The sequence below is a fragment of the Lissotriton vulgaris genome, chromosome 2_1 (assembly GCF_964263255.1).
Source record: "Lissotriton vulgaris chromosome 2_1, aLisVul1.2, whole genome shotgun sequence".
In the NCBI taxonomy this organism is placed as follows: Eukaryota; Metazoa; Chordata; class Amphibia; order Caudata; family Salamandridae; genus Lissotriton; species Lissotriton vulgaris.
The window spans coordinates 231,882,882-232,027,060 of NC_141687.1; the positions used below are offsets into that span (position 1 = coordinate 231,882,882).

A 144,179-nucleotide genomic window follows, 5' to 3' on the forward strand; every position below is an offset into this window, starting at 1 on the left:
ACTGTCCTCGACCGAGCTACGCAGTTGGACTGCGGCAGACTTGGACGAACTGGGCGGCCTGTATAGCGACGGAGAGCTGTTGCCCTTCGAGACCTTGGCCGCGGATACTGGCCTACCAGTGGGCCAATTTCTGACACACGCCAGACTTCTCCGTGAGCTCACGAAGACATGGGGTGACATGGGCCACGAACCGTCCACTCATCTGCTTATCCAGTATCTACATGTGATGGGCGATGGTTCCCATATAGTGCATTGGTTAGCACAAGCACTGCACAGCCATACTCAATTCTCCTCCCAAAGACTGAGGGAGAAGTGGACGACCGACCGGGGTAGCGACTGGACAGACAAACAGTGGGCCGCGGTATTAGCGGGCGCCAGAAATATTCCTCGCAACGCGCGATTTAAGACCATCCAATATTACATCATACACCGCGCGTATTTGTCCCCAGACAAACTGAATCGCTACTTCGGACTCACATCGTCGGCGTGTCCCAGATGTGGCCTCCTGAATTCAGACCTCCTGCACGCACTCTGGAGTTGCGCCCACCTCACCTTGTACTGGTCGGCGGTCACTGACACATTGACGGCGGCCACAGGCGATACCCTCCCCAAGACGTGGGAAACATGCCTGCTGGGACTCTACAAGAGGACCAAACAGACCAAGCTACGGGCGCGTTTTTGGGACTTAGGACTCATTACGGCCAAGCGTCTCATCACGAAACGATGGAAGAGTGCCACCCCACCGCGCCCTGCAGACTGGCGTCGCTCTCTTGGCAACTGGGCTTGCGCGCAGAGTGTGTCTCTACACAGGGAGGAGACTGCGGGCCTACGGAAGTACCCGATCGCCCAAGACTGGGACGCTACCCTAACCGCGTACCACCGGGCGTGCACCCAGGCCGGTATAGCGTGACCACCCCGACACGGAATAGTGGGGGCCCGGTAGACTACTGTCCAGGCGTGGCGCGTGCTCCCCCTCTCCTCCGCCCCCCCCCCCTCCCCCCCCCCTTCCCTTCCCCCGACAGCCGGGGTCTTGCCCAACGGGAGGTGTCCCCTGTCGCTCCCCCCGCCCTCCCCCCCCCCCCCCCCCGCCCTGCAGTCGCAGCGACACTACATCCTCAGCCGTCCCCACTCCCACACGGCCTACATAGGGTGCACCATACACAGCTAGGACCCCAGATACACTACTGTACTCGCAAACACTAGTCCAACAGTTGTTGAAATGTTTCTCCCCCCCCCCCTTCTTTTAATTCCCAGTTATGTCTCTTGGTTGGCAAAGAGATTGTTTCTGCTGTACTCATGATAATGCTCGATTTCCCCTCCCCGTTTACTTTTCACACAATGCCTGTTGGTCACTGCCGGGAGCAGGAGACTGAAGCCCAGCGACCCGTATAGCTATGTGGGATATGATCCTGCCTTTGACTGCTAATGTGCCAACCAGGGAACGCGACCCAAGACAATTGGTTGCTGGATTTCATGACCACCCTGGTCCTTTTGCAGTGCTGCGGGCCACGAGCACTGCAGCCCGAGACATTTCCTGGCACTGCCGCTTACGTACTAATGCATCTCCCCTGGCTACTATTTATTTTCACTCATGTATAACTGACATGTCAAAATGTGCTACTTGCTGGGTACCGTTTGTAGTAGTTTTTCCTTTTTATGACATTGTGTGAATACTTGCCTTCTTATCTGTGAAACTAAATAAAGTTTGGGACCGTTGGTCTTAAAAAAAAAAAAAAAATCAGTATTCAATACCCATCTCAAGGATTACAAAAGAATAAGAACAGAAAAAAGGATCTGAAGATGGCCACCAAGCTCGTTGACCACACAGGGGACGTACCTGGTACCAAATGGTGGTCAACAGCGACCAAAACAAGAGAGGAAAAAAAAGACAATTCCCGATACAACAACTAGATGGTGGAATAATGCACAGCATGTGAATCCAGAAAATTCTTGACGCTGCAAAACTACTCCTACTGGTTAGTAATCTTTTCGATACTTGAGCTAACTACTGTAGCTTATGCCCCGCAGTGCTCTGCTTATGACCTCCCATATCACTTGACTCATGACATGGTAGGTGGTTTAAGTGTTTCGTAAACGTTTCTGAGACTTAAAGAAATATACTAAGCTACAGGGTGAGTTAAATTACTATTCTTTCTGTACTACTAATGAGCGATACTATTTCTAACATGTCATCTGATATAATCCCTTTTTTAATGCAGGTGTACTATTTATCAGTGTACTAACCTCTACACTGACACATGTCCGCTGCTGATGTATGCTTATGGTAGTGCTTTGCGACAGTGTAAGCTGTTCATTGAGACTTGACTCCACAGTGATAACGGAGTATAGTTCTGTTTTATGACTACTTACCAGTTTCCTTGGACCTATCTCCTTTGTGATGAATAACTGTAATAGGAGATTGCAATAACTTCATCTGTTCACTAAGACCTTTCTCTAGGGAAATGGCAGTCATTTACAGCAGACTGACCTCTCTGCTCTCACCTTTTTCTAGGCTAACAAATAATGTTATTAGTGGTTTGTGAGACAGTGGCTTGTCTGCTAAGACCTCTTTAATGGTTGTATGTTGTAGTGGTTTGTGTAAGTCTGACATTTGCACAAAAACTTTTACTGGTTTCTTGAATGGCGGTGTTGTGGTTTACAATAGACTAATCTATAAAATTAAACTTTTACTTTGGTTGTTAGTATTTAGTGTAGTAGTTCAGAAGAGACAGGTCTATCTGCTGAGAACTGTCTCTTAGGTGATGAGTGAGTGTAGTAGTTGATAAAGTTACAGTGAGCTCTGTGCTGTACATCTCTCACCTGTGTCAGTCTTATTTAAAAATATATATATATTGTATTTTATTAAATATATTGAAGTTTACTTTGGTGGATAATGTCATGAGTGATGTCACTGACAATGTCATGAGTGATGTAATACATGAGGTCATAAGTAGTGCGTTGCAGGGCGTAAACTGCTGCATTTTTATGGTTTTGTGTATGTAAAATCTGAGCCTAACTAGAAAGTTGTTTTAAATTTAGCTATAATGTCTCTGTAACCTTTGTTTTTTTCAGTGAATTTCAACGGTCTTTTAATTCTATTTTCTAACAATAACGTCTGTGTAACCTTTGGTTTTTTTGTGAATTTCACTGTTATTTTGTAATATTAATTGTTCTAATTTAGTACTATACCTTTTTACAAGTTCATAAATAAAATGTATTCACACATTTATTCTTATTATACATTTTATACGTAACAATTAACAAATCAAGTTAAGGTAATTTATGTAATCTTTCTATAAACGCAATACACAAAGTTTCTCTCTCTCTTTTATAAGATAATCTTAACATTCATTTTATGGATCCTTGGAGCCACTTCAAATTTGAGAAGGGAGCCCATATGAGTACTCTATGGTTAATAGTTCCTGTGACAAAATCCCGGTGTATCCCGGGGTTCTATCAAACAAACAAAAAAAATATATATATATATATGTTATACACAGGCCCCACAAATGTTTACATTAACATTAGAGGAGTGATATCCCTACATTAATCTCTTCTATGCTCAAGCATAGAAGAGATTAATGTATGCATGAGGCACAGTGCAGCTGCACTCATGACGAGCTGAGCTCGTCACGGCCGTTGGAACGTTGCACGCAGGGATAATTACCTCGCTGTGCTGAACGTTCGAAAAACGGGTGTGGTTGTGACGAGCTCCGCTCGTCATGAGTGCAGCTGCACTGTGCCTCATGACGAGTCAAGCTCGTCACAAGCACAGCGGCGCCGCGCGCGGCCCCCCTCACCCTGCACAGCGGGGGGGGGAAACACCCCGCAGCGAAGGGGTTAATATTTGGAAGCCTATCTGTGTTTCACAACATATTTATTTTATGAGTTTGGCAAATCCACTACGGATCCGCTCCGATTCCAGGAACACACATTTACTCACCAGCTGAACTCCCCTCTCGCTGCCTTGGATGCAAATATCCCTTTCACAACACCACATCGCCAGCCGCGTCGCAGGAATATTGTATGTATGTACTAAATTGCCGGTCTTTACCGAGGCACAGCACACAAATTGCCCTGCTGCTAGAGGAGCGCAAGCCAGACGTCATCTTTTTGACAGAGACATGGCTTACATCTCAATCTGAGCCAGACATAGTCTCAGCCTTACCCTCTGGTTTTCAAATCTACAGATTAGACCGGTCAGAGGGGAGAGGAGGAGGCCTGGCTATCATACTAAAAGACCAGTATTGCTGTCGCACCACAGCTGAAACTATTCCCGAGTGCGAGAGCTTAGCATTCAGCATAGACTTTAATGCGAACAGCTCCTTCTCCGGCACTCTGATATACCGCCCCCCAGAGCCGGCTAAGTTGTTCCATAGGTCTCTTCCAGATATCATAGCCAAACGAATTATGACCTCTGCTAACTACACGGTCCTAGGAGATCTTAATTTCCATTTCAATTCCCCTACAGATCATACTGCCATGGAACTAACAGATGACCTAGCAGCCTTACAATTAACTCAGCTTGTCACAGCCCCTACCCATGAAAAGGGTAACCTACTTGATCTGATTTTTAGCAACTGCACCGAGTTGGTGGTGGGCCAACCCACTCGCCTTCCCTGGTCGGATCATTTCTTAGTCCCGCTTACCTGGCTCACCTGCAAAACCCCCCGGCCTACCCCCCAAGTCATAACGAAGAGGAATTGGGCTAAACTACCTATGGAGTCCTGGATAAGCAACCTAGATTCCATCCGCCCATCTCCCCGCACAGACCCCAACTTGGCAAACAAGAATTATGCGGGCTGGATCACGAACTCACTGGATACGATTCTCCCTTTTCGGAGATCTATATCAAAGAGGCTGCATAAATCAGCACCCTGGTTCTCAGACATCTTAAGAGAAAAAAAACGCCTCTGTAGGAAACGAGAGAGAGCGTGGCGTCTAGATTTCCTACCTGAAAAAAAGTCCCAATATAGAGAGGCAATCAAGGCCTACAGAGAAGGGGTCAGGGCGGCCCAGGCCACCTACTTTGCAGACAAAATCATGGAAGCCAAATCCAAACCCAAGGAAATCTTTCACTTGGTAAAAAAATGCACTAAAGTGAACACAGCTCCTCCCTTGGCAAAAACTCAAGAACAATGCAATGAGCTAGCGGAATATTTCCATAATAAAGTTACCCAGATCTACACTTCCTTCCCGATAGCAGCCACAAATCCAGGAGCAACCGACCAAACATCTTCGAGACACCCCACTCCCCCAGACCAGCCAAATCTTGAACATTTCCCCCCATTAGACCTTGACACCCTTAATCAATTGGCACGCCAAGTCAAATCTGGCTCTCCTTGTGACCCAGCTCCACCGGAGATCCTGCTAATAATAAATAATAAAGAGCTTATAGAGCGCCCAGTAACGCCATCTCGGCGTGTCCCCGCGCTAAGAGATACTAACGATCACCATATAGAGCCTCTATCCCTACACAGTGTAGAGTAATGTTTTAAGCTTAGCCCTGAACAACGCTTCACTGCTCTCCAGTCTCGGGGCAGGAGGAAGTTTGTTCCAGTTTTGAGCTGCTTGGAACGCAAAAGATCGTCCACCCATTCTGGCCTTCCTTATCCTTGGAACTGTCAGCAGCCCAGTACCCTCCGACCGGAGGGTCCTTGTAGGTTCGTAGCGGCTGACTAAGTCCCTAAGGTAGGCGGGCGACCTGCCCCAGACGATTCGGTGACAGAAGAGGAGGCATTTGAACAGCACGCGTTTCTTCACTGGCAACCAGTGAAGCGCATCCAAAGCCTTCTGAGAATTTGCTCTCCTGGGTCTTCTTAGCACCAGTCTAGCGGCGGAATTCTGGATAACTTGCAGGCGGCCAAGGCTGCCCTCGTTGGACCCTAGGAACAGGATGTTTCCATAGTCCAACCGGGAGGTTACCAATGCCTGCGTCAGTGTCCTTCTGGCCGCTAGGGGTAGTAGGTCTAAAGTTTTATTTAGGGTCTTCAGTACTCCAAAACATTTGCCCACAAGACGCCTTATATGGCCATCACAGGAGAGGGTGGGGTTGATCCAGACTCCTAGATTCTTAGCCTCCTCACATGGTATGGGAGTAGGGCCAAGGCACGAAGGCCACCACTCGGCTGACCAGCTTTTGCTTTTTCCCCCCACTACCAGAACCTCTGTCTTGGAGCCGTTGAGTTTTAGGCAGTGGGAGTCCATCCACTCAGCTAGCGCCTGCATACAGGACCTAAAGTTGGTGGCGGTATTGGTGGTGTTCTGCGATAGAGAGATCAGCAGCTGGGTGTCGTCGGCGTATGATACCAATTCCACCCCGAATGATTGTACCACCTTCGCCAGGGAGGCCATGTACAGATTAAAAAGAGTAGGGCTCAAAGCTGAGCCCTGAGGCACTCCCTGGTCTAGTGGCATCTCTACCGAACGACATGCCCCTTGTTGTACCTGGAAGCATCTTCCTGTGAGAAACGACTGCAGCCAGTACAGCGCGGGACCAACGACCCCAGCTTCACTAAGACACCGTAGCAGGATGGAATGCGCTACAGTGTCAAAAGCTGCGCTGAGGTCGAGCATGATCAGGGCCATTGTATGTCCTGCATCCGCCCCAGCTCTTAAAGTCTCAGTGGCACGTAGGAGAGCTGTCTCAGTCGAGTAGCCCGCCCTAAATCCTGATTGTGAGGGATGAAGTAGGTTCCCTCTCTCCAGGTGCTCAGTGAGCTGAGCATTGACCACCTTCTCAGCCACTTTCGCCACATACGGCAGTAAGGAAATGGGTCTGAGGTTTTCTAGCACCTCGATACTTACAGTCGTTTTTTTTCTTATTGGCAATACTATGGCCTTCTTCCACTCCTCCGGAACTCGTTGAGTGGAAAAAGAGGTCTGTAAGACATGTCTTATATATGGTTCCAGGGCAACAAGGGCCTCTGAGATGACCCAGGCAGGGGCCGGGTCGTTGGGGGAACCGGACTTCACGCTGCGACAGATCTTTATTAGCCTATCCGCGGAAGGGACCTCGAAATTTTGCAACGAAGAGTCTGGAGCCATAGGCGAACCGCCTGCTCTAAAGTCTATGCCCTTTCCTGGTTGTTGGGTGAAGGAGGCATAAATGGCTTTGACTTTATTGGAAAAAAAGTTAGCGACTCTATTGCATCCCTCCACGGTGGCCCTTAGGGGCATGTTTGAGCTGGAGACTAATGATATTTCCTTATAAATTTTGAACAATTCGCGTGAGGAGCTCTCGGCTACCTCAATGCGTGTCTGGAAATATTTAGCTTTAGCTCTGCGTACCGCGTACTGATAGCTTCTATGTGCTAAGCTATAGCTGTTTTTTCCCTGTTCGCTAGGGTTCCTTCTCCAGCTCCTTTCAAGTTTTTTACAATTAGACTTGATTTGCTGGAGTTCCGGAGTGAACCACGGGGCAGTGCGTGGTCTACCTTCTCTGGCTTTACCCTTACTCATGGGAACTAGCTCATCCAGGGTGGCAGTCACAAGCTGATTAAATTCATTGTTTGCTTGATCACTGTCCGTGGCAAGCGGTGGTTGCGCTTTCTGAATGGCTCTTATGAAGTTCTCTTGAGAATATTGTCTCCATTTACGTCTCATAACATTCTTAAGCCCATTCTCAGTGGCCCTGTGTGGCTGGTAAGAGCACTGGAAAGGGACCAAGAAGTGGTCAGTCCAAGGGAGCTGACAGGGGGTAAGTGCCTTTATCATATCCCAACTGGCGAAGATAGGGTCCAAACAGTGACCCCTCTCATGTGTGGCAGCAACACTTAGCAAGTCCAGTTGTAATTCTTTTAGGACTAGACGGACATCCTCTGCCTCCTTCTGTAGAGGATCCTCTAGATGTAAATTCAGATCCCCCAACACCAATACTTTGTTGTGTTTGATCGCAGTCTGAGTGACCCCTTCCAGTAAACTACTTCGGAAGTTACCCAGAGAACCAGGAGGTCTGTATATTAGGATGCCCGAAATTGCCTCGTGTTGGGTCAATTTGATGTTAAATTCACTAGCTTCACTGTTATCTATTTTTACTGGTTTCAGGACACACTCAAAAGGGTGTTTGACAACGATGGCAATACCACCTCCCCTTCCCTTTTCTCTATCAAGTCTATGGAGGGTGTAACCTGGCGGAATGGTATTCACTATGTCTGGATCAGAATGTTCTCCTAACCAAGTTTCAGTTAAAAATAGTATATTCAGAGCCTCATCTTGTAAGAGATCCCACAGTTGGAGGGAATGTTTGCTGAAGGATCTGCAATTTAAGAGCCCCCCATTTACAATAGTCGCTTCAGGGTCAGGGACATCCGGTGATAAACACCTCCCTTTGAATGTACAATGAGGACATGGACCCAGGTCAAGTGGCTCCATCAGGTGGCGACAGGCCGTGAGTGGAGGGGGGCAGAGGTCTCTCAGCCTCTTACTAGTGTAGGACTGCAAGTGTCGCGCCCGAGATGTAGGGGTCCGGGCCCCTGGCCCCGGTCGGCCGCGGACGGGCGCAGACGGGCTTGGCTTAGGCGCGGCTTCGGCGCGCGTCCGGCGCGCCCGCTGCGCCAGCCCAGTGCGCCGTCTAGTCCCTACGCACATGTTATAGGTGGAGAGGAGGGTGTGAGGCCGGCGCGACTAGAGCGCAGCCCCAGCCCACACCCAAGATGGCGCCCGCCGCCGCCTCAACCGGGAAGTAAAACGGCTGGGCAAGGCTGTCACCGAAGAGTATAGCGTGTGTAGGGGTGTTAGAGTGCCTAAGATCAATTCCCACTTAACTCTGAGAATAAAAGCCCCCCTCAGAATAAAAATGCATCAATGATAAAATCGCGATCTAAAAGCACATTTCAACAGCACAGGTACAGCAGAAACTCAATGCTGCTCGTGAGGTAGCTCGCAGCCCTAGTCCTCCCTCTAAGGAGAGCTCTATCAGGCAAGCCAAGCCATCCTGCCCGTAATTCTGGATCTATTAAACTCTTCCATTTCCTCCTGTACAGTGCCCACTGTATGGAAGAGAGCCATGGTACGGGCACTGTTAAAAAAAACCAATCTTGATCCAGAAGATCACTCCAGTTACCGCCCTATCTCACTTCTCCCCTGGGCAAGTAAGGTCCTGGAGAAGTATATAAACACCCAGTTAGTTCAATTCCTTGAGAACAACTTGCTATTGGACACGACCCAGACAGGCTTCAGACCTAAGCACGGTACTGAAACCGCCTTGTTAGCGGTTACCGAAGAATCACGCAGGATACTAGATCAAGGAGGATCAGTGGCAGTGATCCTCCTTGACCTAAGTGCAGCCTTTGATACGGTCAGCTACGCCACCTTGCTGAACCGTCTACGTAACATCGGAGTAACAGGCGATGCACTGAGGTGGCTTGACTCCTTCCTGACCAACAGATCGTTTCAGATCTTTGACGGGGAAATAGTGTCAGCCAGCAAATCACTGAGTTGTGGGGTTCCGCAGGGCTCCTCTTTAAGCCCTGCGTTGTTTAACATATATATGAAACCACTGGCTGGGGTCGTCGAACCGCACGGTATTAAGATCATATCGTATGCCGACGATACCCAGCTAGTGGTTTCTCTGGCACAAGAGAGCAATAGGCAAACCCCGGAAGGCCTGATGAAATGTCTAGAGGATGTCAAGGAGTGGATGACAATCTCCTCTCTAAAACTCAATGGAGATAAAACTGAGCTCATGCTCCTGGGCCCAGTATCACCAGTGCCACTCATCTCCCTATGGCCTCCCTGTCTGGGTACCCCTCCTACCCCTAAGGAAAGTGTAAAAAGCCTAGGACTATGGCTGGACAAAAGTCTCTCTTTCACCACTCAGGCCACTAAGCTATCTGCCACATGTTTCGGCCTACTCAGAACACTGAGGAAAGTTCTACCCCTTTTGCCAATGGAAGCCAAACAAGTGGCAGTACAAGGCCTGATTCAGTCCCGGCTAGACTCGAATAACGCCCTATACGTGGGAGCCACTGAGATGACCTTACGAAAGTTGCAGGTGGTACAGAACTGTGCAGCCCGTACCTTGCTACAGATCCCACGCACTCAGTCAGCCAGATCCGGATTAAAAAGTCTGCATTGGCTGCCAGTGAGGCAGAGAGTGGCATTTAAGGCACTATGCATTGCCCACCGGGCCTTCTGGAAGACAGGCCCAGCAATCAATGACAACTTAGTCACCCGCTACCACCCAAGTAGAAATCTTCGCTCTACGGAGGCTTTCTTGGCTGTGGTACCCAGAGTTAGGAGAGCTAGGACCGGAGGCAGGATGTTCTCCCTGAACGCCTCGAAGTTGTGGAACTCACTTCCTCTACAACTCCGGTCCAACTCGAACCTGCTCTCATTCCGCAAACAACTGAAGACCCTTCTGTTTGCAAGGTCCACCGAGTTCTAACCTCTTCTACACTGCCCACCTCTGTCTACATACTCAGCGCTTGGACGCCCATTGGGCAGCAATCGCGCTATACAAATCAACATACAATACAATACAATACATCTAAACCTCAACTTCTCATTGGATACAGTAAGTCTCGACCCATGCACATTGCAAGACACACTCAAAATCAGTTATTTGTGTTTCATATCTCTCTGGAGACAGACTGAACCACAGCTCCATCCTTGTTTTACCTTTCCTTCCAAAGTACTGAGTGTTATAGTCAAGATGTCTTCTGCTAGAAGAGAAGGGGAAAAGCAAGAAGGACACTTACCACTTCCTAAGAATTCCTCCAATGTCTGAAAATATTTCTCCATCCCTTCAGGAGAAAATAAAGTTGTTGCAAAAATTGTCCAATGCAATATATGCACCAAAACACTATCGAGAGGTACGGGGAAGAAGTATTCACATGGTACATCCTCCATGATGGAACCTTCTGTAAACCATACCTACAAGGACATATCAGAGGATGATGAGAGAGAGGGAAAGTGGTGCATCATCATCAGCAGTTGGACCATCTGTGGGACGCTTACCTCGCAAATAGATGGTTACCATCCTCACTGTCTCACCAAAAACTGGTGAATCATTGTGGCAAAAGCCATATGCCATTTGCACTAAAAATGTCATCTGTTGCTGAGTTTATGGATTCTTTTCACCTCATCGTTCCACCTTCCATTCCTCTTAAAACACAAGTAGATATCTGAAAAGCAAATATGGAATGCATTTAACTTTATGTAGCCTACTATTAGTTTACATACAATAAGCAAATTAATAGTTACATAAGTGGTTATGTCAGTGTGTAAGAGACTGTGTAAGTGTCTGAGTATGGGTGTATAAATGGTTATATGACTGGCTGTACGGGAGGGTGACTGGTCGAGTGGATATGTGGGTGAGTGTATTAGTGCCTCTGTGGGTGTGTCATTGTATGTGTAAGTAGCTGTGTGGGTAGGGGACGGAGTGTGTAAGTTACTGTATGGGTGTCTAAATGGGTATGTAAGTGGCTGCATGGATTGGTAACTGGCTGTGTAGTGGGTGTTTGGGTGTGTAACTGTGCAAGTGGCTCTGTTAGTAGTGGATACATAAGGGCTGTGTGAACGGATGTGTTGCTGTCTGACTGGGTGTGTGAGTGACTGTATGGTTTTGTAAATTGGTATGAGAGTGGCTGTATTGGTGGGTGACTCAGTATATTACTGGGTGTGTAAGCGTGTGTGTAAATGCCTGTCTGAGTGCTGGGTACATGAATGTCTGTATAGGGGTGTAAGTGGGTGTGACAGTGCCCATATGGGTGTGTGAATGACTGTGTAAGTGGACTTATTTGTAAGTAAATGGGTATGTGAATGGTTTTATTGGTGTGTGACTGTGTGAGTTAGCCACTGTCTGGCTATATGAGTGGTGAGTACACAAGTGCTTTTGTGGGAGTGTAACAGGGTGTGTAAGTACCTGCCTAACTGTGTGAGTGGGTGCAAATTTTGTACTATTAAATTACATACTAAAAGCAAGCACCCTTTTCTAAATTCACACACAATCATTCATACTGGCTAAATAACAGAACTATTTTCAGTATAGCATCATCTTCCTCCTTTGCTGATCACTAGGCTTTTAGGTTTCGCCTGGCGTCCGCTGCGCAGCAGCGTTCGCGCAGGCGAAATCTTTTGAGAAGCAGTATGTGGCTTTGTCCCGCCTCTCTGTTCCATTTGCTAGCTCCATAAATGGAGGCTAGCCATTGGAAGAGAGATATGTCCGTCATTGTCCGAGGCGATTCGTGGGCCTTCCGTACATTTTTCCCCTCCCTTTTAAAACCTCATGCGGCGGTGGGCGGATGTTTTCTTTTTTCCCCCCATGATGTTTTGGTCTTTTTCGAAGTGTCTTTTGGCTGCGAGATTTAAGTTGCCAGGAAGTTGTTTCTATTTGCGATCAGGTAAGCAGCATTTTGTTTATAATTTTCTTTTCCCTTTGTACGTTTACGCCGTCTCATGTCGTCTCCCTGTTTGTACGTGTACCCCGTCTCATGTCGTCTCCCTGTTTGTTTTACGTCTTTGTGTGACTCGTTGCTGTGGTCTTTACATGCCCCGTGTTCTATATGTTTAGCTTTCCACGGTATCTTTTCCCTTTGTACGTGTCCCCCGTCTCATGTCGTCTCCCTGTTTGTACGTGTACCTCGTCTCATGTCGTCTCCCTGTTTGTTTTATGTCTTTGCGTGCATAGGATGGAAGTTGCATAAGTGATGGAGGCAAGGGTGGTTGTGCCTTGTGAAAGCGATATTTTACGTTTCATTCCTATAGAAATGTTAAGCCTTACGTGTGCTAATGTTCCGTTTTGGGGCTAAAGATGGAGGCATCGTCAGGAGGCTTCTAATGTGTGGAGATGCACTCTGTTCCCCAGCATTTAGTAGAAAATCAATGACTACGGCGTAAAGCCCAATTGCACAGAAATTGTCTATCGAGGGCATGTCTTAATGTGGCAATTCCGTATTTGTTATGTATTGGCTGGGTTTTTCCTTCGACTACGGCCATATGGTGGTCTTCTTAGGCCATAGTACGCAATTTATGCCGGTAACGCCACCCACAGACAGTCCTTTTGTGCATTTAGCTCACTGTTTCTCTGGGAATCGGAAGTTGAGTTGGCTTTTTATTGTACTGGAGAGGGTAGGTTACCGGAGGTACTCGGTTCCATCTCTGTTTTCAGTTCAGATCGGTTCTGGCCCACAATGCGTGGGCGCTGTAAGGACCCGGAGAACAAAGAAATCTGTGTGTTTTTTACGACAGAGTGCTTTCCTTTGTATGTCAAAGGCAGTGAAGCACTCGCTTAATTTGGGATCTCTGGGCATCAGCGTGTCACTGCTCCTGGGTTTACAGGCGGGGGTGGGCTCGGTCAGTGGGCATTTCAACCTGGGACATACAGGAACTCATCGGGTGGGTCACTAGGCGTGGGCACGGCATAATGAGATCATCGGGTCGTGCCGGGTTGTGAAGTCAGCGAGCGTTGAAAGCTGCATTTCTCAAAAGGCTTTGTGATAGAAATTGTGGATTCACGGTATTATGGGTTGGGATCTACCCGGGAGCATACCCAAACGTTGCTGGTTACTAGACAGTCGTATACAATCTGGTTGCCAATTGTTCCCCGCCACCGCTAATTTCATATCTTAACTGGTCACGCTCCAATGTATAATCCGTCTTGCACAGGGCAGCTCTTATCGATTAGTGACATTTTCGTTAAAACCATATTCCCCCGTCAAAACAAACTATTCATTGTTGCATATAATGGGCAACGGGGTTATCTCTAGATGTCGGGAAGGTTTCTGGCTTGTCTAGTGTGCAAAGCATTGTGTATGTGAGTGGGGGTGTCTCATTGGGCTTTAAGATTGTTATAGCTAGTCTTGACTATGGTCTCAGTGGACTGCGTTTAACTATAGCTAGTTGTGGCCATATCCCTCTTATGCAGGTAAAGGCTCATTGGGGCTTTATGTAGGCGTTGTAGCCAGCCAAAACGTTTATTTTGGATCTCCGATTCAGTGTTACATAAGTTAAGGCTGGATAGGACCAGGGCTCTTGACAGTTACACCAGAAGGTCAGCACTTAGTGTAGAGTATTTTGAGTAAAGAGAGCTGGAGATTCATCCCTTTGACCGTTGCTTTAGACTGTGGAACCAATGTTTGTGGTGGTGTCTAGTTGGAGATGGGTTTGAGTTTCATCTATGACCGTTTGGAAGTTTACTTGCTATAGCACATACCTGTGCCAAAGGACTTGCCGAGAAAGGGACGAACCTTGGAACACTACACGATAATGGTGTGTGGAGGGCTCATTGGTTTAGAATTAGATTTTCTATCCTAATTCTCTCATAATAGCAGACACTTTATCTTGCTTTAAAACAACTGTCTGTTGGACGTGTGGTCCAGCTGTGTACGAAATTGTGTTGCTTGATTGAATAAACTGCAACAAAAGACAAAATTATTAAATGTATTTTGTGTCTTTTTTTCTGCTGAAAAGCTCTTCCTTTATGGATCACCAATTGGGAATATTAATATCGCCGTGGCCAAGTTATCTTTTCTTTAACGCCTGAATATAATCGATAGACTTAAGTGTTGCTGTGTCTGGCAGCTTTTGTCTACCTTTTGATTTGCATGCACTAGAATTCTTAAAATTCGCCTTCACATTGATAGAGTGGCCCTTTCGTTCTAAATGTGATCACTCATTGTCATGGTGTGTACGGACATTACTTGTTCTAGCGTCGGCATGGCCTTATCAATAGACTAGTATTTACTTTTGGCACCAGTATAAGCTATTCTGGGTACGTTTTCCCTTTGTTCGCAACTATTCACTAGCTGTATTTTGCTGAATGCTAGCGATTGGGTGAAGGAAAGTACACTGCTGAAAAAAAGCTGTGCCCTCCTGTCTGGCAAACCTTTTTTTTTTTTTACCCCTTCCAGTAAACTGAACAGTCGATCAAGTCCACAGGAGGTATTCAGTATGTTAGAACGGTGATGTTAAGACTGGGAAACATAAGTCTCACTCCCCATAATCGAGAGTACCTTGCTTTCAGTGTGACGCAAGGGTTGGTTGATTGTGTGTAGTATAGTGATTGTAGGTTAGCAATCTTAGTACCTTGCATGGTGAGCTTGCCCGGAACACGGTGTGGGAGCATCACCAGCCCATTCCTTTATAGGTTATTCGGTCTGTGTGAAACATGCATATTCTTTTGTATTTTGCGTCCTTTGGTTCCCAATGCTTTATGAAAATTTGCTGAAGATCCAGTCATTTTGGCTGATTGGGCTGAGGTTAGGTGTAGTGAGTGCATCCCAAATTTATGATTTCAGTTTCTATCTCTGTCCCAGCCTATGTAGCTAAACGTTACTGCTTGCATAACTAATTTACCTCCAACCCTCCTTAAGAGGAATAACTTGATCACCCATTGGAGTGCAACAATATTGAGGTGAAAATCCTTTCCTAGCCAAAACCTTCCACTCTGAATCTCAGGCTGCATGGTTTCATTTAGGGTTCAGTCTGTCACTTGGTTCTGGTATAAATCAAGTTAACGATCTAGCTTTCTTGCTAAGGAACCTTGGTGATTTAACATTAGTGGTCCTCTTAAGATCCAGTTCCTGTGTAGAATATATGGTTTACATGATGGTAACCATGTAGCCAGATTATCTCGGTGATACTCTGAGCCTTTCACTTTTGCGAGCCGCTGTAACCTGCAGTTGCATGAAGAAGAAATTAGCTAGCAGGGGTGAAGGGACATTTTGAGTTTTTAGATTATCAGCGACGAATTACCAGGGAAGGGAAAATCCCAGCTTCATGTCCTACACACAGGGTGCTCTGCAGCAAGCCGTGTAAATGGCCAGTGGGGCACCAGGTTGCCTGGATACTGCATCACGCATCACTGCAGGCCAGTTGATCCAAAGTTGCAGACTTGCAGTAGGTGTCAGTTTTCTGTCCAAGCGTCATACCGACATTCTTTACGTTTTTTTAACTCTGGCTGTGGCAGCAGCACTGGTTATGCATTGATCATCATGCTTTCTGTTTTATCCTGCTTGAAAGTTTAATCTTGCTCCTTATCTGCGTTTCTGAGTAGGCAGAGGGTTCATGACCTCTCCCAGTATTCCAGTAGGGATCTCCGGCCAGCTGTTGCACAAATACTTGATCTCAAAATTGTGCAGCCCAGGATCTCTTTTGAAACCTACTAGTGACTGGTGTGCTTGCTTCCCTGCCCCCTGGCTGTGCTTGCTTCCCTGCCCCCTTGCTGTGCTTGCTTCCCTACCCGTGCTTGCTTCCCCGCCCCCCCTGGCTGTGCTTGCTCCCCCGCCCCCTGCTTGCTCCCCCGCCCCCTGCTTGCTCCCCCGCCCCTGGTTCCCCTGCCCCTTGCTGTGCTTGCTCCTCTGCAACCTGCCTGTGCTTGCTTCCCTGCCCCCTGGCTGTGCTTGCTTCCCTGTCCCCTGGTTCCCCTGCCCCTGGCTGTGCTTGCTCCCCTGCAACCTGCCTGTGCTTGCTTCCCTGCCCCCTGGCTTGCTTCCCAGCCCCCTGGCTGTGCTTGCTTCCCTCGCTGTGCTTGCTTCCCTGCCCCCTCGCTGTGCTTGCTTCCCTGCCCCCTCGCTGTGCTTGCTTCCCTGCCCCCTCGCTGTGCTTGCTCTATTGGGTGTGTGTGTGTCTCTGGGTGTGTGTGTGGCTCTCGGTGGGTGGGTGTGTGTGTGTCTCTGGGTGGGTGTGTGTGTGTGTGGCTCTGGGTGAGTGGGTGTGTGTGTGGCTCTGGGTGGGTGTGTGTGGCACTGGGTGGGTGTGTGTGGCACTGGGTGGGTGTGTGTGGCACTGGGTGGGTGTGTGTGGCTCTGGGTGTGTGTGTGTGTGTGTGGCTCTGGGTGTGTGTGTGTGTGTGGCTCTGGGTGTGTGTGTGTGGGGCTCTGGGTGTGTGGCTCTGGGGGTGGGTGTGTGTGTGTGGCTCTGGGTGTGTGTGTGTGTGTGTGTGTGGCTCTGGGTGTGTGTGCGTGTGGGGGGGGCTCTGGGTGTGTGTGTGTGGGGGGCTCTGGGTGTGTGTGTGTGGGGGGCTCTGGGTGTGTGTGTGTGGGGGGCTCTGGGTGTGTGTGTGTGCGGGGCTCTGGGTGTGTGGGGGGGCTCTGTGTGTGTGTGTGTGTGTGTGGCTCTGGGTGTGTGTGTGTGTGTGTGGCTCTGGGTGTGTGTGTGTGTGTGTTTGTGGCTCTGGGTGTGTGTGTGTGGCTTTGGGTTTGTGTGTGTGTGTGTGTGGCTCTGGGTGTGTGTGTGTGGCTCTGGGTATGTGTGGCTGGCTGTGTGTGGTAGTAATTGCTGTCTGCTGAGCCTGTCCAGTAGGGTACAATAGGTATCACATTTGCGAGAGATTAAGCTATTGGCAATGTAAATGACAATGCCATTTATTTATCTGTTTTCAAAACCAACACATAAATAAAAAATGTGTCATTTACAATGCCAATAGCTCTAACTTTTGCAAAGGCGAAACCGTTGCATTGTAAATGCTTGTTAGTTAATTTTCTCATCTAGCCTCACTTCTATTGTGCCTTTTACTGTAGTGTTTAGAAGCTAAACATTTTCTTTCAGCTTCTATACATTGATAGGTTTTTTTTTAAATATAATTTTTTATATTACAACCAAATTCACATCGCTATAAAATCTCTTTGCAATTTTTATACTTTGATTTTAATATTGTTTTCCACTGCACATCTCAAGTCAGAAATATGGCAATCCTCCTCCACTCTCAGTCCAAAAGTACCAATAATGGCAACCCTTCCCACTGTGCTTTTACTTATACTCCTGTACTTAGAAAATCACAGACTTCATTTCATCTATCATTTTTGTTATACCACTTCTAAATGGTCACTATTTTTAACCCTTTCCATGTTTCCTATAAAGAAGCCCAATTTAGTAGGTTTTTTACAGATCTGCTGGGCTTAAGCACCACCACCACCACACCCCTCCCAACCCCATGTGACCAGCGGTTGCTCCGCAGATCCATACAAAAGCCCTTAAAAGAATAAAAAAAAATCTACTGTTAATGCTTTTCTATAATATTTTTGTTTTGTAAAATATTGTAATTTACAAGACATATACTCCCTACGAGCCATTTTTGTACACCAGTCTGCTTTACAGTTTTACACTGCAGTCTTTTTTGTTCCCTTCCCACCACACTGTTTTCGCTGCGTTTCCATAGTAACCCTGTTTCCAATAGCCTCTGCCTACCAGTAGGTCACAAGACTTTATCTCAACAGCATACTAGTTTCACATTAACGGTAGCAGGTTTGCTTGACTGTTTGCAATTCCAAGCATATCCAAAACAACATAACTTTTTTATTTTTCTGAAGCCAATCACAGTTAGTTACTTTTTTTCTTAAAGTCCCTACCTAATTTTAGTTCCCAGCACATCTCCACCTTCCAATCAAATGCGTTCTTATATATTTTACTTGCTGTCCTCCTCCATTGTAACTGCCTTTCCTCTTCAAAACTGCCTAATTCTGCTGCTGCCTTTCCTGTGTGCTACTCCTGCTTTTCTCCATAATGGGTAGAGGTCTGGGCCATAGTTTGGTGTTTTGGTCCAGTGAGAGTGATAGAAAGAGTGGCATTGGCCTAGACCTAAGTTTATCTAATGTTGATATTACTTTGGTTGGTCAGAGAGTGTTAAAGAGGCGTCAGTTGCTGCCTTTGGTTTAAGGCATTGCAGATTGCCAACATCCAGACCTCATGATTGTTGACTGTGGCAGCAATGACCTAGGCGCAATTACTGGGGTAGTACTGGAAATTGTAATGAAGAATACCTTTGCTAAATTAATGTCACTTTTGCTACATACTGCCTTGGTGTTTTCCAAAATTTGCTAAAGACAGAAGTGCTCATCCCAATTTTGTACCAAGGAAGAGGAAAACATGAAACATGTCAATAAAGCCGTTTTTGCATGTCTCCAAGATCACAACAAGGGCTCTGTATACCATAACAACTTACGCTTCAACATGGACTTAATATATTGAAAAGACGGAGTCCATTTAACAGACACAGGCAACATGGTGTTCCTCAACAACTTAAAAGACTCCATCCTCTTCTATGTGTAGTTATCATCTACACACCATAAACACAAAGGCTGTGTTCAGAGCCAACCCTCTTCCCAAACATTGTTTTTTTTGTTTACAAATTATTTTTTCTAATTCCTCACCTGGATCCGCTGCGCATCCTTTGCAAAATAAGAGTTCTGCAGGCGGATCCACAATGCAAAACAACAATACAAAGCCAATAGCTCTTGTATAGGCGAGACTTATTTGCTTTGATGATGCTTGTTATGAAAGTCCACTCTTTACGGGGATTGTGAACAGACATTTTTGATAACATGGGTTTCTGACACTTTGGGCCCACATTACTTTGGCTTGCTTTTCATGTCACTATTGCGTCCTCCTCTCTCACCCTACAAAGTTCTGTTGATGAGCTTGTAAAGCAAAGTTGTATGAAATAAATCAATAGTCCGTAAATAGGGGCACAGTGTCCATTGTGGGGAAATGCGTTTGTTGAATTAGCTGCCACTGTCCGACGCAGAGAGCATCTAGACTGAGCCCTTCACCAGCCAGAGGACAAATGGATGGTCCTAACTGGAGATGTTTTTGGTACTTAGTACTTGCAAGAGGTGAAGCTCTGCTTTTCTATCTCGATGACCAACATATTACTAGTTTCTGGCAGTTTTAGGCTGTACAGTATTCCAAGGTATGCTCCAATTCATTTAATGAATCATTCTGTCGCATGGCATGAAAGAAGCTGCAAAATGTTTATAGAAGACACATTGAAACAAAAAAGTGAGGATTGATAAGTGTCAGGCACCCAATTCTGGTTTCCATTTCAGTAGTCTAACACACTCTTGAGCTGATGAACTCTCAACACTGTATTGTCCCCTATATAACTTTTTTCATACTAAATCAACAATAGATTCGGATTCCATTTTTTTTCTCTCTAGCATTTTAAAACGTCCTCATATTGAATGGTCTTTTCAGTTACAGGATAAGCGTGCCATTGACATTCAGTATTAAATTACATGTGCATTTAACTTGTACTCCTGTTTTCAGAGGTTCCTATTTTCTATCTGTGAAAGACACCTATACTGCTTATGCCTGTAATGTATCTGTTTCATGTGGGTTTGGCATGCTTGTATTGCTAAACATGCAGTACCTTTTTATGGGGTAGGGTAGATTGTGCATCTGCTCTGTCTGTTGCACTGTTGCTTTCTGTTCCTTTTGTATTTGTGAAATGCTTGTTTTGCTGGTGCTGCATGTGCGATGTACATGTTGTGTATGTGCGTGTGTATAGAAGCTTATTTCTGCTTTCCTAACTTCTATTATGTATGAGAGGTGAGCTTGCGCAACTGCTGTTGGTCATGTTGGCCCTAATCCGTATTAGCATAGCATTGGCAACCTTTCTACTGCGAATATATTTCCGTGTATAGTGCTTTTTAGGTTTCGACTTTTGGCGAGGGGCGAAGCCCTCCCAGTCGAAATCTTTTGTCTTCAGTAGTGAGGTTAGAACCGCCTCGGTTTCCAATTGGCTAGCTCCATAAATGGAGGCTAGCCATTGGAAGACAGAGGCTGTCTATCACGCTTTCTCAGAGAAAACGCGATTCGGGGGCGTTTCTCGGGCTTTTTTTAAGCCCCGCCCCTTTGTCCCGGGCCGCGCTGCGATTGGCTGCCGGCCCGGGACACCCCCGTGACGTCATTCCCGGGCCGCGCTGTGATTGGCTGCCGGCCCGGGACACCCCCGTGACGTCAGCCAATCACAGCGCGGCCCGGGACCTGACTTGTTTTGTACGTGACCACCTCAGCCAACTAATCGCTGTACGGGAGAGCGCCGTGAAATACAGTTCCTTGCGTGCTTGAACGCGACCCCAATAACCAATTTGAGCCGGTGCTTAGCACCGGCACTTTTTTCCCAGGGCCGGGTCTACGCACCTGCAGCGCACGCCCACATTAATATTTTTTAAAATGTACCTTTTTTAACTCGGTGCAGCCACGCAGTGTCTTTTACACGTATGTATCCCGCCTAGTATGAGTCACGGCGGCGTTTAGTGGTGTTCATTTAGCCTTAAGTATTTGGGCGCCTTGGGGCCGGGCTGGAGGTTCTGATGGGGGAGGGGCTGTGCACAGATTTCTTATAAGTTTGCCTGCACCTGTTGCCACGCCCCAGCTCAATCACAGCCGCCAGCACCACCAGGCCGCCACTGCCTTATCAATTGTAGCATCGTTCGTACCTACAAAGGCACTAGGCAGTTTGTAGTGTAGCCAGCAGTGTGTGTCGACTGTGTCCCCCGGCCCACCACCAGTAACGGTAAGATTAGAAGTGAAGCACTTTTGAATTAGGCAAAATCTATTGGTTTTACCCAGTGCTTGTGTTTTTTGTTTCCGCTCCCTTTGGTTTCTCGCCCTCTGGCTGCCCTTTCGCACCTCCTAACAGTGCGGCTGTGTGTTGGGTGGGGGTGTGTATCTTGCCTGCACAACAACAGACCTGGAGATGGGGTCTCCCGGGGAGGGCTTGACGCTTGAGCTACTCTTTCGGGGTGAAAACACTCGGAAAGGAGATGTGCACTGTTGCCACTGAACTTGGGCCGGGCCCTTAAAGACACACTCTGCTGGTAGCGGTCACTGCTGCCGGGCGCCAAGAAGCCCTGGCTGTCTCCCTGATAAAATGGCGAAAGAGGACTTAACAGAAAGGTTTGAAATGTTACGATGATTCATCCGCGCACCCCAGACGCACGGCCACCGGGAACAATTAAACGGTTGTGATGGTCTGTTGAATTGCGAAATTCAAGCAATTGAAATGGATGTAATTTTGATGAATGCAACTTGTCTTGGGTTTACAAGGGGCCGCATTTTAAGAGAATAGAGCAGGTTGTTTGCCAGGGTATTTGGCCTCCCGCTGGCTGCCGTTCCTTCAGTCATAAGTAAAACGAACAGTAACGCAAGTTGGCGGCGTTATCTGCAGAGGATCACAGTGGGCGCTGCCTGTTCTCTCGCATCAGCGCTGAGTGTGCACGTGGGCTACGCTGCAGGGGCTGGAGTCCGCGCATGCTGCGGTAGCAGGGTGGGCTGTCAGTTTGCTGCCAACAGACTTGAGTCCCCAGGAAATGCTGCCGCCAGCCGAGTTTGACCGGGCCCACTGACCTCAGCACACGGACACTTTCTGGGAAGATTGCTGCAGGGTTCCCTCGTCTACAAGCGCAGGGCCTCCTTTTCACTGTAGTTTTTTGGGTATTGCTTGTGTCTGCTGTTGTGGTGCAGGTGCCTGGTGGTCAGGTTTCCCACTCAGGACTGTATTTCTGTTTACTTTCCTTCAGGCAGTAGCGAGGCCTGTGTGCTCTCTGTATTGTAGGTGGTGCAGTGCTGGCCCACTTAACTTTTCTTTTCTGGCTCCATATGCGAGTCAGGAGCGCGCTACGTTCATTAAGTAATAGGTGTTTTTGGTAAAGCGCACGACTACCCGAAGGTGTCCTGGCGCTGAATAACAGATGTTTGTTACTCAAAGGTACTCATTTTATCGACCTCAAATGGATGAAAGGCCGAGCGGACCCGCCGGGATTTAAACCTGTGAGCATGAGGTCGAACACAGGCCCCTGCAGTGGCTGCTTTAGCTCACTGAGCCACCAGACCTGCCCCATGTCCTCCTTTCTCTTTGCTCTCTGCACAGAAACAGCAGATCCCAGCGCCACGGCCAGTTTCTGTCTCTTTTGGCGGATGGGACGCATGGGAATCGGCTTTTCAAACTACAATGATTTGGGGACCCCCTCACCCTGAGGGGCTGTGTACTCAGGAATAAAACCACCTTCTGCTACATTTCTTGTCAATACAGGAGTCTCCAGGAAGCAATTTAAATGTCAAGATACCTCTGGGAATAATGTTCTCGCTCAGGGCACGAGTGGGGTACCACGCGGGTGGACGGCGTCCCCGGGTGGACGGCGTCCCCCCACTTATTTTACCGTGTGGACACCGTCCCCCCTGCCAAACTCTTGCCTCTGATCAACATACAATATGGGTATACATTGGCTGCGAGCTGCTCACAAAACTCCGAGTAGGGTCCGAGCCTCCCCCGTGAAGAGCTGATATTGCCAGTGAATATACGTGCTGGTAAAATCATTTCAAATTGGATGCAGCTGCTTTGCGCCTGCTTTTATACATGCCACATATTACCGCCAGAAAATCAAACTTCCTGGGTCCCTGCCTTGGCGTAGATCACTGTCACACCACATTTTGCAATCGCTCATGAGCTACCAATGAACGATTGCAAAATATATTAATAGCCCGCCCCATCCCTCCTTGACGAATCTTCAAGTGTGTGCCCACCCCACATTCGGACCAATAAGCATTGTTTTTTTTAACGCGGCCCGCCCTGAACTGCGCAGCTGCAGGGCTTCTCATCAGCCAACGACCGAAGAAAGCAGCGTGTTGCGCAGCATGTCTCCTCTAGGATTAATGAAGGCTGTCCGTCCTGGTAAGTGTCAGTGATTATTTTCACTTTGTATCGTGATTCTAATCATTATGGTCAATATTTATCTAAAACATTCACATGGCTCAATATGCTAAATAATATTTTATAGTGTGGGGCCCACGGCTGCAGCTCTTCCTCCGTAGCGACTGGCTTTTTACTTTTGCAGCAAAATAAATCTTTTTTAAAGTTAAAAGCCAGCAGCAGCGGAGGAAGAGCTGCAGCCGTGGGCCCCACACTATAAAATATTATTTATTTAGCATATTGAGCCATGTGAATGCTTTAGATAAATATAGCTCCGAGCACTGGTAAACGGCTGATGGCAGAGAAACAAGAATACCTGAATGTGCCACTCGAGGCAAAATTCACGTTCAGGTAGTCTTGTTTATTACTGCGCTAGGTAAATGTTTTTTTTCTTAAAAATTAATTTACATTGACTGGCGTGTCAGGACAGCGTGTAATGTTTGTGAGCGCTCTTGGCGAGTGAGGTGATCTGTGCGCTCCAAAGGTGGGAGAGATGGTGATGGAAGCGCCGCCTCTTCGCTTGGTGTCAGGGTGAAGTCTGCTCTGGGTGTGGCATAGACGGACGAGGACAGTCTCGGGGGTGTTTCTGCCCTGAGCGTGGGTAGGATGTTAAGGACAGGGGGATACTCTGGAGGACCTCGGGTAATCGCAGTTTGGTTTCTTCTGTGCTGCAGTTCTGCAGAAATGTTGTATTTGCTGGGGTTGCTGCTGTGTAGGAGATGTGTGAACTCACAGAGTGGGTGAGATGCCCAAGGGAGTACTTTTGTTTTTTGTCCATATCTGAGCGAGAAACGCGAGTTCTTGGGGAGTGGAGAGTGGAGAGTGCAGAGGGAGTGGAGAGTGCAGAGGGAGTGGAGAGTGCAGAGGGAGTGGAGAGTGCAGAGGGAGTGGAGAGTGCAGAGGGAGTGGAGAGTGCAGAGGGAGTGGAGAGTGCAGAGGGAGTGGAGAGTGCAGAGGGAGTGGAGAGTGCAGAGGGAGTGGAGAGTGCAGAGGGAGTGGAGAGTGCAGAGGGAGTGGAGAGTGCAGAGGGAGTGGAGAGTGCAGAGGGAGTGGAGAGTGCAGAGGGAGTGGAGAGTGCAGAGGGAGTGGAGAGTGCTTGAGAGTGCAGAGTGCTTGAGAGTGGAGAGTGCTTGAGAGTGCAGAGTGCTTGAGAGTGCAGAGTGAGTAGGGAGCGCTTGAGAGTGCAGAGTGAGTAGGGAGCGCTTGAGAGTGCAGAGTGAGTAGGGAGCGCTTGAGAGTGCAGAGTGAGTAGGGAGCGCTTGAGAGTGCAGAGTGAGTAGGGAGCGCTTGAGAGTGCAGAGTGAGTAGGGAGCGCTTGAGAGTGCAGAGTGAGTAGGGAGCGCTTGAGAGTGCAGAGTGAGTAGGGAGCGCTTGAGAGTGCAGAGTGAGTAGGGAGCGCTTGAGAGTGCAGAGTGAGTAGGGAGCGCTTGAGAGTGCAGAGTGAGTAGGGAACGCTTGAGAGTGCAGAGTGAGTAGGGAACGCTTGAGAGTGCAGAGTGAGTAGGGAGCGCTAGGGAGTGCAGAGTGAGTAGGGAGTTCTAGGGAGTGCTAGAGAGTGCAGAGTGATTGCAGAGATTAAGCTAATGGCAATGTAAATGACAATGCCATTTATTTATCTGTTTTCAAAACCAACACAAATACAAATTTTGTCATTTACAATGCCAATAACTCTAACTTTTCCAAAGGCGAAACCATTGCATTGTAAATGCTTGTTTTAAATTGTAGCTGTACTCATGGTGCCAAATGTTGAGCAAGCAGTTTCTAATTTGGATATTTCCTTTGAGTACGTCTAGTTTCGGGTTATATAATCCTTTGGAAAGACTACTCGTAAGGAAGTTTAGAGTACTCTCATTAATGCTGCTATAACTTTAAAATCTTAAAATTTGTTTTACCTAATTTTATGTAATTTATAAATACTTTCTAGAAAGGAATGCAGGATGCTGCAGTCCCTGATGTCAACACGCAGTGACTAAGTATCAATGACAATGGACAAATAAGACATTTTAAACACCATTCCAAGCCCCCTAAAGCCCCTGATGGCTATGATCTAGAACAATAAGGGCTTATAACCATAAGAGTTAAAATCTATTATGCCTTTATCATAAGGATTATTAAAGCTGTTTATCAATGCTGCTATAACTTTCCAAAACCATATAGATTGTTTTAATCCATGTAATTTATTCACAGTTTTTATTATGGTAAACGGGAAACTGCGTTTTTTTTTTTGTCTTTACATGTAATGTAATCTAGCATAAATTTAAAAAAAATCACTCTACTCATATTTCGTCTGTTTGTTATGACTGGAATAGGTTAAAATGAAAATGGAGTACCAGCAAAAACAGATGAAGAATGAGAAAAGCCCTAGAAAATCCAGCATCACCCTCAGTTCCTTCCAAAGAAAATGCATTCAAACATTCCTGAAAGAGGAGTAAGTGAAAATCATGCATTCTTACCTGCGTACTTTTGCATAAATACATTGTTTTTAATTACTATTTGAAAAACCTCTCTAACAAATCCTTAGGTGAATTAGATGCATATTAGGAAGGTATATACTTGGGAGTCATTTTTGTTTGCAAGGCTTGGGTGACATTTGAGGTCATTTTAACCTGAATTTCTCTGTTTTCAAGCACTAGCCCCACCACCGCCCCATATAGTGAATTAGGAAGGGAGTAAAGTAGGGTGAGTTCCTGTAACAAAATGAGTATTTTCTGTAAAAATCTGTACATTTCTACTGCATATCAATTTCTTAATAGATTTTTGCTGCCGCAAAACCAAAAGGACCAGTTTTAGCTGGTTATCAAATTGAATGGGTCAGCAAGTTGGTCAGATATTTACCTGGAGAATAAAATGGTATCTTTGTGATTACTCCAAAATCCTTAAGTGTTCAGTGAGAATAGGAACATCAAGGACAAGTATTCTCAGGTTTACTATTTATATTGGTTGCAAAGAAATGAACATCACCTACTTCCTGCAGAAAAGGTCCTACTGGGGCCCAGCCACAGAATGCAGGACCTGGCCATTGTTGTTTTAACGGCCACATCTTGGGGAATGGACTCCACATACCTTCTACCCTGTTCTTACTACATCTCCTGCTTCATAGCGCGACAGCATTCATTCACCCCACTGTCCTTGCCAGCATCAACACAGATATGAACTGGCACCAGGGCCTCTCGAGGTCCCCAGGATACTACTATTTTTTTTGTTCTTCACCTTCCTCTGCGTCCCTTGGACTATTTTCTAGTGGCGTAGTGGCAACTTCTGAAATATCCCTCTTGTTTCTTGTGCATGGCCATATAGCCATTCACCACATTTTGTATTAATATATATCACAGAAAGATGGAATTGCACTTTGGAAAACTCTAAAGTAAGACACAACAGTGAAATATGATATTAAACAGAGCGTACTCGCACAAGAGCATGACTTATGGTAATTTTTGAGCAGATCAATTTATATTTCGTTTTAAATTTGATTTCCTAAGTCTGCCGCATAGTATGCCTTTTAGCTTTCCTGTCGATATCAAGATCATCTAATGGTGCACAGCTCACATATTGCTAGTCTTGCTGAGGATTCAACTTAACCACCATTGAAGGACCTAGAGACAACGGTTTCAACACTGTGAACCAAATGTGATGCCTCCAAGCTAGAGCTAGAAGGAATACTATAGTCTTATTCACTTGTCACAGAGATAAAGAGGGCATACCTAAATTAGACAGAAATGGCTAGAGCAGTTTAATTGACCCCTTATCCTTCTGACCTATCTTTGTCTCCCACCCAAGAAAGTCATGATCAATGCTCATTCTGGAATACGTTTCTTTACTATGGAGGATGTCTGTGTCTACACCTCTTTCACATAGACTCATTCGCAGTTAAGGACTGGCGGTCACAGGGCTAGAACACATTTTGGGTATAAGCTATTTTACCAAGTAAATTGTTATGCAACATTCAAAGTCAGCACCGCCATCACAAGATTAAGTTCCTCTAAAGAGCTTTAACTAATCAAAACATCATGTTATCAAATTATTTCACCGAACATTTTACTGTATGAAATGTTTAAATGAAAAGAGAATACCTCACTGAAAATTGATCTGTTTTTAGTGCACTTTACAAACCCCTGATTGAAGATTGGAAAAGTAAGTGAAAGAAGTAAATGGTAGATGCATCTACCACAATGCTTTGTGGCCTTATTGAATGGAGCCTTACTGAAGGCACCTGAGAAAAATGTGGTGCCCATTTGCTTGAACCCTGTCACAATTTGTGTATGTTCACAACCTGCAGCCCTAACTGTTCTAAGCCGTCCATGCAGCTATTCTGTACCGAGGTGAAACCCCTCTACGTGTTCATTGCGTTTCTTCCTGGGTCCCTTCTTTGTACAGAAGATGTGCATGGTGTTCCGCTGGCCCAAGATTGTAAGTTCTAAGCTTGGGGTTTTTCCAGTAATTTTTACTCTTCTCCCAAAATCTTGGGGTTTGGACGCCAACAGTTTCCAAATACAGCTCTTGTACATGCTGCAATTCACTTGCTTTAGAAGATCCAGATTCTGCAGTTTCCACTTTGATTCCCTCATCCTCTACTTTCTAGGGCACCCAGTATTGAAACAATATCTGCAGTGCTATTTCAATTCAGAAATATGTTCTGATTCTGGCTTTCTTAGGTATTCTTGGACTGAGTTTTGTGGAAGCATCAGAAAGTACGTTAAACGAATGTTTTAAATTAGGATCCCTTTATTCAAGGTCATAGATGCTTGAGGCTTCTGCTCAGAACGGAGGTTCCCCCTCAGAGATGCCTATATGGCATGACACTGTGTTCACACACGAGGTATAACATCCAAGTTAAATTTGAGGCGCTAGTTTTGTTTGATCATACTAGTTTGTTGCAAGGGGTCAGCTTGACATAGTCAGCTCACCATCAGTTGCAGCATAAGCTTAATTCACAACAAGCAGTGCTAGCTTTTCAGTGAATATATATTTTGAGTATGAGCAGAGAAAGCTCCAAGGTGGCATTTGGGATTAAGGGTAAATAGCATGTAAAGTCTGATTGTGCTACTACAGGAACTTCGGAGGTGCAGAAGATGCCCAAACATGAGTGGAGTCACTGACCATCTGACTTCTGCAGTTCTGACAGCCTGCCATCCCAGTTGTTTGGGTGTGGCTGAGTTGCTTCTTCAAATAATTATTTATTTAAATAATCTCAACGTTAGAAGTTAAAAAAACACAGTAGTTGCCATAAATTAATATAATTATTGAGCTAGGGTAGGACAGCAGCTAAGCTTAGAATTTCGGATACATTGTAATGCTGTCATGTCCAGAAGGACATACCACGAGAACAGAAATCCCGACAGTAAAATAATCCTCTCATGAATCACTATCAGGGATTATATTAAAACTGATGACTAGCATAAATTAGCTTCTGATGGATACTGCTAACCACAGATTCCTTCCCTTCGAATTCTCCCCAGGCACCATATTGGATCTGGAAATCTTTTCCCCAGCTGTACTCCTATGTGTCACTAGGAGGAGCCATGCAGCTCCACGTTGGCTACATACTGCCACGGAAGTGGTGATGCAAATAAGCACTACCCTTGCGCACAGACATCAGTTCTTTTCTTTCTGCCATTTCCATCAAGGATCTGGAGCTCTGCTCCCAATTTCGTTGATCTTCTAACTACTTCTAAAATTGAATTTCGGTGTCCTAGGAAACTATCTCACCACTCAAAAATAAAGGGTTCAAACCATGACACAACTGCAGAAAACAAATGCCCGGCCCCTTAAGGTCTGCTGTAGCGACTCTGACCTGCGACAATCCCTTCCACGTTGATGCCACTGGCACTTGAAGAGGATTCGGCACCTTTACAGATTGTGAACCACCGAAACACTCAATCTCAACTGATGTCGTACTGAGACTACTAAAGTGCAACCGGTCACCTTGCACCCCGAGTCTTTTCCAGTTCCTCTACCAGACCGTACATGCCAGTAAAGGCAATATTATGTTTTTGCCTCTGATTCAGATCAAGGGGCAACCCAGGAGTAGGTGATGATTTGGTGACTGGAAGGGCTTCCCCCTTCACTACACAGATGATGCCTCTTACATGGGTTTTCAAGAGGCCAGTGGTCTGAACCTCCGTCTGAGGCTGAATTTCATTCAGGCCACCACTAAGAATAAATCTCCTCCTTTGTTGTGGTGGTCCAGAGGGCAGCCGTGGGTCAGGATTTGCACCTGCCCCCAGTCAAGACCAAAACAAATGTCTGACCAAACTTTTGGTGCCTGATCTAGCTACATCCTTTTTGCCTTTCAGGGAGTCCCTCACTGATATCTTGATGATAACATCCCCGTTCACCCACAAATAGACAGATGGCCAAGTATCACACACTGGCTCCTGGTAATCCTGATTTTTCTTAACAAGCATCCTATTTCTGAGTGTTTTCTAGTTCAGGTCTCAAACAATAAAGTGACTTCTGGTACATTCCCCACAACTCCTCTGGAGGGGGAATTCATGAGGATTGGGGCTTTTGGCAATCATATGTTTTCCTGTGCCAGTCCGGTACTGTGGTTGGTTAATGCGGTTTGCTTGCTGGGTCGTACCCATGCCGTGTGGGACCTTGTCAGCATGATCTTGCTGGTGGAATCGCAAGACCTTAGTGCCTCTTTGCCTCAAATTTGTCACTATGGACAGGATGCAGACACATATGTTATCCAAGCTGGTCTAGATACCATTGATTGCCTGGGGAGGGCTAATTGTACTAGTGTTGTAGTTTCAGTATGCATGGATGTGTGCCACAGAATCTTTTGCAAATGTACAGACGTCCCTCATGTATATGCCTTTTGATAGGTCACACTCTTTCGATGAGAAGGCAGACTCTGTGCTGGAGTGCTTTAAAGAAAGAGCTACAGCAAGCCTGATGTTTAGGCAAAGACAACCTTTTCGATGTTTATAGCCATCACTCCAGCCCTTTCTTGAGGTATTGGGACTGGCAGGCACCGGGCGGCCAGGAGGGGCCTCAATCATTCCATTCCTCTTCCCCTGCTGCAACAACCACCAAAGCACTTTAGGCTGCCCTTAATGGTGCATGCTCTCCCAGTGGACTGGCGGGATTTATCATTTCCCCCCAGGGTGGATGGGTGGAGGATGATCCATTACATTCAACAAATGGGTCGTACAAATCGTTCAACATTGCCCTGCCAGATATTCCCCCAACATCAATTATTACTCTCCAAGAGGGCTGGAGCAGGGCTGTTTTGGAATGTGGTCTTTGAATACCTTAATACAGAAGGACTGTTTCAAAAAGCTCATGTTGGCCCAGATCCTGTATGCTGTTGACCCAGGCAACTAGATGATGTCCTTGGACTTGTGGAACATGTATTTTCATATAACTATCCTGCAGTCCCTCCGACTTTATCTGCAGTTCAGAGTAGTCCAGTATTATTTTCAGTCTGCTGTGCTACACATCGGCCCCACTAGCATCCCTCTATGTTTATGAGAGAGAAGGTGGTTGTCAGAGTGCACCTGTGAAGGTTGGGGGATACCAGTTTTCCCGGACCTCGAAAACTTGCTGTTGAAGGCAGGATCGTTGCAATCAATCGTAGACCACCTCCAGACAAAGTCTAACCTTCTGACATCATTGGGATTCACTATCTTTGAGCCAAAGTCTCTATTTACTCCTTCGCAGTGGTATTCCTTCATTGGAGCTGTCCTGCACTCAGTGCAGTTCCAGAGCCTCCCCTCTGCCACAAGACCTGGACATTCAGGCAATCCTAGGTCTCTGTGCAAGCAGATCTGAGGCTTCTTGGTCTCTTACCTTATCTATGCCAGGTGACACACATCTTTGCAATGGATTTTGAACTTCCTGTGAGCCCAGTATCAAGAAAATCTGACAATGTCATTAAGATCTCGTAAGAGGCAGCTCATGATCTGAATGCAGTTAGTCCAACTGTTGGCCCCTCTCTCTTCCCCATCCAAAGCCGATTGTAGTAATCTATGCTTCCCTGCTAGGCTGGGAAGGTTGTCTGGGGGAGGTAGACATCTGTTGATTCCGGTCTGTGACAGATACCTAGCTCCATATCAATCTATTGAAGTTGTGTGGCTTTAATGGCCTTCTCTGCCGTCCATCAAGGGGAGGCTGATACACGCTCGCATGAGCAACAAACACCACTATCATATAATATTGCAACGTGCGTCCTGTGAAAGGAGGCGCTGCACCTCTCAAGTTGGTTGGAAGCCCAAGCATTTCCCTGATAGCAAACCACCAGGCAGGACCCCTGAATGCCAGAGCTGAGATGGCAGGGTCTGGCAGATCAGGAGTAGGCTTTTATATTCTAAGATGGGCCCTCCCGGAAACTGGGAACTTTCCCTTCCTGATCTAGTAAGCCCATATATCCTGAAAGCTGCAAATTTCGCTATCCATGGAAGACCCCAAATGTACTACCGGCAACATGCGTACTGCTGCCCTTTAGGACCCTCAACTTGAGATTGTCCAATCATTGCCCCACACATGTTGCCGGCACCTGTTAGATCCCTTATTCTCTAATCTATCTTACCTAAAAAGTGCCCCTCCTTTCCCTTTAACTTTGTCTGACCATTTTGCAGTGCCTTTTACCATGGAATCTACCTCCGCCCTTTCTCTGACTCATTTGGCCTCAGAACGCACTACCAGGAACTGGTCTAAAATGAACGTTCCAATTCTTAATAAACTACTCTGCGATTCTAGTGCTGGCCTTATTCTGGTTTCCATCACTGATCAGGAACATGTCCATAACTGGCTTATGGGAGCAGTGGAAAAGTGTCCCCCGCTCTCCGCTAAACACTCGAGGCGCATGCTGCTCCTGCGCCTTGGTTTAACAATGCACTAAAACTCGAGAAAAAGCTATGCATGGTCTTAGAAAGGCAATGGACATTGGAGGAAATCCTACACTAAGATGCCAAATCTTCTTATAAAAATGCTTTAACAACTTATCGCAGTCTCTGTAGATCGGCCCCGGTCAAGTTCTACTCTCAGAAGATTTTGATGGCCCAAAACTCTAAGAAAACTCTTCAAGGTGGTAAAGCAACTCTCTGGCTCTGGACAGTTGATGCCCTCCCCAGTTCTCTCCCATAATCAATGCGAGGCACCTGCTCTCTTTTTTACCAAGTTGCTAATATACACTCCCAGCTGTTGAGTAGCCGCTCACAGGGAGCTAAACTGGACATGATTGACCTGTCCAATACCAAGCAGAACCTTGGTTCTATCTCTGTAGTCGCCCCTTTACCACATCTGAACACTTGGGCCCCTCTGGACACCGTATCTTTCCTCTGTATCCTTCAGACCATCAATTCAGGCTCTCCTTTTGTCCCCCTCCCTCCCCAACTCCTGCGTCAGCTGGACCCCTCCTTCACACCTCTGTGCAAGAATGGATAGTCCCTCAAAGATGGGAACATGTATAGTCCTTCCCCTCCTAATGAAAGCGAATCTGGATCCTTCCAACCCCTCTAATTTCTGTCCCATCTCTCTGCTTCTCATCTTTTCTAAAATGTTAGAGAAGCATGTCAACGCCCAACTTTCTTTCTTCGTGGAAACCCAGAATTTTCTTCATCCCTCCCAGTTTGGGTTCAGGGCAGGCTCTACTGAATCCACCCTTCTGGAGGTGACAGAGACACTAAGATACCACTTAGACTAGGGTGATACTGTGGCTCTCATCTTCTTAGGTCTTAGCGCTGCATTTGATAGGGTGTCCCACCAGATTCTCTTGGGGGAATTACGGAAACTGGATATTGAGGGAGCAGCCCTGAAGTGGTTCCATCCTTTCTCAAGGACTGGACCTTCCAGGTCTCTTCCTCGAGGACTGGACCTTCCAGGTCTCTTCCTTGGCCAGGTCTAACTCTCACATTACACCCTCTGGAGGGCACAGCATTGAGCCCTCTATTGTTCAACATATATATCCGTCCTCTAGCAGAGGTGGCTGAAGACGCTGGGTGTCTCCTTTTTCCACCCAGATCCTGTTCACCGGCGAAAGGGAGAAGGGTCACGGGCCCTCTGACCTTAGCGCATCTCTCGCCTATACTATGGCAATGTCTTATACTTGGGAGACAACAAATACACTATATACAGACTGCAACTCGTCCAAAATACTGCTGCTAGGACCCCCTATCAATTTCCGAAGTATACCTCTGTCTCTAACAATCTCTGTGACCTACACTGGCTGAAGGTTTCTAACCCTAATAAGTTCCTAGTCCTCTGCTACATGTTAAGAATTAAAACTGGATCTGCTCCTGAAAACCTGTGGTACTTAGTCAATCTCTATCATCCTCCCTGTCCCCTTAGATCCCCTTCACAGACTCAGTTCACGGTACCAGAAATCCAACTGGCGAGCGTGAAAGGTTGTTCCTTTTCTTACTTAAGGTCGTTTCTATGGAACCTGTTGCCTTGATTCAGCTTCTCTCCAAGCTTTTCGAAAGGATCTAAATTCCTGTTTTTTTCTTCTCAGCTACTGTTCTTTCTGTATCTTCCCCTACTCTTGCCATGCGCCAGGAAACTCTTTGGGCTTGCTGCATGCACTACAAGTTTCACAATAATGATGCGGGCATATCCCAGTAGTAGACAGAAGCCTGACCAGAACTTTTCTCCACCGTTGGGAACGCGCAGTGTTGAAGGTATTGCGCATTCGAGGTTCTGTAACAACACGCATTAGGGGATGCATTTCGGCTGAAATGGAAAGTGAGACTCCTGTATGCCTTCTCGCACTGGCCTCTTTTACCCCTAGTCCTGTGACCCGGCCCAAATCATCCTAGTGGCTCCGGATTGGGCTTTTCAATGTTTACCGGACCAGCCATCCTTGTGTAAATCACCTGTTATGATGTGATCTATTAAAGGGTTGAGACACATGTTGCCTCCGAAGAAGGTGTCCCAATCTATGCCTAACTTGATCTTGATAACTTGGGCGAGTTAACCCTAGGCACTTTCAATATATCTGCCCTATACTACTATTTTTCCAGACACATTGGTGATAAAGACTCAAGGTGCATTTTTGCCAAAAGTTGTAACTTCTGTCCACTTTGAGCAATCCATCACTATGCCTGTGTTCTTCACTCTCCCATCCCTCAAATGAGAAGAGGGTTTATTGACTGTACCCAAAATGGGCTTTGAGCTTTTTTAAGTGTATTTTATTATACCAAGAAACACTGGATGATCACGCCCCATTTGTCCTTTTCTCTGAGGTAAAGAAATTGAAGGCTGTGCAGAAGAGGTCCTTCTCAAGATGTAAAGTCTCTGCATCAAGATCTGCTGTGCATTGGCCAAGAAACAGCCTTTGGAAGTTCTGGAAGCACATTGTGTCAGTGCTTTGGCTGATACTACTGCCATGGCTTCAGGGGTATTCTTCTTGACATCTACCAAACTGTTACGTGGGTGTCATAGTAGACGTTCACAAAGCACTACTTCCTTGACAGGCAGGTTCGTTGGATGGACACTTCGCCTTCTTGGTCTTGCAAGAATTTCTGAGTTGAGTTATCTTCGCAGAACCTCCACGTGGGGAGGTCCTGCTTTGGTATCTATTCTAAAGGGAGGAATGGTTAGATGAAGCCATCAGAGGAACAAAATACTTAATCTAAATACGTAACACTCTCATGTGGATATTCCATCTAACCACATATTATTCACTGCTCTCCTTCCTCCTTGTTTTGAGTAATGGACTTTTTCTTATCTTCTGTGTCTGAGAGCGCAATCGAGGTCCAGAAAGAAACAGACATCAGAGTGCTTGGGCGGTGCCTATATGTGGATCCAGTTGTCACTTCAGAGGTGGAGCAGAGTTGACACTGAGCCACACAACACCACCTACTATGTGCGCAGGGCTATGCTTAAAAATCTTCCTAATTCAGCCCAACTTGTTCAGCTTTAAGGTGTCTCTCTGGTCAGCCATCTTTATTCAAATCTCCGGTGGTTCTGAGATTTTTGAAAGGGTCAACAAACGTGTTTTCCATGGAACTTGAATTTATTTCAACTTTTTTTGATGATGACTCCTCTCCAGTATTTAATTATGGGTTTTGACTTTCAAGATTATGTTTGGTTGCTGTAGCTCTGGTAAGATGTGTCAGCGAGTTGAGAGTATCTGCCCACTGTTCACATTCTTCTTCCCAGACAAGCTTGTGCTGTGAGCTAAACTGGCTCTCCTTCCCAGTATGTTGACTCCCTTCCATCTGGCTCAATCCATCACTACACCCACCTTTCATCTCCCATCCCATCCTAATAAAGAAGAGAAGCATATACATCATCCAGACCCCAGGCTTGCAGTTAATTAATACGTTGACCACACAAAGGAGATGAGATCTGGTGACCAGCTCTTTAGAGACACTGTCAACAAAAAGGGCAAGGCAGTTCAAAAGAGTATTCATTCATGCTGGTTATTGCTATGCATCAACATTTGCTCGGCTCTTGCACAGGGTTGTGTTACAGAATAACGAATGTCTGAAACACGTGTGCCTTAACCACGCAAGTGGAACCACGACTATGCCTAAACCAATGAAGTGTTTAGCACGCACCTCTGAACAACGCAAATAGATACTAGTGCATTACCTGTACCTAAACCATGCATTCCATTTCCATGTGGTGCTTTTGCACACAAACCGCTACAATCCACAGACTATAGTATACCCAACATGTAATATTTCAAACGAAAAGACATTTATTTACAAAGTAAAAAATGTAAAATATATTAAGCTTCATTTTTTGGGAAATACACTATATATGTAAACATTAGATTAACAATGACACATTCTATATACACACTTTTTCAACTCTCAAACGGGTTTCTAAATTTCCCGTTTCCACAGTAATCCTAACATTTTGTGCGGAGCACTGACCTGAAAACAGATTAACAAATACTGCCATCTAGATTTCAATATAAGTATTTTATTAGCCGTAACTATAATTTCCATTCACATATTTATTTTCCTTTTTCAAATTATTAGTTTAATAATTATATATTGTTAAATATGCGTTGTTCAGTCGTGCGTAGTTCAGACGTGCGTGGTACATCAATTTGCGTGCTTAAACCATGCATGGTTAAGACTTTCTAGTGGTTCATTCTGCGTGCTTAGGATCTGCGTACTTCAGACTTTGATGTTCAGACTGTTTACACTTGCAAAGATGGAGCATACCTGATGGTATCCTGGCCCATTCCAGAAGGGCAAAATCTTCTACAGCAGCATTGGCTAAGGACGTATCAGTTGGTTACATCGTTTGAGCTTGGACTTGACCTTTCCTTCACAGCATTATTGTTTGGACTCTGACGTGAAGAGGAATGGCTATTTCTCATTCAGTCCTTCTGTATTTCCACATTTAAGAGTTCCTTCAGACTCTTCTCTGGAGAGGCATTGCATTGAAATCTCTTCAAAAGGGAGGTATCTGCAGGTATTCATCAGAAGAAAACGGTAACTATCTTTCTTGTGGATACTTATCTACCTGCAGGTTTCTCATCAATCTCACCTGTATCTTCTTTTTGAAGGATGGTTATAGGCCTAATAAGAGCCTAAATGAGTTATTGCACTGCACAAAAATACTCTGCTGATGGTTCTTCTCTCCACCTTGAAAGAAGAAAACTCCCATCTTGGTGATGGCATTCTAGATCTCCAGTTACATCATCACGTTTCTGCTTGTGACATTGAGCTGGAGCCAGCGTCCCCTTCCAGGGCAGAAGAGCTATGTCTGACGTTTTTGGGTCCAGTGTAGCACCTGGAATATTAAAAGATGAGGATTCTGTAGGCCGAGTATCCACCAGGAATGGTAGTTACCAAAGGTGAAGAACTATTGTTCATTAACGTCATTCATCAGAGTTCCTCAGTTTAATCGACCTATTGCAAATAGGACAAAACCCAGGATGTGGGACACTGTCAACCTTTGGCAGCAGGGTCAAAGGAACAGCTTGTCCTACACTTGGAATTCATGCAGGGTGTCATTGTTGGACCCGGGGTCACCGGTCCGACTAGGGTAGCCTGGCACAAAGTGGGAAGGCTAAACTCCAAGGCTTTCGTGTTACACTTGCGTCACACTCAACTCAGTAACACAGCGAACCTCCACTAGAAAAATGACACCACACCGTCTTTTTAGAAAAATGGAAAGACTTTATTTTCTTTTTAAGCTTGAATTCAGTTGCATAAGCCTTAACATACCATCATTTTACATTTAATGTTCCTAACTCTGTGAATCTATGACATGGCACAAATCATGTAATACTAGCGAACCTCACTTAGCCATGAAATTAATCGTCAGGATACATTCAAACAGAATACTTTTTCAAGTAATAGCCCATTTAAATATTATAAAGACTAGAGGGAGGTCCTGAGGCAGATTAATAGCAAGCAGTATTATAGAATCAGCAGATGGTTGTTTGAATTGTTTAGCAGAATAATGCTTGAATGGAGAAGACAGATAATTCTCAGTAAAACATTTCAACTTAAATTCAATTCCAAATTTACATTCGCCTTTTAAAGTCTAAACATTAGTTTTAGAAAAGAAGCACAGTTCATGCATTTAGTCAGACAAGGTGCAACTCCAAACTCGTGAATAACCCTGCCTTTAGTTGGTTATTTCATCATTACTTGTATTGTTACAGTTGGATCAGAGTTGTTCCTTGGTTCGCTGATCTCTTAAAAAGAGAGAGAGATCTCCCTGGGTAGCTCCGCTGAACACAACTTCTCAGTCCCCCTCATTCACTCGACTTCTATGAGGCAGGAAGTCCAGGTATTCATTGATACAACAAAGAATGGTCTCAGCACACTAGCAATTGAAAAGTACTATTAGAGAAAAGTTCTTATATACAGTTATATTTCAACACGTATTTCAAGTAAGCACATAAGAAATAATCCAAATGTAGTCGATGTTCTTTTTCCAAAACTTTTTCTTCCTTTATTATTCAGATTAAGAGAACTCTTCCATTCGATAAAATCATCCCACACATAGCCAACGCGTTTCGTCTCTTTTTCTAGAGACTTCTTCAGGGCTTATAGTAAAATGTGCAATCCTCTCAGTTGTTTACCATGAGAAGAGATAAATCAATATTGTTTCTCCTCTGAAAGATCTGATCAAATTCTGGTCAAATCCAGTTTTGTGATCATAAAGGGTAATTCAGCCTTCTATTATGGCTCCATGAAGTAGTTAGGTCGTGCGTTCTGGCATCGTAACCGCGCGCTGCACCTCCCGATACGAAGCGTCTCTAGAAAAAGAGACGAAACGCGTTGGCTATGTGTGGGATGATTTTATCGAATGGATGCCAACGCGTTTCGTCTTTTACACATTTTACTATAAGCCCTGAAGAAGTCTCTAGAAAAAGAGACGAAACGCGTTGGCTATGTGTGGGATGATTTTATCGAATGGAAGAGTTTGTGCACCTAGTTACAATAAAACACTACCGGTTAGGTAGAGTGCGGGTTCTATTGGTCTCTGCCCTCTGTAGTTTGTTAGCTTAGTCCAGGTATTCACCAGGCCCAGCAGAGGGATCCGTGGGACACACTCCTCCCTCCCCGCTCCAAATCCCTGCTTACTTCTGGATTAGGCGTTCGATCGGCCGTTCCGACCAGGGCTGGCCGCCTGAGGGGCCAAGACTTTCCTCTCGGGAGTCTCGAATGCTAATTATGGCCCAGTTTGATAACGGAAGACTCACTGAGGCAGGTTCCACCCTGGAGGCAGAACACGCTTCAGTTTCTGTTGCTCCGCTGCCCTCGCATCTTTCTCCACACGCCCACTGAGAGAGGGTGAACTCAACCCCTCCCAGTCTCTTGCAATCCCGCCTTACTCTTGCAAGTCCCGGGGCGGGGCTCCACCCGGGTCTCCTCCGCTGTCAACAACCTCCCAAGGTCGGCCCCTCCGGTCAACTCTGGCGCCCCCGGGCTCTCCTCAGTCAGGAACTGGTCCACTGACTGGACCCGAGATCTGTTCCTGCCTCCCGCTTCACCACAGTGAGCTCCGTACTGAGGGCGCTGTCAGCTCCGATGAACTAGGGCAGCATCCCTCACCTCACGAGCTCCTACAGACCCGCCGCGGAGAGTCACACAAGCGCGAGGAACTCAGGACCAACTGGAGCCCACCATAAATTTAGTACGTTCCTGGGCAAGGGGTGGGGGCAGACTCAGGCAGGTCACAAAGCTGTAGTTGAAACTGATCGCGCCGGGGTACTGAATGTCGGCAGGGACAGGGGTCTAACTCCACAGGGGTTTTATTTCCAAAAAGGAGGCAGACTTAGCTGCCCTCACCTGACCTTCTTCCTCCGTCCACGTCCCGGACTACCCACCTGAGGGTAGGCACACCTTTTCAATGTTAGGGGTACCAGAAGTAGTTATTCCTGCTGGGTCAGATCAACTGGTGAGGGATAGCATCAGAAAGTAGAGAGAGCAGCCCCAAGAGGCAGTCAAACCCCCCACACTGCGCCAGCCTCCTCTCCCCACAGCCTGTACTCCCACTGGCACACTTCTCAGAACAATCCACCTCCACACAATGGTCGCTCAACATTCCACCTTATATAGCCTGTCCCTAGAGTGTCCAGAGAGGTCCAGAAGGTTCTGGAATCCCTCATATTACCCCTTGGACTAGACTATGAGGTAAACTTGTCAGTTGGCAGGCCACCATTTTGTAAATGATCACTTACTCCCACCCCCATTTTAAAAGAGCATCTGCGCCTCATTGTTATTTAGTAGCAATGGAGCGCCCAGAGACCTAAGGTCAACACCAAAAAGAAAATGTAGTGGACACTAAAAGGAAAAAATAGGAGGCAAAATGGGAGAAAAAATAAGGAGGGATCACCCAAAGGGCTGACAGGTCTAACAGTCATGGACTAGCCTGTGTCCATTCCTTCCCCAGACCATTTTTCCTGCGAAGCATCATCTACAATAATGCTGTCTGCAGTATAAGACTCTTCTGTGGAACTTGTTTCTGGTAAGATAACCCATGACACATGAAATTGGGCCTTCCATCTTCATTCTGTTCAGAAATTTTGGACTGGTTTTGACATACTCCTGTCCTTCTGAGGTGCCCTCCCAGATGTTGCTCTTTCAGCAGCAAACATACAGTGGTGCTCCACAGAGTATACTTGTGTGCTCCAAGTTCCTTTTTTCAGCCATATCTCAGTTCACCCCCCTGCTCTGATGGGTGAATCTGCTATTATCAAAATACTAGTGAGCTTTATGATGTCTGAGACGTGTATAAGGCCCCTCAACTTATTTTCTACATCAAGTATTTGTGAACTATTTAAATCACATAACAGTTGTCCGAAGCGAAACCATGTCAGTTTCTTACCAATTCCATTGTGATGAATCGCACAATTCACAAAGTAAACAGCTGCATTGGCAATTGATGTTTATATTTCCAGTTCAATAATGGTCTGTTACATGTTTGATTTGTGACTTTGTCAACAACCTCAAAAGAACAATACGTATGAAGCGAACACTTCTGAGACTAGCTGTCATTTTTTTGCAATATAGGCATGTAAAAAACTGATTTATTCAATCTGTAGGAAAGTACCCCTTTTTAGGTCTCGACCTAAAGCATTGCTTTAGCAATGATTGTTTGTCGAGATTCTAGTATGCGGTCCGAAAAGTCTGCCAAAATGGCGGATTAGACACAGTTAATGTGAACTATGCGCCTGCACAAACCAGCCACGTCACAAACCACCATTTGTCTGTGCCTTGCATCAGACTTCAAAGGCTGCAGCTCCCCCGCTCCTTCCCATCAGACTTCAAAGGAATGCACTCCCGCCCCCGCCACACAAATGCCGACAGCTAATTATTTAAGGCACCTCTAGCCTGGGAAGTCAAGGGGTTTTCTCTCCTCTTCGCCATCAACTTTTGTTTGTCCCATCAACTTTTGTTTGTCCGGCTGCAATTGACTCTTGACAGCTTCTCACATTTACTGTTTTTCTCCAAAAACAGTTTTCTTTTGAGCTGGCTTCAGTAACTGCAGACTTCTGTGTCACTCCTATGCCGTAGTGCAACCAGGTCTAGGCCTGCATCTGCTGATTTTTATTGCCATTGACAGTACATTACTTACGTTTTCCTTGCCACGTTACAGCTCTTCTCACGGTATTGCGAACTCTCATTGGTGCCTCTTACTCTTCTTAAGCCAGTCTTTAGGCCCTTCGGTCAGTTTCACAATGCAGCCCTTCTTTACAACTTGCACACCACTCTTTTATCACATTCAGCTTCGTCATCCAGCTCACCTCCTCCTTACAATTAACAATTTCATGCAGGGCTTAACATGGTCTTCCAGCCCGTGGTGCTACACCCAGTGCATTTGCTTCAAAGGTGCCATGCACGTTCAGGCCAAGTTAGAGGAGATCTCAAGTGACCTCAACTAGATTTTCCACCTTTCTGTCCTCCGCCGTGCATTGCTATCACTCTCCTTCATATCCACATACCTCCTTACTTTCCTTTGCTTCACAAGTTTCTCACCTCCACTCATCAAGAGGCCCGACTAATCCAGCCTCTCTGTAAATCTCGCTCTGGAGCACACTTGGCAACACTTAGCCTCACTGTGCAGTGCAAGCCGACACAGAGCATCCTGCACAATGGTATGAGGTTTTTGTGGCGGCACTTTCTATTCATACCACAGTCAGTCCACCTTGTGTATTCTTGCTAATCGTAATATTGGAGGTAAGTGGGGGTCCAGGTTTCGTTTGCTACCGACCTCCCTGAGTATGAACAGCTTTGTTTTCCACATCTTTTCTTCCTTAGTGTTGTTTTCAGCATTGCATTTTGAACCAGTATAAGGACACTCGAGTTGAAAGAAAGGATGTCTGTTTGGAAGTCTTTTTACTTCACGCCCCAATCTGAACCCACTTTATGGTGAATAAATGTATCTGTTGCTATTTGTCCTAATACAGTTGCTCAGAAACTGAAAGCTCCAGACCTCCCACATCCTCTTATTAGACATGTTGAGACAGTTTATTTATGTTTTAAACAAACTTTATTGAATTTGACATAAAGTTCAAGTTGGCATCAATACACCGTGCTTTACTTTGATTAAGACCATAATTCTCCAATTCGCTATATACCTTATACAGTAGGAGGGAGGGACGTACACTGCTGCACGCCTCACACTGCTGCACGCATCACACTGCTGCATTACTCACGATGACGCATGCTGCACACTACCGCAGCCCTCACGCCACTGCCGCACGCCTCACACTGCCGCACGCCTCACACTGCCGCACGCCTCACACTGCCGCACGCCTCACACTGCCGCACGCCTCACACTGCCACACGCTGCCGCACGCCTCACACTGCTGCACGCCTCACACTGCTGCATTACTCATGCTGCACACTGCTGCACGCCTCACTGCTGCACGCTGCATACTGCTGCATGCCTCACATTGCTGCATGCCTCATACTGCTGCATGCCTCACACTGCTGCACGCCTCACACTGCTGCACGCCTCACACTGCTGCACGCCTCACACTGCTGCACGCCTCACACTGCTGCACGCCTCACACTGCTGTACGCCTCACACTGCTGTACGCCTCACACTGCCGCACGCCTCACACTGCCGCACGCCTCATCACATCACTCTAGAACACCACCACATCACTCTAGAACACCACCACATCACTCTGGGACACCACCACATCACTCTGGGACACCACCACATCACTCTGGGACACCACCACATCACTCCACCACATCACTCCACCACATCACTCCACCACATCACTCTGGGACACCACCACATCACTCTGGGACACCACCACATCACTCTGGGACACCACCACATCACTCTGGGACACCACCACATCACTCCACCACATCACTCTGGGACACCACCACATCACTCCACCACATCACTCTGGGACACCACCACATCACTCCACCACATCACTCTGGGACACCACCACATCACTCTGGGGTATCACTCTGGGACACCACCACATCACTCAGGGTATCACTCTGGGACACCACCACATCACTCAGGGGTATCACTCTGGGACACCACCACATCACTCAGGGGTATCACTCTGGGACACCACCACATCACTCAGGGGTATCACTCTGGGACACCACCACATCACTCTGGGACACCACCACATCACTCCACCACATCACTCTGGGACACCACATCACTCTGGGACACCACCACATCACTCAGGGGTATCACTCTGGGACACCACCACATCACTCAGGGGTATCACTCTGGGACACCACCACATCACTCAGGGGTATCACTCTGGGACACCACCACATCACTCAGGGGTATCACTCAGGAGCACCACCACATCACTCTAGAACACCACCACATCACTCTAGAACACCACCACATCACTCTAGAACACCACCACCACATCACTCTAGAACACCACCACATCACTCTAGGACACCACCACATCACTATAGGACACCACCACATCACTCTGGGACACCACCACATCACTCAGCCCAACCACATCATCACTCAGCACCACAACAGCATCACTCAGCACCGTCCTTGCTTGCTACCCACAAGCATTGCCATAGCCAATAGGACTCGCATTAGGAAAGTGTAAGCTATTGGCTTTGTGAATAGCAATGCTGTTCATTTATATATTTTCAAAGCCAACACATATTTAAAAAAATTGTCATTTACAATATCAATAGCTCACACTTTCCTAATGCGTGACCTATTGCATTGCAAATGCTTGTTGACATGGTCACCCCCATGTTTTGCCTGGTATTTGATGCAACTTTGACTGAAGTGCGCTAGGTTCCTGCTAACCATGTCCCCAGGGCCAGTGCTTTTTTTCCAGAAACAAGGTAACTGCAATTGCTCCACAGTTGACAAGCCATCAAGCACCCCTGTAAATCCCTAGTAAATGTTACCCCTGGTACCTAGGGCATGGGTACTGAAGAGGGTCCCTAAGGCCTGCAGCATGTATTGTGTCCCCCGAAGGGACCTACCACCAAACTCATGCAGACTGCCTTTGCAGACTGCGTGTACTGGTGCAGACATCAGTGAAAACACGATATATGAAAGCCACCCCTACAACGGTCCATACAGCCCTAAGGCAGGGTGCCTTATATTTAAGCTCCCTGTTTTCCATTTTTACTGAATTCACAGTTAAATACAGACAGAAAACATTTATTTTCTTGTCTTTATTTATTTTTAAATGTGTCTAAAAACGTAAATTCTGTGGCTTTTGGAGTAATTCTAAATACTGTCAGCCATTACTGCAGGCCAATAGTTGTGTGTATTCATAGGTTTAGTAAAGAGGCTTTAACAGCAGTAGATATGCACAAGGTTGATAATGAAATTTGCATATGTTCATATAAGTGCATTGATTTATCTTCTGCCGTTGTTCACAGCATTGAAACCTGGCAGACATTCAACCATGAGTGCATATTTATTGGTTAAATAATTGTGGCACTATACTAATTTCAGCTTAATTTTTCCCAAAAAACTAAAATAAATAAGGATAAATACAGATAAAATAAACAAAAAATAAACATGGATGAATTCAGACGGAAATGTCAGAAAAATAAAAACCATAAAACCGGGAGCCCTAATTATATCACATGTGTGAGCAGCTATGTCGCTGTGCAGTCTAGTTCAATTACTAGATAGTACAATTGAACAGGGAAGCCCTCTTAAGTACATTTACTTGGCACTGGTCATTACAAGCTCCCCAGCTACATGATCGCTTCACTGAAACATATGGTATTTTGCATCAACCACCTTGTATTAATAATTCCCGGCTAATGCCAGTAGTGGACCTATTAACAAATGCACCCACAGGGCTCATTAGAGGTGCCCCCTAAAAACCTACCTAACAAACAAGTTACTTACCTTCGGTAACGATATATCTGTAAGAAACATTAGTAGTGGTAGATTCCTTACCTTAGAATTACCCCCAGGGGTCAGACTGGTTCCGGAAAGATTTAGTCAGCAGTACCCCTGCGCTTCGGAAGGTGGGGTTGTGCGGCTCCGCATCAGTCGTTGGCGTCGTGGTCGCCGAGATGACGTCACAGCAACTACTTAGACGCCGCCCTCGCGCGCTGACGTCAGTTCTGTACTCTACTTTCCGTGCCAGAAACGCAAAGCCATGCATGATACTGACCACTAGTGCCTTGAAACTAGGGCCCTGAAAGGGATCACAACCCTAGAAATCAGTTCACAGAACAGGGAGGATGGGTGGGGCGGTATGGAATCTATCACTACTAACCTTTCTTACAGATATATCTTTAACGAAAGTAAGTAACTTGTTCATCTGACAGAAGAAGCACACAGTGATATATTCCTTACTATGAATAGATACCAAGATCACACCAGGAAGTACTGGAGAACAGAACGGCCAAAGAAGCCATCTCTCCGGACTTGGCTTTCCAGGCAGTAGTGCTTAGTAAAAGTGTGCAACAGGGCCCACGTAGCTGCTTGACAGATGTCTTCTAAGGGGACACCATGTCCCAATGCCGTAGTGGCAGCCGTCGCCCTAGTGGAATGGGTGCGCATACCCACGGGAGGCTCCGTTTTAGCCAGGCTTTAATACACAAGACGACCCATAGGGAGATAGTCTGCTTGTGTACGGCCCAACCTTTCTTGGCACCAACGTAGCCAGCAAAGAGCTGGTCATCCATCCAGTATTGTTGTGTGCGCTTCAGGTAAAATGAGAGCGCACATTTTGGGTCCAGACAGTGGAGCCTCTCTTCCTCTCTGGAAGTATGCGGAGGCGGAAAGAAGGTGAGCAAATTGATGGTCTTCCTGATGTGAAAAGCAGTGACAACCTTTAGCAGAAAGGATGGACGTGTTCTGAGCACAACTGTGTCCGGATGGACAGAAAGAAAAGGAGCTTTACAAGAAAGAGCCTGGAGCTCACTCACTCTCCTGGCAGAGGTGATGGCAACCAGGAAAGCAGTCTTCAAACTCAGCAGACGAAGAGGACAGATGTGAATTGGCTCAAAGGGAGTGCACAATCAATATGTAAGAACCAGATTCATCTCCCACTGTGGCATTACGAAAAGAAAAGGAGGGAAAAGATGAGCAATGCCTTTGAGTAATCTATGTACAACAAGGGACTTGAAAAGAGAGGGTTGATCAGGGAACCTGTGAGAGGCCGAAATAGCAGAAAGATAGCGCTTGATATTGCCCAGAGCAGAGCCCTGCTGGGCCAAGGAAAAAAGGAACAGAAGAACTTCTGAAAGAGGGGCAGAAAGGAGATCCACAGCCTTTGCTGTGCACCATGCCACTCATTTGTTCCACCGGCAGGTGTATACCATCTTAGTGGAAGGACGCCTGTCTGCCAGAATGACATCAGACTCCAGGAGGCAAGTGAAAAGGAATCAACTGCCATCGCTCAATTTCCATGCAAAGAGGTGGAGACTGGACAGGTTCAGGTGGAGGACCGTCCCCAGCCGCTGCGACAGAAGATCCTCCCAAAGGGCAGTCGGATCGGGGGATTGATCGTCATACTGAGTAGATCGGGATACTAAACTCTTTGATCCCAGTCTGGCGCCACAAGAATGACTTGGGCAGGGTCGTGCCTGATCTTCTTCAGCACTGTGGGCAGAAGTGGAATAGGCGTAAACAGACCGCAACTCCACTCGCGATGAAAAGAGTCGCCTAGCTAGTGCCGCCTTTGAAATTCCAACGCGCAGAATTGCTGACATTGCGCGTTCTCTTCGGTGGCAAATAGATCTAACCAAGGCTCTCCCCACTGTCGAAAGAGACCTTTCATCATGTCCGAGTGAAGACGCCATTTGTGATCCATCATGCACATGTGGCTGAGTTCGTCCGCCCTGGCGTTCAGTGATCCTGCCAGGTGTTGAACAACCAGGGAAATGCCCTGCTGTTCCAGCAATGTCCAGAGGCGCAAAGCCTCCTGACATACCCCACCCGCCCTGTTTGTTGCAGTACTACATGGCGGTGGTGTTGTCTGTGAACACCTGCACCACTTTCCCTTTGACAGAGGGAAAGAATGCCTTCAGTGCAAGTCGGATCGCCCAAAGCTGCCGAAGGTTGATAGAGAGCCTGGACTCCCCCGGAAACCAGAGGCCTATGATCTCCCCCTCACCTATGTGCCCCCCCATCCCAGGAGGGACACGTTCGTCACCAATGTGTGCTCCGTTTGGGGAAGGGAGATATCTGCCTTGGACCCAGTGTCTGTTCATGAGCCCCCACTGCAGCTGCTGTGCAGTGCTGTCCGAGATCTGGACGTAATCGAACAGGTTCCCCTGATACTGCGCCCACTGGAACTTCAGGTCCCGCTGCAGAGCCTGCATATGCCATCTGGCATGAGTGACCAGCAGGAGGCCATGAGGCCCAGCAGCCTCAGGGTCATCCTGACCGAAACCCAGGATAGAGACCGAAAGATCGGAATCATAGCCTGAATATCCTGGACTCACCGTTCGGGAGAGTAAGCCCAAAAAAGCATCATATCGAGAACCGCTCCGATGAAGAGGAGCTTCTGAGAGGGAATCGGGTGAGACTTCGGCACATTGATGGAGAACCCCAGCAAATGCAGGAGGTCGGCCGTAGTCTGGAGGTGGGAGTCGACTAGCTGGGGCGCGCCTGCCTCCAACAGCCAGTCGTTGAGATAGGGGAAGACTGGAACCCCTGATCTGCGCAGATGAGCTGCGACCACCGCCATCGCTTTCGTGAACACCCGAGGGGCGCTGGTAAGGCCAAAGGGGAGCACAGTAAACTGAAAGTGCTCGTGGCCTACCGTAAACCGCAGGTAACGCCGGTGGGCCGGCAGGACGGGAATGTGGAAATATGCGTCCTGCAAGTCCAACACTACCATTTAGTCTCCAGGGTCGAGAACAGACAAGACCTGAGTCAGAGTTAGCATCTTTAACTTCACCTTCCGGAGGATGCGATTGACGTCCATGAGGCCCTTGTCCTTTTTGGGCACCAGAAAGTTGTGGGAATAACAACCACGTCCTACTTCTGGCACAGGAACGCGCTCAATGGCCCTCTTGGCCAAGAGGGCCGAGACTTCCTGTTGAAGAAGTGGCAAATGATCCCCCAACATGCGGTGGTACTGGGGTGGCATGGCTGGAGGGCTAGTCTTGAAGGGGAGGGAGTAGCCCCTTTGGACTATTTCTAAAACCAACCTGTCCGAAGTTCTGGGGCGCAAGTGGGGGAGGTGATGTCAAATCCCGCTGCCCACTGGCATTTGATGGGCATGAAAGACCGGACCAGGAAGGTTTTGGTGCAGTGGTGGCTGGGGTGGAAATGGACTGACCCGCTCCCTAGCACCCTGACCCACGTCTGCAGGTCCCATGTCCACGGCCACGCTGAGACTGCTGCTGCTGTGGCTTTTGGCTCTGAAGCGAACGTGACGTTGGGCTCCCCTTCCGCAGTCACGAAAGGAGCGAAAAGCAGAAAGCGACTTGGCCGTAGCCCGCAAGTCCTTAAAACGCTCCAACGCGCTATCTGCCTTGTTGCCAAAAGGTGAATGCCATCAAAGGGCATGTCCATCAGAGTGTTCTGGGCATCCCCAAGAAGCCAGTAGTCCTCAGCCAGGCGTGGCGGCGGAGCACCACTGTCCTGGATATCGCTCTGCCCTGCGAGTCGGCGGTGTCAAGGCCACATCGTATTGTGAACTTGGCTGCCTCTCTCCCCTCGGCAATAGCCTTAGAGAGCACTGTCCGCACCTCCTCCAGACACTGAGGCAGCACTTGCGCCACTGTATCCCACAGAGTGGGAATAACGGCCCAAGAGGCATGCAGTGTTCAGACTGCAGCCCTGAACTGGCGGAAGAAAAAATCTTCTTCCCAAATTGTTGCAGTCTCTCTGCGGGAGTACGGTAGGGAATGCGCTCTGGGACATTGAGGCTTGGACAACCAAGCTCTCAGGGGTGGGGTGTTGGGAGAGTAAGAAAAATGGGGTTGCCCGGGGCTGGGCTATGGCGTCGTGCCACGTTCCTATCCACAGTTGCCCCTGTGCTGGGCCTGGACCAGGTGCCCAAAAGAACGTCGGAAAGTGCTTCATTAAAGGGCAGCAGTGGCTCCGCATAGGTAGCTGCCAGCTGAAGAACTTCTGTCAGGAGGTTAGTCCTGATGGCCACCGTAGGGAGTTGGAGGTTGAGGGCCTCTGCCGCACTACGAAAACCACTGCATAATTTGCACCCCCCTCCTTTGTAGCCACGGTAGGGGGAGTGAGCATGCCAAAGTCAGGAGAGGTGTTAAGACCACTGGCATCCCCCAGTTCCACTGCCCAGTCCGGGTCATACTCTCACTGAGCTGTGAGAGGGTCCTCAGAGCCCTCCCAGTCCTCCCCTTCCTCCGAAGGCTAATGTACAGGCCGAAAATAAGGAGGCTGGACATAGGGTAGAAAGGCCCCATGGACTTCGAGCGACTCCATTCCGGCTCCGTGCCCATGTTGGGGCTGAAACCGGGGCTACGTTGTCCGGTGCCATGGGCAACGTCAGAGTTGGTGCCGGTGGGGTCAATGTCGGTGAAGGTGTAACGAGGTCAGCCTGCGTCGACCGGGATCCAGGAGTGTATCCTTGGGGGCTCTGCGATGCCGGGGCCGGAGCTGACAGTGATGCTGGAGCTGCTGACACTGTAGGTCGAGGGCCCTCAGTCGGGCTCACAGGGCCTGAAGGCCTGCCGGCAGGGCCCAAAGAGGAGGGCCATGGCATATAGAAATTCCTGCAGCTGGGCCGGAGTCACCGACAGACCTGGGAAATTCCGGTAGGCCGACGGCAACACCGTAGGCTCCTCCAGAGCCGCAGGAAAGGCTCCACCCTCAGCCGCGAGGGGGAGTTGTCGAGCAATGACGCTTCTTCAACTTCTTGTGCTTCGTCTTACCTGACCCCGAGTGCGAAGACTTCGATCCTGACGAACGATGGTGATGGCTTCGCGACCGGTCCCTCGACCTCCCATGGGACCGGGAACTTGAGCGGTGCGGAGCCGACTGCCGGACCTCAAGCAACTTTTGGGACCGCTCCAACAAAGTCTTCGGCACCATTGCCCAGCAGTCGGGGCACGACTTGGGGTTGTTGTCGCGCCCCACGTGGTAGAGACACGTGCGGTGCTGCTCCGTCACCGACATCATCCGATGGCAGTCCCGCAAGACTTGAAACCGGGCATCCCTACAACACCAGGAGTCGATCGACGCGAAAAAACTGAGACAAAAAGCCTAGAAATACTCAGTCAAAAAATGACTGGGGGTACCACTCTCTCTGGACCTGCGCTTGCTGTGCAGAAAAAGAAAGAACTGATGTCCGTGCGTGAGGGCGGTGTCTAAGTTGCTGCCTCAACGTCATCTCGACGACTACGACACGAACGACGGACGCGGAGCCGTGCGACGCCACCTTCCGACGCGCTGGGGTTTTGCTAACGAAAACTTTCCGGATCCAGTCTGACGCCTGTGGGTAATTCTAAGGTAAGGAATCTATCACTGTGTGTTTCTTTCAGATTCCTGGTGTACTGGCTGACTGGTGTGGACCAGCACTTCGCAAATTGCCAGCAATTTCCTTGGAATAGAGGAGCTACTCCCTTGCAGCCTGAAGCCACCAAACAGCAAAGTCCGGCCCACCGCTCTGCTACTCCCTGGTCTCACTGACTTGACTCCGCATTCGCTCAGGAAGAGGTCACCATGATCCAGGAGGTCAGATCAGTCTCACCACCGAGTGCGAAGACTCCAGGACCAACTGGAGCCGTCCATAACCAATACCTGGTGTACCGAAACCCTTGCAGCAACCAAAGCTTGTTTTAGTCCAATCTGGACTCCAACGCTGTTGAGGGGCGTTGGCACCACAGAGACCCACTTCAAGAGTGGCCCAGCTATCCTGTTTTTGGCCCCTCAGCCGATCTGAGCCCCCCATTTGGAGCTTCTGGACTTGTCTCGAAGTCCCCATCTGCAGCCTGTTTCTAGATGACCCTTCTCTCCTTTGGTGTAGCACTCAAGCTACCGACCCGACCAGCACCTCTGTACCCAGAGGCTCCAGGGCAAGTAAAGACTAACTGCTGGTGGTTCTTTGGACCTTCGCCCAATACCACCTGAAGTCCAGACCCCCTGAAACCACTTGCAAGTAATTGTAGCCAGTATATGCTTATTTCACCATAAAAAAAGCATTACAGTGTAAAGACACATCTAAGTGAACATTTTACTTACCTGTAAAAATCAATATTTCGATAAGTATTTACTTGATAGAAACGTGTATTAAAATACGTAAAAAAAAAAAATATTTAAGGTGTGTCATTTATTGCCTCTGCGAGTACACAAATGCTTAGCACTACCATCTGATTAAACCGCTTGCCCACATTACTTCAGAAGAGAGCCTTTGGGTTTGTTATTTCTGCCTCTGTAAACCATTATGGGTAGCCTGGACTCTCTTCTCAGTGTACCTCATTTTGGTGCACCATATAGACAGCCAGCCTTCTACATAAACTAAAAACTATTCGGAGTAAAGTTCTACTTGTATGGCAAGTTTTGTATAAATGCACTCGGCATCCCTTGTCACGTCTGAGTGCAAAAATTCCTATAAGAACTGAAATGGGAAATGCTGACTCACCCCCGAATAAAGTTAACATTCTGCTCTCACTAGCCTTGCTTTCACATAGCACATCTCCTCGCCTCAGCCAGCACTCTCAATATTTGACAAAGAAACAGAACTGGACATAAAAAAATTCCAAACAGTACCAACGTTTCTGATAGAGACTTCTAACTGAACCTTTTGAATATTCCCCAGGCGTCGGACTGGATCTGGAACCTTGTGAGCCAGTAGGTGATGGCCTGCGGCTCCATGCTGATGCTGTTCTGCTCTTGAAATGATGTGTGAAACCTGTATAGGCACCACTCCTACAAGCGGACATCTGTTCCTTTATTACTGTGCCACCAGCTGCCAATCCGTTGCTACCTCTCGTTTGAGAAAACATTTCATCCAAATTCTTACTGTGCAAGGGAAATGTCACCTCCCAAAACGACAGGTTTTAAAGTCTGTAAGGACTGTCACAGACAAATGTCTGTGGCAGAGCCTCATCAGGTTGCCTGTATGACCCTTCCAGGCAGTCATCAACCACCTCCAAGCTACGGTAAACCTCCTGTCATCGTCTGTGGGATTCACTATTAATGTGCCAAAGTCACACCTGATTCTTTCTCAGACATTCACCTTCATCTGGGCCTTTCTGGACACTATCTGGTTGTGTGCCTTTTTTCCGGAAATTCATGACATTCTTTCGATGATCCTGATCTTTCAGCTTCTGTCTTAGATTTCAGTGAGGTCAACTCTGAGGCTGCTGGGACTGATGGCTCCTCCGTCAGGCATGCCTGGTGTCACATGCAAGCTCTGTAGTAGAATCTGAAGTATCAGTGGGTCCAACATAAAGTGGACCTATCCGATCATGTCCAGATCTCAGAGGAGACAGTGAAAGATCTTCAGTGGTTTTACTGGACCGTGATTCGGTCAGCAGCAGACCCCCTCTTCCTACTCCACCCAGAGTTGACAGATGTATCTCTTATGGGCTGGGGCGGGGAGAGGTGGAGATCAAAGGCCTTTGGCCTCCGACTGATGACCGGCTCCGGAAGCTTAGGGCCATCTGCTTGATGTTGAAAGCCTTCCTTCCATCAAAGGGAGACTGGTGCAGGAGTTTACAGACAACTCCACCGCCATGTAGTATTGTAACAAGTAGGGCAGTGTAGGGTTCTGGACCTTGTGTCGGGAGGCACTGCACCTCTGGAATGGCTAGTGTACTACCTGGCAGGATCTTTGAATACCAGAATTCCAGAGCTTGAGGATATGTCCTCTGATCAGGCTGACTTTTCATGAGAAACTGCTATCACAACAGGGCAGAGCTCTGCACCTGGGCCTTTGCAATTTTTACCTTCATGCTTGGAGATTGAGCAGCCACACGTATATACCTTTGACCTTCTTTTGGAGTGATTGATGTTCTCTTGGCAGCAAGGCGACCCTCGGTAAAAAATGTATATGCCTGTCGTTGGGACAAATTTGTTGCTTGGTGTAGCAAGCAACAGATTGACCTACTCCAGGTCTACTTATCCAACATTCTGTTTGTTTTATCTCTTGCCCTGCAAGGTTTTGCTTTGGGAACAGTTAAGGGGTGCCTTTCAGCTCTTTCGACCTTTTAACAGTTGCCAGGCTAACCCTCTTCATTTAAGTCACCTATCATCATTCCTCCCTCTCTTTTTGTCATGCCTCAGAGGGACTTTAATTTGGTCCTCACATATTTAATTTGACACTTTGAGCTGCTTCACAGCTATCCCTTGCAGCACCTCACCCTCAATATAGTGTTCCTCGTTGCCATCGTTTTAGCACGATGAGTGACTGAGCCTCAGGCTGTCTGTATTAGCCCTCGTTATGCCACCTACTTCCCAGGCAAACTGTTCTACAGACGCGAACATCATAGTTACCAAAAGTTGTGATGGCATTCTATGCTTCATGATCTGCCTCACTACTCTATGGTGGAGGAGATACTCCTTCACTCAGATGCCAAAAGAACACTGAACTTCTACATTGACCATATCAAAGAACACTGGGTGGATGATTTGCTCTTTATGGGATTCACAGGAACAGTAAAGGCAAGGCCATGAAGAAGAGCACCATCTTCCATTGGATAGTAGTCTGCACCGAGATCTGCTTAGCAATGGCCAAATTGCAGCCTCCAGAAAGTCTGAGCCCGTTCCACCAGGCTAAAAGCTGCTACAACTGCATTGGCACGAGTTCTGGACATCGGCCAGGCGGTTATGTGGGCATCGCTCCATACATTCGCGATGCACTGCTACATCCAAGTTCGTTGAGACGAACATTTCGCTTGGGTGGTCCTACATGACTTCTTTTGTTTGAGCCAAAAAGGTACTGCTCTGCTATCTATTCAAAAGGTGAGGAATCTGTGGTTAGAAGTCTCTATCAGAGGACCAAGTTACTTACCTTCGGTAATGCTCAAGCTGCATTTTCCTGTATAAAATACAGCCTATCCATAACTAGAGAGACAGTCATCAACTCTGTAGTGTATAAAAATATATTGTTTTCGGTTTCAAAATTTAAAACCTGAACAAGTGCATTCCAGGTTCAGCACTATTGATAGCATGCACTCTCCTCATTTGCACCATTGTGCACCTTTAAACAGGTGTGTCTGTGCAACAGCGACTGAGCACCCTATTATGATGAATGCATTTCTGAAATATGGAGCTTCAAAGCATCTACATGTTTCTCAAGGCGGACAGGGACCCAACTTTTTGTGGCACACTAAGTGCACCTCCTAAGGGCATGTTTGCCTCTACTTGCGTCCAGATGCAGGTGCGGAGCCAAAGTGATTCCCTCATTTACATGGAGCCTCGCTACCATGCAAATGAGGGAACGCTCTCTGAAGATACCACTGGTGTTACATGTGCACCAGCGGTATCAAAATCACAGAAGGGGCTGCGTAAGTGTCTGCGGCCCATTCTGGATTACCATAGTGCTCCTGGGGTGCAAAAAAACAGGTGCACATGCCAGTTGCGCCCCTGGGGCGATATCTGTAATATAGCCGCTGGTGGTCAATGTAAGATCAATGGCAGCCATCTATGTCAGACCACCAACTAATTAAACTAGAACTAATTAATCTCAAGGCACCCCTTCTGAAACAAATCACCCAAGGTTATTTCGGGGCTTTTAAGGCTACAGGGCTAGATTTGATAGGTCTTCTATTGGTCAGTAAAGAAAGCAACAGAAACCCTCTAGGAGCTTCTTGTCTGCTGTTCCCACATATGTGTAAAAATAATTGACTTCACCAGGTGGCATAATTATTTCCTGCGGAAGTCTTTTCCATGCCTAGGTTTGGTAGACTTTGCTGCTTGATGTTTTAATTCTGTAGCATCTATCTGTGAAGAAGTAATCTTAGGAGATCCACATAGCAATAAAGAATCGGAAGCCCTAAAACTGTAATTTGGTTGTACCACCACCAGATTTCTTAGTATTATAAGTGCAATACTAGTGTCTTGTTTCTTTAACTACTTTGGTGCCCATGACGGCTCTCGGCCGTCATGAGTCACAGTAGACGAGCGCTCATGACGGCCGGGAGCCGTCCGAACGTTGCCGCTCCGCCCACCCGCAGTTAATTCTCCGCCTGTGCAGGAGAATTAATTAGTGGGCGGTGTTCTGACAGCTCCCGGCCGTCATGAGCACACACCCACCGTGATTTATGATGGCCAGGAGCCATCATAAGTACCGGAGTGCCAAGCCCAGCCCCGCCCCCACCCCTCGCACCGCAGCGAAATTTGCGCCGCGGCGAAGGGGTTAACCGTGGCAAAGATGAATTTAGCATTCCACCCATCTGAGTATGCCCAGATGAGTCCTATGTTCACTGTGCGAATATTGGACGATTTTTTCGCATGCATTTACAACGCATGCCATAACACAGTTGTTACAACGGAAGTCGGAACAACAATTTGCTTTTCAGGGGCGGAATAGTATAATTTCCTATTCCAACTCCAGTCTCTGCGGACGCTAGGGAATGTTTTGGATTTTAAATCCAACACCTTCTACCCCCTAACGCAAGTTGTTGTTCCGACTTGCGTTGTAACGGTATGCTAAATAACGCGGTCTTTGTAACAACCGCGTTTTTATAGCATGCGTTGTTTAGCATGCGAACTAAACGTTGTTTATCTCAAATGATACCTCACTGACGAGGTCTAGTTAGGTTGAAACCAGTCTGGGTTTGTTTGTATCTAGAGGGTACTTAATTTGGAAGTCAAGCTAATTGGAGCAGAGTCAAGACTAATTTGCATACGATTGATCTCTGTCTAGAGCGGCATGGTTAGTCGGAAACTATGGACTGGGAAAACAGACCGTTATTGCCAGTGGCTGAAATTAATTGTGACATTTTAACCATCACTTTTTTGTAGTTCTCTTTCACAGCAATCATCAGATGATTCATCATTTCCACTTTTTGTGATACCCTGCACTTTGAGTATCACTGTTTTTCTGTTCAGTGGAAGTTGACCTTTTAAGTTTTACGACTCTAGTTCACCTTCCAGGTGACTGCACCATCTATTATTTCTAGTAAAACATCAAAAGATAAGTGGATTGCCACTACATGAAATATGGCCCATGTAATTACCACAGACTAAGATTCATTCCAGCAATCCACCCATCTTTTTTAGTTTTTTCTATTTTTCCTTTCCTCTCAATGTATCGAGCACTGAATCCAACACAGGTGACTTTTTCTTTAAAGCATCCTCTTCGCTTCCTTGCTCCTTCCTCCCTTTGAGAGTAGAAGTCTCTTGCCTCCTCTTTGGCTTTCTGTTTGCGCCTTACAGTCTTTTTTTCAGGTAAGATGCTGCTTCTTTTACCCTTTGCCCTATTACTTTCTGTTTAGAAAAGTCAAAGCCCATAAAGTTGCTATACTTAGTTCTAAACTTTCATCTAAATAAGTGAATGGCTACTGCTTTCGTGCTTTGACTGCCCTCTGGCTGCTCTGGCACCCCTTGAAGTTGCTGCTTTACCTCTGTCTAGAGCCTGGATTCCACATACAACTCAGTTTATTATGGTCAGTGTCCTGCCCCCTTCCATCCAAGAAACAGATAGGGCTTGCATGAATAATACCACAAAGCTGCCTGCTCCAGCTCTGATGGAGGTAGATAGATGATCTCCGATTCTACACTACTTAACTCTGAGGAGACTGACACACCCGTTGATGCTGGACATGGAGCATATATAGCTCTCCTTGCTGGGTCTGTGTGTGCTTTTTGTGATGAGCAGTTTCACTCTTGCTACTTAAGCTTTTAGTTCTCAGCTCAGATGAGTAGGGCATCCTCTGTCTCATATTCATACTTAAATGTAAATGTAAATGTAGTATACTTGTAAAGCGCACAGCTGCCCCAGCAACGGGGCGTCCCGGTGCTGTATAACGCTGTGGAACCCTTCCGGGCTCTCCCTGTGAGATGCCCCTCCTGGGCACCCACAAGGTGAAGCCAGGCATCCCTGTGTTGTTGGGGCCGTTGTGGAGATTAAGCAAGCTATTGCCCAGAGTTGCAGCGTGGGACCCATGGTTAGAGTAGGCGCCGAGGCGAGAATTATCGAGTCCGCGGACATTGAGCCCAAGACCCTGCCGCGTCGGGAATTGAACCCTGTTCCCGGGCCTGATCTCTGCTTCAGGGTCTGCCGCTTCTAACCAGTGAGCCACACTTCTCCACTGAGAGTCCACAATGAGTACAGGATCACCAGGGCTATTCTTGGGCTTTAAATTCCACTCTGAACAGGGACCTGGCCCTCAGTGGGTATTACAGTTGGAGCTAGGGGAAGCAGACACACCCCAGTTTCTGCAGCTCCATCCCTGACTTCATCATCCCCAATCACCTTGGACTTGAAGCGCTACATCTTCCAAAGGGATCTTAGCTTCCACCTCGATGACTCAAGTTACACGAGTACTACCGACCTCCTGGAAAGCTAGAGCAACATCTGCCTCAAGCAACTTGTCATCGACCCTACCCACATTGCAGGCCACACGCTCTACCAAATTTTCATGTTTAGTGACAGTCAAGTACAACCACGTCTCGCAGCTCACTTGGACCAACCACTACAGCGTCCACTTTACCATCTCAGCACCTACCAACACTGGCACAATCCCCCCAGCTCCACGCAAGAAACTAGAAAAAGATATCAGACCAGTGGAACAACACTGTCAACTCCCACCTCCCAGACACAACATCCAGCCCAGAACCGGCTGCGAAGAACTTCTCCCAGTTGATCACAGAATGCACCAACACAATCACCCCCATCAAGCCAGCCAAATGCAAAGGACCTGCCAGAAAAGCTGACTGGTTCACAGAAGAGCTGAAATTTACAAAATGCAACTGCCGACAACTTGAAAGGAAGTGGCACTCTAGCAAAGAGACATGAGACCATACCACCTTCAAGAAGGCAAACAACCAGTCCCACTGCCTCCTGAAAGAAACAAAGAAGAACACCATAGCAGACACATAGAAGCCGGCACAAACCAGAGCAAGGAGCTCTTCGCCATCGTAAACAAGTTGTCCTGCCACGCAGCCGCTGAGAACGACATCACTACCTCCCAAGAACTGTGCATCACTCTGGCACACTTCTTCACACAACAAGATCTCAATCATCTATGAAAACTTCAAAACCCAACCCCCTGCCACCAACAGCATCAGCCTGCTCACACCAACGAACACAAACCCGAACACCTGCTCACCCGTTGGGGCCCTCTCACAACACAATCTCCATCTTGAACTCCGGGCACTCTGGATCACCCTTGGATCCCTGTCCCTGCCACAACTTCAACCTCAGGAGCAAGATGATTGGTGACGAACTCAAGACAGTTCTGAAAATCTCCATGATCTCGGCCTGCTTCCCGGAGGACTGGAAACACACTGAAGTGAGGCCCCTCCTGAAAAAACAATTTGCCGACACAGCAGAACCGAAGACTACCGGGGCATCTTCCTGCTCCCCTTTCCAGGGAAGGTTCTCAAAGGCAATCACCCAGCCACTCGCCGAACACCTGGAACACACCAACCTCCTAGAACCTTCTCAATCTGGATTCTGGGCCAGTCGCAGTACCGAAACGGCCCTGATCTCAGCCACCGACGACAACAGGACCTTTCTGGACCGCAGCGAAACAGCAGCCCTCATCTTCCTGGACCTTTCAGTAGCCTTCAACACCTATCACAACTTGATCAACACATCGGTATTCAAGGAGATACCCTCAAATGGATAGCCTCATACCTCACAGGAAGAACCGGAGAATCAGTCTCCCACCTTTCATCTCGGAACTCAAGAAGATCATTTGTGGTGTCACCCAAGGATTATCACGCAGATCCATCCTCTTCAACATGTACATGACCCCCCCTCGCCCCGTCTCCTCGGCCAACACAGTCGGATCGCACAGTCTCAACATCATCTCTTACAAGGAAGACCCCCATCCTCCTGTAGTCGGAAGACCCCGCAACCACCTGAGCCAACTTCCACGGGTGCATGATGAACGTCACCGACTGGATGAAGGACAACTGTCTCAAGATCAACACAGACAAGACGGAAGTCCTCATCCTTGGTAACAATACCTTGCGCTGCCCATCCCCCCCCTTAAAGACCACGCCCGCAACCTCGGCATCTTCTTAGACAGCAAGCTACCTATGAAGAAACAGGTAAACACAGTCCCATCTACCTGCTTCCACACTCCTATGCATGCGCCACAAGATTTTCAGGAAGCTCCCAGTCAACACCAGAGGACCTTCATGCTGGCCCTCATCAATAGCAGGCTGGACTACCGGAACACACTACGTAAACACACTACGTAGGAATCATTGCATTCCTCCTGAAGACTACAGACCATACAAAACTCTGCTGCAAGGTTCATCCTCGACCTCCGTAGACGGACCCACATCACACCGCACCTAAAGATGTTACACTTGCTCCTGATCCAGAAGAGATGCCAGTTGAAGATGTTGACCCGCGCACACAAAGCCCTGCAGACCAAAGTATCAGCATACACCAACAAACACATGACCTTTCACCAACCGACCTAACGAATATGTTTTATCTCCCAGGCCCCCCCGGATCTGCCAAGTCAACAGCAGCGGATGTTTTTCTCACGGCTGGCAGCCAAAACCTGGAACAACCTTCTCCTGCATCTCAGGACCACATTATCGCTCTAGGAATTCAGGAAAGGACTCATGACCTGGCTGTTCAAATGAACAGATAACCGTGTAGCAGTAAGCAACTCCAGTGCCTCAAGACCCTCATGGGTGGTTTGCCACACATTATAAAATTTAGTGATTGATTGAGAAAGCCACTTCGTGGCCTGCAGGACTTGGCCCCCCACAGGACAATTGCCCTTTTATGTTTAAATCTGTTTTTTGGTCAGCTGCCATTATTGCCATCACAATCAACAAAACACATATTGGCTCCCTAAATCAATCACAAATGTCACCAATAGATTCCTACATCAAGAACTATTCATAATACCCATAATATTTCATCATTAATATAACTGCAGAACCAAGTAGTCCTGGGAAGTGGAATGAGAATAATAGAGAGACCAACCCTAAATGAGTACTAAACTTGTAGACTTCATTACACGTTTCTCCATTTTTTCCTCCTTCAGTAATGCCCCCACCCTGAAAAACATCCCCCACTCTTCTGCCACCAGGAGCCCCACAAGCCAAAACAACTGTTAATAAATATTGATGTCATTGACCATCATTTGTCACTAGATTGTCAGTAGAGAACTTCGCAGATTCTACTTGAGGAAAGAATATTAATGTTCAAGGCATGTGTGGCTGTAGATGCACATGCTCTGCATACTACTGCAATCTGGTGTTGGGCCCAGAGCTGTGCAAGTTGTTTTTCTTGGAAAAGTCTTTAGAGTCACAAGATCAAGTGACTCCTACTCTCTGTGATACTGCGCATGGGCATCGACTCCTTTGTTGGATTTTGTCTCTGCCGTCGGGTTCGGCAGTATGCGCTTCTGCTCCGTGTTTCAACTTCATTCAGTAGGATTCTTTGGTTCTTTTACTGTCTTTGACTGTATTTTTTAGATCGTTCTTTTCACTATTTGTGCTGCTTTTGAATTTCGGCGCTTCAGGCTTCTACCGAATGCCCTTCAGGGTGCTGCCCTTCTCTGGCCTACTCCTGCATGTACTGGTTTCCATCAAGGATGCCCTTCTGATTGAACACACACCCCTCAGAACTTGCACACGTTACTGCGCGAAATATCCGCACACCAATCATCACCGGACCATCATGAGGCCGACTGCGACGCATGCAAGTCCTTTTGGACCAAGAAACCCTTCAGATCGAAGGCGCGTCGAATGTCTTGCAGAAGCGGAGATGAAACCCCTGATATTTTCGGCGAGGAGCACGCCTAGTAGGAGCCAGCTTCGGAGGACAACCAAGGCGTCTTCTCTGCTGATTAAAGCTCCGGCTCTGAAGTGGGAATTGATATGGCGAAGCATAGCGTTCCCTACAGTAACCCCTGACCCTGCTCCAATACCCCAGCAGACCTCAAAACATTCTCATACTAAGTTCCCGGACCACCACTTCCTCCAGGCCATGGTCGGATGTGAAAGACTGTTTTCGATGCCCCACTCCCTGGCCCAGCATCGAAAACTGATACCAAGTACAAGCCTTCGGCATCGACTTTTGAGATTGAGCTGGCAAACGACCATATCTGCCTTGGTGCTGAGCAAAAAACTCTGTTCCACCATCACCACCCCCTCCTTCCCCTCCCACACCTTACTGACGTGATGATTCACATCCAGGGTCACCAGGTACAGATGTTGGGGGGTGACAAGAGCCATTAGGGGATCCTGACCTATGGGATGCGTACAACACTGATCCCCTTACTCCCAACAATCCGAATCTATATCCCCCTCATCCCTCCCCTCCAGAGCACGGCACTTCTTTTCAACAAGTAATTGCTACAGCAGCTACTTTCCACAATGTTGAGCAGCACAGAGTCCCTATAACAGGACTTTTTGTTTTACACCCCATCTTCCACACATAGAGACACCCAGTATTTATCCATGATGAGGCATGCTGAGGACATTTTTAAAGAGCCAGTCTATGCCTGAGTTAACATCCCAAGAGTGGACAAAAAAATACAATGCGGCTCCTTCTGACCCACTCTTTATCAGGGGTTAAGTTACCCCTGACTCCATAATTGCCACTACGGCTCGTAACAGTGCTATCATCTAGGCCAGGGGTCTCCAAACCGGTCCTGGAGGGCCGGATCCATTCCAGATTTTTGGGATATCCCCATTGAGATACATGTAGTAATTTTAAAAATCTGGCATGGATCCGGCCCTCCAGGACTGGTTTGGAGACCCCTGATCTAGGCTACTGGGTATACTCAGCCTCCTGAAAACGAGAGTACGTGAATAGATGCAGCTGGGAAGAGAGTTGCTGCAGAGGCGGCTAATAATTGGAATATATAGCCAAATCCAAAGCCCTTCTAGATCGCTATGACAGAGTCCATTGGGATGAAATGGAAGAACTCTTGAAGATGCCACCACAAAGGGAACAACAAATTGTCACAGAAGGTCAAGCCATTACCAATAGCTCCATCCAATGTGCTAGATGCAGTGGTTACAACTGCTAGTGGTGTTAATACCATGGTGCTTCTTAGACGACACGCATGGCTTAGGTGTTCTGGGTTCAAACCAGAGATCCAGCAGGTAGTACTAAATATACCTTTTGACAAAAAAGCATCTCTTTGACTCACAAGTAGACACTGCCCTTGATGAAATGAAAAAGAACACTGACACAGCTGAGGCCATAGGAGCATTACACACAACAACTCCTAGAGGATCCGTTCATCGCACAAGCTACAGGGGTTCATATTAATCCACCACCACAGACGCCCTCAAATCTCAATAAAAACAAGGCCAGTCTGCCTACATTAAGGGCTATTTTAGAGGTTCCTTTAGAGGTGGAAAAAACAAGGAAAGGGCAGGGGTGCCTCCACCCACGGAGCAAAACACACTTCAAAGCATTGACTACCGAACCCCCGACCACTCCCCACCTGTCAGGCAAAGACTACAATCTTTCCACCCAGTCTGAGAATCCATTGTCACAGACAATGGGTACGAGCCATTATCCAACATGCTGTTGTCCGGATCTGATTACCACACCACCAAACATTCCACCTCGCACTCGCAGGTTATCACAAGATCCTCTAACTTCTCAAACAAGAAGTTAAAACCCTTCTTCTCAAAGGGGCTATAGAACCTGTCCCGCTTCAACAGCAGTGATCAGGGGTATATTTTCTATACTTTCTCGTTCTTAAATAAGACTAGTCACGGAGTCCCATCTTAGATCTCTGATTCCTCACTTAATACATCCTATCTGGACATTTCCATATGGTTACTCTAAAGGATGTTATTCCACTTCTCCAAAAGGACGACTATATGGCAACACTGGACCTAAAGGATGTCTATTTTGTAATGCAAACATTACCAATTCAAAGTTCTACCATTTTGGGTGTCCACAGCACTGCAGTTTTTCATAAAATGATTGCCTGTATCCAACTACAGTGTCAACTACCCTCATTTGACAATTGATCTACTTCACAGACATGGGTTTACAATAAATATTTCCTAGTCTCACCTTCAACCTCTCCAAATTCAACCTAACTTAGGAGCAATTCAACACACATTTAGGACTAGCTTATCCCAATCCTGCTAGAGTTCAGAACTTTCAGGTAACTCTACTACAGTTCCAACCAAACAAAACTCTCACATTTCGGACCGTCATGCGTCTGTTAGGAATGATGGCCTCTTGCATTGCCCTAGTTCCCCACACAAGATTGCACATGCATTCCCTGCAGCAATGTCTAGTTTGCCAGTGGTCTGAATCACAGAATCACCTCGAAGATCCAGTGTTGATAGACTGCCCCACTTACCATTCTCTGCAATGATGGAGCACCAAAAACCTGCTACAAGGGCAGCCTTTTCTGTACCCTGTCCCTCACCTCAGACGCACCGTAGACCGGTTGGGGTGCCCATCTGCAAGACCTTACTGTACACGGTTTGTGGGATGCCAAACATCAAACCCTCCATATCAACTACTTGGAGTTTCCGGCAGTCCTCCTAGCACTAAAGTCTTCTCTTCCTCCCCTATTGCACAAGGATGTCCTATGACAGCCATGTCTTATTTTTTTTTTAAAAAAGGGGGGTGGTCCTTCTCGAACTGTCTCAGACCATTTGGAACTGGGCTCTTCACCACCACATCGGGATTAAACATCAGACCCACGAGTGGGAAGTCCACCCACAAGTCCTCCTTCCCTACTTTCAAAAGTGCTGCTTTGTCTCAAATAGACTATTTCATCACAGCTAAAAAACAGACAAAAAAGAACTTCCTCCAGGTACCCACACCCATTTTCCAAGGGCATCACATTATGGATGAGTTGGGCAGGGATATTTGCCTACATTCTTCCATCTCTCCCTCTCATTCCATATCTGGTGTGTTAGCCCTGGTGTACAACACTACCAGATCCCTCTTTAGTTCCACACGAGAAGCTCCCAAACAGGTCAGACCTTCTCACTCAGAATCAAGGGCAAATCAGACACCCATACCCTAAACCTCTGAATTTAGCAGTTTGACTCCTGAGGTCATAGTTTGGATAGCTTAATTTACTACAAGAATGTATGGAAATTCTTAACCCTGCACACAAACCCACAACTTGAGCATGTTATGCTGGAAAATGGAAACTATATGTTTGCTACTGCAAACCTAAACAAATTGATCCCAGGACATTATCTGCTACCTACTTCATTTGCAAAAGGCTAACTTAGCCTACATGTTGTTGTGTGGTGTTTTAGGCTCCGAGTGAATTTTCCCGATTCATGCCCTTGTATAGGTACAATTCACATTGCCCTTATATAGGCGTAGAAATCAAACCCTTATTTAGGCATAGCCCATGCTACCCAAATACAGGCATGGCTACTTCCACCCGTACCAAACGTCACAAATGATTTCTTGGATAACCAGCTTAAGCAGTCAGGGACTTCCCCTTGCTTGAATATTGATTTGTCCAAGAACTCAGTTACTTTACAAAGAACAAGTATTTCGTAGGGGTTCTTTCCTGACGTTCATATGGCCGACTTTACGTCAAACTATGGCATTCCTAAACACCTTCAAGGTATAACTATGCCTTCACTTGCTATAGCAAACTACAGTGGTTCGGAGCAGTTCAACTATCTACTTGCAAGACGGAGCTCGCTACAGCAAGTGCCGAAAGAAGCGGATTCTCCAGCTGACGCACTGATCAGGAAGCTGCTCTTCTCCTGCCGAGAATCCAGCTCCCGTGTTTCCAGCTCCCCTTGCGGGGTGTTGGGAAATTGAGTACCGAGACTGAGATACCAGACCTCCTTCATTCTAATTAAGGTATGGAGCTGATTACAACCGAGAGAAACCTTTGGTAGATTCTTGGCAAAGAAAACTATAACCTATGGTACACAATACTTACTTCTTCCCGCATACTAGACTTAGGTGAGGTACATTGGGGTAGGCGTATTTTAGAAGCTCCAGTTGAGTATTTTAGCCTCTGTATTTATGTATGTATTTTTATATGGCTTAGAAACCATACAATGCTCTTACAGTATTATTTTATAATACTATTCTCGCTGTACGCATTATACTTTGTAGTCTGCATAAAGATTGTAGCAGTTCACTTCTCTTGCATGAGAAAGAAGACTGTTAAATAAAACCTTTTTATTGAAAACGCTTGTCTCTCTATTTCTCTGCAACTCTGTAGGAACGAAGCATGCACGATTGACTACGTGAAATACTTATCTATTGTTTCCACGACTCTGAGAGATATATTCTTATTCTTGGGAAACAAAGTTGTCATATTTATGCAGTTGTCCGAAACTAATCCCTTCTTGTGAATTCGAGAAAGTTTCTAGTGACCTATGAGCTAGCTGGCACTCACAATTAAGTTTAGTATATCCGATAGAGACCTAGTTGATCTCAGTCCTACGTCAAATCTATAGAATATATTATTCCAATGTACAGAGCCTATTTGGAATATAGGAACTACATTACAAAACCCACAACTTGAGCATGTTATGCTGGAAAATGAAAACTATGTTTGCTACTGCAAACTTAAACAAATTGATCCCATGAAAGCCAGGGTGCAAGACATTATCTGCTACCTACTTCATTTGTAAAAGGCTAACTTAGCCTACACGTCCATTAGGTTACACCACACTGCAATGGCAGCATCTCTCACTGTTAAAAATCCCAGTCATTAATGCATTCATGAATGGTCTGAAAAGAGTCAATCCTCCTCTTGTTCCCCTAGCACAGAGGTCTTCAAACTTTTTGATGCCGAGACCCCCTTGTAAAACCTTTTTAGGCGTAAGGACCCCCTTCCGACAAAAGTTTCTAGAAACTGGTACTCTTCATCATCAACTTTTGACAACCATAAATGCGCCTGTTAGACCTCATCGCATCCCTCCATCATTCATCCACCCACACTTTCACACATCCATCCACCCTTTCATCCTTCCATCCATATATCCATCCTTCATCTATCCACCCTTTCATCCTTCCATCCATACATCCATCCTTTACCCATCCACCCTTCCATCCACCCATCATTTATCCACCCACCTTTTCACACATCCATCCATCATTCATCCATGCAAACTTTTATCCATTCATACATCCATCCACCCTTTCATCTTCCCATCCTTCATCCACCCACCCTTTCATCCTCCCATCCATATATCCATCCTTCACCTATCCACCCATTCATCCACTTTCATCCATCCATCTACCCATCATTCATCCCCCCACCTTTTCACACATCCATCCATCCATCATTCATCCATCCACCATTTCATCCGTCCATCCCATCCATACATCCATCCTTCATCCATCCACCCTTTCATCCATCCATCCATACATCCATCATTCATCCATCCACCCTTTCATCCATCCATTCACCCATCATTCATCCACCCATCTTTTTACATATCCATCCATCATTCATCCATCCACCCTTTCATCCATCCATCCTTCATCCGTCCACCCTTTCATTCTTCCATCCATACATCTATCCTTCACCAATCTATCCTTTATCCATCCACCCTTTCATCCTTCCATCCATACATCCATACATCCATCATTCATCCATCCACCCTTTCATCCATCCATTCACCCTTCATTCATCCACCCATCTTTTTACACATCCATCCATCCACCCTTCCATCCATCCTTCCGTCCACCCTTTCATTCTTCCATCCATACATCTATCCTTCACCAATCTATCCTTCATCCATCCACCCTTTCATCCTTCCAACCATACATCCATCATTCATCCATCCACCCTTTCATTCATCCATCCACTCATCATTCATCCACCCACCTTTTCACCCATCCATCCATCCTTCAGCCTTTCATCCATCCACCCACCCATCATGCATCCACCCACCTTTTCTGTGCCTCTCTCATGGGGAGGGGGGGGGGGGGATCAGTATCTCTCTGCATCGTCTTCCTTCTTCTTTCCCACTCATGGGAGGGCATCTCTGTGCCTCCCTGCTGGGGGTGGGGGACGTGTCTCGGGACCCACAGCTCCAGGTGCACAACATCCATTGAACTCAAAGGGCTACACTACAGCCACTCCCCCACACCTCGGTGTGAATTAGGCCTCCGCCGTGAGCACCCTCAGCCCAATGCCAGGAACTGCACTCTGCAGAATCTGCGACCCCCTTCCCAGGACTCCACGACCCTCCTGGGGGTCGCGCCCCACAGATTGAAGACCGCTGCCCTAGCAACTTCTGGGATCCTTAAAATTGTTCTAACCAGGCCCACAGGTCCTCCTTTTGAGCCTCTTCGCTTATGCACCCTTTAATTTCTTTCATTGAAATTGTAATTCTTAGTTGCCATTGCCTCACCCAGGCGTGTTAGTGAGCTCCAGGCTTTAACCTTAGAGGAACCATGCTTCCAAATACATAGAGAAAAGCTAGTTCTTCGTACTAATCATACATTTCTACCTAAGGTAGTCTCTCAGTTTCACCTCAATCAATCCATTGAGCTTCCAGTTTTTTTTCCATAACCCTGAAAGAGCTCTTCATACCCTAGATGTAACAAGACCTCTCATGTTCTGCATAGGGAGAACGAAAACACTCAGGAAAACAAAGTAACTCTTTGTAGCATTTTCTCCGCCTCATGAATGCAACGCTATACCCAAATCAGGCACAGCCAGAAGGATTGTTGAATGTGTTCAAACTTGCTACGTTAAGGCTAAAAGACTTTTACCTCTTACTCCCAGAGCACATTCCACTTCTAAAAAGAGCTACTATGGCCTTTTTAGGAAACATTCCCATGTCAGACCTTTGTGAGGCAGCTACATGGTCTACCCCACACACATTTGCCACTGTGTGGATGTTTTAGCACGCCAACAAGCCAGTTCAGGTCAGTCAATGCTGCATACCCTTTTTCAAACTACTGCAACTCCCACAGACTAGCAACCGCTTTGAAGGAGGGACTGCTTTACGGTCTATGCAGAGTATGTGTATCTACATCCTCACATGCCATCGAACGGATTATGTTACTTACCCTGTAAGCATCTGTTTGTGACATGTAGTACTGTAGATTCACATGCGCCCTCCCTCCTTCCCAGACACCTGGGTTACATTACATACTAATGATATACACTTACATTTAGCATTGGACAACCTTGTTCTTACACTCCCTGTGAGAAAACAATCTAACAAAGGAGTCTGCCCATGCGCAGTGTCACCAAGAGGAGGAGTCACTTGGTTTCGTGACTCGAAAGACTTATTCCAAGAAAAACAACTTGCACAACTCCAGACCCAACACTAGATGGCAGGAGTATGCAGAGCATGTGACTCAACAGCACTCCATGCCAAAAACAGATGCTTACAGGGTAAGTAACATAATCCTTTCCTTTGAATGTTACTCTCATATGGGCTGGGAAGCCAGTCGATATTTCCGTAGCCTTCTCTGTCGGTACTTCTAGATCTTCAGTAGGGATGCCTTTTTTTGCCAAGGTCTCAGGATTCAGATAAGGGAGAAATAAGAGCTGACAGCAGCCCAACTGCATTTCTTTATTTTTGTTAGTGAGCTGAAGAATATGTCGTCTCCCAAACATGTTGTTTTGGGGTTTAGTAGGAAGGCAGTAGGCTGCCCACATGTCATGTCTCACTTTTTTTGTCTCAGCGCCCTGCATTTCTTTGAGTACTTTACATATTTTCTCCATTAGAACCTCAGATGGGATGTTTGCAAGCACACCCAGAACACTAAGAAGTGATCCTATCCTTAAGTTATTGAGCTGCTCTATTTTTTTCATCCAAACATTTCTGCTGTGCCTCTAAATGGCACCAGCCCTTCCTGGAGTTTGTTGTAACAGATTACTGCTCTCATCTCTGTTATCCAGTTCACCTTCGTCCCTCTGCACTTGAGTCCCTACTTGTGAGTCAGCCCAGTTTATCCTCTATTGCCTTTACCGCAGAGGCAATAGAGGACAGTGTTGGTGGAGCAGAGTAGTGCCATTTCTCCTGGTGTTAAGCTCGCTTTGTCCGCGGGTGCCTCTGGCCGATAGTCATACTCTTTTTATTGTGGCACTTCTATGCGGCTCAAAGAAACCTTCTCTGCATTCCCTTCACCCCATGTTAAAGGAGCTAGTTGTGGCTCAAAGGATTGTTTGGAGACCTCTCGCACTCAGTCCTGTTATATGGGCTTGCAGATGTATTTGGTTTTATGATGCCACCTAGCGCTGTATCTCCTTGGGGGTGTGTGTCCTATGTTTAGCTCTGAAGCACCCTTTGGTTACAGGCTGTTGTTTGCCTGCCGCGGGCCAAGTTATCTACGGCTACTCTTTCCACCCTTCATCTTGAATCATGGCTAGGTCTGCCCATCACAATTTCCCTTTTTAACATAATATGCCTGTAATGTATTTTTAGATTAATTGTTGGATAAACTGTTTGTAGGTCCAACACAATTCAGTTACATCGACATGAAAGTTCCTCAGTTTCACTGCCTCAATAACGTGGAACAGCTAGACCATAATGTTTTTTTGTTTTCTTTCCTTATAAAGTAAGCTATTTTGAGTCCGTATGCCCTGTAAGGCGTCCAGGAAAAAGTGTTGATCAAATCAATTTCAGAAACGCCCATATAACCCGCCCACTTAAAAGCCCACCATAACATGCAATAGAAAAACACAAGCAAGTATAACATTAAGCTTTTTTTTTACTTTTAGTACCATGCCTAATTTCTGGCAAATTCTTGTATTAGGTTGTTTTCTTACCAGTTCAGCAGCAGGGCTGTGAAGTGGTGTTTAAGCAACATGGACACAGTAACAACTACTGTTCAAATTACGTTACTGATTGGTAGGATGAGTGATTGTGAAAAAAATAGGTACCTGTATACTCTGTATGGCAATTTCAATAAAGAGAATCTCACATTGGTAATCAATAAAAGTATATGAAGAATATATTCTTGTCTTTAGGAGTTCAAATAAACCAAATCTTTCTTTTTTCTTTACTTAATAGGGGAGAGCACATACAAGCAATGGTAAAACAGATCAACGACATCCGAAACCACGTGACTTTCTAACCTGCCAATTTTGTTTATTATGTTTTGTCTTTCTTTATTTAAATATGAATGAGTACTTCATAAAAGAATATGTAAAGTATTTTTTTAAATACCACAAAGGATGCATGCAGTTAAAATTATGTAAACTGAAAAATTCTTTGTACATAAAATAAAAGTGTAAATTTCACTGTAAACAAATGTTTTGGAATGGATAGGTGTATTTTTTTTATATACAAAGCCTGTGAGAAAATGTGCTGTTAGTTGAGGGGAGTGGTAACCCTTCTCAAGCAACAGCCACCGTCCTAGTCCGGGTCAACCAAAACAGTCACTAACTTAATCTGTGCTTGACCCTCTGGTAGTTTGGGACAAAAGCAGTCAGCCTTAACCTATTTATGTAGCACTTAAACAGTAATTAAATGAAAACACAACAGAAGAAAAAAGCCACACTAATTTAGAAAAATTTAAAGATTTTATTAATTGTTTGACACCAAAACAACAATTCAAGGAAGATGAAATCCTCCTCATGGAGGAAGAAAACGAGGGACCAGTGACACAAGATAGACTTCATGCCCTGAAGCTTGAAAGAGATGAATATAAATCCACTGCAACTGAAATGGCCAAGGCATTGAGCAGAGACAAAGAGGGTAGGCTGTTTGACCTGAGGTACAAGGCTGGAAAGTTACTGGCTTGGCTGGATAAAAAGGAGCTGGCGAGCAGACTGGTTCCAGAACTACTGAAGGGTTCAGGGGAAGTAATAACAGATCCGCAAGAGATCGCTAACAAGTTTGCAGATTACGATAACTCTATCTCTCATGCGAGCTCTTCCTTTACAGAAGGTGACTTGCAAGCCCTGCTTTTGGACATAAAGCTCTCGCCCTGGCCATAGATGAAAGAGACCTGCTAGATAGTGACTTGACTAACAACAAAGTTGCCCAAGTAATTAGAAACCTCCAGTCAGGTAAAGCTCTGGTCCCCAATTGGGTGCCGATTGAGCTTTACAAGCTGAAGCTGGATATACTTGCTCCACACTTGTGGGCCATGTTTAAAAAAAGCTCTGAATCGGGGCTGCTCCACCAAGATCAAAGGGTTGCTACATTGGTCACTATACACAAAACGGGCAAGCCCAGAAATGCATGCTCGTCCTACAGCCCCATCTCCCTATTAACCCCTCCCCTGCTGGTGACGGAATCGCTCCGTCACCAGCCACGGACGCGCTGTGCTGACGACGAAGCGGTTTCGTCACGGCCCGCTCGGCGTGCCTGCGCTGGACGTTCTGTTGATCGGGCGGGGCCGTGACTGAACTGCTCCGTCATCGGCACAGCGCACCTGAGGCTCGTGACGGAGCGGTTCCGTCAGGAGCATGGGAGCGCCGCGCGGCCCCCCCACCCCCTTAGCGCTGCGGCGGAATTGCCGCCGCAGCGAAGGGGTTAAATGCTGAGCCAAAATACTCACAAAACTACTAGCCGGACATCTGGTTCAAGTGATAGGCAATCTAGTGCACCTGTATCAATCTGGCTTCATGCCTCACCGAAATACTGCTCTAAACTTGAGGAGACTGCATGGCGTATTGGGGCACCAGGGCACGATCCAAGAAGCTACAATTGTGTTTTCGCTAGATGCAACGATGGGCTTCGACACCATAGCGTGGCCGTATCTTTTTGCAGTCTTGGCTAAGATGGGATTCGGGCCCAATTTTAGCGCTTTTTGTAAGCAGAGCCCTTAGCGCAAGTGGTCGTTAACAATAAAAAATTGGGAGTATTAGAACTGAGCCTAGGGACTCGACAGGGTTGTCCACTGTCTCCCTAGCTTTTTCCTCTCACCCTGGAGCCATTGGCGGTGTGGATTCGTAGAGACCCAGTAATCCGGGGACTGAAGTGGGCTAATACGTGGGAGGACCGCATTTCTCTTTATGCAGATGACATACTGCTTTATCTTGCATCCCCAAGTCATTGCTCCACAGAGTACCGAACGTATTCACCAACTTTCGGAAATACTCTGGGTACACAATCAACTGGAGCAAATCCCTAATATTTGTCCTCAGTGGCGAGCCACCTCCCCTACCAAGAGGGTGTCCCATGCAAGAAGAGAAAGAAGGCTTTCAATATTTAGGAATTTTGATCACACTAGCTTTGAACATAACCTACTCCCCCGCTGCAGAGATTGAAGCGAGATGTGGCCAGTTAGAAGTCTCTCCCACTCTCATTTTAGGGAAGGGCTGCATTGTTCAAAATGATGTCCCCTGCCCTGCTTTCTCAATGCGCTTCAGAACTTCCCAGATCCGGTCCCCCCGAAATATTTTCGTAGAGGTAGAGAGTCTCCAGAGGGAAGTGCTTTGAGTTGGTCACCCTCGCAAAGCCTTCACAAAATTAGTCTTGAGTTGGTATGACAGGGGGGATAGGGCTGCCCGACATTAGGAAATACTACTGGACGGCCCACCGGGCAGCTATAAATCAGTCTATGTATCGTCACTGGGATGTCCCAGGTTACAAGATGGACAAATGGTTATCACCGGGGGGCAACTACAACACGGCCCTATACTCTAATCCCAAGAAATTTTCCCTAACAGGACCGACCAGGAATTCAGTACACGTGTGGCACACAGTTAACAGAAGCCTGGGGTGGGAACAGAAGCTCACAATGGCTACTCCTCTGTGGGACTCTGAGCAATTGTGCTCCCTGAAAAGATCGAAGGGGTTGGATAAGTGGGATCTGATTGGGATCACGAAAATAGGAGACCTATGGCAGAAGGGAGAAATGATCTCATTCGCTACCCTGCAACAAGAATACGACCTGGCGAATACAGAATACTTTAGATATTTGCAGGTGAGACATGCACTAACATTGTATTTGCAGAAGGGAGTGTCCCCCCAAGAGTCCTCGCCGTTGGAAGATAGGTTGCTCGATGGGTACCTACAAGTGAAAGTGGTGTCTCTGACATATAAGAAGCTGGTTAATAATGCACCATATCCTCTCAAATTGATCCGGGAGCACTGGGGGAGAAATGGGTTGGAGCTTGACGAGGAGGAGTGGCAAGAGGCAGTGGCCTCCCCAGGAGAAGTAGTAATCTCCTCCAGGCTGCGACTGGTCCAATTGAAGATCCTCCATAGAATTTACATCACGGGGACTTGGCTTGTCAGTATGGGCAGAGCAGATGAGGACATGTTTAGAAGGCAATGTGGTCAGGCTGGTACGTTTATGAATATCCTGTGAGAATGTGTGTACATCCAAAAATATTGGAAGTTGGTACATGACTATTTCGGAGAGGTCTTTCGACTAGTGATAGGAATTGAGGCTAAGAGATGTCTTTTGAATGTCTGGGAGCCTGATTTAAGTAGAATAGACCAAATATGGGGTACACTGGGGCTGATGGTAGCCAAAAGGAACCTGGCTAGACTGTGGGCGGCGGGGACGCCGCCCAAAGTGGGGGCGTGGAAAGCTGATATCGACTGGTGTATACTAAGGGAAAAAACTGTATATGTTGCTAGAGGATGCCCCAAAAAATGGTCTGACATATGGAGCAAATGGAATAACTACTGTGGTAATATATGTGTCCCTCCAATTGTCCCCTCTTTAGAAGATCCTTTATCGCCATAACAATCTCCACATGACTATATCATGTATTATATTGAATAACGGGGATATGTATGAATATAACTTTAATGTGATTAACCCCATCTAATTGTGATTGAAAATGTCGTCTTTTCGTTGTTTAATAAAAATAAATTTAAAAAAAAACAATTCAAGGACATCTAATCATTCAAGGACATCTAATCACTCAAGGCCGGGTCAAACTCAAAAGTGGATCGCGGTTGGGTACACAAAGCGGATTAGGCCCTGTCCCCGCTTACCTTTGGACTTTTTTGTAAAAAAATGTCAGAGAAGGCAAAGGGCACAAGTGGTCAAAGCAACTCTGTAGAGGAGGAGTAGGTGTCAGTGCCGTAGGCTGGGAGCTGCTGGACTGAGCCACGGTGAAGATTTCTTGGTTTGGACTTGATCTAATTTTTGGAAGTTGAAAATCTCCGGCGAGGTTGTTGGTGAAGAGGGCGGCTTATGGCTGGATATCCCCTCTGTGAAAAGCCGCTGAACAGGATGTGCTTCTGTGGAACTGCAAAGACAGTCCGACAAGCAATGTATCTTTGGCGAATCAGGGAGGAGGTAGGTTCTGGTCTCCTCTCTGACACTTTTTATATGAAACTTTTCGAACTCACAAATTTTGCATTTGAGCTATCTGGGCATAAATCAGCGCCACTTCTAAGGGCCCAGGACTACATGGTCACCAATTGGACTTAAAATCCGACGAAGAGAATTTTAAATTACAATTCCTGAGACACCAAAATGGCAGCTGTTTTGGGAGCAGGGAACATTTATCATTTAAATGTGATAAGGTAACCCTATGTTACCCTTTGGGAGAGTAGTGAAAAACTAGTTTTGAGCTTTTTAATTCCAGAACAAACTAAACCTTAAAAGTACATGTGCAACTTTTTAAATACACTACAGCCTGCCATAAAAGTTGTTTAGGGCCTGCTATAGCAGTGACATATTTATTAAAAAGGGAGGTTCAGGGGGGCGGAGGTTGCTTGCGACCGAGATGGCAGCTTGAGCCTGGAGCTCCACATTGCCGACTCATAATCCTGACATAATCCGGCAGTCTCCACAGACACAATAACTTCCTGGCCGACCGCCTGCCATCGGTACCTGCCTACTGCACACCGATCGAATCCCGACCTCCCCCTGGCTCGCCCCGAACTGGAGATATTGCCTATGGCAGAAGGCGCCCTGCTAGGCCAGAGATCCCCGGCCTAGAGTGGGGCAGAAGGCGGAGCTGCATTGGAGTGCGTGCAGCGAACACCTTGTAGCGCGTGCGGCCTCAGGCGACTGACCCATGCTGTTGTACACCCGGAGATTTAGGAGGCAGCGGAGGAGTTGGGATGACTGCCGTGCACGTACGGCTGACCCGCCACGGGACACTGCCTGCCTGGGACCCTGCATTGAGGTGAACTGACGTGACCTTTGGGAGTAGACATTGTGGCAGGGGAATCTGTGGTCGTGAGGAGGAGCTGCAAACGAAGTCCGGCTCAGAGAGTCCCTGTAGCGAAGTGCTGGGGACTCCACGACTGCAACCCCATACAGCGAGCCAGAAGAGCGCCTGCACAACCTTGGGGCCTGCCATTTTGAGGAGCGGTACCTGCACCGAGTGTACAGCGATAGAAAGACAACAAAAACGGGTTAGTGCCTTGAACCTGACGCACCACACGATGAGAACTGTGTGGTAATGAGACAATCTGCATCACTGTGAGCGGCATAAACCTTAAGACTCCGACATCCCAAGTTCTCCATCTGCTGATACCACTCGCATTGCACCTACGCAGCTCTGGGTGGGAGCCTACACCCACAAAGTGCCTTGGCAGCAGGGATGAGTGACTAGGCAAGGCATGTAGACGGGCTACACTAGTGGCGCACCAAGTCAAATCAGCGAAGTGCAGCACTGGATCGGTAAAGCTGGAGAGACAGGGGCTAGAGGTGTAACTAGGAACACTACAAAAAATAGAGGTTTCCCTTTTCTTGGTTATAAGTCGTAAAACGGACTGCAGATAAGCAGTCCTACTACCCAAGCGTAATATTAAGCTACAGCTGGAGATATAATCAAATATAGGGCGCACCACACAATAACAAATTTACATTTCGACTCTAATCAGTATGAGTAAGGTTCTTATCTCCCACCCAATTTGAAACACGTTACACAGATATGTAGATGGTCAAACGAAGAATAATGATCAGTATGAGTAAGGTTCTTATCTCCCACCCAATTTGAAACACATTACACAGATATGTAGATGGTCAAACAAAGAATAATGATCAGATCATAGAGGTTCTATTACTGTAAAATTGAGTAATTTATTTATAACAAAGGATAATAATTGACATTCTGTAAAAACACATTATCACATTCATTTTATTTAAAAAACATCATGAGACATTTTTTGTTAAAAAAAGGAAAAAGCACAATACTGTTGACGCGGCGTTTCGGTGAACAAGTTGAACACCTTCAGGACAATGCTTTCTATGGTTAAAAACAATCTATTTTGGACGAGATAAACAAAACATTTTTCTGTTATTAAACATTCTCATTTCCAAAAGAACCTCTCTTTTTTATGTAAAATGTTAATCACTCTGATCAAATGACTACATCTCTTTAATCTCTTTATCTAACTCATCAGGTAGAGATACATCATCTACGGTCTCCCTTGTTCAAATCAGAGGGAGCTGTTGTACATTGTTTTTATTAAACCTCTTATAGATACGTACATGTTTTTGATCTTCTAACATTTGTTACCCTATGGTGCTAGCCCTCTTTTTTACCCCCTTAACGAATGACCCTAGGAGTTTAATGTACTCACTTTTATCTCTAAATTCTCTGCTTTATTCGGGTTTGCAGACTTTGTACCCAAAGTTTCTTTACTTAAGGCGCTTCTTTTATGATTAGTACTAAAAATATAAAGGGAAGTATCTTTAACATGGAGCAACCAAGGTCATTTTAACTTATCAAGGGGTTGCTCAGTGTCGTCAAGTTCACTTACTTTTATGATATTTTCAGCAGGGATTTTTACATATCCTGTATTGTTTTATGTTCTAAAGTCCTTGGTCTTTTTGCCATTTGACCGATGACATTAGTCTGTAGTGAGAGTTAAAGGATTCTTTTACTAATGTTTGTTCACTCTCTCAATTTATATATGTTCGCAATTTCAGAAACATTACTAACCTTTAGTAGGATAAACTGGTATTATGGTGTTTGTTCTTTGTTGAGCAGCCTGCGCCTACTGTGTTGATTTTCAATTTTCTACACAGGTAGTGCTATTATAACTGTAACAAATATACATGAATCAAATGAGTAACTCTCCCTTCTTATTTGTAATATACAGGCGTTTTTAGGTTGTAACTCTTACCTCTTAATAATTGTTAAATTTCTCTTATTCAGGCTAGGTGTGGTTGGATCATCATTTAACTGTTGAAAAACAACCAAGTTTTAATCAATGTACTTGTTGGAAACTAGGTTCTTTATTTCTGCCACTTTATCTCTGATTTGGTTTTTGTTACCTTAAGATTGTGTGTTGCTGTGGATGCCTTCTATGTAAGGTTGGTTTGCTTTTTCTCCTGGTTAAATAATTTCAGGGGAATCTGTATATGAAAGGCAGGGACAGAAAAACCCATATGGGTCTTTAGCAAAATAATTGTACTTTAACTTGATCTGCTACTTGGGGAAGATACACTTACTTGCAGAGTTTCTGAGCCTGCTTCCACACCGTCCTGGGTTTGGGCTGCAACTAAGAAAGGGTTTGGTTTGGCTGTTGTACTTATACCACAGTTAATTGGATAATCTCCGCTTAATTGTTTTCAGCTTTAATCATTCCCTGCACGGACTGACTTATTTGTATGTAAGCATTTCGGCCATCTTGTAACGTGTTAATGGTACTTGTTGGTACCTTTCTTTGTTGCCCCGATAAGTTATCTGAATGAATTGTACATTGTTTATCGGTTCCTTGCTATTATCTTGTGCGTACATGGTACGTTATTAATTTTCGGGAAAATAACGAAAAGTAGTCATCTATATTACATTTTCGTGTCCCTAACAGGTGATCGAGTTGTAAGGCTCGGACCTGTGGTTGCCAGTCGTTTTGATTAGTCTGGCTCTTTCTTTGATTTATTTTCGTATTGCGTTAGAGTTCAGAATGAGCATGCAATGCTATCTACGCGTACCACATTGGTCGCTTCTGGTACGGCCATCTTGAAGCGAACTTAGGTCACATTCAGGATGCAGTACTGTCTACGCGTGTCGCATTGGCCTATTTCCCACCTGGTTTGGCCATCTTGGAACGGGCTAAGAACAGTTTTCCTATTGCTGTTCTTTATTTTAGTGCAAGCCAGTCTGTTATTTAATGGCTTGTGCACAATGTGAATTTTTATATTCATTCGATATTTTTCAATGTAAAAATTACATGACAGATCTAACTTCTTGGGGAAAGTTTCACTTAAGTTACTTGCAATCCCATGATATCTGCCTTAATTTTAGTTTGCAATCAATTATATACGCCTAAATATATATAGCACTCTTTATAAGGAAATATGTATTCCGTTCTAAATCTAAAAACTCCTATTTTGGATTGTCTTAATTGGAGAAGTGTGGCTCAGGGGTTAGAGGCGGCAGACCCGGAAGTTGAGATCGGCCCTGGACCAGGGTTCAATTCCCCGCCTCGGCGGGTCTTGGGCTAAAAATTCCACGGACTCGATAATTCTCGCTCTGGTGCCTTCTCGACTCACGGGTTCACACTGTGCGACTCTGGGCAATAGCTCGCTTAATCTCCACAACGGCCCCTCGCGGCGGGATGCCTGGCTTTCACCTTGTGGATACCCTGCCGGGGTTATCTCACAGGGGAATACCAGGACGGGTTCCCTAAGCAAGCGCCGGGAAACCCACTGCGGGAAGCTGTGCGCTATATAAGCTCAAATACATTTACATTTACATTTAATTATCTATCTCTCTTAGTTACTTATCACCCTATTTATTTGGGTTCGGGTATATTCTCTTAATCTTACCATTCGCATTTAAAGTTCTTTCTAATAAAGACCTTAAATGTTATTGATGATACTGTTTGGTAACCCAAGACATGATTTGTTTCTTATTATAACTTATTGTTGCGCTCAGCCGGTATGCATGGGTTTACATTGTTGGGGGCGACTTTTGTATATTTCATTAGCTATTCTATCTTTTGAAGGGTTAGCTATTAATATTATCAATTTGCAAAATTTAGGAGGTGGTTGGTTGGTTTCTTCTATTATCAGAGTCAAGTACGCCTGTATAATTATTATCTGAAAGGTCCTCTATTTGGATATTTTGCAGCTCTGGTAGGATTGGGGGCTTGCCTGTCAGATAATTCTCTCCCATTCCTCTCTGTTATTCAAGCCGCTTTTAAAGGTCTCAAATTTGGACATATAGAATTGTTCCCTCTTTTTGCGTTTGGTATTAAGATCACCACCTCTCCTATTTAGATTCACTGCTTCTAGGACACACCATCTTTTTTCGTCCTCTTTGTGATTTTCAGGGGTCCAATGATCTACGAGTGGAGCGTTCAACCGCTTTGTTTTAACTGCTGATCTATGCTCATTGAGCCTCACTCGGATCTCTCTGGAAGTATCACCAATATATGCTAGTCCGCACGGGCATTAGATCATATAAACCACATTTTTTGTTCTTCAGTTCATTTATTTTTTATGTTTATGGTTGATTCCTTTGTATGTAATTGTCGATCCTTTTATGATCATATTACAGTTTTTACAGGTACCACAGGGAAAGTTACCTACACTCTTTTTTCCATCTAGCGTACCTGACCTTTTGGTTACTGTATCCGGGTAGGTATGGACTAAGCAATTTCTTATTGTTCTATTGCGTCTAAACGCAAAAATGGGTTTTGGAAGTGAGTTTGTGTTTCCATTATTCAACAGCTTCCAATTCCTATTAATCAGATTTTTTACCTTGTTTGTAATGTTTGTAAAGTTTGTTACGCAAACAATTGTTTTGTCCTCATTAGCTGTTATTTGTTTGGGTTCAAATAGACTCTCCCTGTTGTAGTATTTAGCTCTTTTATAAGCTTTTTTGATCATTTTTTAGGGTAACCTCTTGCAGTGAATTTATTTGTTAGTGTTTCTGCATGTTTTTCAAATTCTTGTTTGTCCGTGCAGTTTCGCTGACCCTGAGAAATTGGCCAAATGGGTTGTTATTGCGTTGGCTAGCTGGATGATTGCCTTGATAATGCAACATAGTGTTGCGATCTGTGGGCTTTCGCTACAGTTCTACTTGTAGTTTCCCTTGTACATCTTTTATTTTTATGTCTAAAAAATGGCAGCTTTCATTGCTGTATGAGGACATAAACTTTAAATTACTGTCGCCCAAGTTGATCCATTCGATGAATGCTTTTAAGTTATCCTCATTCCCTTTCCATATAAAAAAAACATCATCAATGAAGCGGGACCACATGTCCACATTTTCGTAGAAAGGGGCTGCTTCATTGAAGATGTAGCTCTCTTCAAATACTGCTACGTAGAGACACGCCAGACTGGGGGCACAAGTTGCGGCCATACTGGTGCCCTTAGTTTGTTTGAAATAGTCCTTTTTGAATAGGAAAATATTGTTTTTCAGGACCATTTTTACGCAATTTATTATAAATCTCGAATGATCGGATAGCTCTTCTTCGTGGACTGTTAGGAGATTCTTAATCATGGTGATAGTGGCGTCTTGTAGAATGTTTGTGTATAGCGCCTCAATGTCTAAGGTCACTAGCCATTTACTTTCCATATTGTAGGGTGTATTCTCTATCTTCTTGATCATGTGCGTTGTGTCTTTTATGTAGGCTTTTTGGATCACTACTAGGGGTTGGATAAACTTATCCACGAATTGACTTAGAGGTTTAGTTAATGATTTTAAACTAGAAACTATGGGCCGCATGGGGGGGGGTTATACTTTTGTGTACCTTGGGAAGCCCTTAAAGAGCTGCTATTGTTGGTGTGTCATTGCGCAGGTAGTTATATTCTTCCTGAGAGAGGACACCATCCTCAAGTGCATAGTTCAAGAGGTAACTGGGGACACCACACGGGCTGCTGGGTACAGAACTCTGCGTGAACTAGCGTCCTGCGTTGGCTCCACCGGCGACAGAAGAGGTTCCTGACTGCTAATCCGGTTGCTCTATTCAGCCCCTGGGCATATCATATCTATATATGTCTGCGGTGCTGAGGACGCCCGGGGTGCGCTGAACCTGCCTAACCCACGCTGAAGCGGGTTCAGGAGGCAGCAACATGCAGCCACTACAAGGCTGTCCTCACATTGAGGAGATCATGGGCAGAACAGATAGAACGCAGCCAAAGCTCAGATTTGAGCAGAAACACTCTAAATCACACAATGCCACTACAGAGGAAGCCCCTAGGACGCCATCATCCGCGGAGGGCGAACCAGATATCAGGAGCATGCTTCTCTCGATGGAGAAAAGTCTGCAGAATGGCATCACCTCCCTAGGTACTAAAATGAACGCCCTCTTATACCGAATGGACAGAATGGGGGAACGTCTGGATGAGCATGCGGAGAGACTAGATATGTCGGAACGGAGACTCACCGAGGTGGAGGAAGCTCACACCACACTGGACTCTCACCACAAACAACTTGGGAGGGTCATGCAAGACAAGACTGAGGACTTGGTGGCTCACTCGAGACGCTGTAACCTAGGAATTATGGGCCTGCCGGAAACTACTCCCACTGGAAATATGGAACACTTTGTTGAGAAGCTACTGGTGAGCCTTCTGGGGGATGGCGTCTTCTCCAACTTATTCGTGGTAGAGAAAGCGCACCGCACTCTGGGACTTCGCCCACCACCGGGCGCTCTGCCGTTCCCAATCATAGCGAAACTGCTCAACTACCGGGACAGGGACGTGGCTTTGTGACTGGCACGGGAGAAGCAAGAATTGGCATTCGAGGGCTCCGAGATTTCGATTTTCACTGATTTTACTGCTCGGGTGCGGGAAGCACGTAAACAATTTGTACCCATGAAAAAGCAGCTACGCGATCTGGGCCTGGACTACGCCATGCTGTATCCCGCAAAACTCAGAGTGAACAAGCAGGGAGCTGAAACAACTCTTGTTGGCAGGCGGAGGTTGGGACGTGAGATTTTCAGTATTTGTAAGCTAATTGCTCACAGTGACCTCTGCCACGAGTGACACACACCAGATCTGTGAACCAAGCACAGGGGGTGGGGGGTGAGGGATTTCTGGGGGGATGCGGCGCAACCGAGTTGCGGGTGGTCTGCTGTGGGAGTGGGAAGGGGGACAAGCGGGTAAAGTCATGAAGTTTTAGTTTTCACATTGTTAGTTAGATGTTTATCGCAAATTACGAAAAGTGTTGAACTTTTTAACGCGACAATATAGATGTCGCCCTATTACAGGAGACACACCTTCCGTTGCATAGCCCGATGTTGCGCAGCAGGGGACTGTTGGGCAATGTAAACGCTTCTGGCTTCACCACATATGCTCGAGGGGTGCTGACCTGGGTTAACCCTAGATCCAATTACACAATAGACCTTCAGATTGCGGCTAGCGATGGCCGATATGTGATCTGCAGATGCCGGTTGTGGTCTGGATTTGTTGCTCGTGAATGTTTACGGCCCGAACTACGACTGCCTGGAATTCTATACTAGACTGGCACACACGATCAATGGATGCGAGTATACACATATGCTCTGGGGCAGGGACTTTAACCTGGTCAGAAACCCCGAACTAGATAAATCTGGAGGCCCGTTAAGGGAGTCCAGATTTATCTGATTAGCAAAGACCTGTGTGACGTATGGAGAGAGCTCTATCAAGAGAAGGGAGGTTTCACACATTACTCCGCCTATCATAATCTGCACACGCGCAAAGATTACTGACTGGCCTCGACCTCCCTAGTGGACCAGATCCGCACTTGTCAGATACTACCCCTCACCCTGTCTGATCACTCACCAATTTTGCTGATACTAGACACACCCAAGAAAACACTCCCACCATTCACATGGGGCTTTCCCCCTTACTCTTTGCTTGACCCCCTCTTTAAGGAGGAACTGGCAGACGCAATAGACTCATTCTTCGCCACTAACGAGGATCGGTGGACAGTTTCCAAATGATATGGGAAGCTTTTAAGGTGTACATTTGGGGGGGTGGCCATGGCCAAACATTCGGGGGTCCTCCTCTCAATCAAACGGTGGTTGGCTTCCCTGGAACAACAGCTGAAGGAGCTAGAAACACATCAGTTGGCCGATGGAAATGAAGGGGTCGCAGGGGCAATCAAGGACTTACTAGTGGAATATCCGGACGCGGCAGACGAAGTGAGGAACATAGGCAAATACTTCACAGCTCGCACCTATAGGGAGGGTGACAGGCCTGGGTCGGTCTTAGCGCACATTTTGAAATCTAAACGCAGTAAAACCCTGATTACAGAACTCCGATCAGAAGAGGGCGAGATTTTGAAAGAAGTAGACATTGCGAACAGGTTCAAATGATATTACTTGGAATTATAGGCCTCTCGCTCCTCTGACATGGATGATTAAATCCTAGATTACTTAGAACATAGTAAGCTACCCTTCCTATCGGACACGCACAGAGAGTTCCTTAAGCTCCCTATTGAGAAGGACGAGATATTGGAGGCACTGGCAGGAATGAGAGCCTTCAGTGCCCCGGGGACGGATGGCCTCACCGTGGGTTTTTATAACCTTTATTGACCTGTTGCTGCCTCATATCTCGGCACTGTTCGATGATCTATGCATCACGGGCAAGATGCCCCAAACCATGAGGGAAGCGGTAATAGTTGCTATCCCCGAACTAGGAAAACCTCCGGAGGAATGCGGCTCCTACCGGCTGTTAAATGTAGATACCAAGCTGTTCACCAAAATTCTGACCTATCCGCTTAACGCTGCTGACTGCGGTGCTGGTTGCTCCGGAACAGGCGGGGTTTATACCTAATAGGAACCTCACTTATAACCTGAGCACTGTATTTGGTACCATGCAACATGTTAAATAAGATACTAAGGCTGTTGCGGTCTTCCTAGATATGAAGAAGGCCTTCGACTCTTTAGCATGGGCCTTTATGAGGCAGGTACTGACAAGGATGGGACTCGGCTCAGTCTTCTTACAGTTAATCGGTGTGCTGTATAATGCTCCCACAGCACGCATTTGATTAGGGAATCTGGTCACAGAACCCATAGCTATCTCCAGGGGAACCAGGCAGGGGTGCCCACTGTCTCCAACACTATATGCCTTAGTTGCCGAACCATTGGCATGTGCGCTAAGAGACTATCACTGATATAGAGGTGTACGATTCCCAACCTATGATATTGTCGTTTCCACGTATGCAGATGACACACTGCTGTATGTGAGAGAGCCTGAAAATAACCTCTCCCCAGGCCTTAGGGAGGTGATCCACTTTGAAGCGCTTTCAGGCCTTAAAGTCAATTGGGCAAGATTGATTTTCTTCCCGCTTACTCCGGTCACAACACGATTTGAGATGGATTTCCCCCTACAATGGTCCGAAGATTTGATTCTATACCTTGGTATCAGACTGCACACTAACTCGGAGATTATATTCTTAGAAAATTATGGCACAGCAGTTGCGAAACTGGAAGATGACATCGAAACCTGGATCAAATTGCCGCTGTCCTTAATAGGTAGAGTCTCCCTCATGAAAATTGTGGTACTGCCTAAATTCCTGGTCCTGTTCGTGAATATCCCCATTGTGATGCTCCTTCTTTGTCAGAATAAACTCAGCACTGACATGCTTGGCATGGGCGGGTAAGCAGGCGAGAGTTCAATGGCGGGTCCTAACTTTGCCGTATCTCTTGGGAGGATTGGGTGCACCAGACCTTGAGTTATATTATAGGGCGGCGCAAGGAGCGCACGCACACAGTTGGATCCACGGAGCAGCAGAAATACTGTTTCTCCACCTTGAAAGGCTCTTTATCGATCCTCTCCCTTACCCTGTCACGATTCTCGAGCCGGTTGATCACAGAACGGGAATCTTAGACTAACTCAATTCGACATGGCATGCTTGGCACTGCTTGTTACAGTTGCAATCTGGGGCACTGCTATATTCCCTGGAGATACCAATTGATTGGAAGATCTGGTTGACTCCCTGCAGAGATAAAGGGGTTCTGAGTGCATTGCGAGCTTTAAATATCACCAAGGTGGGGGACCTGTTTGCTGGCGGGCCGCAAAGACATGGGACAAGGCCGCAGACCATGCTGAGGCAGCCACCTTACTGCCACGCTTTCAATTCCACAGAACGCGCGAGCATTACATCAGCACTTGGGGGATGACATGAACGAACCACCTGAGCTGCTAGAACTCTTGTACATGATTAAAACTAAATCACCCAGAAAGATTGGTTCTAACATTTACGAGCTGGCGATGTCTCACAGAGATGATAATAATAATAATACTGACATTTATAGAGCGCGAACAGCTACCTCCTAAGAGGTGTCCCGGCGCTATCGCAACTAGTGGTGTGCCAGGCATCCTGCGTTACAAAGAGAGTCCACAGGGCTACTCCCGGTTAAAAAGCCAGGTTTTGGCTGCCCTTCTAAAAATGGTTGCAGAGGTGATTTGTCGCAAAGCGTTTGGTAAGGCATTCCAAAGCATGGCAGCCTTAAGCGAAAAGGATCTGCCCCTTAGCTGAGCTTTCCTAACTTGTGGGGTGCTGTAACGACTGGATTTTTGGACCAGATGGGATCAGCTCCTGAGAGCCCCTCCAACCCAGCCGGAACGTAACCACCTCCCTCCTCAGGACCATCTATCCAGGCACCTGGGTACCTACCTGAGGATGGGGAACTCGCAATATACAAGCTCATATCATCAGAAACACCACTAAATCTATAGGGATACTAAGAATACTCACTGATTACTAAGGACATCCATGCCCTACACCACACTCATACCTCATAGTCTCGCGACCACATGGGTCCAGACTAATCTACCCTGGGGCAGTTCTGATTATCTACCATTACACCTCACTCGACACGCAATCTGGCGTGCCATACACACTGAGCTGCAGCCTCAGTGCTCACTCTCTTTCTATTGTGTCCACAATCCAGCGGAACTACACACCAGTCTCCTACCTGGTGCTCACTCACTTATAATCCGATCTGCAATCCGGCAGATCTAAACACTGGTCTCCTTCCCAGTGCTCTCATTTACACACGATCTACAATCCGGCAGATCTCTGCACCGTGTCCTTCCGGTGCTCTCATTCACACACGATCTACAATCCGGCAGATCTACACACTGACCACAATCAGTGCTCTCACTAACGCCACTTACCAATGACGACCACTTTCCTATGAATACCTTCAGCTCTCTGTCTCTATGTTGGGAAGTCTCTCTCACTATTCACTAAGGGTTTGCTACTACAATAATATTATGGGATGGCCGAATTAATTAGTATAAACTTTATCCCTTAGTTGCAGGTCTCCTCTCTCCCTAATTATTCAACTATCACTTACCTGATCAGGGGTAACATCTGTTCAAACAGTAATACCTGACTAGGAGACAAGGTTACCTCCACTGTATGGGGACAAAAGATATACACACTATGTGATTGAGTTATTCCCTGATTCAAGCGCTCCTACTCCCTTTTGATCCGTCAGTTGCTCAACAGCAACTGGTTAGAAGAAAGGTTAGCTCTATCTTAAGAATAACACATGCACACTAGTTCACTAAGAACTGGGGTCTCTTTATTTTAACAATGATGAAATACACATACACAGATCTGCGGGGTCTCTATAACTAACAGGAACTTTAACACACCGCTGAAAGAAAAGGATTAGACATACAGTACAAGGTTATCTGCGGGGTAACAGGAACTTTTAACACACCGCTGAAAGAAAAGGATTAGACATACAATAGCCTAGGGAATAAGGACAAGATTATGGTGTAAGTGTAAAGGGGACTAGTTTAGACTACCTCACCTATTAGAAGGAAGATTTCTCTCTGACTCTGGTGGGATCAGGGCTCTCTCTGTCTCTGGTGGGATCAGGGCTCTCTCTGTCTCTCCCTCCGTCACCACAGCTACACGCCTCCGGTTCAATTGCTCCAGCTGACAGCCTTAGCTCCTCCATCTGCTTTGATGCTCTCTGACAAACTGGCAGTCCCAGCTGATAGTCACTGCTCTCTCTTCAGCTTCAGCAATCATCTGCATTCTTTCTCCATTCCAGAACTGCACTGCATTCTGCAGCTCCAGCAGACATCATACTCTCTCCTCTGCAAGAACCAAACTGAACTGACCACTCCTCCTCTCCTGCAATTCGCTAATATGGATTCCTCTCCCCTCATGGAAATTTCCAACAGAGGGCTGCCTCCCACCGAATTCCTGTGCTAGCTCCAGAGCTCTTTTCGCAACCGCAGTGGCCAGCTGCATGTTACGTCTGGGCCCAAGAGACAAACACATTCCTCGGATAAGAAGCAGTCCTGACTGGTTTTCCCCTAGCAGTCAACAGCCTTAACTATAAACATTACCTTTCCCCCTGAAGCCTCTCAGCTCCATCAAAATGGAGTCTCTCTGGGCCTTGTAGGCCTGAGAAGGATGAAATAACCCTTAGCTCTGTCAGAGTACCTACATAAACCATACCAATGTATAATATAAAGTCAGGACCACAGGATCCAACCTCTACTATAGGCAGACAAAGCCAATAGGCAATAGATGGATTAGAGTAAGGGATCTATCATCATATAAAGCAACTATCCTCTTCTAGGTCTGGAAGAAAGGGCTTAAAAGGGCCAACACAAGCTAGGAATACATATCCTAGATGTGAGCACGATTAAAGTCTTTATCACTGCCAACTAGAGCCAAAAAGCCTGTCAATACATTCCACCCTTAGACTTTATTTTGCGAACATCTATAAACAACAACATCCAAATAAACAAACATCAACATAATCTATCAACAAAACCAAAAACCAAAAAAAAAACTCTCTAAAATGAATGACAACTTAAGGAAATTCCACCTGAAACTTAATGTAGGGAATACAAATCTAACAACCAACTGAAAACAAATCAAAGCACCCTTGACCTGAATGCTGAAACATATCTAAGGTTTGATCTGAGAACAACAGAAACTAACCAAAGCATCCTCAAACTAAATGTGCCTCAACTTCTAGTGATAACTGATGAAATCTATTGATATAGGGACTTATTTGTTGAATGAAAACAGCAAGGGGCCTACCTACTTCGGTCAACTTAAGAGCTAAATGTGCTTCAACTTCTAATGATAAAACAATAAAGGGCCTAAATGAGGCCTACCTACTTCGGACAACTTAAACTAATGATAACTCATGAAATCTATTGGTGTAGGGCCATGTTTGTGGAATAAAAATAACAATGGGCCTAAATGAGGCCTACCTACATTGGTCAACTTAAGCTAATGACAACTCATGAAATCTATTGGTGTAGGGCCATGTTTGTGGAATGAAAATAACAATGGGCCTAAATGAGGCCTACCTACTTTGGTAAACTTAAGAAAAAATTTGGTGAAATCTGAGAAATAAACATGACAAACGGTTCTCAAGGTCTGGGCAAACATTAATAATAAATGTAGGACATAACCATACTAAAAGATACACCTCCCAGGACAACTGAAAGTCTAGGGTAACCACCCTTGGATCAATCAAAGTGAAAGTGTAATAACAGGAAAATAAAGATAACCCCATTCCTACAAAATAACTGGTGTAGCACTATGCATATTAGGTAATGAATGAAAGAAATTTATCTAAATGTGGTGCATATATAAAAGCACAAAATATCACAAAACAGTTAGCACCTAGTTTCTCACTGTATCACACTGTGGAACACATGTGTGCACCACCATTTTTTTTTTTCGTTCCTCCATTGGCAAGACTGTTTTGCAGAAAACAGGAAAACTATAATAGGTGAAAGATAAACCAGTGTAAAATAGCATAGCAGACTAAAAACTAAATATAGTACTGCATAAACATCAAAACCATGAGAAAATTTTAAAAGTGGGGCCTGTTTGTGATAATGTCCATCTGAAAAAAAAAAACAATATGGGAAAAATTGACTTCTTCTGTTGGAAACATAATTATTTCAGAAATTCAGTTCATTATTCAAAAGATGGTATTTTTGGCTTTGTCAAAAATATATCCAAAGATATTGTATGGGGTTTGAACCTGACCGCTGAGGCAGCCAACTATAGAGTACAGTTAAAATAAGAGTTCTTTCAGCATAATTTTGGGGTTCAAGGCAGTCAATTGTGGGTACATCAGTGTAGGTCACCACCCTGCATCTTCATCTGTATCCGGTACCAAGGAAGCACTTCCTCCGATCCAGTCATCAGCTTCCGCCGGTCATCCACCACCAATCCGGTCTGGTTCCATCTTCCAAAAATAACAAACTAACATAAAAAAATGAAAACAAAAAATTAAAATAATAAAGGGAGTGGGAGGGGGGTGGGCCGATGCACACACCAAACACCACAACCCAACAACCTAGAACGAGAAAACCAGTATCATTAATCTAGCAAGAATAAATTTTCCATTTAAAAAGCACCCCAAGTGCTTTTCATTGTCGAAAGAAACATCCCAATTAATAAAAAACATTATTCTGAATACAAGGAATAATTAAAATCATATACTTTTAAATTTGTTTGGGCAAAATCAAATTTTTTCATACACAGCCAGAAGGGCTGGGGCCTAGCAACACCCTAATCCTCCGTGAGACAGCCCCTCCCTTCAGAAAGATGTTCGTCCTTAGAGTTTTGAATCCGCTCCAAAAAATACGCAGAAGCCAGGCTACAGTGTGATGTAATTTGAATCACTGCCAAGTGCTGATCTCATTGCAGGAGCAAGGCTGCCAAGCCCTCGGTCCAAGCATCTCTAATCAGGGAAGCTCACCCAGGCCTACTGTATCTATCTAACTCCAAGGGCCAAGCGTCCGCCAATTATTCTGCATGTACAAGGATCACTTATCTGAAGGCAATGAAGCTGTCTGCGCCGACAGCAAGGAAGAGCGACTTGACCCCTCCCTTCCATAAACAATTGTTCGCGGAAAGAAATTGGAGGTTGGCCAATGAAAACAAGACAGGCACTGCTCGGCGCTCCAAGAGGGAAAAGGCCCTCCCTTCACAAAACAGCTTTTCTCTGAGAGCCAGGCGAATTCAAGGTCAAAAAACACATTCCCTGGAACTCAAAACAACCCTGTTCCCAGGCAGACCCACTGTTCTCAAACTAACTGAAGCAGAATTAAAACGTGAGGAAAAGCATAATTAAAAGGGCATATATTTTTTTGTAACTAAGTAACATGCTAGCATTTCAAAGTAATTCAGTACTGCTACTAGCTGCAAAGGAAAAAATATTAGCTGACACATTACATTGTAGTTTTGGAAAATAACATGTGAAACACCATAATTTTGCATTGCAGGCCAGATTCATCAGTTTATTCAAATAGTCATTTTTCTAACTGAGTGGGTACACTCACACAATGGTCTGCTAGATATCAGAAACATTTGCATTTGAAAAAGGCTCAGCTTGCATTGGAAAAATAATAATGAAAATTAATAGAACACATTTGTTTTAAAAACACACGGTTGCATTTCACTAATTAAAAGCACATGTTACCGTGCACTGTTGGGCAAGAGTAATTATCCACAATCTGTGATCATACCAAAACACCGGTTTGCATATTCCTTTCTAGTTGGAAAACCCTCTACGAAATAATTAATGAAAACAGCCCGTAGCGTGCACTCTAACTGGGCCATCTTTTTAATATTTCACTCATTTTAAATCATGCATTCAAAAATAATTCTCCACACGTCTGTGGATGCATATTAAGTAGCATATTTAAAAGAACACTGCTCCCTCCATGCAAACCCTTATCTAAATCCGACTGGATGATTTATAACTTACCGACCTCTAAGAGTCAGACACATTAAATCATCAGTTCCAAGGCAAACCCACACAAATTCGTAGACGCATTTCAAAAAGAATGTTAAATGAACACAGCTCTACTCTCAGCGCAAGATGGTACCCTTCCGTCAGCAAGCTGACAAAGCACATAGGCAGACCCAGCAACCAATGAAAGGCAAATCAAACCATCATTCATCTAAACACTCACTGACTTTTAGTGTCAGCTCAAATAACCATGCATGTTAAACAGCATGTTAAAATAAATACTGCCTTCTCAATACAAGATATTAACCCTTTGGCAGCTCAAGCACAATCATTCCCCAATGACTGCAGTACATGGGAAAGTCAGGAACTCATCTCTCCACGTTTTCACATAACACGTGCACACATCTACAAAACAAATCCCCCAAGCATTTGAAAGAGATCCAGCTCTCTCCTACCTAACGCAACAATAACATGCTCTGTCCAAGCCATTACCACATGGCGCTATTCACAAGCCATATTTACAAGAAAGGCAACAAGTCCAAAAAATGACAAGCTCTTCACAAGGAATATATTCAAGGCGCAATTCACAAGGAACACAGCAAGTCAAAATGAGAACATGCTCCTCACAAGCCACAATTAACATGGCGCTATTTACAAGCCATATTTACAAGGAGCTATTTACAAGGAACTCCACAAGTCATATTACATTGAACACTGTTCGTGTATTTAGCTGTTTTTCTTTGTTTTGCCCGTAATTTGTGCTTGTTTGTTTTTGCCGTCTGTTCGTGTATTTAGCTGTTTTTCTTTGTTTTGCCCGTAATTTGTGCCTGTTAATTTCATTGTATCCTCTGTGCCGTGTCCAGTTTCCTTCCTGATTGACCGCCTACATCGCCGCCCTCCGCTCTCGCTTCCCGCCACCGCCATTGGCCCCGCCCCTTTTCTCTTCTGTTCCCTCCCCGCTCCCGCCTCCCAGCTGCTCCGCCCACCCGCGCACTTCGCCTTAAATGGCGACCGTGCGAACGCGCAGCGGTCACGCGCAGCGGGCGCGCCGATTGTGCGCCGAAGGCGCGCCAAAGGTAAGCCCGTCTGCGCCCGTCCGCGACCGGATCGCGACCAGCGCCAGGACCCCTGGCCCCCGAAGACCCCGGCCGACCCGCCTGACGTACACCGCCGCCACCCTCATCGCACTCAACACCGGCCGACTCCCAGAATGCCATCAAGCCACTCCTCGGCGCACCCACGGACCCTTCAGCTGCCACGCCTGCAAGTTCACCTGCATCCGGACCTGCCTCGCACCAGCACCCACCAAGTCGAACGCCAGCAGCACCCACCTCAAGTGCATCCTGCTCAACACCCGCTCCGTCCACAGACACGCCATCGAACTCTGGAACCTTCTAGACGCCACAGCCCCTGACGTCGCCTTCCTCACGGAGACCTGGATGAACGCCTCTTCAGCTCCCGACATCGCCATCGCTATCCCAGAGGGCTACAAGATCGTCCGGAGGGACCGCAACGCCAACCAGATGGGAGGAGGCATCGCCATCATCCACAGGAACACCATCCGTCTCACGACCAGCACCGACAACACCCTGAACACCGCCGAACACCTGCATTTCCAGATCCACACCAGCCCGAACACCACCCTCAGAGGCACCCTGATCTACCGACCCCCGGGACCACGCACACAATTCAGCGAGGACATCGCCGACTTCGTCAGCCCGCATGCCCTCCCCTCCGCTGACTACATCCTCCTAGGCGACCTCAACTTCCATCTGGAGAACAACAACGACCGCAACACCAGCACTCTGCTCGACAACCTCGCCAATCTTGGACTCAAGCAACTGGTGTCCACCCCCACCCACCTCGCCGGACACACACTGGACGCAGTCTTCTCCTCCAGCCCAGACATCGACTTCAGCCACGCCACAGAGCTTCAATGGACGGACCACAGCTGCGTCCACTTCACCTTCAAGAGAACGACGACCCACCGCCACCAGCAACAGGCCGCCCGCAGAAGCTGGAACAAGATCACAGCAGACCAGCTCGCCACCTCCCTGAGCCAGCACCCTCCTGCCAGCTCAGCGAACCCCAGCCAGGCCGCCGACAACCTCACAAAGTGGATCAGCAACTGCGCGGACGAGCTCGCCCCGCTGAGGACCCCGCCCAGCAGACCCGGCAGCAAGAAAGCCCCGTGGTTCACCGACGAACTCAAGAGCTCCAAGAAGAACTGCCGAGCCCTCGAGAAAGTCTGGAGAAGGGAACCTACACCGGACAACAGGACCTCCCTCAAGCTTGCCACCCGGAAGCACCACCAGCTGATCCGCGCCGCCAAGAAAACAGCATTCAAGGACCGGTTGGACAACAACGCACACAACTGCAAGGAGCTCTTCAACATCGTGAAAGAGCTCTCCAACCCCAGCGCAGGAAACAACGACATCACCCCATCGCAAGACCTCTGCAACTCCCTCGCTTCATACTTCCACAACAAGATCGCGGACATACACAACAGCTTCAACAACCAACCAACGCACACCATGACCGAACAACCACCCCCCACCACCACCCTCCACGCCTGGACCCCGATCAGCACCGAAGACACCATACGCACTATGAACTCCATCCACTCCGGATCACCGACCGACCCCTGCCCTCACCACGTCTTCAACAAGGCCGACGCTGTCATCGCACCCCACCTGCGGGACATCATCAACACCTCCTTCGACACCGCCACCTTCCCTGAGAGCTGGAAACACGCCGAACTCAGCGCTCTCCTCAAGAAACCAACAGCGGACCCCACTGAACTCAAGAACTACCGCCCCATCTCGCTCCTCCCGTTTCCAGCCAAAGTCATCGAGAAGACCGTCAACAAGCAGATGGCCGCCTTCCTCGAGACGAACGGATCCCTCGACCCCTCACAGTCAGGCTTCCGAGCCAATCACAGCACCGAGACCGCCCTCATCGCCGCCACCGATGACATCCGAGCCCTGATGGACAATGGAGAAACAGCGGCCCTCATCCTCCTAGACCTCTCCGCGGCATTCAACACTGTCTGCCACCGCACCCTAGTACAGCGCCTCAGCAACGTCGGAATCCAGGACAAGGCGCTGGAATGGATCATCTCCTTCCTCGACGGAAGAACACAGAGAGTCCGCCTACCACCGTACAAGTCAGAGGCCTCCGAAGTCATCTGCGGCGTCCCTCAAGGGTCATCTCTGAGCCCCACCCTCTTCAACGTCTACATGAGCCCCCTCGCGGCCATCGTACGCAAACACAACCTCAGCATAATCTCCTACGCCGACGACACCCAGCTGATCCTCTCCCTGACCAACGACCCCGCCTCCGCCAGAGCCAACCTGCACGAAGGGATGAAAGAGGTAGCCGAGTGGATGACGACCAGCCGCCTGAAACTGAACTCTGACAAGACGGAGGTCCTCATCCTGGGCTCTTCACCCTCCGCCTGGGACGACTCCTGGTGGCCTCCCGCCCTGGGCACCGCACCCAAACCGACAGACCATGCACGCAACCTGGGCTTCATCCTGGACTCCTCCCTCTCCATGACCAGGCAAGTCAACAACGTCTCCTCGGCGTGCTTCAACATCCTACGCATGCTACGAAAGATCTTCTGGTGGATCCCCTCCGAGACCAGGAAGACCGTCACCCAGGCCCTCGTCACCAGCCGACTGGACTACGGCAACGCCCTCTACGCCGGTACCACCGCCAAGCTCCAGAAGAGACTCCAGCGGATCCAGAACGCCTCAGCCAGACTCATCCTCGACATCCCACGAACCAGCCACATCACCGGACATCTGAGAGACCTCCACTGGCTCCCCGTCAACAAAAGAATCACCTTCCGCCTCCTCACCCACGCACACAAAGCCCTACACAACCAGGGTCCGAGCTACCTCAACAGCCGAATCAACTTCTACGCTCCCAATCGCCACCTCCGATCAGCCAACCACGCCCTCGCCGCCGTCCCCCGCATCCGAAGAGCGACTACGGGAGGAAGGTCCTTCTCCTACCTGGCCGCCAAGACCTGGAACTCCCTCCCGACCGACCTGCGCCTGACCCAAGACCACCTCGCCTTCAGGAAGAAGCTGAAGACCTGGCTGTTCGAGCAGTAGCGGCACCCCCCCCCCCCCACCTCTCCCCCCCCCCCCCAGCGCCTTGAGACCCTACGGGTAGTTAGCGCGCTATATAAGTATCACTGATTGATTGATTGATTGAACACATTTCACATTGCACAGCATAAGCAGACGCAGCAAGCAATTTAATGGGCAATTTAAAAGCATTTTTCACACACATTTGTACAATTGGATCATCACAAAGATGTAATTGGCTCCCTCATGTAATGTCACCATTCAACCCTGACAGGTCAAACACCAAGATGAAAAGCATTTCTTCCACCCTGCATAAGCCAAATGCCATGATGTACTGCAATCTCCTCACACTGCAACTGTTCAAGCCCATAGGTCACACAGGCGTCGTAAACTGCAAGACTACGCCAGATGTAACTGGCGCTTAGGGCACTCCCCCACAACTTATGGGAAACTATCCAAGCACATGGCCAGGTCACACAGGCTTCGTAAGCAGCCGAGTACGCCAGATGTAACGACTGGATTTTTGGACCAGATGGGATCAGCTCCTGAGAGCCCCTCCAACCCAGCCGGAACGTAACCACCTCCCTCCTCAAGACCATCTATCCAGGCACCTGGGTACCTACCTGAGGATGGGGAACTCGCAATATACAAGCTCATATCATCAGAAACACCACTAAATCTATAGGGATACTAAGAATACTCACTGATTACTAAGGACATCCATGCCCTACACCACACTCATACCTCATAGTCTCGCGACCACATGGGTCCAGACTAATCTACCCTGGGGCAGTTCTGATTATCTACCATTACACCTCACTCGACACGCAATCTGGCGTGCCATACACACTGAGCTGCAGCCTCAGTGCTCACTCTCTTTCTATTGTGTCCACAATCCAGCGGAACTACACACCAGTCTCCTACCTGGTGCTCACTCACTTATAATCCGATCTGCAATCCGGCAGATCTAAACACTGGTCTCCTTCCCAGTGCTCTCATTTACACACGATCTACAATCCGGCAGATCTCTGCACCGTGTCCTTCCGGTGCTCTCATTCACACACGATCTACAATCCGGCAGATCTACACACTGACCACAATCAGTGCTCTCACTAACGCCACTTACCAATGACGACCACTTTCCTATGAATACCTTCAGCTCTCTGTCTCTATGTTGGGAAGTCTCTCTCACTATTCACTAAGGGTTTGCTACTACAATAATATTATGGGATGGCCGAATTTAATAAATGAAGTCTGATGCGCCCAATTGGCGTTATTAGTACAGAACTTATAGACAAAGGCTAAATGGCCTCATGGGGCTCCGTCGGAGCCGCGTTGAGGGGAAGACAGCCTACCGGGCTTTGCAGTAACCGTTGGCACATTGAGCAGGAAGAAAAAGAACCCCCAATACTACGCTTTGGCTCATGGGGCCATTTAGCCTTTGTCTATAAGTTCTGTACTAATAACGCCAATTGGGCGCAACAGACTTCATTTATTAAAATACGATTAGGTACATTTCACCTCATCTGTTTTTGTAGAGCACACTTTGACATCTACATTTTCATGTGAGTAAGGTGAGGATAATCGTGCTTATCCTCGTCCTGAAGAAGTCTTGTTACTACGAAACATGTCGACGCACTTTCGAGGTTGACGTACCGTAACTAGTAACAAACCACCTCCACCTGCACTTTTTTAACGATACCAGCCGAGGGCTTAATAAAAACATTTTATTATTTTTTCTCCTACGAGCCAGGTATCTTTTAAACCATCACTTTCACCTCACCACTCACACTTATTCCCTTCACACACTTCAACACATAGTCCACCTTCAGTGCTCCTACGTAGTCGTGAGTCGTAGCACGCCGCATCCCGTAGAGGGGTGCGAAGACCCCGATGATGAAGCATGACACCAAGGGGCCTGTTGGTGTGTGAGGGGTATTTAAAACAACACTGTGTGCTCCCCACCACTGTAGGGATCACTACCACTACCAGAGTGGATTCCTTTTTGTTTAAACAAAATTATTAGGGGAGACAGAATCCACTTCCTCCTCTCCCTCCCTCCTCTTGCTATTCTCTGGTTACCGAAGAACAGCACCTCAGTTTTGTGGCATTCAGCTTGATTGCTAGTGTGTGTGTGTATGCCTTATAGAGTGGTCCTGAGGCGGAAGCCGGGACAGTGTTTGTAATAATGACAAGCTGTTTTTAAAACTGTTATTTCACGGAAACTTCAGTTTTTAAAGCGCACTTAAAATATCAAGGGACATCACTCACCCCGTTCTATATTTACACTTGGGCACGAGTAGGAGCTCAATCAGCCTCATTTCTGCCCCCTTTGCAGCCGAGTTGGCGCTGCCAGGGTACCGCCATCTTAGGTGAGGAGACAGGAGCAGGGCGAGCAGACTAGTGCTCGGTCCCTCCCGCCCTCGCCAGTACAAAAGCTGAGTCGTAGCACACCCCCGCTGATTGCTAGTGTGTGTGTGAGTGTATGCCTTATAGAGTGGTCCTGAGGCGGAAGCTCGCCAGTACCCCTAAATACCATGGGCCCTTCCTGCTGACAAAACTGCAGATGGGAGAGTAATCCCTGGTACGGTCCCACTCCAATAAACACCCCTGACCTTGCTCTCAAATGTATCTACCTCAATGCTAGATCCCTACCCAAACATGCGACGGAAATATGGGATATCCTGAGTGAATTCAAGCCCGATTTGGCCTTCATTACCGAGACCTGGCTTGGTAACCATAGTACCCCTGATATTGCAACGGCCCTTCCGGTTGAATACAAAATACTCAATTTAAACAGAGTAAACGAAAAGGGAGGAGGGGTAGCTCTTCTGTTCAAAGACTCCCTCACTTGTAGACAAGAGGTTATCACACAGGCCAACCGCCATGAAGCAATGGCATTCTCAGTGTCCATAAATACCAACATTCTACTTGGTGGAGTGAACATTTACAACCCGCCAGGTAGCACGCTAGACTTTAGTGCCCAACTCCTTGCACAAATTATACCGGTCTGTCTCAAGAACAAAAATATCCTGCTTCTAGGGGACTTCAACATACACTACGACAATAGCAACAACCCGCTAACCAAACAGCTAGTGGAGGATATGGAAATCCTACAGTTGACCCAGAGAATTGATCAGCCAACACACATGGCAGGACATACATTAGACCTGTTGTTCTCTAACATAGGAGACATCGTCATTAATGAGATAAAACCAATGACCTGGACAGATCACTTTATGATTGTGTTCTCCATCAACCTACTTGTTAAAAACATCCGACCACCAGCCTTGGCAGCAGTAAAAACCAGGAGCTGGAAAGATTTCTCAGTAGAAAAACTCCAGCAACACTTCATAAATACAAACACAATTACAACCAATATCAACGATGAATTAGATCAACTTCAGAATAACATTATGAATGCACTGGAACAATGTTCAACGCTACGCTACAAACACAAACCTAAATGCACCATATCAGAGAAGTGGTATGGGCTAGAACTAAAGTTATTAAAAAGAAAATGCACATCATACGAACATAAATGGAGACTTACAGAAACCCAAGAAGCCAGAGTCACATATAAAAAAGAACTCGCACTCTACAATAAAGCTATTAGGAAAGCAAAGAAAGAATACTTCTCACGTAGAATAACAGAAAACAAAAATTCATCGAAAGAATTATTCAAAATAGTCAAAGAATTGTGCAGCCCCACAAGTCTCTCATCAAATCTCACTCCGTCGCAAGAAGGTTGCAACAAAATAAATGACTTCTTCTGCGAGAAAATAGACAAAATATACACCTCATTCTCCAACATCGAACTAGAACATACAGAGCACCATGCGCCATCTATATCCCAGGTCAGTTGTTCTAGTTTTGGCCCCTTCTCAGAAGAGGAGGTGGGCAAAGTCATGTTAGAAGTCAAACCAGGCTCCCCATTGGACCCATGTCCACACCATATCTTCTCGCAATTAACCCCAATAATTTGCCCGGCAGTAACACAACTACTCAACCACTCTCTAAATTCTGCAGAATTCCCAACAATTTGGAAAAACGTCATTGTCACTCCACTAATAAAAAAAGCAGGTTCAGACATTAATAACCCTGCTAATTATCGACCTATATCTCAACTACCCTACTTATCAAAAGTTTTAGTAAAACTGGTCAACAGGCAGCTATCCAATTTCCTGGAAACAAACGATCTACTGGATGTCTCCCAAACAGGGTTCAGGGCCAATACCAGCACAGAGACAACACTTCTGGCCGTGATGGATAACATCAGAACACAGGTAGACTGGGGGAAAACGGTCGCCCTGTGGTTCTGAAATTCTGAGCCCTGCCGTAATACCGGTACCGAGGTCCAACACTCGTGTCTCAAAATATCATCGTACCATGACGAATTTGGTATCGGCAGACCGGTAATGGTTAGGACATTACCCCTGTGCATTTGCGTCGTGATTGAGTTATGCTAACACCCTTAAATCATGGTTTCCGTTCTGAACCCTCGGACTCCATTTTGTGAACGGCATCCATCTTATGGCTTGCCCTCATATAAATCAATCGATTAAGGCCGAGTTTGATCTGAAAGGACACGTCCACCTTAGCTGACTTCCCCATGACCTGGCCAAACTGACTCCCCTGCCTCCAGCCAAACCTGTTTGGGCAGCTCCTCGCCCAGTGGCCGAATAAGATAGCATCGATGCATAACATGCCATAAACCATTCACTACATACAGACCATGTTTTCTACACACATACACCTGTCCATGTTCCTTGTTTATGGCCAGTTTTACGACGAGAGGGGTTTCATCGATATCTGATGGGAGTTCTGGGCCTGGCTGGGTAATCCATCACGAACTGGACATCTAAAATGTGGGTTGGCCGTCATGACTTCGCTTTTTGCCTTATTGTGGAAATATGTGTATGACCGTATTGTAAACTCAAGAATTCTTGCCTGCAGCTGTTATTTCTGTATAAAAGGAGAAGGCTGGTTCTGTAAAAACGAACAGTCTCCTGAGAACTTACGACCCGTGCTGTTGTACTTCTAGGACACATGTTACTTGGTTGCAGCCAATAAAACTCGATCTCTGACTTCACCTAGAAGACTGTGTTTCTGTGGTCCGGAACAGGGAGAACTCAGAGGTCTTCGGGTGTTATCCCCTGGCACCACCCGGTTCCTAAAAACCAGGCACCTCAGTTGGCGCCCAACTCGGGGCGGTATCAAGCGGTGACGGTCCAAGCCAGATGTTCGTGAGGAGCTTCGTGTGAAAATTCCGGAGGACGGCCAGCCACTTCAGCGACCCCTGTATGTCGACGTGGTTCCGAAGGTCTTTGCTGCGAGGTTCCCCGTGTCCCGACGGCTACGAAGGACTGCTGCCCTGACTATCGCCCTGTTTTGGACCCAGTGATCCTTGGTAGAGCGAAACGATAGACGAGTCTTCTAGTGACGTCATCGATCTTCAATAACTTCAGTTAAGTATAAGTGGAGCGTCTCCCAGTCCTTAGTTTGGTTCTTAGTTTTTGGTATCCTCGAGATACGGTTTTGTATTGGAGCTTGCAAGCGCCAAAACCGAGGGATTCGTGTATTCACGAGAATATCATAAATAGATAATCCCTTGAAGTTTGAAGCTAGACTAGTGAGCAAAGATGCCTGGTCTTAGCAGACTTGGAAACTTGTTTTGTCTTGGTTGTAGTAAGGACTCCCGATTAGAGGATGCGTGTCCGGTTCCTCCGATTGGAACTCCAACATATGAGTTGTATATAAAGCACGGAGTAGGCCCTATCACATATAATGAAGTATGGATAAAGTACACCCGCAAAGATGGTGTTTTAAAATGGCCCCAATATGGTAGCTTTGACTCAGAAATTTTAGATAACCTCGAGGTAAAATTGTTCAAGAAAAAAGCCCGGCCGGCGATGTTTGACTCTTTTCGCTTATGGCGCAAAGAAGCCAAACAGAAAGAAATGAAATTAGCAAAGAAGAATAAAAGAGGTATGTCAATGGTGCAAGCCGCCGTTGCATACAGGGATAATGAGGAAGAGCAGGAAAGTGAACAAATGCTCAGAAGCAAGAAATTAGCGATAGATAAATGCTACCCGATGTTGCCCCATGAAGGACAAGTTTCAAAGGGAACATCCGAGAAAGATCCATTAATGTCCCATGTACTGAATTCACCACCCCCATACACATCGAGTATTACTGGACCCCCGAAGCGTTTTGTTATACCGCGCCCTGGCGCACGAAATGCAGCTCTTGCACAAGCACCAGCTCCTCTTCAGCTGGTTCCTACTTCTCCGGCGCAGCCTTCTCAAGGGCCACCACCTTTGCTACATACTCCATCTACTTCTTCTACAACTTTGCCTACTGCTCCAACTATTTATCCCGATACTACTTCTGCTACTGCTTCGACTTCTTCTGCTATTGCCTCGACTTCCTCTTTACATCAGCCTGTCTTTTTCGGCACATCTGCCTCTCCACAAGCTTCTCCTTCTGTTCGACAGAGAGTGGCGAGTACCGTCACTGGTCTGTTTTCACCTTTCTTTGGGTCGCCTAAAACGACCCCCAAAAAAGGACGTAGACAGTTGCGTAGTCAACTGCCTGATTACGAGGAACGAGAAGTGCTGAATGAGTTAGCACGTAAATGGGTTACTGATACTGTAAAATATGATGTTCAGTCTGTTATGGAAGTTTTCCGTCAATGGGATGCGCCCACTCAGAGATACGTATTCGAAGAGATGTGTGTATATCTTTGCGAAGATTTGGAGACGAATGATCCCAAACGCAAGATGCAGGAATTATTCCGTATGCGTTTTAAATTATATGAAGGCATGATTGTAGGTGCCGATGTTGAAAGAGCAATAGACTTATTATTGTCTTATAGGAGTAAGGGAAACGTCTCTAGATCATCGTATGAAGATGACGTGTCAGGTAGAAAAAAGGCGCGACAGTACCCAATGAGAGAGGTTCCTCCAGTATGGAGGGAAGGTGACGCGAATGTAAATCCACCAATTCTGCCACATTTTCAGCGTGTATGGGTACATGTCCCCTGGAAAAGATCTGAAGTTTTAGCACTCAAGCAGACACTACCTATCCCCGTAAAAATCCTGCAGGGTACTATAAGGAGTTATCACAGACTGCCAGCTCATGTATAATGAATTTAGCGGATGTAGACATGTTGTTTGGGAATGTTGTTCCGCATCCTTTATGGAGTAAAATTCGTCATACAGATCATGATCAAGAACTAGGTGACACATGGGCTAATATTACTGCTACAGATGCTAGACAAGTTGGTGGTTCTAAACCTGAGCCTTTAGTAGCCGAACTTCCCGGTAGAATTATCGCGTACATGAAAACTTTAATGCCCGAATTGCGCGTGAATTGGGACAAGCTATCTGCGTGCAAGCAGAAGAAAGATGAGAATGTGTCTGACTTTTTCACGAGATTTGAGGAGACTTTCGTCGATCATAGTGGCCAGGATATGGCTACCGAGGGTGGCCAAAGATTGTAGACAAATTTGTACATAATCTGCTTCCCGAACTGTGCAATAAATTGAAAGATTCAGAGAGTGCTTGGGCTGTTTCCACGTCAGCGCAGATTTTAGCCACAGCCCAGTACTACGAAAACAGGTGCAAAGACGAGCTAGATAAGGCAGATAAAAAGACTAAAGATTTAAAAACTAAAGTTCTTCTCCAGCAAGCCTTTCCGCCTCGCACACCTAGTCAGCCCAATTATCAACAACCACAGCAGTATTCGAGAAACGCGCAAGGAAACGAGTTTTCCCATCAGCGTTTTACGTATGGCCCGAATAAATGTGCCTATTGCAAAGAAGAGGGTAATTTCAAGAATAATTGTCCAGCTCTGGCGCGACGTTTAAATGGTGTTTCCGGTGCAAGAGGTAGAGGTGTTCAACAGGCTCCATGGGGTAGGGGCCGTGGAAATTTCCCCCAGAATACCACTTCTTTTCCGCCTCAGAATTCCATGAATAGCTTTGATCAACAGAATAATGCGTCTTCCAGGTCAGCTCAGTACTATGCTGATGACTATTACGCCGAAAACGAGAATGAGGGTAATAATTGCTAGGACAGCCATGGACAAAGAGAGGGAGTTGTTTCAGTTCCAGTAGATCAGAATGGACCTTATGTCGAGGTGATTACATCAGGAGTGTCAGAGCCATTTCTGCTGGATACTGGTGCTACAAAAACTTTGATTATGCACTCAAAACTTCCTGGCACACCTTTGTCTGGCGAAATGAATGTTTCAGTAGGTTTTTCTGGCGCCCCTGTTAGGAACCCGATCTCTAGTCCCATGTCCCTTTCTGGTGGCCCATGCGAATTAGAAGCACCCCTCATTCTTACAACAGGTTGCGGCGAAAACTTGTTAGGTCTGGATTTGTTAAAGAGATTATATGCAACGTTGTACTGTTGCCCTTCGGGAGTACATCTTACCCTAGGTAGGAAAGTTATTTCTCCAATGTATTTGTCAAAGGAAAATATTCCAACTGAATTGTCATCTCTTCCGGATATACTTTGGGCTACTGGTTCTAATGATGTAGGTCGTTTGGAAATAGCACCATATGTCATAACATTGAAAGCCAATGTTAGGTTGCCACGTATTCCCCAATATAGAATCTCTAGCGAATGTGAAAAGGCTTTGTTAGCGATCATTTACGATCTAATCGAGAAAGATGTCATTGAAGAGACAACAGGCAACATTTGTAACAGTCCTGTTTTACCTGTCTTAAAGCGTTCCGATCCTTCACAGCCACCTGTGTACAGGTTTGTGATTGATCTCAGAGAAGTGAATAAGAACGTTGTACCACAGTTTCCAGTTGTCCCCGACATTACTGCCTTACTGACAATGGTTCCAGCTTCAGCCACTTGGTTTTCGGTGATTGATTTGAAGAACGCTTTCTTCAGCATCCCGATCGCTGAGGAGAGCAGAGATATTTTTGGCTTCATTATAGGAGGACGAAGCTTCCGCTTCAAGCGCGCTCCTCAGGACTACTGCGAAAGTCCATCAATATTCAGTCAGGCTCTGAAAACACAACTGGACACGATTGTCCTACCTGGTGGTGCAACTCTGATACAGTATGTGGACGATCTGCTGATCGCTGCAGACACTGAATAAATTTGCAAGCGAGCCACATTGTCATTGTTGCATCATTTATGTGACATGAAGCACAAAGTCTCTCTTTCGAAACTGCAATTTTGTCGACAAGAAGTGACCTACTTAGGTCACATCTTATCGAAGGAGAGAAGGAGATTGACCCCAGAAAGGATACAGGCAATTGCAGAATTGAGTGTCCCAAGGACACAAAGAGAAGTGCGTGCTTTCTTGGGCATTACATCGTACTGTAGACAATGGATACCGAACTGCTCACTATTGGCCAAACCCTTGCTGACACTAATCCGTAAAGACACACCCATTCCTATGCCTTGGTCTGAAGATTGTCAGACAAGTTTCCACGAGTTGCGTGATGCATTATGTTCGGCTCCTGTGTTGGGCAACCCCGACTACAGTAAGCCTTTTACATTATATGTCCATGAGAAGGAAGGTTGCGCATTATCAGTCCTGACGCAACACTTTGGGAACAAACAGCGCCCATGTGCGTATTTCTCAGCGACTCTAGATCCTGTAGCTAGGGCATTACCAAGTTGCTTGAGGGCCACTGCTGCAGCAGCCGTCTGTATTCGACAGTCTGCTGGGTTAGTAATGAATAACACTCTGACTGTTATGGTCCCACATGCGGTAGACATTTTACTAAACAGAACGAAGACGCAGCACTTAACTAGTGCTCGACTGTCAAGCTATGAACTGACACTATTAGCGAGTCACATTCACATAAAAAGGTGCGATACATTCAACCCCGCCACGCTATTGCCCATTCCAACAGAGACAGATAAGGTCGAAATGCATGATTGCTGCTATAGGACAGAAGAAGAGACAAAAGGGAGAGTAGACTTGCAGGACACTCCCCTTCCTGAATGTAATGACACTTTATGGGTTGATGGTTCATGCTTCAAGTTGCCAAATGGTGATACAACTGCAGCATATGCTGTGACAACATTGCACACGATTGTAGAGACAGCTCGCATCCCCCATAATTCTGCACAAGCAGCAGAGTTAGTTGCACTTACAAGAGCATGTGTGTTGGCAAAAGGAAAGCGAGTGAATGTGTATACTGATAGCCAATACGCCTTTGGCGTAGCTCACAGTTTTGGAAGATTGTGGCGTGAACGTGGGTTCCTGACATCACACAGTGCAAAAATCCAACATGGTCAGCTAGTGAACGACCTTCTCGAGTCACTGACCTTGCCCCTACAGGTTGCGATTGTGAAATGCAGTGCACACAGAAAGATTCAAGATGATGTTGGTCGCGGGAATGCATTTGCGGACGAAGTTGCGAAAGAGACTGCAAGGAACACAATGAGTTGAATGTATGTTGTAGGTCCTGCGAGATAGATTGCCGACGTGGGTATGTGTGAGGACACTATTGAAAGTGTGAAGTCTATACAAACTGATGCCACTGAAAAAGAGGTGAATGAATGGAGAGAAAGCAAGGGTAGGTTGGACGCGAATGGTTGTTGGGTCGAATTGTCAGAACATCAGCGATGGCTGTTACCCGATGCATATGTGCTTGCAGTGGTGACAATGGCCCATGGAATGGCTCACATTAGTGCAAAGGGAATCTGCAAACTATTGGCCCCAGTATGGCAGAATAGTGGTATCCCAAAATGTGCAGAGAATTTGGTCAGGAAGGATTAGTTACTTACCTGTAATCCTAGTTCTCTTCCAGGGGTATCCTCATCAAAGTCATAAGCATTAGAATATTCCCGCCCATGTGCGGGACCCCGGAAACACTATATTATATGTGCCCCACATATATATATATAAAAAACAAGCAATAGCAGCCAAATCACATTAGAGCTGAAATATGCTGTGAAGAATTTCCACCATACATGAATAACAAGCATTAGAAACAGGAGAAACAACACCAAAGTTTGTTTAGAAATTGTTTTAATGCTCAGAAAGCAGTAGAAATTCTCAGAACTCACTGGAAGCATAGGAAGCTCCCAGGCTGCATTGCAAACACACAGTCTAACAAGACTGAAAAGCTAACCTGTAGCTGAATAGCAAAAAACTGACACTGTGCCTTTAAGGCACTCATGACCCCCTGTATCCCATCATGCCTCAGGAGTGGCAGTTAGGTCAGTTGTTCTTTTCGGAGACTGAAAAACAAACCCAATAACACATAGGTTAACAATATCTCCTTATTAAAGAGTATCCTTTGCCCGGGGAGGCGGGAGGGTTGCTTATGACTTTGATGAGGATACCCCTGGAAGAGAACTAGGATTACAGGTAAGTAACTAATCCTTCTCTTCCAGGGGATCCTCATCAATAGTCCTAAGCATTAGAATAGAATAGCGAGCCTCTCCTCATCCCTGCGGGCAAAGGAAAGATAAGACAGAAATCTCATCAATAAGCGTGAGTAGACAAAACAGACTACCCAAACAGATTCCTCAAGGAGGCTTGCCCTACTTGAGTGTCAGTCCTGGAATCAGAGTCGAGACAGTAATGCCTCGTAAAGGTATGCACTGATTTCCAGGTCGCGGCCTTGCATATTTCTGACATGGGAACGTCATGCAAGAAAGCCACTGTAGCCGCTTTCCCTCTAGTGGAATGCGCTTTTGGAGACATCAACAAAGGTTTTCCTGCTAGTTGATAGGCCAACTTAATGCAAGAGACAATCCACCTGGAAATGGACCTCTTTGCTGCTGGAAAGCCAGTTCTCATTGCACCATAGTTCACAAACAGTTGGTCCGTTTTCCTAATCCCTTTAGTCTTTTCCAAATAAAACTTCAGCACTCTTTTAAGATCTAAGGAGTGAAGTGACCGCTCGGCCGGGGTCGTCGGATTTGGAAAAAAAGAAGGGAGGGAAATAGACTGATTTATATGAAAATCAGAGATGACCTTAGGCAAGAAAGATGGGTGAGCCCTTAGTACAACCCTGTTATGGTGGAATACCGTATAAGGTTCCTTTGCACAGAGCGCCTGTATCTCACTGACTCTGCGTGCAGAGGTAATTGCCACCAAAAAAGCTGCCTTCCAAGAGAGATGTTGTAAGGAAGCCTTGTGGATGGGCTCGAAAGGTGGAGACATTAACCTAGATAGAACTAGGTTTAATTCCCACGGAGGAGAAGGATTTCGCACAGGGGGATACACTTTCTTCAAACCCTGAAGGAAATCCTTGACCACTGGAACCTGAAAGAAAGACACCTGGTCAGGGGACTTCCTATAAGCCACAATAGCTGACAAATGTACTCTAATGGAAGCGTACTTCAAACCAGCTGTTGCGAGGGAAAGGAGGTATGGTAAGATGACGTCCTCCTGCCCCTTAATAGGATCCAAATGATGATCCCTACACCACAAGTAAAACCTTTTCCACTTGAAGGCATAGGATGCTCTCGTGGACGGCCTCTTAGCCTCCCTCAAAATGCTCATGCATTCTGGAGGCAGGTTCAAATGTCCGTATTGCAGGACCTCAGGAGCCATGCTGTTAGGTTCAATTATGGGAGGTTGGGATGCATTATCCTCCCGTTCATTTTGCTCAACAGGTCTGGTCTGCAAGGGAGTCGTTTGTGTGGACACACAGACAGATGTAGAAGGTCCGGATACCACCACTGCCGAGGCCAGTCTGGAGCAATCAGGATCATCTCCATGTTCGTCCTGAGGAGCTTGGAAACCACCCTCGGGATCAGAGCTAGGGGAGGAAACGCGTATGCGAACATCCCTGCCCAATCCAACAGAAGAGCGTTCCCCTGCGTCCCCGGCCTGTGGAACCTGGACGCGAAGGCGTGGCACTTGGCGTTTTCGTCGTCTGCAAACAATTCTATGGACAGACGTCCCCAGCAACGAAAAAGCTCTTCCACTACTTCGTCGTTTAGCACCCAGTCTGGCTGATCTTCGAAGTGCCTGCTGAGTGCGTCTGCTTTGACGTTCAACTCGCCCGGAAGATGCACCGCCACCACTGTGAGACCTCGAGCGAGGAGCCAATGCCATATTGTCTGAGCCTCTCGAGGCAGTGGGCGAGATTTTGTGCCTCCTTGTTTGTTCAGATAGAACATGGTTGTCGTATTGTCCGTCTGAACCAGGGCTGAGTTGGATGTGATCGCTGGCAGGAAAGCTTTGAGAGCCAGGAATACCGCTCTGAGTTCCAGCATGTTGATGTGGTATGTCTGCTCCTGCGCAGACCACCGGCCTTGAATCTGAAGCGGACCCATGTGTGCTCCCCAGCCGTGCAGGGAGGCATCTGTCACTATAGATTGGGACGGAATGGGATGATGAAAAAGGCACTCCCACCATCACATTGTGTCTCCGAGTCCACCATCTGATGGACTCTTTTGTCGCCTGGGAAAGATGGATACGGTCCTCCCAACGACCTGTTGCCTGGTCCCACTGATCCTCCAGAGCCTGTTGCAGAGGACGCATTCTCAGCCTGGCGTGTGGGATGAGAAAAATGCAGGACCCCATGGAACCCAGCAGAGACGCCACTTGTCGCGCTGTTGGAGGTCGAGACTCTAGCAGAATCCCGCATTTCAGGTTCATGGAAGAAAGTCTCTCCTCCGAAGGAAACGCTCTTCCCACGCTTGTGTCCAGAACGGAGCCTAGGTAGTGGATGGATTGCGTAGGCCGCTGGACTGACTTCTCCAGGTTCACATGGAGGCCGAGCCTGTGAAGCTGTTGCAGGCACAGATGCAGATCTTGCGTTACCCGTACCGGAGATGGACCCTTTAGGAGCCAGTCGTCCAGATATGGGTAAACGAAGAGACCCTTCTTGTGAAGAAAAGCCGCCACCACTGCCATGCATTTGGTGAAGACTCGTGGTGCGGACTTGAGACCGAAGGGTAACACCTTGTACTGGTAGTGTTTGTTTCCCACGACAAACCTCAGGTACTTTCGATGTTGCTGCGCAATCGGGATGTGAAAGTACGCATCTTGTAGATCCACCGAACACATCCAATCTCCGGCTTGTAGATGAGGACATATTTGGTGAAGCGCCAACATGCGGAACTTTTCCTTGACGATAACCTTGTTTAGGAGTCGTAGGTCGAGTATGGGTCTGAACTTGTCCTCCTGATCTTTTTTGGGGACAAGGAAATATCTGGAGTAAACTCCTTTGCCTCTTAGAGCACGAGGAACTTCTTCTATCGCTCTTTTTTGCAGCAGGATTTTTACCTCTCGTCGGAGCAAGCTCAGTTGGTGAGGGCAAGAGCTCTTCGGAGGGATGCTCTTTGGAAGAGCACGGAAACGTATCCTGTATCCATTTCGCAGTATATTCAGCACCCACTGATCTCTTGTGATGCTGACCCACTCTGCCAGGTGTTGTGAAGCACTTCCTCCCACTGGAGTGGGCAACGGCGTCAGAGGAAGCCACTGTTCAGGCCTTTCCTCCTCTCGTGGTGTTGGAGGACTGCTGGTGGCCCCTTCTGCCCCTGCTGGGCTTGCCACGAAACTGGGGCTTCCCCTGAGTTTTGTTCTGGGACCACTGAGGGGTTTGAACCCTCTGTTGGGCCCCTCTCCCCCTGTTGGATTTGAAGCGGCGCTTGAATTCCTTTTTCTTCTCCAAGCCCACCGCCTTCACCGTATCCAGCTCAGTCTTCATTCGGGTCATCTCTTCGTCCGCGTGTTCCCCGAAGAGAGCGGAACCCGAAAAGGGGAGATTTAGAATCCGATGCTGAGCATCCGGTTTTAGACCTGTAAGGCGCAACCAGGCCGATCTTCTGACACAAACTCCATGGGAATAGGAATGAGCCGAAAGCACCGCCCCATCCGCGGCCGTGCTGATCATCTGGTTTGCCACCAGACACCCCTCCGTAACAGTTTCCTCAAAGTCCTGCTGGTCCTCTTTCGGCAGCTTGGCTTTGAATCTTTCCATCGAGTCCCATAAGGCTCTGTCATACCGACCCAGGAGCGCAGCTGCACTGGCGACCTTAAGAGTGGAAGCAGCAGAGTTGCAAACCTTCCGACCCCAGGAGTCTTGGGTCTTGCTGTCCTTATCTGGCGGGACTGAAGATGAACCAGCAACCGCATGTGTCTTCCTCGCCGCTGCCACGATGACAGAGTCTGCCGGAGGGTCAGACTTCACAAACACCGGGTCAGAAGCCGCCGGTTTGTACTTCTTGTGAATGCGTGCCGGCACTGCTCTGATTGCTGCTGGGGTTAGGAAAACTTCCTTGACAGGGTCCATAATCCCCGGAACCAAAGGCAGCAGAGGTCTGGAGATGGCCTTTTTGTGCAAGGTTTCGAAAATGACTGTCGTCGTCACTTGAGGGACAGACATTTCGATGTTCAGTTTAAGCGCACCTCTCTGCAGAACGTCCAGATACGTGCCAATATCATCCACTGGGGAGGACCTGGACGTTGGAATGTCCGTCAAAGTCGGTGAGTAGTCCCTCTTGGACGATCTGGTAGATGAAGTGGAGGAGGTAGACGGAGTATGTCTATGTCGATGGTGAGAACTGCGTCTCCGCTCCCGCGACCTCCTGGAGCGCTCCTCCCGTCTAGGGGAGCGAGACCTGACCCGATCTCTTGTCCGATGTTCTCTTCTAGGGGATCGGGATGCCCTGGGGGATTTGGTCGGCGACCGCACGGGAGATCTGCCCCGGGGAGGGCCAGAGCTCTTCCGACCTTCCAGTCTAGGTTCCTTTGCAGGCGATCTAGATCTTCCCCGACCATCCCGTCTAGCTTCCCTTGTAGGCGAACGGGACCTACTTGGCGCTTTGGTGGGCAGCGTCACAGGGGATGAGCGCCTGGGAGGGCTACGCTTGTCCATCTCCTCCACCAGGTTTTGGAGAGGTGACCTGTGGTGTGGGCTGGCATACTCCTGCATACGCTTGGTAGGCCCATCGTCTCTCCAATGGTCCAAGGACCTGTACCATCTAGGTGACAGTCTGATGCGCCCCGCTGAAGGATCTGGACGACGTTCAGGAGTCCTGTGTATAGGGCTTCTGGATCTTGAATGCGCAGTAGAGGAGCCCGAGGACCGATAAGATGAATGGTGAGAAGCAGTTTCAGTCACCATGATCGTATCCGAGTGCCTCGACGTCGAGCGCTCACTTCTCGCAGCCGACCGCCTTCGAGGAGTCGGAGGATCAAACAATCTCGACCTCGAATGTCCATGAGAGTGTTCGTAGTCTCTCGACGTCGAGCGGCGATGAGCAACCGCCGACGGAGCTTTCTGCCTCGACGTCGAACGGCGGTGTCCGGTCGCCGACGGGGACCTCAGCCTCGACGCCGAACGACGATGTCCTGTCGCCGACGGAGGCTTCTCTCTCGACGTCGAACGGCCTCGCCCTGTCGTCGACGGAGCTTTCTGCCTCGACGTCGAACGGCGATGGTCAGCCGCCGACGTAGATCCATGTCTCGACGTCGAATGCATGTGCGACGACGGCGGAGGGGTATTGGGCACCCTCGACGCCGAGCGCTGCTGCCGCACCGACGGAGACCGGGTCCACGACGCCGATCGACGAGCCACTGTCGACGGCGGAGGAGTCACCCTTCTCGACGCCGGTCGTCGCCTGGTTGACGACGGCGAGGTGACGTCCCTCGACGCCGGTCGTCGCCTGGTTGACGACGGCGGAGGAGTAATGGATCTCGATGCCGACCGTCGCCCGGTTGACGGCGGCGGAGTAGCCTTCCTCGACGCCGATCGCCGCCCGGTTGACGACGGCGGAGGGGATTTCGACGACGGAGCCGGTGCCTTCGATGTCGTCGACGTACCTGGTCTTCCTCCTGACGGCGAGCCCGCCGTCGACGGCAGCTTCGAAGAGGAAAATCCCACCTGTGGATCTTTTCTCAGCGCCGAGCTCGACGCTGAAGTTGAAGGGTGTGAAGACTTCTTCTTTGAAGAGGAATGGGTCTTCTTGGAGCCCTTCTTCACTGGAGATCTCCCTCTCGAAGCTCTGTGAGCCAGGCCATAAATTCGAATTTTCTCCCTGTCCTTGAGAGTCCTTCCTGACAGGTTCTCACAATGAGGACAGGTGTCTGGATCATGGTCTTCAGGCAGGCAAACGATACAGACCTCGTGGCTGTCTGTCTTGGCCTTCTTGCTGTTACAAGAAGGACATTTATCAAAGAGTGAAGGCATTTTTAGAGGAAAATGCTCTCCAAACTGCTCAAAACAAGCAGTATCTTACTTGACTAGATGTAAGACGTCGAAGTAAGAGCAAAAGTTGTCAAAAAGAAGCAATTTTTCTGTAAAAAAACAGAAAAATAGTGGAGCTGTGTAACCAGGGTCCCTCACTGAAGGAGCCGGAAAGAACAACTGACCTAACTGCCACTCCTGAGGCATGATGGGATACAGGGGGTCATGAGTGCCTTAAAGGTACAGTGTCAGTTTTTTGCTATTCAGCTACAGGTTAGCTTTTCAGTCTTGTTAGACTGTGTGTTTGCAATGCAGCCTGGGAGCTTCCTATGCTTCCAGTGAGTTCTGAGAATTTCTACTGCTTTCTGAGCATTAAAACAATTTCTAAACAAACTTTGGTGTTGTTTCTCCTGTTTCTAATGCTTGTTATTCATGTATGGTGGAAATTCTTCACAGCATATTTCAGCTCTAATGTGATTTGGCTGCTATTGCTTGTTTTTTATATATATATATGTGGGGCACATATAATATAGTGTTTCCGGGGTCCCGCACATGGGTGGGAATATTCTAATGCTTATGACTATTGATGAGGATCCCCTGGAAGAGAACTGTATGGTGTGTTTGAAGTACATTCCAGGTAGGGGAACCCCAACTCCAGCTGGTCATTTTGCACCTCCAACGTATCCGTTCGAGGTCTTGCAGCTCGATTTCATCCACATGGAGAGGTGCAACAATCTGAAATATGTGCTTGTTGTTGTTTGCGCCTTCTCCAGGTGGGTGGAAGCGTATCCCCTTAAGGACAACACTGCCTTGTCAACTGCCAAAGCCCTTGTTAAGGAATTCTTCCCTAGATTCGGAATGCCTCGAGTGGTCTGGAGCGATAATGGAAGTGAATTTGTGGGACGAGTGATGAGGAGAGTGTGCGAATGTCTAGGCATACACCAGAAGTTTCACGCTGCAAATCACCCCCAATCGGCAGGATTAGTTGAGTGCTACAACGGCACGCTAAAATTAAAGTTGGCCAAAATCCAAGCCAGTACAGGTCTCAAATGGCCTGACGCCTTGCCTTTAGCACTCCTATCAACTAGAATGACTGTCCATTCCAGATTAGGACTCAGCCCCCATGAGATTGTGTTTGGCCGCCCAGCCAACATCTGGGGTGTGCCAAGGCCCAAGAGACTAAGTGAAGTAGAGTACCCCGCACTGCTTGATTATTTGCACGAATTGACAACTAAACTGCATGTTTTACATCAACAGGTCCACAGCTCCTCTCCACCGGCGTCTGACGATCCAGGCCACGCCATCGAACCTGGCTCCTGGGTCCTAGTCCGGAACTTCAGGCGAACCAAGAACGAGGAGCCTTGTTGGACCGGACCTTTCCAGGTCCTGCTATCTACCCGTTCTGCAGTACGTGTCCACGGGAAAAAACATTGGGTGCACGGCGCCCACTGTAAACGGGTCCCGCTGCCCCTTCCATATGACCGGTGGGTCCAGAAGGGAATTGCTGACTCCAAGACCGAGTCCATACCACGCTTCGTCCCTTTCAGCGATGCACATTTAAAAGGAACAGGTATCGAAAAGGAAAGTGATCGTATTTTGCAAGGATTTGTGCCCCGTCAATGCAGTTGGACACTACAGAACCTGAAACATTGTTTGAAGACCACACCGTACCTGGGAAACAACGATATAATCAGAGGTCAAGAGGAAAAGAACTAATAAAAACAGATTGATACGATTCCCCCCCCCTTTTTCCCATGAACTATTTTTGATTTTACAGCTCTCTCGCCCAGGGAACTAGCTCATTTTTGATTTTCGAACCGCCATCCGGTTCTGCTGCTAGGGCCGCGGTTGAGGTCTGGGGAGTGCAGCTGGGGACGTTTAGGTCAACGGTTCTGGTCGGTCTGAGGGAGTTACCCCGGACTGAACGGAGCGCACTCCTTGGCAGAATCAATCTCCCACCGCGGGCAGCAACTAGAGGATGGAGTTTCCGAGGGTAGAGAGACCTGCTAGATCTACGAACTTTAAGAGGAAAATATGCACTGTGATAACCAGAAAAAGATTCTTGATGACATGTATTTTTACGTTGTGTAGCATAATGATGTTCTTGATTGGCTATACTTTGTTCACGTTTCAAGTTACCTTTGTACATAACACTCAGCCCACACCTCCTCCTACTGTTTCCCCGCACTCCTTTCACCCCTTACCAGAACACGAGTCTGCCAGAAGACTAGAATTTGTAAATAACTCATTCATCCAACTCCTACACCAGCACCAATCTATAATGAACACATCGAATTGTTGGATATGTGGACTCATGCCGCACGCAACAGATAAAGGCATCCCTTACTTTGTCCTGCCCTTCAGTTACTATGGTTCTCTGTGGGCTTTCCAGACAATGTTCCTGTTTGCCATAGAACCATATCCCCCGCGTCCCACAGGGATCAATTCCAGCAACAAGGCGCTAGTGGCAGGAATAAGAAATATGAGCAGGGATATCGACACGTCTCGGACGATTCCCAAGGATGAGTTTACCCCGTACAGTAGATGGAACATCACCAAGTATGGGATTCCATTGAGTAAGAGCCAGACAACAAAGAAATCCTCCCCGGTTTGGATAGTACCCCACCGAGGTCACCTATGTCTGCAAGGTATTGGCAGGGATCCCAAAGCACAGTTGGGGAAGAGCGTATGCACGGAAACGTACGTGTTTGCATCCCGAACTTCCCCTCCATTCTTAGCGGCTAAGGGTACATACTTCGTCTGCCATGACAGAGCATACGCATGGTTGCCCCCTGACTTCTCTGGCACATGTTTTATCTCGTTTCTGCTGCCACCCACCTACACGGCCAAGGCAGATTACCACCGGACAAGGACAGTTAGGGGTGTCGTGAGTCAAGACGACACTGCGGGTCAAGAGTTTGGAGACTTCGCAAAGGGTTTTCTGCCATTTTGGGGGCCTATGGTGAACAGCAGGAACATTCGCCAGTTATCGAGGGAAGTTGAATCCGCCGTGACCGAAACGGCCGGTGCCCTTAGTAACTTGACAGCTGAACTTCAATTGGACCGACTTATGACCCTTCAGAACAGGGTTGCCCTAGACATCATACTTGCAGACCGTGGTGGTGTATGCAGAGTGATCCAATCCAGTTGCTGCATTTTCATCCCTGATAATGCCCCGACAGTGTACCAGGCCATCTCCAAATTACACAAAATATCTGATTCCCTCCACGTGGAGAAAGGGGTTTGGTCCTTGCTAGGGTGGTTCTGGGAACTGTTATCTGCCTGGGGATGGAAAACACTGACATTCGTTGGGATGATCTTAGCCATCCTGTTCCTGTTCTGCCTGTCTGTGCAGTGCGCTCCTGCAATATGTGGCCTCTGCGCTACATCATGTGTTAGGAAGCCTGTGTCAAGGGACGAATTGAGTAACAGGATGATGCTACAGCAGCATCTCCATGACTTCATGAATACAGATTTGGACTCAGATTAGCATGAGTTATTGCCTAATATGAGGGCAAAAGGAGGGTCTGTGGTTCTGAAATTCTGAGCCCTGCCGTAATACGGGTACCGAGGTCCAACACTCGTGTCTCAAAATATCATCGTACCATGACGAATTTGGTATCGGCAGACCGGTAATGGTTAGGACATTACCCCTGTGCATTTGCGTCGGGATTGAGTGATGCTAACACCCTTAAATCATGGTTTCCGTTCTGAACCCTCGGACTCCATTTTGTGAACGGCATCCATCTTATGGCTTGCCCTCATATAAGTCAATCGATTAAGGCCGAGTTTGATCTGAAAGGACACGTCCACCTTAGCTGACTTCCCCATGACCTGGCCAAACTGACTCCCCTGCCTCAGCCAAACCTGTTTGGGCAGCTCCTCGCCCAGTGGCCGAATAAGATAGCATCGATGCATAACATGCCATAAACCATTCACTACATACAGACCATGTTTTCTACACACATACACCTGTCCATGTTCCTTGTTTATGGCCAGTTTTACGACGAGAGGGGTTTCATCGATATCTGATGGGAGTTCTGGGCCTGGCTGGGTAATCCATCACGAACTGGACATCTAAAATGTGGGTTGGCCGTCATGACTTCGCTTTTTGCCTTATTGTGGAAATATGTGTATGACCGTATTGTAAACTCAAGAATTCTTGCCTGCAGCTGTTATTTCTGTATAAAAGGAGAAGGCTGGTTCTGTAAAAACGAACAGTCTCCTGAGAACTTACGACCCGTGCTGTTGTACTTCTAGGACACATGTTACTTGGTTGCAGCCAATAAAACTCGATCTCTGACTTCACCTAGAAGACTCTGTGTTTCTGTGGTCCGGAACAGGGAGAACTCAGAGGTCTTCGGGTGTTATCCCCTGGCACCACCGGGTTCCTAAAAACCCGGCACCTCAGTCCTGATACTATTGGACCTCTCGGCGGCATTCGACACCGTACCACATAACCGGTTACTGGGAAACCTTGCAGCAAAAGGCATCTGGGAAAAAGCATTGGGATGGCTGCAATCATTTCTGCTAGACAGAACTCAATCAGTACGCATGGGTGACTTCTCATCCCCTCCCCGGAACATCAAGTATGGGGTCCCACAGGGGGCCTCATTAAGCCCAACGTTGTTTAATGTGTTTGTCTCCTCGTTGGCAGAGATAGGAAGAAAGTGGGGTGTCGATACCTGTTCTTATGCAGACGACACCCAGCTGATGATTACCTTGGATGAGAAAGATGACCCAAAGGATAGGTTATTAAACTTCCTCACTGAACTATCCAACTGGATGTATAGCCATTGTCAGAAACTAAACGCAGATAAATCCGAAATACTGCTGTTCGGTAGACATACACAGCTATGGGATAGTTGCTGGTGGCCCACAACCCTGGGTACCCATCCCAGCCGACAGTGACAGCAAGGAATTTAGGAGTGACACTGGACAACACCCTGTCCATGAAAACCCATGTATCAACAAGCTGCGGGAAAGGCTTTGCATTATAGAAAATGCTCAGAAGAGTCTTCCCTTGGATTCCTACCGAGTGCAGGAAGATCCTGGTCCAGTCATTACTAATGAGCAGGCTGGACTATGGAAACTCCCTATTTGTAGGTATGGCAGACTATCTTTTTGCCAAACTATAGGTCGTACAGAATGCTGCGGCAAAAGCAATCTGCAATAAAAGGAAATACGACCCAGCCAAGAGCTGCATGGGAGAGCTCCATTGGCTGCCAATGAGACAAAGAGCCACTTTTAAAATGCTATGCATAACGCATAGAGCACTGTATAACACGGGCCCACATATTCTAAAAAATAAAATCAAATTTTATGTGCCATCTAGGAACCTCCAGTCTTAGACAACAGCGAGAGCAAGAACTACCCGAGTAAAGAAAGCTAGGATGGGTGGACGGGCCTTCTCCCACCTAGCCGCAACCAAATGGAACGAGCTGCCCATGAATCTCAGGCTGACGGATTGTCACCTATCTTTTAGGAAGCAACTGAAAACCTTTCTGTTCCCCAAACCAGATTAAGACAAACCACTCTGTATTAGCCTACCACCCACCACAGACATTATAGCGCTGTGATCTCCTACTCAGGATGATTGTTTGCGCTTTATAAGCAACATTAACATTAACAGTCTGTTGTTGTTCATCCATTGTGCTATATCTTTTAAGCAGCTTTTAAAGTTCTCAAAGGAGGCACTCAACAAATCTTTTAAAGGGAATACCAGCTGGGTATCATTGGCGTAGGAGATCGCCTTCACCCCCCAGTTGGAAATCAATGAAAATAAAGGAGTCAAATAAATGTTGAAGAGCAGTGGACTCAGGGCCAAACCCTGAGGGACCCCACACCATAGGAGCTTGCAATTGGATTGATGTGGTTGGAGTGCCTCTCTTTGCGTGCGCTTATGAAGAAAAGACTTAAGCCATTGCAAAGCTGCGTCCTCGAATCAGAATGGAGTGGTCAACTGCATCAAATGCAGCAGATAGATCCAGGAACACCAGCATGGCTGATGTCCCTGAATCCAGCTCCAGCCTGATTGAGTCCGCCACCTCAATAAGCGCGGTGTCTGTGCTAAACCCCACACGGAACCCAGATTGTGTATCGTGAAGGATATTGTGGCTCTCGATATAGTTGGCCAGTTGTTTCTGCACTATTTTTTCAAGCATCTTAGCTGGTGCCGGTAATAAAGAAATCGGTCTATAATTATTGAGTTCGTCTGAATCAACATTAGGTTTCTTTTTAAGAGGAAGGAGCGTAGCATGCTTCCATAAATCCGGAAAGATGCCTGTAGTCAGGGAGGTGTTCCATATTTCAGACAGCACTTGAGAAGAGGAGTTAGCTAGCTCATTCCATAATTTCGGAAGGCACGGATCTTCTGGTGAACCTGATTTGCAGCACTTGATAGCCACCAGAACCTACTTCTGAGAGTTCAGAGCAAAATTTGAGAGGAGGGGCCTAGAGTTTGTCTTTAAGGCCGTGTCAGATTTATCTGTTTCAACAGAAGTTGAGAAGGAATTGTAAATCTTACGGATTTTGTTATCGAAGAAATCTGATATTTCCTCACATAACGCAGTTGATGGTTCAGCATCTATCAACAACTCGGATGTTTGAGAAAGGCATTTAGAACTTAAAAAATAGCTTTGTCAGGTTTGTCGGCCTCCTCAATAAAGTTAGCTATGTACTCTCACCTGGCTTTCTTCATTGATTTATGCATTTCTTTTAAAGATTGTTTATATTTAGCTTTCGCTAGGCTTTCATAATCCACTCTCCACAGCCTCTCAAGCTGCTTACATCTGCTTTTCATGTTCTTCAGTTTCTCCGAGAACCTTGGGGCGTAGGGTGATTTTCTAAAAGATTTCATAATTTTGGCTGCAGCAGTGGACTCCAAAGCCTCCACAATCCACTTATGAAAGGACGCAGCGTCAACATTGGGGTCCCTCGAAAGAGCAGGTTGGCTGTCCACCTGCACATGGCCTAAAAACTTGGCTGTGAGCTTTTTCCAATTTCTTTTTACAAAATAGCGAGAGCTATCTGGAGAATGGGATTTGGCCAGATTGAAGGAGAAGGGCACAAGGAAGTGGTCCGACCAAACCAGCTGTCTCGGGGCTTTGCTTTTTAGAGACGGTATGTTGGAAAAGACAAGGTCCAAGGTATGTTCTGCTATGTGAGTAGGAGCGTTAACAGCTAGGGGTAGATTGGCCCCTTCGAGAAAGGAAACTACCTGCCTGGCTTGTGTGCAAGAGGGGTCATCTAGATGCAGATTAAAATGCCCAAGTACAGTGAAGTTAGAGAATAAAAGATTTCTGCGCGATGTAGTTGCAGAGTTCTACGTGAATAGGAGGTAGGCTGTCAGGAGGTCTGTAAACTAACAGGCCGGCAAAGGAGATTGTAGGGTTCATCTAAATACAAAAATTAATGCCTTCAATCATGCCCATATTTGTCAGTGATGAGCATGTAATCTCCCAGGAGTCTTTCATAATAATCGCCACTCCACCTCCTCTTTTTTTCTCCCTGCCTATTTGCACAGCAGATTTTGAAACCTGCCGGATTAGCAAGTGCCTCGGCAGTAAGAGCCTCATCTTTCAGCCATGTCTCAGTCAGAAACATGATCTCAAACCCCATCTCAGCCAAAAGCAACCAAAGATCCTCCCTCCGCATGTTTAGACAGGGATCTACAATTAATTAAGCATGCCCTAATGTTGTCCTTGGGCTCACTCTGCCCTCTAACTGCAGCTGTTGAGACACCGTGGGCTACAGCCTCATCTGGTACCCAGTGACACTCCGTGCATGGGCTTATGGGCTGATCAAGAGCCGGGAGACAATTATGTGCTCTGGAGCATGGATTTGCCTTCCGGGCTAGTAACTGACGTCTGGCCCACTGACTCACCTCTGTTTTGTTAGCAAAATGGCAGCATGGCTGTCGCTGGGCGCGGACGGGCGCAGACAGGCGCAGACAGGCTTGCCTTGGGCGATCCATCGGCACGTCCGCTGCGCGGCCAGATACACATGGCACTTAAGAGCTGCCCCCCACCGGAAGTGTTCATGTTGGGGGCGGAGCCTCGTCCCTCCACACAAACAGCACTCGGCTGCGGTGGAACGGGGAACGGCCGGCAAGAAAGTGCAGGTAGGAACAAATAATTAAAAGTTAAAAAAATCACAGTAAGAGGATAACAGGATTTTTATAAACAAACAGGAGAACCCTCACTGTAGTGCAAATGCCGCCTGCAACACCGGTTACCAAGCCTACCGGCACGTTGCCACTGAGCGCTGCTTGGCCAAACACACCTACTGCTTAAGAGCTGCCCCCAACCGGAAGTGTTCGTGTTCGGGGGGCAGAGCCTCGTCCCTCCACACAAATAGCACTCGGCTGCAGTGGAACGGGGAACGGCCCGGCAAGAAAGTGCAAAGTGCAGGTAGGAACAAATAATTAAAAGTTTAAAAATCACAGTAAGAGGATAACAGGATTTTAAAAACAAACAGGAGCACCCTCACTTTAGTGCAAATGCTGCCTGCAACACCAGTGACCAAGCCTAAAGGCGCGCTGCCACCAAGATAACTAGTACACTAAGTTTAGGCTGGGCTGGCAAAGAGACCTGGAGGTGGCCATTGACGACGTTATGTGGTATTACTGTTGCACCAAGACGCATCTCTCTACACTGGAAACATAGTATCATTCATTTTAAATACATCAACAGAGTGTATTATACACCGGAGAGATTGCACAGATACGGGCTGAGGGAGGACGCAACCTGCGACAGGTGTCTTACACCGACGGCAGACTTTATGCACATGGGGTGGAGATGACCGGCGGTGTCTAATTTTTAGGGCCAAGTCTTTCGGGAACTAAGCACCATAGTGGGCTCAGAGATAGCCCCTGATCCAACGGTGGCACTGCTGGGACACTCTAAACCACTGCCCAAGGCGATACGTAGACTAGCGGACATGGGGCTTCTTTTGGCTACGCGCAGGGTGACAATGTCCTGGATGAGGGGCCCCCTCCCCACGATAAAACGATGGACACACGATATTCTATATTGCTGCACGCAGACGGAGATTTTTAACGAACTGCTCCCTCCCTGGAGCAAGCCGAAAAACTTCTGGGGGCTCTACACTACGTACTTACTCGCAAAGGGGGAAGGTCCGTCTACCGAGACGGCGTCAGAGTCCGTAGACGGCGTCGGAGTTGGTAGACAACGCAAATAACTCTGCTATGTAAAGGGAAGTTTGGGTTACATAAAGAGCGATCGCACATATACCCTTGGGAATTGGGACGCTCTCAGACTTATAAGCAGCTTATTCGGCCCTAGTCGAAGTACAGATTGAACCAGAGAGGACCAGCAGAAGGGAGAAGGTACAAGTTAGTAATGAGATAAACAGTGGTTGAATGTATGCTTTCCTGACTGTAGCAATATACGCTTACAAGATAATGTTTGTATTTTTATATTATCAATATTTACTGACATGCACAAAATTTGCTTTATTGTACAATAAGAGTGATGCACATAGAAGAGTAATGCTACCTCCCCGAAGGGTTGTTGGCAATCACCTGTGAAAAGAGCCTCCTACCACTTAGCCGCCGGCCCCAGAGTTGTAGGCCTATGGCTGTGTATTTCAGTGACAAGTCTATGCAATAAAATTGTTTTACCCCCCAAAAACAGGGAGGTTCAGGCCTGGCAAGTGGTTTATATTGCCAAGTCGAATTGGCAGTTTAAAACTGGGAACAGGCAGCAATGCTAGGCCGGATACTTGTTTTAAAGGGCTACATAAGTGGGTGGCACGAATGCTACAGACCCACTAGTTGTAATTAATTTACCAACCCTAGGTCTATGGTATATTACTTTACTGGGGACTTGTAAGTAAATTAAATATGCTAATCAGGTGTAAGTCAATTGTACCATGTTTTAGGGCGTGAGCATAAGCACCTTGTGCACATAAACACTGCTAACAAGTGCTAGAGACCTAAGGCCAATAAAAAAATTATTTCGGCATCAGCAAAACAGGAGCGGAGAAGGCAAAATGTTGGGGGTGGGGTGTTGAGGAAGGAGGGAAGACCACCCTAAGCCGCCTCAACTTCTACGCTCCCAAACGCCAGCTTCGATCGACCGGTCACGCCCTCGCCGCCGTCCCCCGCATCCGAAGAGCCACCACAGGGGGACGGTCCTTCTCCTACCTCGCCGCCAAGACATGGAACTCCCTCCCGACCCACCTCCGCCTGACCCAGGACCACCTCGCCTTCAGGAAGCAACTCAAGAACTGGCTGTTCGAGCAGTAGCGGACCCCCGTCCCCTAGCGCCTTGAGACCCTCTGGGTGAGTAGTGCGCTATATAAATGCCTGATTGATTGATTGATTGATTGATTGATTGATTGACTGATGAAACAAAGCCCAAGCCTAGAATGAGGAGATCAATCTAAAAGTGGAATATTTTAAAGTAGTTTGCTTAGAATTACAGGGTTGCTGTAGAACAGCAGACAAGGTGTTATTGACACAGTTCTAGTACATAAAGCAATTTTAGGACTAGAGTACCTAGTGAAGTTATTGATCCCAGCAACAGCAACTTCTCCTATACCCATCAATCCACTTTTCCTCTGTGAAGGGAGTCCGTCATCTGCGAAATGGTAAGTGTTTGGTTCTTCCAAATTAACATTTTTGACATCTGTACTGTTCATATCACATGGTATGTATGCAGCAGTGAGTGTCCACTACTAGGAATGCAAGTGAATGTTAAAGCAAAAACATGTTTTCTTTTTTCCTTTTGTGACCTATGCTTAAAATACAAAAATACCCCTCCCACCAGCTTGGCAAGCCAGAACTATTGTCTTTGTCAGTACTTATTTTTAATGTGCTGAGAAGGACTCAAATCACTGGATTTAAGCATGTAAATGTGATCTTTAAGGTAGCCATTTGTGTAGTTTTAGTGCTCCTTATGTAATATTGGTTTTGCTAATACCATATTCTGATAAATACTTCTATCTGCTGATTTCTCACCTTTTTTTTATTAATGGTTTGTTTGAGTTTTACCAATTTTGCCATATACAGATTTCGAAATAAACAGTTCATTCAGCACCCCCTTCCCTCCTCCTGCTCGTCTACGCACAATCATGTGCACTATCCTGATCCAACTAGAACTTCGTCTCACATAGGCTCTTTCTCACCTCTTGAATATCCTTCCATGTGATATACTGGTCTGGAAAAACTTCTGCCATAGCTCTCCCCTGCCAGAAGTGACGTCCATCTGATGTCTCAGAATCCATATATTGCTCCACTCTCAGGACAATGTCAGTTCCCTTTATTGCAGCTCTTCAGAAATGTTCTTCTCTCAAAATTATTCTGACTAGTGCAACAGTAAGATGTCACCTCCAAAATGGTGAGGGTTCAAACCATGTAAGAACTGTGTGTCATGTGTACAGGCTCTTGTCATGACTTGCAGGCCTGTGAACCATGCCAAAGTATGTATCCGAAGCCCATTGAAGAGAGGGAAGCTAAACTCTGTATGCCCCAATCCAAAGATGACAGAAGAGGGAGGCATAAGGGGCACCAGTGTCATAGTTTGTGCTGTTTTCGCCATACGTACAACGAGGAAGCACAGCTGTGAAGAAAAAGAGGTGAGTCTCTGAGAGTTTCTCCTGTACTCTCAGGCTCCTCTGCTGAGCCAAGCAAAATCTAGGATGCTGGGGAGCCAGCACCAGTGGAGTTCTGGTGCACCTGCGCCTCTACCTCCAGAGACCAGTGCACAACTCTGCCAGTCCTCCCGGTAGGGATCTGGTGCTGTACCTGAATGTCATGTTTGAGGTGATAGGGCGAGTCCCCTCTGGGGCTTCTAAATGCCCATGGGTCTTCTTGGGTTGTCATGCAGACTACCACCTGCGGCACCATTTGCAGTCGCTAGCACTGGTCCTACCAATGACACCATCAGTGGTGGCAACAGCAACTCTGTCTAGGCCTTCGCCGGTGCCAGACCTGGTCGTCGCTCCGATGTTATGGCATTGGATTCTGGCATCGTAACCAGCCTCCCAACTTCACAGTCTTCAGGGGTGATTCTGCGGTCTAGAAGGGAGGCCCCACACTTCCTGGAGAAGACATTTAAGCAGTAAAGCTATTCCTTATAAAACCTATTTGGCATGGCTGCAGATACAGATGGGGCTGAGGACCCTCATGATCTCCCTGAGGATTTCCAAGAACTTGCAGAGGCCTTTGGGCTCAGCACTTAGCCGAAACAAGAACCTCCAGGCTCTCTCCTCCCAGAGGTTGCCTCCTATCATTCTGGCAGTAGGAAGGTGGCAGAAACATTGCCTATTGTAGAAACCAGGGCCTACATTTTAACAGAGTTGCCTCAGCCCACACCTCATTCAGCAGACCCTCTGCTTCCTCTTAATGAAGTCCACTGGATCCGGTCCTTGCCACTTGAGCCAAACCCTCGTCCATTCCCGTAGTTCACATGACCAACAGGACTGCAGGCAGGAGAGGAAGCCCCACATCGGGTGATCCCAAGATTCTTTCAGAAAATTCTTCCCTTGAATGTCTGGTTATACAGACAGCCTCAAAAATATCTGTGGTAACTTCCCTTCAGCACTTTATGATCGAGAATTTAAATGGCTGGAAGCCTGGTCTAAGAAGATTCTTGCTGCTGGGACCTTAGCTCTGAAGTCACTCAATGCCACATGCCTCTAAGCAAATATATCGAAACCGAAAAGAGCTCAAGAACAAGTGGGCCCTGGGTGGAAATCCTAGGTCATCGTACAGAGGAGTAGCCTTGGAATATGTCCTGTCATGTCAAAGCTTTTTATATAGTGCAACTTATCACCCGTAAGGTCTCAAGGCGAATAGGTTACATTAGGCTTCCATCTCAACCGGTGGACCCATGATGTAAGATTTTTCCATTATTTATAGTTACAAGCAGTAACACCAAGTAGGTGCTGTGTGTGTGTGTGTGTGTGTATATATATATATATATATATATATATATATATATATATATATATATATATATATATAAATATATATCATTAGCATCATTAGCATGCAGAGTGTGTACAGCTAAAATATTAAATCTGAAAGAGACAATTAGTTATAGATTCTTTACCTGTAGAATTAACCCCAGGCGTCAGACTGGATCCAGAGAATTTTTTTTCGTGCGCAGTACCCACTGCACGTTGAAAGGTGATGTTGGTCGACCCCACGTTCGTCGTTGGCGTCGTGGTCACCGGAATTACGTCGCAGTATTTACTTAGACTCCGCCCTCGTATGCCAACGTCAATTCTTTCTTTTTCCTTGCCAGCCAGTGCAGATCCGGAGAGCGTGGTACCTCCAGTCAATTTTTTACTGACTTTTTTGTGACTTTTGTCGACACTGTTTTTCAGTCTATCAACTCCTGGTGCACGCAGGGATGTCCAGTTGTACTCAGCCCGGCTTCAAGGCTTGCGACACCTGTCACAAGCTGATGTTGGTTACGGACCCGCACCGCATGTGCCTGTGGTACCTGGAGTGCGACCATGATCCCAAGTCGTGCTCCGACTGCCAGACTATGAATCCGAAGTCTTTGCTGTAGCTGTCCCAAAAGCTTCTCAAAAGCCCGGCAGTCCGCTCCGTGCCGCTGGAGGTCCCGGACCCGGTCGTGTGGGACGGCGAGGGGCCTGTCGCGTGGTCACCACCACTCATCATCGAAGTCTTCACACTACTCTGGTAAGTCCAAGCACAAGAAGAAATCGAAGAAGCATCATCGCTCTTCGACTTCTCCCCGCCCGTCGGCAAACACGACAAAGGATGTGGATGGTGCCCTTCCTGCGCCTCCGCGGGCGGAGCCTGAAGGATCGACTCAGAGTTTCCCTCCCTTTCCAGGACTTGGAGCAACCTCTGCCCAGCTTCAGAGTTTCTATGAAGCGATGCATGCCATCTTTGGGCAGCCTGACTACGCTGGTGAGCCTTTGGGCCCCTCAGACTGGGCTGGGGGCCCTGGGCCTTCAACGGCAGCTCGTGCCGCCGAACCTCAGGGTCCCCTTCGATCCAGGCCTGGATCTGGATCGGCACTGGTCAACCTTATAACACCTCCCCCGGCGCCAATTCCACCAGCACCACATCCTCACCAGACGCCGGTTGTGTCCCCAGCCGGCATCGACCCCGGCCTCCACCCTAACATGGACACAGAGCCGGACCGACGTTGAACGACGCTGGATCCGGTGTCGAGCGGTACTTTTGTACCTCTGTTCTACCCTGGTGTTTCCTACAGACCAGATTGGCAACCAGAGGAGGGTGAGGAGGACTGGGAGTGGTTTGTAGGCCATTTACATGACCAGTTGAATGAACCGGACTGGAGAGAGGAGTTGGGGGAAGCCAGTGGTCTGGATACCTCCCCAGACCTTTGCATGCTGTCTCCTCCTACCGTGGCTACGGAGGAGGGGGCTTCTTACACAGTGGTGCTATGTAGGGCAGCCGAGGATCTCAACCTTGAGCGACCTTCCGTGGCTGTCCGGATGAATATCCTGACATGAGGTACTTCAACTGGCAGCGGCTTCTTCGGAGCCCCTGCTTCCTTTCAATGAAGCCCTTACCGACATCCTTTTGGGCACCTGGTCCAAGCCCAACACAGGGGCTCCTGTGGATCGGATGATTGCCCGACGCAACCGCCTGGCTCCGGGCGACCCTTCTTTCCTCTCTCAACACCCCACCCCTAAGAGCTTGGTGGTCCAAGCCTCTACATCCAATGGCGCATTCCCTAACGCACCACCTGATAGAGAATCCAAAAAGCTGGACCATCTTGGGAAGAAGATGTTTTCTTCCTCCAGCTTGAGACTGTGGTCGGTAAACACTGTATGTCTGTTGGGCCGTTACACCCACTCTGTGTGGGATGCGGTAGCGCAGGTGCTGCCACAGTGCCCATAGGAGGCCCGGTCCGCGCTCTTCCGTGCAGTCGCCAAGGGGAGAGATGCAGCCAAGCTTACCATCAGATGTGGACTGGACACCGCCGACTCGATAGGCAGGACGATTTCAACGTCAGTAGCCCTTCAACGCTACGCCTAGGTCGACTGGTTTTTCTGGAGATGTCCAGGCAATCTTGCTGGGCATGCCTTTTGATGGCAGTCACCTGTTCGACAACAAAGCGGACTACGCTCTAGAGCACTTCAAGGACTCCCGGGTTACGGCCAAGTCCTTGCGCCTCTCTACCACCTGCGCTGCGTAGTCTGCTTTTTGCCCCTTTTGTGGCTACGGAAGGGGTGCCCTGCCACTTTCCGCACAGAGCCACAGGCCGGCGCAAGCTGTCCAACCCTTGCACGGCCGGGGACTTGGGGGCCAGGGAGCGGGCCAGTCCACCAGTGCCCCCTCTGCAGCAGCCTTCAAACCCTGCTAGTCCGACCTTTCAGGGCCACCAATCGCCAGTGGGTGGCAGGATTCGCCATCACCTCCCCCACTGGCGCACCATCACGTTGGACTGGTGGAATTTGCAGATAGTCAGAAGGGGCTACTCCCTCCCCTTCGAGACTACCCCTCCATCTATGCCACCTCAGCACCACAAACGGACTATCTCTAGGTGGGTTATTTTGTACATATAAGCTTGCTTTTCTTTGGCAAAGAAGGAGCCTTCAGTGTGTCTGCGTGCCCACACCACCACGGCGACGGCAGTTACCACTGCTTTGGGATGTGGAGTCCCTCTCAATGACATCTGTCAGACAGCTACGCAGGCATCTCTGCACACGTTCACAAAAGATTACTGTCTGGACAGTCTGGAGAGACAGCTTTTTTGGCCGTTCTGTTCTCCAGGACTTTCTGGTGTGTTTGCAGACCCACTCCGGTATCGCTGGGGTATCTATTCTACAGGTAAGGAATCTATAACTAATTGTCTCTTTCAGATGAACCAGTTACTTACCTTTGGTAACTATATATCTGTAAGAGTCTTGCACAGCTCTGCACTTCTGGCGTGGAATGTTGTGTAAAAGAACTGACGTTAGCGCGCGAGGGCAGTGTCTAAGTACATACCGAGACGCCAACGACGAACGTGGAGTCGACCAATGCCACCTTTTGACGCGCAGGGGTACTGCTGATGATAAACATTCTCTGGATCCAGTCTGTCGACTGGAGTGAATTCTACAGTTAAGGAATCTAAAACTATTCTATGTCTCTTACAGATAAATCGTTACCAAAGGTAAGTAACTTGTTCAACAGGAGTGGTATCAGTGAGTTAGATCCTTGGTTCTGAAGAAAGGTCTTTGGGTATGGCTTGAAACATGTTGACCTTTGATCCTGAAGTCCCACTTGAAGCACTTGCGATTCTTGGTGGACACAATTCACTATCAGTTTGCAGTACTTCCCTTTAGCCTGACTTGAAGTAGTCATCTTGTACATACCTTTCATGGTGTTTCATCAGCTAAACTTCTGACTAAACCTGGTTAACTATGCCTTATAACTACTTTAAATATAGCCACTGAACTGCCGGCACAACCCCTCCAATACAAACAGTTTTGCCTGAGTTTTTGAATTGATTGTAAAGGCACATATAAACTATAGCTCCACAATAGTATATTGCATCTAATGCTCTTTTAATTAACTCTACACTGAGCAGACCTCTTAATAAGACACTGTATATTAGGCCGACTGCTGATCTGATGTAGACATGCCATGCTGAGGGACGTTTCGAAACATACCGCTATCCCTGCCCCTCGCCCTGAATGTACAGTAATTCCTTATCTGAGCATTTCTTCACCCCAGTGCCTATGAAATTAAAACTGTCACACGATCAGATGTGTTTCGGCACACCCAAGTAGATGGGACCTTGTTTCCACATATACTAGCGGAGGACTTACCTGTTCTTTTCTTCTATGCCTGTTGCACCTATCCGGATTAGATACTTCTCCCCTGCTTATTTAGACTATTCCATTGTTACTTCAGGCTGCTTTTAGAGATTAGTACTCTTCGTTGATCCCATTCTCTTGCTTTACGGATCTGAGACTCGTTGACCTGGTCCCTTGAGTTTGGTTCGCCCCACAACCACGCCTCTGGATCCTTTCGCCCTGAGGAAGGTGAGACCCGCCCTGGATCAATCGCCGAAACGAACATCGCCGTTGTTTCAAGTTTATGGACTACATCCAATTCACAATCTATACTCTTGGCTATCACTCTAATTCAAATGTATTTTGAGGACGTTAGATATACTTGGCGCTATCTAAACGTTGAATTATTCACCTGTGTTTAGAATATGATCATTGTCATCTTTATCTGTTAAAATTGGTCCATTTGTGTTTATCTTTTTGTATTTCTTGGTAGGAGTATGATTGAATTCCTGATTGTCAGTATGCTAGTGTATGAATCTGTTGGTATGAATACGTGAGTGAGTGTGGCGTGGGATGCTATATATGTTCATTTTGAAAATAAGATACTAATGAAATATTAATAAATGTTGATATGTTTCTAGTTTTAAGTATTATGGTAGAGAAACTGTGTTTTGAGTAACTGTATATTACACCAACAATCAAGGACACGGTGTAATCTTCAGAATGTTTTTCTGGTTAAACAAATTTGAAACACAGTCACACTGACATGGAGAGGATTTTTTTCTGAAAGGTTGGTAGGCTGAGAAGCAGTACTAAGATTGACTGTATTCTCAATTGTGAAGAAAATAGATTCATTAACAAACTTAATATAGTTACTGAAGGACTCAATCAATGTGTTAAATGGCATTAAGTGTATATATAATAAGACTCCATGACTCTTCTTGATTTACTCCATGTTGTTGGCATCCAAAAGGCAGCTCATCACTGGCAGAGTGTAATTTCATATTTCCTACACTGGCCAAAACCCACTCTTGAAAGTACCATCATGTTTCGGGGTGTTGCAGCACCTAATATTTTGGTTCTCCAGCTGAGGTCATTTTTAAGTACCTGCTGTACTTACGTGGTTAGTTCTGCCAAGAGTAGCAGAAGAGATACTTCAGGTGCTTTCTCCACATCTGTATCCTTTACATAGGTGACCGTTACAAGCTGTACCTCTAATAGTTGAGACAGTCATTTTAAAAGCACCTTATTGTTGATTGCATTTTAGCTTATGTAGGCAACATATCAAAATTTCAACCACAGCAAAAACTCTGATTCTACATAAAACTTGCATCTAGCTCATTCGTCTGTAAAATCAAAAAACTATTGTTTCATAGCACAGAGCATAAGCTGTGCAGTCTAAAATTGGAATATTGTCTTAAATAGATAGGCAAAACATCTGTGTGCGCGTGTGTGATATATATATATTCACTGAAAAAAACACAGGTTTCAGGGACGTTATGGTTAGGAATTAGCATTTAAAAACCCTTAGAAATTCACTGAAAAAAAACACAAGTTACAGGAACGTTGTAGTTAGGCTGACATTTCACTCGTACAAAACCAGAGAAATTCAGCCATTATAATTAGCCGAGCTAACTATAACTTTCGCCCCCACAATATACTGCGGATGACGTCACATATTACATCACTCATGACATGGTCAGATGAGTACACGGATAGTGCATGAATGATTGGATGAGTGCATAGGTAGTGCCAGAATGATTGGTCGAGTGCATGGGAAGTGCCCAAGGGACTGGATAAGTGCATGGGTAGTACCTGAGCGAATGCAGGTGTGTATGCATAGGGCCTGAGTGAATAATTGAGTGCAAGGATGCTGTGTGAGTGATTGGATGAGTGCTTGGGTAGTACCGAAGTGAATGATTGAGTGCAAGAGTAGTGCCTGAGTGATTGGATGAGTGTAATAGTAGAGCCTTTTCTCTGGCAGCTTCACTCAATGACAAGCTCTTTCCCTCCCTGGTCAACTTCGCCCAGTACAGCCAGAACCCAGACGCCCCCACCCCCTCTTATATGGAGGCGACTCAGAGACTTGCTAGGCTGGAAAGCCAGCTAAACTGTAATACTGGGCCTCAACAAAATCCTACTGAACCTCACCACACCCCTAGAGTCCAGCCAGCGCCCATACCCTACACCCACATTTACCTACAATAAACACTCTAGGCCTCCCAAGGTGCAACGGCACAACTGGAACACAACCCCCTTTTAAACCAGACACTGAGACCCAACAGAACAAGGCACCTCCCCCCGAGCCTCAGGACAAGGCCAGAGGTACCGACAGACAGGTAAGGAGCAACAGTGGGCTGCATTACTCTGCTCTTGTCATCTGCTTCTGATAACCAATGTTGGTCCATGACTAAATTAAAACATAGAATAACCATTCAGTTAACCTGTAAAATGAGATTTATTAAAAAATCACGCTATTGAGATTGATTTTGCATTTTATTTTTTAGTAAATGACAAAAACTGTCTCACTAATATTGAGTGTTACGACACAGACATCTATTTTTTTGACAATAACCCTGAATTTTTCAGCCTTCTCTAAATTAAAAGTGACTCAATACTAATGTTGTCTATGTGTCTCCCTGTGGAGGTACATATAGTGGTCAATTTATATGAAGGGCGATACCTTTGAGGACACCACTTATATATATATATAAAATTTCTCCCCACTAATACAGAGCGGGCCTCTATTTCCTGAGCTGTGGCCAGGAGAGGTGAGGCTTACTCCCAAGAATCATTGGGTGAGTAAAAATTATTCCTTTTTAAATTAATGTTACCCATTATCACTGTTAAAGTAGATTTTGAAGTGCAACTAACATGGTTTGTACTAGAAGCATGTTGTACATGTGTTAGATATTGTTATATATGTGTTTTGATTTTTTCAGGAAAGAGTACTTTGAAAAACTGGAAGTACCGACGCAGTGAGTAACTAGCGGGCGGCACAATACCCAGTATTATAACCTGGTAACAATTATTTTGATTCTTTGATCATATGTACGTTATTGCAGTAGTGTATCCTAATTTGGTCCTGATGAAAGCCTAGTAGGGGAGATGCCCCTGCACGGCAGAAACATGTTGACCATGATACCAACTATATAGGACAGTCATTTTTTCAGACTGCTATACACTTTCTTTTTAATCTTGACACCATGGTTTACCCCGAATAAAGATTTCCTCATATCATGGTAGCCAATTTTAACTAGCACTTGTAATTGATTACACTTTTTTCACTGCAATTTGTTTTCTCACACCATTATACCCACGCATAGTACTTTGGGTCGGATCCATCTCGGGTGGTCTTGGAGAATTGGAGATAAAAACACACACAATATCACCAGGTGTGTCTCCTTATCTGGACCATGACCTTACTTAATCCCAGATGATGAGACTCCGCCATATGGGTGGGCTGATGGGCTTCATTTCCTCCCATTCATACACCTATAGGTTCTAACACTCATACACTTACTTTTACAAAACATTTTTTTGCTTAATCTTCAGGGTTAAATACAGACCTCCACCAGTCTCTATTTCTTGTGACAAGACCCACAATGTCCATGAAAGAGGCGGTCTTGTCTCCTCATATGACACATCCTCTACTGTCACCCCAAGATCCAGGTTATCACTGGACTTGGAAGAGACCGCCCCTACCCCCCCAGAATGTCAAGATCCCCAGCCTTCCTCACCAAGATTCCTAGGGCCCCCCCTAAAGAATAAACTCAACAAGGAGGAGACCTCCACCAACTGCATGATCATAAGCTGCAGATCTGCCACCAAACATGCAACAGAACTGGCAGAAACCATCTTTACCCACGACATAAACAAAATGTTCATCACTGAAACATGGCTGAATGAGTTCTCTTCCCCAACCATTGACATGCTTGTGCCCCCGGGCTTCGTAATCATCAATGAAGACAGAAAAGACCAGCGAGGAGAGGGTATTGCAATCATACACAAGAGCAACATCTCTGTAACGGAATTTGACTCCTTCAAATATAACACATTTGAATGCTTAACTGCCACCATTAAGACTTGGACAACAAAACACTATTCTGCCATCTCCTCTACCACCCGCCAGGCAACACCACCTCATTCGGAGAACACCTCTCCGACTTGATAACTCACTGCTCATTCCGGGATTCCAACAACATAATTCTAGGCGACCTCAACCTACACTGGAATGAGGAAAATAAATTGCTGATCCAAACCTTAAATGAGCTACTAAATAACAACAACCTTACCCAACACTGCACTGAGCAAACCCATAACAGAGACTCAATCTTGGATGCCATTATTGCTCGAGTAGATACAGTCACTATTGACCACATCCTGCCTGTTGACTGATCCAACCACTATATCCTTTTATTCCACATCAACCAAACGATCCAGTGCCTGCCCTGTACTCTAGAACCCCCCCCCTCCCACTGGGTAAGAAACCCAAGTCAGATTTCCCTTGCTGACCTGGAAGAAAGGGTAAGCTCACTCCTTCCCATCACCACAGGCGACCGCTCCACAACAGAACTCTCCTCACACTACAGTACAACAATCCTGAACCATATAGCCCCTTGAAACGAAAAAGAGTCAGGAACACTCCATCTAGATCTTGGTAAAACACAGACATAAACTCCGAAAGAAGACAACTAAGATTCTGGCGGAACAACCAGTCCTCAATCCTCCTTGATCAACTCAAAACACGCAGGAAATATAAAAAACACATCAAGAATGAAAAAACTTCCTTCATCTGTAATGCTCTAGATAACGCAAAGAATAGACCCAAAGAACTCTTCAGTCTAAAAACGTCCAAGCCCCCTTCATCCTCAGTGCAGGCCTCTAAAGACCTTTGTGGTAACTTTGCCAATTTCTATAATGACAAAATCACCAAGATTGAGCTCTCCCTGGATGATCAGAGCAGTCCCCCAACAAAAGCTCGCCCCCAGGGGCAGATGATTTCACAACCAAGCATCCCTCCAAACAAATGAAATCCTTCAACCCCATCTCCGAAGCAGAGATCGTCAAAATGATTTCCAGCTCCAAACGTTCATCACACTTCTCAGAGCCCATTCTGGCCCAACTGGCCAAAACTCTCAAACTCATCCTAGCTCTGCTCCGGACCAAGATTATAAACAGCTCCATGATCACTGGAGTCATGTCTGATTGTCTCAAAATCGGCCAAGTCACGCCATTACTAAAAGAAACGGGCTCTGACACAAACGATTTTAATAACTTCAGACCCGTCTCCAATCTCCCACTCCTAGCTAAAATCCCGGAAAGAAGTGTTCTCCAACTTACTCAACACATGGACAGCACCAACCTTCTAGACCCACACCAATCAGGTTTCAGAAAAGGTTGCAGTACAGAGACAACGATCCTGAATTTCATAGATGATGTCCACAAAATCACTCGATTCGGATCAATGTTGTCTACTCATACTCCTGGACGTAACAGCAGCCTTTGACATGGTTGACCACAAACTACTCATTAAGGTACTACAAGGAAGGATAGAAGCGGAAGGGGTGGTCTTACAGTGGTTCACCTCCTTTCTACAAAACCGCACCCAAAGAATACAAATCAAAAACTTATCGTCTGACCAACTCCCTGTCAGCAGGAGTGTTCCCCAAGGATCAGTTCCCTCCCCGCAACTATTCAACATCTACATGGAACCCCTCACCACCATACTAAAAAAAACCTTCCCTTTTCACCTCTATGCTATCCCTCAACCACCTGAAACTCAACCAAGAAAAGATGGAAATCCTCCTAATTTTCAACAAGGAGCAGAACCCCCAAATCACAGAATGGCTAAAAGCTATTGATGCTCTCAACTGCAAGCTCACCCTGGCCGATTCCGTAAAATCGCTGGGAATCACTCTGGACCCAAAACTAGACATGGCCAAACACAGCAAAGAGCACCTTCTTCAGCTTAAAACTACTCAATAATATAAAACCCTTAATCCCTCCCAACGACATCAAACAAGCTTCTCAATCCCTGGTACTGGTCAGACTGGACTATAGGAATGCAACCCTCACCGGAACAGCAAAATCTCACTTAGCTTCCCTCAGATATACTCTTAATGCAGCAGCCAGAATGGTCACCGGTAAAGAAATATGATCACATCTTGCCCGCACTCAGAGAACTAAAATGACTCCCAATAGAATTGCGTGCCAACTTCAGAACTGCCTGTCTCGCGCACAAAGCTTTACACACCAGGGAACCCGCCTATCTGGCCTGCCTCCAAACTCAAGAAGGCCGGTCAGACAAGGAACCTCTGGAGTACCAACACTCTACTTCTCATCCCTCCAAAAACTCATAAACAAAAAACCTTATCTCGATCCTTCTCTGGAAATGCGCCCAAAATCTGGAACTCCATCCCAGTTCATATCTGGACTACCCCCTCTTTAAAATTCAAAAGGAAGCTTAAAGACCTCTTCCTCAACCAATCTCTTCCAAATGGATAGCTGCAGCCCAATCGCAGAATCTTGTCCAATTCACGGCACACAGTCACTTTGACACAAAGACTTCTACCTCTCCCTCCTCCCGAATTGTTCCTTTGCCCCCTCCCTGAACAGGTCTCGTCACGAGCCAATGTGTTTATTACCACTATATTGTGTGATTCTGTCCTATTGATGTTGTACAGCGCTCTGCTACTTCCGACTCGCCATGAGTCAATTTGTATACTTCTGTCATATTGTGTGATCTCTTAGCTACTATTGTAAAGCGCTCTGATACCCTCTGGTCTGGCCAGCGCTATATAAAACTCTCAAATAAATACATAATAAACTATTCACCACATGCTCAGAATGTTGGGACTAGTCAAATATAAAACAGCAACCCTTCCCATGTCACTGTTGTTAGTCTCACTATCTTTCCGAAGGCTTCAATGCATGTGTCTGTGCATTTTCCTAGTGACATAATACATAAAACGAAACCTAGAAACAGTAGAATACCTGTGTTTCAGAACACATGCTCTCTATGTTCGGTAGAAGAAGGTATATATATTCCTTTCTGCTTATAATACAGGTCACATGGATATTCAACAGTCTAGTTGAGGGGTCCATTACACATACATAAGTATGACCTGTTTCCCTCTGCGACTGGATGATGGAGCGCAACTGAGAAGATTTGTGCACCTGTATGAGAAGCTACTAGGTTTTTAAGCTAGCATCTTCAGACACACAGCACATGTCAGAATACATGTACAAGTAGACACATACCTGAGTCACGAGAACACGCAGGCCTTTAAACTTGACAGAGTACCCTTCCCATTGCAAGCAGACACCTACATTTATACGGCCTACTTCCAGTGTACCTTTCTAGAGACTCATACGAAGTAGCCTAATCCCTCAGCCTACATGTCTTAAACCTCTCTTTTCTCTGGCAGCTTCACTATTCACCGACTGCTCACAATGTTGGGCCTAGCGAAATATAAAACAGCAACCCTTCCCATGTCACTGTTGTAAGTCTCACCACGTTTCTGCACCTCTCTTACTTCTTTCTGTACCTCTCTTGCCTCTTTCTGCACCTCTCTTGCCTCTATCTGCACCATTCACCTTTCTGCACCTTTCTTCCTCTTTCCTTCACCTCTCTTGCCTCTTTCTGCACATCTCTTGCCTCTTTCTGCACGTGCATAAAGAGGAAGAAAGGGGCATAAAGAGGAAGAAAGGGGCAGAAATAGGAAGAAAGGTATAGAAAAAAGCAAGAAAGGTGGAGAAAGAAGAGAATGAGGTGCATAAAGAGGAGCGTGAGGTGCAGAAAGAGGAGTGTGAGGCGCAGAAAGAGGCAAGAGAAGTGCAGTAAGAGGCAAGAGAAGTGTAGAAAGAGGCAAGTAAAATGCGGTGCAGAAAGAGGCGAGAGGTGCAGAAAGAAAGAGGCAAGAGAGGTTATGAAAGAAAGAAGCAAGAGAAAGAAAGGTGCAGATAGAGCAACAGAGGTGCATAAAGAGACAGGAGAAGTGCAGAAAGGCAAGAGAGGTGCAGAAAGAAGCAAGAGAAGTAGAAAGAAGCAAGAGAGCTGCAGAAAGAGGCAAGCGAGATGCAGAAAGAGGCAAAAGAGATGCAGAAAGAGGCAAAAGAGGTGCAGAAAGAGGCAAAAGAGGTGCAGAAAGAGGCAAAAGAGGTACAGTAAGAGGCAAAAGAGGTGCAGAAAGAAACAAAAGAGGTACAGAAAGAGGAAGAAAGGCACTGAAGGAAGCAAGAGAGGTGCAAAAAGAAGTGAGGTGCAGAAAGGCAAGAGAGGTGCAGAAAGAGGTAACAGAAGTGCAGACAGAAGGAAGACAAGTTCAGAAAGAGGCAACAGAGGTGCAGATAGGCAAAACAAGTGTAGAAAGAAGCAAAAGAGGTACAGAAAGAGGAGGAAAGGTGCAGTTGGAGGACAAAAAGCGCAGAAAGAATAAAAAGTGCAGAAAAGCAAGAGAGGTACAGAAAGAAGCATGAGCGGTGCAGAAAGAGGCAATATAGGTGCAGAAAAAGGCAAGAGAAGTACAGAAAGAAAGAGGCAGGAGAGCTGTAAAAAGAAAGAAGCAAGAGAAGTGCAGAAAGAACCAAGAGAAGTACAGAAAGAGGCAAGAGAAGTACTGAAAGAGAAAGAAAGGTGCAGATAGAGCAACAGAGGTGCAGAAAGAGGCAAAAGAGGTACAGAAAGAGGCAAGAGAAATACAGAAAGAAGCAAGAGACGTGCAGAAAGAAGCAAGAGAAGTGCAGAAAGAAGCAAGAGAGGTGCAGAAAGAGGCAAACGAGATGCAGAAAGAGGTAAACAAGATACAAAAAAAGGCAAGAGGTGCAGAAAGAGGAAGAAAGGCAGAGAAAGAAGCAAGAGAGGTGCAAATAGAAGAGAGGTGCAGAAAGATAAAGAAAGGTGCAGAAAGAAGGAAGAAAAAAGCAGAAAGAGGCAAAAGATGTGCAGAAAGGCAAGTGAAGTGCAGAAAGAAGCAAAAGAGGTACAGAAAGAGGACAAAAGGCTCTGAAAGAATACAAAGTACAGAAAAGCAAGAGAGGTGCAGAAAGAAGCAAGAGCGATGCGGAAGTGGTATGAGAGGTACGGAAAGAGGCAAGAGAGGTGCAGAAAGAAGTATAAGAGGTGCAGACATAAGGCAGACAAGTGCAGAAAGAGGCAAAAGAGGTGCAGAAAGGCAAGAGAAGTGCAGAAAGAAGCAAAAGAGGTACATAAAGAGGAAGAAAGGCACAGAAAGAAGCAAGAGAGGTGCAAAAAGAAGAGTGAGGTGCAGAAAGAAGGAGCCTCTTTCTGTGTTTCTCTTGCCTCATTCTACCTTTCTTCTTTCTGCACCTCTTGCTTCTTTTTGCACCTCTTGCTTTTTCTGCACCTCTAGCTTCTTTCTGTAGATTTCTTCCTCTTTCTGCACCTTTCTTCCTCTTTCTGCACCTTTCTTCCTCTTCCTGCACCTCTCTTGCCTCTTTCTGCCCTTCTCTTGCTTCTTTTTGCACCTTTCTTCCTCTTTCTGCACCTTTCTTCCTCTTTCTGCACCTCGCTTGCTTCTTTTTGCACTTCTCTTTCTTCTTTCCACAGCTTTCTTCCTCTTTCTACAGCTTTCTTCCTCTTTCTGCACCTTTCTTACTCTTTCTGCACCTCTCTTGCCTTTCTGCACCTCTCTTTCCTCTTTCTGTGCCTAGCTGTTTTCTGTGCTGCTGCCATCCCATCCTACGTCGATCACCCTGTGCTTACACTTTTCATTATCTTTATTCGGGAGCTCCTGGGTTGCTCACTTGGGTCTCACTCCTTACACTTTTTCATTATTTGCTAATGGTTATAGAATCTGTAGGTTTTTGGGGATTCTGTGCACCAGCTCTGTCTTGCTTTTAGCTCCATACAGTGGCAGTGGCTTATTTGAACCAGCTCAGGGATTCTGATTTTGGTCTTGTTTTCCATTTCAGTTCATTGTAACCCCTGCTTTGCCAGTTCGAGTCTGCTGTTCTGTGCTCTGAGTACTGCTATTGTTTTTTTCACTGTTAATTTGTGCTTGCATTTCTACTTCCGTGCCTCTGTAATAATCTTGTTTTTTCTTGCCCCCTCTAGCCGTCCGCTTCCCTCCTTTCTCGCAACTGCACACTTGGCCTCTCTCCGTGCCCGTTTCCGCCTCCCAGCTGAGCGTCCCTCCTCCCCTACATATTGCAGACCACTGCGGGGGAGCACTCGTAAGACCTTGACCTCGGTCACAGGCCTGTGCTCCCCAGACAGCCCCTGCTATCAGCTGATGCCTCTGAGCCCCCTGCTTTGCCAGTTTGAGTCTGCTGCTCGGTGCCTGAGTACGGCTATTGTTTTTTTCACTATTAATTTGTGCTTGCCTTTCTAGTTTCTGTGCCTCTGTAATCTGTTTTGTTCTTGCCCCGTGTGACTCTGCCCATTCCTATTCTTGCCCCCTCACGCCGTCCGCTTCCCTCGCTTCCCGCCACTGCACAATCAGCCCCTCCCCTCTCCCCAAGCCTGTTCCCTCCTCCCAGCAGAGCGTCCCTCCTCTCTCCTACATAATGCAAACTGCTGCGCGGTTGTGCCGCTGGAGCACCGAAGGCGCACCTAAGGCAAGCCCGTCTGCGTTCATCCGTGACCCAGACGCAACCAGCGCCAGGTACCCTGGCTCTCCTAGGACCCACCGCTATGACTCTACCACCCTAAAAGCACTCAACCCCGTAAGACGCATCAACTGCGCAAAAACCTCACCGATCACCACCCATGGAGAGTTCGCATGCAGAACCTGCCACAGATCCTTCACCATCGACAACAACCCTACCACCACCGAAGGCTCGCCCGACGCACACACTAACACCCTGACTTGCGTCCTCTTCAACGTGCAATCCCTACACTATCACGCTGTGGAGTCTGGGACCTGATCGACACTCTCTCGCCCGACGTCGCCTTCTTCACAGAAACCTGGGCCAACGCCACCTCCCTGACATCGCCACTGCCAACCCTCATGGCTACAAGGTCCAGAGAAAAGACCGCCCAGGAGGAGGACTCGCCATCGCACACAAGACCCCCCACCGACTCTCCACTTCCAGCACAAGTGACCCTCACTCTGACACAGAGCACCTCCACTTCCAGATCCAGACCAGCCCCAGGACCACGCTATGTGGCACCCTCATCTACAGACGTCCGGGCCCACGCACCCAGGCCACGAACACCATCGCTGAGATCGCCGCACCCCATGCTGTCACCTCCTCAAACTATATCTTCCTCGGGGACCTGAATTTCCACCTCAACAACCACAGCAAGCCCCACTCCATCACCCTTCTCAACAGCCTCACCAATCTCTGACTGAAATAGCTGGTCAACACAACGACGCACAGAGCTGGCCACACTCAGGACCCTATCTTCGCGGGAAGAACTAACATCCGGTTGAGCCACACCACCCACCTGTCCTGGACAGACCACCACTGCGTCCATTTCACCTTCAACACCACCAGCGCACCCAAGCCCGCCCCACGACTGCCACAAAGAAACTGGAGCAAAGACACAGAGGAATTCCTCACCACCACCCTGCTCCAAGACCCACCCAGCGCATCGACCGACACACTCGCACCCCGCCAAACAACGCCCGCTGAAGGCCGCCTGGTTCCCCACGGAACTACAGGAATCCAGACGCTTATGCAGATGCCTAGAGAAAACCTGGCAAAACCAGAAAACCACGAAAGCACGAAACACCCACAGGAACGCCCTGAAGGAATACCACCACTGCAGGGTCACAAAATGGACCTACATAAGGGACAAAATCCAGGCCAACTCGACCAACGCCAAGGAACTATTCAGCATCATACAGCAGCTCACTAAGCGAAGCCACGGTTGCCACACCCTCCCAGCAACACTGCGACAAGCTCAGCACATACTTCCACCATAAGATCAAGGACCTCTACGACAACGTCCGTGAACCAATGCAGGACACCCTCCCCCCCCATCACGGCCGACAATCTCGACCTGGAAGCCCGCTACCATCGAACTCATCACCGCAACGATGCACAAAACCCACTCAGGAGCCCCCACAGGACCCTCTCAGGAGCCCCCACAGGCCCCTTCCCACCACACATATTCCACAGGGCTGCCACCGCCATCGCACCCGAACTGGAACAGACCATCAATGCCTCTTTCACGTCCGGCACCTTCCCAGACGACTAGAAGCAGGCGGAGGTTAAACCCCTCCTCCAGAACCCCTGGCTGACCCTACGGACCTAAAAAACTACTGGCCCATCTCCATCCTCCCTTTCGCAGCTAAAGTCGCAGAGAAACTTGTGAACACCCAGCTGACCACCTTCATCGAAGATAACTTCATCCTAGACGCCTCTCAGTCCGGATTCCGCAGCAACCACAGCACAAAGACCGCTCTCATCACCGCCACAAACGACATCTGCCTGCTACTCGACCAGGGACACACCGTCGCCCTCATCCTGCTAGACCTCTCCACAGCTTTCGACACAGTCTCCCATCGCACCCTTGCAGCCACACTTCACGACTCCGGGATACAAGGAGCCACCCTTATCTGGATCCGATCTTTTCTCTCTGGCAGAACCCAGAGGGTCAAACTACCGCCCTTCCACTCTCAACTCACCAACATCAACTTCGGAGTACCCCAGGGCTCATCACTTAGCCCCACACTGTTCAACATCTACATTGCCCCCTCTGGCCGCCATCGTCAGACAGCAGGGGCTCAGCATCGTATCCTACGCAGATGACACCCAACTCATCCTCTCACTCACGAAGAACTCTGTTGACATCAGACTCCATTTCCAGGAGGGTATGAAGAACATGGCAAACTGGATGAACAACAGCTGCCTCAAGCTCAGCGCAGAAAAAACAGGTTCTCGTCCTCGGACCCTGCAACTCCGCCTGGGACAACTTCTGGTGGCCCCCCACCTTAGGGAACCCACCCTCGACCACGCACGCAACCTCAGCATTAATCTTGACTCCTCCCTCGCCATGAACCGCCAGGTCAAAGCTGTTGCCTCCACTAGCTTCACTGCCTGCGCATCCTCCACAAGACCTTCAAATGGATCCCCCTGGACTGCAGAAGGACCGTCACCCACACGCTCGTAACCAGCAGACTGGACTACGGGAATGCCCTATACTTTGGAATCAACAGATCCCTCCTACACAGACTCCATACCATCAAAATCCCGCCACCAGACTCGTCCTCGGGACGAAATACCTCAACAATAGACTCTCCTTCCACGTACCCAAGAGGAACCTCGGCTCTGCCGATCTCACCCTGGCAGAGGTCCCCTGCATCCACAGGAGCAGAACAGGTGGCAGAACCTTCTCCTACATCGCAGCCAAGACCTGGAACAAGCTCCCCATCAACATCAAATGCTCACAAACCCTGCACACCTTCAGGAAGGACCTCAAGACCTGGCTCTTTGACTGATCCGGCATTCCCCCCCATCCCTAGCGCTTTGAGACGCTCACGGGTGAGTAGCGCGCTTCATAAACCCCTGATTGATTGCCATCTATGTAACTTGGACGCTTGCTCATGTTTACATGACATCCTTACTGTTGGCGACGTCTATTAATGTGAGGTAATGCTTTGACATTTCTAAATATGTAATCCTTGCCAAAGTTCGGATTACAGTGTACAATTTGGAAGCATCACACAGGTAGAACCTGTTTCTAATGTGTATGATCGCACACCCTGGGTACACCTAGCCTTATAGCAGGTGAGCGTGGAAGAGATAGCCTCTCAGTGCTCATAAACCCGTTAGCCCCCTGCACTGTTTTGTTGTTTTAGCATTTTAAAACTTGCAAAAAGCTCTTAGCTTTTTAAAAACGGTATTATGGTATAATTGATTTTAACGCTTTTAACTCCCGTTTACCCGCTTAGCTGCCTTTCGTTCTTCTTGGTTGTTCTGTTCCGTTTAGTTCCCCCATTCCGCAGCAGCTTTGCCGTTTGCTGCGATGGGCCCTCCGGACACTACTCCTGCCTTGGGCTCTTCGTGGGAGGGGCAGAGGTCAGGGATCACATCCGGCCAGCAATAAAACTCACATGCTGAGCTGGACGCACAGCGGACGTGCGCAGTGTGCGTGCCTCTTGCGCGCCAAAGGCAAGCCTTTCTACGTCCCGAACGCAGCCAGGGCCAGAAATTCTGCTTATTCTGACCTGTGTTATTACTACTCTAGAGATGTAATTTTGGCTCTTAATACACAAGTGAGTAAGTGCCATATCCACCTTCAATTAGACAAAATAATTGGCCCAGCAACTTGTTTAGGGTGTAGAAACGAACTCGGACATGAACCTAGCACCTGCCATGGCTATCCCCCTAAATCAGATCATATAACTGACCCTAACCCCAGCAATTACAATGCGGCCTGGTTAATGTTAGACCACTAGGCAAAAATGCCTTACATATATATAATATAATCCTAAATCTTAAATTGGACTGCCTTTTTATCACAGAAACATGGCTAAAAGACTGTTCCAACCCCGATATAGTACAAGCCCTTCCCCAGGATATTTATTATATCCAGACGAGCTAGACCTTTACAAAGAGGGGGTGGGGGGGGGGTGCAGGCAATAATCTACAGGAACACACTGAAATGCTCCACGTTTGACATCACAGAGCTAAAAGGGGCAGATAGTTTGGGCTTCTGTTTCCAATTAGATAGCTCGGTGTCATCCGCAGGAGCTTTGATCTATCGACCTCCAGAGACTAGTCTTCAGTTTCCAGATACCCTGGGATAAAGTTTCAGTACCTTGGTAGTTAGGTACTTTAATTATACCATATTCTGGGAGATTGTAACCTATATTTGGAATCAGCAGATACCCCCACTGCAACATTTTTTGAAGAGATTATAGAAACTCTCAATCACCAGATAGCTGGTCCCACAAACTGCGCATGGCATACCCTGGATGGGATATGTATCAATTCCACCAGCATTAGAGTTGACCCTCCGATCACTATAACTTGGTCTGACCACAAATTCATCCCTTTCAGGATTAGCTGTACCACTGCTCAACCTGTGAAATACCCCAGTCAAACCTGCAATACAACCAGACGAAAATGGAATAAAATGCTAACTAATCCTAACCTGCATGCAGTGTCAGAATTATGCAAACCCACTCTAACCGGACCCCCGCTAGATACTGACATCTTCAATGACTTGATGGCCTCACTTGCTAACAATTATGCGCTCCCGGCCTTACCTAGTAGAATTTTTTCTAGCAAAAATTCTGCTCCCTGGTACACCTCTCAGCTAAAAGAATTACAAGGCCAATGTAGAAAACTTGAACAGAAATGGAGGATAAGCTATAAATCTGAAGAGCTCACTACCTTTAGAGCAGCTCTCAAAAACTATCATCAGCTAATCAAATCAGAAAAGAAGGTCCTT

The 144,179-nt window shown here is 47.0% G+C and overlaps 1 long non-coding RNA gene across 1 annotated transcript; it reads left to right on the plus strand.

The window, feature by feature from the left end:
• The first annotated feature begins 25,400 nt into the window (after positions 1-25,400).
• On the plus strand, positions 25,401-74,090 carry LOC147729898 (uncharacterized). Its single transcript, XR_015308355.1, has 2 exons — positions 25,401-25,841; positions 70,313-74,090. It is a non-coding gene; the product is annotated as an uncharacterized LOC147729898 (long non-coding RNA).
• Positions 74,091-144,179: the final 70,089 nt, after the last annotated feature.